Source organism: Eschscholzia californica, unplaced genomic scaffold (assembly GCF_041429995.1).
Source record: "Eschscholzia californica isolate CP2 unplaced genomic scaffold, dmEscCali1.0.p SCAF_2, whole genome shotgun sequence".
Taxonomy (NCBI): domain Eukaryota; kingdom Viridiplantae; phylum Streptophyta; class Magnoliopsida; order Ranunculales; family Papaveraceae; genus Eschscholzia; species Eschscholzia californica.
This window is the reverse complement of record NW_028238309.1, coordinates 40,756,619-40,875,576: the sequence shown is the minus strand read 5'-3', so window position 1 is coordinate 40,875,576 and position 118,958 is coordinate 40,756,619. Positions and strand designations below refer to the sequence as shown.

Here is a 118,958-nt window from a genome sequence, read left to right as displayed (position 1 = left end):
ATGTCATCAAGGTTTAATGACTATGTTGTAAGCAATCATAATGATGGGTTTAATGAGGATTTTGCAAGTTTTGTATCTTTTGCAGATTGTGTCCTATCGATCCTATCACTTTTGAAGACGTAGTAAAATATGTGGGGTGGTTTTCAGTCCTGGATGATGAAATCCATTTAATTGAAAAAAGTGATACTGGGGAGTTAAATTCTCTTCCCGCAAGAAAGAAGTTATTTGGGGTGAAACGGTTTTTCAAAACCAAGTACAAATCAGATGACGATCAAGTAGACAAATTAGTTGTGAAAGGGTACGATAAATGACCAAATTGATATGAAGTTTTTAAGTTGAAGAAAAAATGGCTTATATTTTTATCAAGTCATTGAAGGTCCATTGACTTTTGAAGTTGAAGATCATGATGGGCGTTATATCATTTGAGTTTAAGGGAGTGCGTTAAATTTCATGCAAACTCAATTTTCATCAGTAGATTAATGTTACTAGGAAATTAGTGGGTTAATATAGTGGTAAGTTAAGTGAAAATTGGTCTAAGGACCAAAAAGGATGACCCTAAAGAGGATAAAATCCAGGCCAAAATACAAATTAGTTGCAGGTCCAATTGGGTCAGCAGTTAGTGGGCCTGGAACTGAAAAGAACAAAGGAAATTGTGCCTTATTTCTTTAATACCCGAAGTACCCTTTTTACTCAAATGGCAGCTAAATATGTACCTTCTCCTTTCTCTCTCTAACAGCTTCCAAGTTCTTTTAAAAGCTTTCCATCTCTTCATGGATTAATGAAAAGCTTTCCATTTCCTTTTTCTTCTCTTTGTATCTTTCTCTTTCAGAGAGAGAGACTCATCATCTCCATTTTTTTCTATTTCAGACTCACTAACAGACAGATCTGTTTCCATTTTTTTCAAGAACCGAGATCGAAATATACAAAGATGTACACTAAGAAGATCAAGGTTAAGAAGATCAAGGTTGTTGAGGGTCGGATTGGGGTATTTTTGGTTTAACAATGAAGAAATGAATCGGCCATCTTTGGTTTACTAGGAAAAACCAGATCTTTGGGATCTGGAAGCAACAAATCTGGATTTTTTATTTAATGGTAAATAAGTTTATTTTGATCTATGTATCTATCTCTCTTTTTATTTTACACAATCTCTATTTAGATGGGAGTAATATATCCCGATTTGACGAGATTTGAAAGCAATAAATCTGGATTTAAGGTTCCAAGTATTAAATTTTTTTTTTTTTTTATAAATGTTTGAATGCAATAAGTCTGGATTTAAGGTTCCAAGTTTATTTTGATCTATGTATCTATCCCTCTTTTTCTTTTACACAATCTTACAGATCTTTGATATTGGTAGATCTAAAATTTTTTTTGTACAAGATTTAATAAATTTTAGATTTGGAGACATGAAGATCCAATTTAGAAAGAGAGATAAAGTAGTTAGAGAGAGAGATGATTTACGAGAGAATATTAACTTGTGTACAGTACATTATATGTTGGTGAGTAAATACGAAAATGTATTGTAAGTCTTGTAGTTCCCATGATACTTTAGTCAAACTATTTGTACTGTTCATAGTACATTCGCAAATGTCTAATACATTTCAAAATTTCTTGTTCATGTTTGTTTTAGTAGATTTCAAGTGCATGTTAAGACTTAAGAAGGCAAGATATAAAAAAAAATATTATTTACATAGGTAAATATATATATTCGCAAATGTCTTGTTTGATTTTACTAAATTTTTTGTCTCTAGAAATCTCTAAAAGTGTATCTTATCTTTACAAATCTTCATATACCTTTCATATACTTTCTTTTAAAAAAGGTTTAGTACATAACCAAATGGTCACTACATAAAACAGTTTCCTGTACATAAGAAAATTCCCAGTACATAAATCAATTCCTGGTACACAAGAAAATTCCCAGTACAAAAGCCTCTAGTAGATAACCAAATGGTCAGTACATAAAACAGTTCCTGGTACACAAGGAAATGCCCAGTACAAAAGTGTCTCGTACATAACCAAATGGCTAGTACATAGAGAAATTTCCGGTACACAAAAAAATTCCCAGTACAAAAGTGTCTCGTACATAACCAAATGGCTAGTACATAGAGCAATTCCCGGTCACAAGATAATTCCCAGCACAAAAGTGTCTAGTACATAACCAAATAGCCAGTATATAAAACAATTCCCGGTACACAAGAAAATTCCCAGTTCAAAATGGCCAGTGCCTATTTTCCAATGTATTGTTTATTTCTCAATGTTCTGCACATTTGCGAATATACACTTTGAACGCTTTCTCAACTAAGGAACGCTTTCTAAATTAAGTCATGAGATGTATCTTAGTTTAGAAAGCGTTCAAAGTGCTCATTCGCAAATGTCCAGTACATTTCAAAATTTCTTGTGCATGCTAAGAAGGAAAAGTATAGAAAAAACCCATATTATGCATCGTATATTTCTAAGTGTCCCGTGCATTCACAAATGTCCCGTACATTCGAAAATGTCACGTACATTCCAAATGTCCCGCACATTTCAAAATTCCCGGTTCATGTTAAGAAGGCAGAGTACAGAAAAAGTTTTACCATTCATCGTAAATTCGTAAATGTCTAGTAAATATCATTTATATTACCACATTTAGGTGATTACATGAAAGATAATTATTTTATTTATAGTACATACGCAAATGTTCAGTACATATTAATATTTCTTGTGCATGACAAGAAGCAAAGATGGAAAAAAAGTTACATTATTCACCGTAAATTCGTAAATGTCCAGTAAATATCATATATATTCTCTCATTTCTAAATTATGTGAAAGAAAATTATTTTATTTATAATACATTTCAAAATTTCCCGTACAATTTAATGTCAAGCGAAAGGAAATAATATGGGAAGGAAAGAAAAATGTGAAAGAAAAATCTTAAGAAAAAAAAAATGAGAAAGAAAGAAAAATGGGAGAAAAATTAAGAATTGAAGAAAGAAAAAAGTAAAAAAAAAAAAGCAGAGAAAAAATACCACAGATAAGGAAAGTAGTTAAATAAAGAGATGAAAAATATTTGTAGAGATAGAAAGAAAATTAAAAACAAAAAAAGAAATTAGTTAGATTGGAGAGAGAAAAAACTATAGAGAGAAAATAATTAATGGACAGAGAAAATAGGAAGAAGAAAAAAGATCTGGAGATAATATTATAGAAAGAATAAAATTATAGAGAGGGAAAATTTGAACAAAGTTGGAAAAAGAAAAAAAGTTTAAAAAGAGAGGATAGTACGTGCTTTTTTTTTGTTGAAAGGGAGTACGTGCTTGGATCCTACTTGGTTCCTATTAAAGAGAAAAAAGATAACGTGGAAGGTATGAAGGGTTTCCGTTTTGAAATGGATTTAAATGGATGGCAAAACTGTAATCTTCACAAAATGTTAAGTCTGGAAACGAAATTTCCCACCCTCCCTGCCATTTTGGACCTGATCCTTATATAAAGGTGGCAGTGGATTTCAGTCCTATTAAAATCCACTTTTTGGATGGTTGGGTCAATCTCTCGTAAGTTATATGGGGTTAATAGATAAAGAGAAGTTTTATAAGGGCCTCCCATAAGTGTTATAGGCGCCTCCTTCCTTCACAAACTCCCCTCAAATTTGCCTTGAGGGAGGCCCCTATAACACTTATAGGGGGGGTCTTTAAAACTACCCATAGATAAATTAGTGGGGTTTATGGATAAGTTAGTGAGATCATGTTAGTAGTGAGCATTGTTAGTAGGTAGAATTTTGGTCTATAAATAGACTAGTCTTTGTAGTTTATTTTCAATCGAATCATGTTGTATTCAATTCAAGTTTAATTTATTCTTCATTCTTCTTTGTCTGTGCAAAAGTAGTTTTCCTTTATAATTTAATTAGAAAGTAAAAACTTTTAATTTCCAGCAATTCTTAGTTGGTTATAGTTATTTAATCAATTTTAAATGTACAAAGTGGAAAGAGATGATTGTCAAAGAACTCATGGTTCTAGTTTCCTCGTATGTTCTATGTTTTATGGGATCATTTAGGTTGGTCACATAATACGTTGAAAAATTCTTTTAATCTCACATTTACTTCTTAATCACCATTTTTATTCTGTGAGTGTGACCATCTCTTATGGTTCTTTACTCGATTTCTCTGAAGTAAAATGATGAACGACCCTCTTGTGTTATTTTCTTTTGTACTTTCTCAATCATATGTTTTGGTTGAAATGTCAAAGAGATATTAGGAGGAAAAGAAATAAATCATAACTATGTAATGAGGTTTGTTATAGCATATATTGACAAATGAGTTTGTTTCTTGGTTTTTTTTATTGGTGTTCAGGAATAAAGGGAATACGTCAGTGATGATGATGTACATGATGTGTCCCGGACTCGTATATGTCATCTGAGCATTCATAATTGGCGGAGCGCTACTTACATCTAAGTTTTATTTGATTGTATGCTAGACTTTGGTCTTCAAACAAACCTCTTTCTCTTTCAAATTGTATTATGGCCAATAAGAACTTAAAGGTGTTTTTTTTTTGAAGGGTAATATATTAAGATAAAGAGTCTATTACAACTAACAAAGTAGAAAAACACATTTACAATAAGTAAAGTAGAAATACAAAATAGTAGAACTAAGGAATTGGATAAGATAACGTCAACTTTTCGAGCATTCTTCATTCTGTAGCTTGCAAATCTGGCGGCTCCTCTTGGGAATGATATGCAATTTGATCTTAAGAGTCCTTTTGGTTGGTTGAGAGATGAAACTTCTATTTAACTTCCTGTAACATTGAAGATGGATTAAACAGGTTAGAAAAAGAGTATAACTCACTACAATAAAGTAGGGCCTACTTCATGTAGTCCCTATAGGGATGACGAGACTCCCCAAACTGATACATTTTCTCCCTTAGGTACTCCATCTCCCCTCTCCCACGTTCCTTCTTTCTCTGTACAAGTTCTCCCATTTTCATCCTTTTTTTTGTATTTTTTTCATCCTCTTAGAACTTTAATCTTAATTTTATATCTATCAGGTTTTTTCTGATGCAAAATATAAGTTTACAATTACTAAAGTGTTACTGATTTTCCTAAATGACACATTTTTGTATATTGGTAGGCTTACATTTAGATCACTAATATTATATAGATTATGTATTTTAGAATTATTTTTCCTATTTTACACTAATAAAATAATTCACTTAACTTATACTATTATTTTTACTTTACTTAACTACGGAAATGAAGTACTCCTCCATAGTGGTATCTGAAAGCGGAAAAAGATTAACACAAATTAGAAAAAATTAGCGAAGTCTCAGAAAGACTACTTGACAAAACTTTCGCGAAAAAATTGAGACATTTTGTGTTCACGTATAAAGGGGCCCCTTTTTCTATTTTGCTTTAGGCCTCCCAAAGACTTGGGCCGGCCCTGAACTCACCCACAAGCAACTTGGGTTAAACTCCTAAATGCTAAATATGTTAAACATGGAGATTTTTGGTCTACTGAGGGTGCTTCGCATTTTTGGCAAGCAATGAACAAAACCAAAGAGACAATTAGAAATAACATTATGAGGCTCATTGGAGATGGATCTTCTCTCAAAATTAGATTGGATCCATGAATCCCAATTTTACCATTAAATTTGCCTATCACTACTAGTAACTTACGATCTCAAATGGAATAGGTTTCTGATATGATTTTTCAGGATACTCTTCAATGCAAAATGGAACTCATTTCTAGTTGTTTTGATGAAACAACATCTAGGGCTATCACAAACATACCTCTAACTCAGATTATTCAACAAGACATGCTTATTTGATGTGCGACAAATAATGGTAAGTTTTCAACTAAATCTTTCTACAAGGAGATAAAGATCCTATCCGAATTACCACAACCAATGCATGAATTTACTTGGAATCAATTTTTGACGAAAACAGGTATGGATCCGAAAATTCAGATGTTCATATGGAAGTTGGTTCGTAATGGTCTACCTACACTAAGGTATGTTCCAGATCTACTTCATAATACTCCTTTTAAGCCCCTCCATGCCAGCTTGCAACTGGTCTGCCCCTCCTCAAGGACGAATCAAGATAAATTTTGATGGATCTTTTTTGAGAAAACCTAGCTTCTTGCACATCAATAGCTAGAAACTCGGAAGGGATCATCATAGGAACTAAAGCAAAAGTGGTATAACCGATTTCAGCTCTGCTATAGTGAAATGTTAGGGTTTGAGAGTTGCTTAGATTTGGCCGAAGAGTTAAACTTAGGTTCTTATATCATTGAGGGAGATGCTAGGGGTTTGCTCGAGCTCATCTCCTCCGCTGATCAAGAGGTCCCTTGGAGATTGATTAGAGAAATCAAGGGTCTTCGTGCGAGGGTCGGAGAAAGACAGCTGGAGCTATGATCCTCGTGTGGATAACTAGCTATTGTTTGGTCCTTTTTATGGTTTTGTCTGTGTAACGGTCTAAACATTGTAACCTCTTTGATATATATGGCTTTTCTCAAAAGAAAAAAAAAATTTAATTGTAAAATTGTATAAGATTTGTTATACATATATAACTTTGTCTCATTTTTAATATTTAATGGATTAACCTACCAAAGCAATGTTGGAAATATGGGGTATATCAATGTAACTGTCGGGTAGAAAAGAACTTATTCACTGTGTCGTGGTATGGAGGTCACTGTCTTGAAAGTGATTTCGGAGTAACCGGGATGCTAATTACTTGATTCCGATCACTCCCCAAGGATTGACCACAGCTTACTTCCTCTGCCTGCACTAACAGAGACAGTAATGGAGATAACAAAACTCGAAAACTTGAACAGTCAGAGAGAGGAAGATAGCCGATAATGAGTTGTTTTTTCTCTCTTGATTTCGGCCAGTATATATAGCCTCTGAGAAAACCCTAACCGCCTAGGAAACGTGGTAGAGAAGTTAAGGGAGTGGGAGATAAACTCGGAAACTGATTAACCCTACGAAATTAGTTAGAGATATACTCAAATACTGATTAGGTTAGTCCCGCCGACTTAGTCAAAATTCGAGTTTAAGTAAAACTACTCTTCGTGGCAAAAAAGTCTTTTCACTATAAGCACCCAAGCACCCGAGCACCCCAGCACCCGAGCACCCGGGCACACGGGCACACGGACACGCGGGCACACGAGCACACTATAAGCTCCCAAGCACCCAATCACCCGAGCACTCGAGCTCCCGAGCACGCGGGCACACGAGCACACGGGCAAAAGAGTCTTTTCACTATAAGCTCCTAAGCACCCGAGCACCCGGGGCCCCCGACCCCCGGGCACGCGGGCACACGGGCCACGGCCCAAAGGCCCATAAGCTCAATTAGCCCAATTAGCCCAAGTAGTCCAAATAGCCTAAATAGCCCAAATAGCCAAAGAGTCCAAATTGGTTAAAAGCCCAAATGCCTCACATGTGTGCGCGCGCGTGTGGGAGCCTTCTCTACACCACCATGTGCTTTACAATGAGTTGTCAAGCAACTTATTATAAGACACCTTTAGTTTCACTAGTTGAGAGATGTGGGACATTAATTGTCTAGAGAAAGAAAGCTTTGAATGTCATCTTCCTTCTAGAGGTGGAGCCCACCCATGTGCTAACTAGAAGACAAATAGTCTTGACTAGTAGTGAGTGGGTGAGACTCACTCTCAATTAATTATTAGATGGTAATGGGCCCAACCATAGAATCACCCAAATGAGCCCAACCATTGTGTAAACCCAACAAGCATCACTTTTAAACTGAAATACAAATGAAATCAAGAAATAAGAAAACACACAAGAAATATCGGCTCATTGAAATTCGCTAATTAAAACTCACATGGGTCCGAAGAAACAAGCAGATTACACACTAATTCACACTCTCTCGATAAATTGTCTAAAAATGTTCGGGACGTAAAGACATGGGAATGCATGAAATCTCAATATTTTTCCCATTATCCTAGTCAAAATGGAGAATTTTATAGAAATAAGAACCAAGGCTTCCACCACAATTAAAACAATATATTTGGTGCATGTTTCGATCTCTCTCAGTCTTGGGTCTCGTCCATGAAAGTCCAATGCCATGAACCGTACCCCAAAAATATTGTGGAACTACAAAATCTCCTCACATGTGTTTGTATGCATAAAGTCAAGCATCTAGGATCTCTTTCATCCCCAACATTCCATTTTTCTAGCTAAACACCTTTATTGGATCAATTAGAATGTTAGGAAAAATTCGTCGACCTACTTGCCTGTTTGTGTTTTCACCAAAACATGAAATTTGCTGTAAAAAAAACAAAGGAGAATGGCCAAAAAAAAAAACAAATTTGGCCGACCCGCATTAGTTGGGAAATTTCTCTCTCTAAGCAGCTATGTCAATGAGAGCCGACGACATAAACTTCTGGTTGTAGTCATACCCCTTTTCGCAAACCACTTAGCATATCTCGATACATAAAGTCAAGCGTTTGAATAGAAAAAGAAAGCTCGACTTTATGTACCTAGTCGAACCCAAAACTTCTTAGTAAGGTATTATCAGTTTTTGTTTTGTGTGGCTTACTATTTCTTACCTAAAAAATGTTAAAACACAAAATGCTACGTGTTTTTCTACCAAGAAAATGTCACATGGCAAACAATTGAAACATGCTATCCATGGAGCACAATCTATTATCTATCCCCCATAAATAAATTCCTGGTGCACTGTAAATATCAGGAGTTGAAATGTAGTTTCGGTAACTGAACTCAGTTGGAAAAGTTCAATTCCCAAATTGTCAGAGGGTTAAAACGGAAATTGCAAAAAAAAAAAAGGTAAAAAGAAATAGAAGTCAAAGTGGTGGGTTATGAAAAAAGCTGTTGTTATTTACTGGTATGGTCGGTGTCTGAGAGGGGGAGATTCCAAGTGGTTACACGAACGGTGGCGCCGCCGGCTCCTTCGGATTTTATGCATACAGTAAAAAGTCAGCTGTTGCTGGCGGCGGTGTGTCCTTTTCCCAGGACTGGTAGATTCTAATACTCATTATGGGGATGCTGTTATATAGAACTGTACTTTTGCTCAGTTATACAGTTAGTCTAACAAAATACTCCGTACTTAAAGTTGGGAGACTTTAAAGGCAATGTCCCAAATTGTTATAAGCAATTTCGCTAAAGACAATATCTGGTTTTTCAAAAGCAATATGTGCTTAAGAGGCAATGCCTAAATCTGAGTTTGACCTAACCCACCGACAACCTTCGACTGGCGACCTTACCTAAAGAAAAACTCTCTCTTCCTCCATCTTCTTCTTCCTCATCTCCTAATTTTCTGTATACTCTCTCCCCTGTTAGAAAAAAACATGTTTGTGATTTGGGTAGGGTCTATGTTTATGAACTTCCAAAAATGTTGAAAAAGGAATTAGTTAAAAAAAGTGGGGAATTAAATCCATGGTTGTCTCTCAACAGGAAATTGGGCCTAAGGCCTAATTTTTGGATTTTTTTGGTTAAAAAGACATCTCATCTTTTTAAAGAGCTAGGTCCCAAATAACTTTTCAAAATGTTCTTGGAGGACAAATTTGTAGGCACTCACATTTTTAATGTCAGAAATATCATTTGTCTAATAAAAAAATACTAAAAAAGACAAATTTTTAATAAACTAGGAAGTTGTTTTCTACCAATGAAAAAATCAAACGAGCGTGGTAGATTGGACGATTTTTTCGAGTTGATCCTATAAGGTCGAAAACGATTTCCTAATTTTTTGTCATCAATATATTTTAGGTTTTTGTAATTGGATCTCTTTAATTGTTGTTTGAAGATGATTTTGAAGGTTTTGAGTTAGTTTTTTGTGAAGAATTCTAGAGAGAGAAAGTTGTAATTTTCAGATTTTCCATCTTTAGGATTGAAGTAATTTTTTTGCTATGCTAGTTATGATGTTTTGATGTTTATGTTCAAACTTATTTGTTGGATTTATATGGAAGTTGTGGAAGTATAGTTGATGCAAGGAATGTGTTTGATAAAATGCTTGAAAGAAATCTTGTTGCTTGGAATGCAATGTTAGTTAGTTATACAAGATTTGGGTTGGTTGAGATAGCTATAAAGTTGTTTAATGAAATGCCTGTGAGAATGTTTGTTCTTGGACAATCATGATAAGTGCTTATGTTCAAATTGAGAATTTCATGAAAGCTTTGGAAGTTTTTCGAAGAAATATAAAAAGATGGTGCCAGAGCTTATAAAATGACTATTATGATTTTGTAGGCGTTTTAGCTAGTTTTTTTTTATACAACATTCTATTAGACAAAATATAATAATTTGTAACAAAGTCAATGTTAAATCAATTCAAAAACTAATTTGTAAACTATTTGCAAGGTGTTTGCAAGGTTATAGCAAGGTTGTGCAAGTTGTTTGCAAGGCACTGCAAGCTCATTGCAAGGCAGTGCAAGGTGTTTGCAAGGCAGTGCAAGGTGTTTGCAAGGCTATCCAAGGTGTTTGCAAAATCATGCAAGGTGTTTGCGAGGCTCTCCGAAGTGTTTGCAAGGTTATGCAAGGTGTTTGCAAAAGTTATGCAAGGTGTTCGCAAGGCTCTGCAAAGTGTTTACAAGGCTCTGCAAGGTGTTTGCAAGGTTATCCAAGGTGTTTGCAAAAACCATGCAAGGTGTTTGCAAGGCTCTACAAGGTATTTGCAAGGCAGTGCAAAGCGTTTGCAAGGCAGTGCAAGGTGTTTGCAAGGTATTTTCTTAGACTATGGTTAGGTTGGTCTTTTGACTGAAATAGAAAATTACATAATTGCCACCAGGGAGGTGAAGCCTAAAAAACTCTGATGTATCTTTTTTAACCAAAATCATAATTTCTTAAGGAGTTTTGGCCAAATTCCCCTTCCTTTTCTATCCTCTACCCACTTTCAGAGAAGATGAAGGATTGGTATTATGTCTATTAGTAACATAGTTCAACCATCCAGATAAACCAGAGAAGGTTTTTTTGCTCAAAACTCTAAGAAGGGGAAACTGAATTTGTTGAACCATCACATCAAATTTGCTGAAATCATAATATCATTCCTAAATTTGCTGAACCATGACATATGAGAAAGTGAGATGGGAAAATCTGACACGTGCTTGGTGTTGGACAAATCATTTTACTTCTTAAATCATCTTTCATAATCAAATTATAGGACATAAATGTGGAACCCTAGATCCTGAATCAGCTTCAGCTTTTTTATCTTCCTTTTTAAATTCGATTTGTTGTTGGTAAATATATATTCTCGGATAATTACAGTTCATCTCATCGAGAGAGAAGAAATAGTGTAGAGAAGAAGAACAACAAAAAGAAGACAGAATTCATTTATGTTTTTTAAGGTTGTATAGCCGCCCGGCGATCTTTACCGGAGAAGAAGGAGGTGGCATTGCCTCTAATCATAAGTGGTCAATCTGTTTTGACCAAGTCTTCGGAGCAAAATACATTGTCTCTAACAAAAGAACACATTGCCTTTAAAATTTCCCTTTAAAGTTTGGTCTTCAAATTACTTGAAGCACCAAGAGAAATAAAAATTTATTAAACAAGAAACTTTTGGAAAAAAAGTTACATCTTTTTTCTATATTTATTTTAAAAGTGTAATTGAACTACTTTTTTTTTTTGTTTTGTTGAGAAGTGTAATTGAACTACTTGAGTTAAAAAATTTATTGGTGTAATGGAACTACTTGAGTTAAAAAATTTATAGGTGTACTTCAGTCAAATTCTTAATAGTCAAATGCCTTCAAAATGCTTTCTTTAGTTTTTTTTTTTTGTTGAAATCGATATCAATAGATTAAATCAAAACGTTATTACAATACTTATTAACTAAAATACAAGGAACATTCCTCCACACTTTATCTCTCCGATTCTTCCTCGCCCATTTTGCTAATATGTCTGCATTATGATTCAGCTTTCTCCTCGTAAACTGAAAGTTGATCTTCTGGAACTGGTGAATGTATGATTTGATTTTCTTTATGTGCAAGATAGATTGCCATTGAACTGCATTTTTGTCATTACAAAGATGATTGATAAGATTAATATTATCGCTTTCTAAGATTACGGACTGGTGATTCATCTCCAAGGCCCATTCCATCCCAAGAAGGATAGCCTTGGCTTCACATTCTTCACTATTTCTCGCCCTACTAGATTTAACCTGAGCTCCGATGAATTTAGATTTATCATTATGTGCAATTATGCTAATACCCATAAAAGATGAAATGTCAATAAAAGAGGCGTCAACGTTAATCTTTATCATATTATTCGGTGGTGGAAGCCATTTTTCATCATCAGTAGATAGATTCAATTTACTATCCTTTTTACTAGGTTTTTTGTTTAAGTTCGGGTAGTTTTCAATCATTTTAATAATGTTATGTAACTCATTTATCTCATGTTGAAAGCAGTGGTCACACCTAACCTTCCACAGTACCCAAAGTACGGTAGAAAGATGAATGTTACCTTTGGTGTAGCAGGCATTCCCATTCCCTTCCCAAGAGAATATCCAGTCCGATATGGATAAAATATTCTCTGAGATTATATCGAAATAGAACCAAATGTTTTTGGCTGAGGCACAGTGTAAAAGCGCATGTTCAATAGATTCGAAAATATTGCAGTTGGGGCAGTTGTACATGTTACCTATATATTTACCAATTCTGCCTCTCACCGGGAGAGCTTCGTTGCATACCTTCCAAATAAAATTTTTTATACGAGGGATGGTCGGGAGTTTCCAAATGAAATTCCAGTTGCGCGTAATCAGGGTGTTCGTGGTAGTGCTGCTGGTCAGATACTTATACATCGAGGCTACAGTAAAATTACCCGTCTTGGTAAGCTTCCATTTCAATTGATCTTTTCCTTCCTGATTAATGGGTAAAGTTTTGATAAGATTAATCGTATGGGTATCAAAAGTTACCCTGAGAATCTCTTCGTTCCATTCATTATTATTGATCAACTGTGCCACTTTAGTAAGGGGGGAGTTGTTAACATTTGTGAATGGAGTGTGAAGATCGGGGATCCAACTGTCAGTCCAGATAGTTGACAAAAATTTCTTCTCGTATGCAATGATGTAATGCTTCAGTCATCTAAACTTTATTTTATAATTTGTATTCATTAAAAAATGTAGAATGTTGTATAACAGTTTGTATAGCTATTTTGTATTTGGGCTATCCGTGGAACTACTGAACTTTACTGTAAAATTGTTGTTAGGTTGTTTTGCCTGCAAATAGTATAAAGTACAAAGTTTACTGGTAACTGTAAAAAGGTAAAAAAAAAAAAAAATTGTTGAAATTAACTAAGAAAATCATTTAAAAAGGAGATTTAAATCCTACCATAAACGAACCTAAAATCCAAATAAACGGGCGTAAAGCTCATCAAAAGACCTTTTGTTTATACCTTTAATAACTCCAGTTTAACAAACTATGGATTTCACTTCCATTGGGAATCTAATCCGAGACCTCCAAGATTTCGGAGTCCAACTAAAGCTACCATCTGTTGGCGAGAACGGAATGTTAGACACATTAATAAATCCTTATAATTCCCACTAAAAATAAAACTTGATTTTAATAGGGGTAATTCTTAGAAAGGTCAAAATAATATTGAAAATGAGTAGAAAAGCACAAAACATTTGAAAATTATTATTCAGGTCAAAAAGTGTGCAAATACTAAAATACCCTTTTTTGTCATTTTGTGTAACTAAATTCTTTTATTTTTCATTAAACTTTAAATTGATATAACTTTTGTTTGAGATGTCGGATTTCTATAAAAATTATATATTTAGAAATGATTTTTTATTAGCATTCTAACAAGATCCATTTTCAATATTTTTTTTCAAAAAAAAAATCCAGAAAAAAACGCGTTTTTTCTGCAAACGTGTTTGCAACAATCTGTTATGCAAACGTGTTTGCAAAAATCTTTATGCAAACGTGTTTGCAACAATCTGTTCTGCAAACGTGTTTGCAACAATCTGTTCTGCAAACGTGTTTGCAACAATCTGATCTGCAAACATGTGTTTGCATAATGTAAACTGCAAACATGATTTGCAAACAATACATATACGATTTCGGATTGGAGATCTTGCAAACTCGTTTCGTGAAGAAAATTCAAACTCCAATTTATAATCAACAATTTATTACAGTCGGTTTGTTGGGTCCATAATCAATGCACAATTGTAGTGCTGCACCATTACAATCATCTCCAACACCATACCCAGAAACCCCACCTGTAACTAAAACATAAAGACTATGGTAATGCTACATATCCAGACAACAATTTCATTATTTCTTCCTCAATCTGGAGTAGTGGTACTCCACCACCACCACTGCCACCACCTCCACTGGATGAGTGTGATCCTTCAAACACATTTGACAAAAAATCATAAGAGCTTCTCTTGGATACTCACAGTTAATATAACAAGCCAAAATTAAAGTCCATGAAATCACATCTCTAATAGGAAATTCATCAAACACCTTCTGTGCACCTTGAATAAACTTACATTTTCCATGCATATTAATGAATGCATTCCCAAGTAAAAGATCTTACCCAAACCCATATCTAATTGCATCTTCATGAATATCTTTGGCTTTAACTAGACTCCCCAACTCAGAACAAGCCTTAGTTTCAATCGGTTTAAACTAAGACAAGATCTCAACATATAGTGTGAAGAAATCCATGTCAATGGATACTAACCCAGAAATGAGTTTCACATAGGACAAACATAACAAACTTACTTCTCATTGGCGTGTAATTCATATATAACCCAACAATATCCTTTGAAAATTATGAAGATTGTTTACTGTTCTTTCTTCTATAAGTAAAGGGTGAGGATACAAGTCAAACACTATCAATCAACTAGCATTACTAACAAAAGGAAGAACATATTTTACACTAATAACTGAACTATACTACATAAAAAGATCACACAAATAGGCAAAATAAAAATCTCACCTTGATGGTGTCATAGTAATTCCACCCAACCTCACTTCTTTTTTTGTTGAGATCACAACCTCACTTGATAATCTGCCCAACAAGCAATACTTGTGTCCAGGTTGAAGCCTCAAAACCCTAATAACCATCACCAATGAAACATTAATACCTAAATAAAGTCCTAACTAAGAAGAAAATAACGAACTTCAGGGCATCAAGGATAACCATCCTCTTAGTCTTATCATATGGTGGTGGAATACCCTCATAAGCTTTCAATCATGAAAGTGCAGCAGCACCTTAATTTTATTGTGAGGAATCATCATAACATACAAAGAAAAACAACGATTTCAATCTTACTAGCTCAAATCACAAGTCTAGGGTTTATTAAATTGACATTCAATGAAAAATAATCAGGGTTTTAAAGACTTACCCATGAATGGTTCTCCAGAGGATTTTAGCTGGAGCAGGGAAATGAATAGGACCATGAGAAGGTTAGTGTTCATCCTCTTCCTGAGAAAACGAAGGTACTTCATTTTCTGACGAACAAGTCCACCGGAAAGACAGATCTCTTCACAACGAACGACGACAACTTTCTGGCTATTGAGAAGTTCCTTGGCGACAATGGAAGCTAGGCGACCGAGCATGTGGTGACGGGCAACAACCACCACTCTCTTAGCACAGATTCCTGAACCAGAAACCATTTCCTCTCTCTAGTTTCTTACTCTCCCTCTCTCTATCACTCTAGGTTTTGCTTTCTCATCATTTTCCTCTTTCATCACCTTCTTCTCAACAGTTTCTTCTTTGTCTTCTTCGTAGCTATAACTAGTTTAAGTTCTCTAGGTACAGCACCTATTGAAAAAAACTTTTGCATTTGCAAAATCGGGATCCAATTCAATCTCCTTCCATGAATTGTTGCAAAAACCGATTCATATTTGTGATGCCATTGTTGCCGATAACATCGGAACTCGATCGGGTACTGGTACTGCCATAGTCGTCATTGTTTAATGGCAATCAAACTTTCCAGTCACGATTAAATTAGAGAGAGAAAGTTGAGAAAGACTGGGGAAGGAGAGAGATGGGAAGAAGAAAGAAATCCCTAAAAATTTTGGAATTTTTCTGGAGAGAAAAAGATTTTAGAATGTGAGGTTATTTTGGGAATGAAAATAAAAGAAAGTGACCTTAATCATAATTATCAATATTATTTCAAACTTTACCTATTGTTACACATAAAATTTTGGTCACTTCTATCTAATAGAAAACAATCTAGGCTTTTTTGGTTATTATGATAATTTTCTAACCCTAAATAGTCATTTTTCCATTTTAATAGTGAACAAACAAAAACCCGTTTGTGACACGGTTAGCCATGGATTATTAATGTTTTGTAATACCCATTAAGTAATGCAAATCATGTGTTTCTTAATCATGATTAGATTATCTGTACGTTAGGATAAAGATAAATAGGAAACATTGTTCCATATAAAAACAATAAAAATAAGGACCCTCCATGCACTCATAATTACCATTTGTAAATTATAATGAATAATTCTAATTAGTAGCTTTATGAGGTGAGATAAGAAGAGGAATCATTTATAAGGGTTCTGAGTACCCACCAACCCTTTTTATCAATGAAAAAGTGATTCTTTTAAAGAATATTACATAAAAAGATGAATTTGAATGGCTTCTGCTTGACATTTTTTCTTCTTTCAGTCTATTACTTTTTTGAACAATAAATACATTCTTCTCCTTCTTCTTTCTCTAAAGTAAAAGAGGTAATCATCAGTTATTAATTGAGGAACAGACCCTTGGAGCCCTAAAAGGCCAGGATCCACTTTTTAGATTCTTTAATATGCTTAATTTTATTGCTATAATACTATCATATTGGTTTTATGCAATTTGGGCACATTAGAGTCCCATATGTTCAACATTTATGTCGTAGTAATGACGTTTTCTATTTATTTTTTCTTCCACAAACATATAAGTTCAATACTCTAATTTCAACTATGAGTTTACAACTAACTGCAAAAGAAACTATGAGTTATTTTTGAAAATGCATGTAATTGGTTTGACATTTCAAGCTCAAAATATATTAAGAGATTTGGTTAGACTTACAACAACGAATTTCCTACAATAGATCCTTGCTTTGTATTTGAATATGAGAAATGCAGAGTTTAATTTCATTTTGTTTTAACAATTGTGGAGTTTGAATTGTTTATAAAAATTTTGAATGCTAAATTTTAACAAGTACATAAGATCTCTCTTACTAAGTTGTTATTTGACATGATAGATTGATAGATCAAGAGAATAAGTATTCATACTCAAACTTAAGTGATTTATACATGAGATATTTTGTTAAGAAGGCCAAAAAAAAAGTTTCAAGTGTTTATTTGGAGCACGATGTAATTATAGACCTAATTTTAATAACCTCCTGAACTCCCTATCAACTTTTTTTTTGTTGAACAACTCCCTATCAACTTTGCGAAAAAAAAAATATCCCTATCACCACGAGATTATATTTCCTTTCAGTTTATTTTATTTCCGTGTTGTTTCACGATATTCTCCCATGTTTTCTCTCTTCCACATCTTTTTATTTTATTTTGTTAATGACGCATTAGAGTTCATACGCGTACAATGCTCAATTGAAATGTTTGCGCTGGAAACAAAGATTATATACCTAGTATTCTACATGTAAAGACTTTAGGTTTATAAACTAATCTATTCACTTCTACTGCGTAATATCATCCGCATAGTTCAAAAGATTTCATATCTCATATAGAATTGAACTATGATAGAATGGAAAGATCCATGTTGAAAGACATAATTGTGGATGTACATACATGATAAAAATCTATAGATGTAGCTCTTCCTGCACCAAAATTACTTCGCAAATTGGACAGGCACCTAGCAACAGTGAAGTCTCTGACTAAAATTTCCGGGCATATTATATCTCCGCTCCAAATTTTGCGGGCTCTCAATCCCGGATTAATTGCGGGTTCACATCGCACGACTCCAGAAGAAGTGTGAAGAGAAAGGATGATTTTGTTGACCCACGCGTAAAGTGGGACAAGAAGACCCCACATCCCAATAGTGGGAAACTTAAAAGAGTCAAGTCGGCTCATTGTGGTAATGTAACTAATTAATTAGGTATCATATTTAGGATAGCGGCCCATCTGTCATCGTTACTCCCGTTATCATGAACAACATAATTGAACATTCTTTGAGGCGTGAAAGGGTCTTTAGTTCATTTGTCCGACGTGTCAGCTTGAGTAAGTTTAGTGGTCTCATTCAAGTTTGATTTAATTGAGTGGTAACATTAGATCTCTCTACTGGAGAGACCGTAGTTTTAGTCTTACTGTTTTCAGAAAAATCTAATGGTATCTGCCTCCGAAAAAATCTTATCCAACATTCCAACTGTTTCCAAAAACTGATCTTAAGGGAAAAAATAATCTTACAATGAAAAAAACAGAGGCGAGATTAGGGGTGGTGGACCAGCTAAAATTCAGAAATAGTACGGATTCAGATTGCTTTTTACCAAAAAACACTTAACTCATAAAATTTGACACTTTAACAATTCAACCGGAAAGAAATGTTCATGAGTAACCAACGCGACTCGAATTTCTTATCCGACTTAATCTTGTATCCCACTTAGTCCTCCCTAGCGCTAAATTCTAGTTCCGCCCCTAATAGAAAGTGATCCTTGGTCCAAAAAATCTTGTCTAAGCATTGTTTGAATGATATGTCATATTGGAGAGTAGAAAGTGAGCATGCCAGCCAACAAGCGACCCATGCTCGGGCAAGAATTTTTGGGGCAGGGAGCACATTGTTAATTGATGTTGTCTAAAGTAATGTTCCACTAATCATCTCAACAACTTTTTTTAGATATCCGAGTGGCATATTGTACATGGCGCGTTAAAGATTTCACTTAGTAGGCATACTCTTCGAAAAAAATTGACTAATACTGAAAAACAGTCTTCGTTATCACACGACATAACTAAGTAATGCCATTATATATTTGTGAATGGTCTGTAAGATTAAAAAATGTAAGTAGAATGTAACCAAAACTAGTTGTCAATTCCAGGTAGTGTTCCTACTATCATAAATGCTGATAGGCATGTATCCTAAAGCCCTGTGGAAAAATATCCTAAAAGTTGGTTATTTAAAGATGAAAAAAAATGAAAGGAGATCTCAATGTCTTAGTGTGTGTGGTTTGGACATGTTCATCTTCATCCTCATCTCATCTTCATACCATTCCAGAGTAGGCTCAAAAAGAAACCCTAATTATCAGTATCCATATATTGTCGCACGCTTCTTTAGTGGGGGTGTACTCGCCTCTCACAATAATATATCTCCCTCTCTCTTTACCCTTTTTCTTCACTTACTTTAGCTTCTAGCCCCCATTTGTTTACACAGTTTTCCCTAAAAGTAGCTTCTTTTGGCCAAAATCAATAGTACTATAATTTATCACTTGCATATTTCATGTTCTCCACACGTGTAACAAAATTTTACGTTTCAGAAACAAAGATGTTTTAACATTATATTTCATGTATCGAGACAATCTTTATATTTGTAGATTTAAGAAGTAGAAAAAAGAAACATTGTAAAAGACCTCGTTTCGTCTATTTATATGAAATTCAAATTATAATGTTAACACCTATAAAATAAAGGAAAAATCATTTGTTTCAATAATGTTTTCTAGACAAATTCTATTCAAAATTCATCCCTCCATTTTGATCACACTCCCAGACCTCCGCCGATGTGGCAACGTATCACTTGAGTGTGGAGCAATTGGAGAGAGAATTATAAGAAAATATAGTGATATGTTGCCATATCAGCGAAAGGTTGGGGGAGGGACCAAAATGGAGGGTAGAATTTTTGTGTTTTGTATTTGTACTAGCTCTCTGGCTCTCTGCCCATGTATTAAATGAAATTGGATAAGAGACTTGTTAAATTATTGTGAGGAGATAGAGATGGCTAAAGTTTTGGGGAAGGAACTCTATAAGAATAAAATGTGGATGAGAAAGAATATCAAATCAGAATTATTTACAAAGATTTTCTAGTATATATTAAAAAAATGTTCTCAATTAGCAGCAAAAATGAAGGGTTACAAATCACTAATGGATTTATCATATATAAGGTAAGAAGATAAGGTTACTCGCCTTGTTAACATGGAATATTACTCTAATTGTATAGTTTTAGGTTTTAAACTTTAATTAATAAACTTCTCCTAGATTGTGTGGTTCTCAACAAAAGTAGAGAGTGATAGCTAGCACATATGGGTTAAGAACGAAAATGTTATTCTGTCAGACTTTCAGATTGTTAGAATCTCGACCGACTTAAGTGGACTGACAAAATTTAAAAGAGAAGTAATATTCATTAATCTATCTCTCTTAGAGAGTTAGAGTCTTAATCCATACATGTCTACCTAAGTTGTTCGAAATCTTGCAAGCCTAAGAGTCACGCCGAACATTTGGGTTGATTAGAGAGAGAGAGAGAAAGTGGGCATGGTATGGGTCCATGTATAGAGAGACCAGGAGGAACATATTCGGAAATTATTATTAACCGCACGGCACTAAGAAAAGAGAAGAGGGTCAAAATCTCATTTCAAAACTTAAATCATTACTTGTTCCACTAATCAACTAATAAAGTTAAAGTCTTCTTTTTCTTCCTCTTGATTCAAAAAGTCAATTCCCCATTACTCAATATCCAAATATATACTCACAATATATTGTATAGTCCCGAGCCAAATTGGTTGTCAGAAATGAGTATTTAAGAACACAAAAAAGAGTGAAAAAAAGCACTTTTTTTAAAAGTGAAAAAATCTAATCTAATCAATAGGATAATAAGTGAGTGCGGTTTGGGTTGGTCGAGGGGCTTGAACCCGCACCAGGCAGACATATCCCGTTGTACAGGGGAGATGGTGGAATTCTTGTTTTGTGGGAGTTCAAGTGGCTGGTTTTTCTCCTTCACTACAATAACGATGGGAGAGAAAGTTAGCACAAACTTACAACTCCCTAGAGAGATAACGTAGGCCCAAAAATTGAAGATAAATTATGGTTTGTAAATGATGATGCTGGAATCTGTCTTCTGATCTCCTTAGTTACTGTTTATCTTTGCCGTCGGTGATGAGATGGTGGGGGGGAGGGGTTATTTTTAAAGACACTTTGACTCTCAATCAGTTCAGCTTTGCAGGTTGAAGTCCATTATGGAAAGGTACGGATTGGATCCCTTTTGAATTTGGGAGCCCGATGTTGGAATTGAGAAAAACCCTGGGACTCCCAAAATTCAGGGGCTCCCACATTGGGAGCCCGAGCCCCACATTGATTTTGCCCTTGAAGGATATGATCATATCTTGAGATAAGGCAAGAAAATATTCGACGCATCTGGCCTTTTGCGTCACCGACAACATTGCTCTCTGTCACAGCGGAACTCAAGGTGTTGAGCATACTTCGGCAGACACTCTCATTCCACGACTCAGGCTGCAGAGCTGACATGGAACCACCCTTCTGCTTGCTTTAAAGTCATGACAAAGCTCAAGGTGCCTAGGATACTCGTGCAGACCTCGCATATCAAGGCTCATGTGGTAGAGCTTTTTCAGGTTCATCTATCTGTGGGTTTAGTCAAGGTGTCGTTCGTCCATATTTAGGGATCTGACACGTATCGCCCAGGTCAAACAATAAATGTCTTTGATTGGTCAAGGCTGAGGGCTTTGCACGAGTTATCCCACTCCTTAGCAGAATGCAAAGATGCCAAGGAATTGAAGAACTCAATACTTCTTTACATGGCATGGTTAGTCATAGGCAAAATTAATATCATCAATAATTCTAATCTGAATAGGTAAGCCATACTTTAGGAAAAGCAAGAGGTATTGCTCTGCGTATCTGTGTTTGTATTTTCTTTTGGGGTTAAGGATCTACTTCATTAGCATGCCTCATGTCCTTGCTCATGTCACCTCGGCGTTTTTGGGGGTCCATTAAAGTCATATGTTGATATCCTTCCAAAGATTTACTCGGTAACCTAAATGATCCCTCGATGTTAATGTTGCAAGTTGTGCTCTCGCCAGATGGCCATAACTCGGACGTTTCGTGTGACAAAGGTGATCCACCATCATCACTCCAATGTATGACCATTTTTCTATAAATATTTCTCATTCTCGCTCATCAAGCATCTCTTACGCCTTCAAGTAAAAACTTAAGACCCCTTATATTCTCTATTGAATCTCTGAACTTTTGTGCTTCGCTCTTATCTTTAGAATTCTATTTTACCATTGATTTATGTCTAGCATTGAAGGATTTGTCTTCTTCTTTTGTTTAGAAAATCTCCCCCTGAAGTTCTTTATAAGTCTCAATATATCTCTGCATCTACCAGGAGGTTTCATTAGCGGTTTATCTGTCGACTCAAACATCCTGACTACGACTTGAAAACTGGTAATTCCTAAATTGACAATTCAAGTTTATCTGGTCATCAGAGAATTCCTTCCCCTGTATCTCTATCTTGTTCGAAAGCCCCTAAGATCCTCTTTTAAACCATCATGGTTCTTTCGTCATGTAAAATTCTTTTAACTCTCCTATTTCTACTGTTTCCATCACCCTATGGTCTATAGTTCACCGAGAGTTTCACAGTTTCTTTACATTAATGGATCTCCTTGCTCAACGTGGTGTGAGGGGCTGAACTCGCGGGTCGTAGGGTCAACAAAGTTAGACTTTTGACCAGAAATCAGACAGTCACTCGTGTTTATTTGATGGGTACCAACAACGTTCTTAGGCTTAACCTGCGAAAGAAATATAACACACGCCACCGTAAAATCCCTGAGACACCGGGGTGCTGCCTATTAATGAGTCTTTAACGGTTACGTCAATAAATTGGGACAAAAATGGAATATAAATACAGTGACATAACTATGAATAAAAATGGAAATTAAATAAGCGGGTTAGTTCAAATCGACATAAAGTGAAAGAGACTTTACTGATTCCTTAGAGATATAGGTTGGGACAACAATAGGTAATCGGTATAAAGTGACCGCCAAGAGAGAAGGTAAAACTGTAAAGTGTATGCTTGCCTAACTCTTTGAGTCGTCAGGGGAGAGATAATGATAGAGTCATCCTTACACAAAAAGAAATAAAATTGTGGTTGCTTGCTTGTGGATCGCTTCTCAATAGTTAGTATGTATGAGAGAGAAAGTAGGAAAGAAGGGTAAAAGTCGCTCTAGGTATGTATGAGAGAGAAACTTGATTGCCTGTCTTAGAAGAGTTAACAGTCATATGATGTGTAAGAGGAAAAATGGCTTTGTATGGGAGAGAAAGAAAATGCAAGCGTAGGTTTTTCCTGTTGTCAATTGGATGACTTGTATGGTGTTTTCCTTATTGTTTCATAGTGTTTGTTAGAGTAATGTCTGTCACCTTGGATTGTCGTACCCTTCGGTCAACCATCACAAACTTTGTCAGTTGTCACATTAAATATGGAAACAAGTAACCGATGTATTAGTGGGAGCGGATCACTTTAATAGATATATTTGCAGTACTATTTGTCAGTTGTCACCTTGAATATGGAAAAGTGTAATACTTGTAACTGATGTATTAGCGGGAGAGGATCACGGTGAGCGGTCTTCACGTTTATAAGATAACGACTGACCTTATCTACGTTTTACTGTTACCATTTGTCACTAATTTGTGGGATTGGTTAGATCATAAGCCCAATAACCGAGGATTTTTTAGAGCATTCTCGATCGTGGATTTTGGCCTATAGACGTGCTAAGCTTTGCATACCGGAGCAATTTGATTTGATCACCCCTTGTTTCAAACACTGGGTTTTCTAAATAAAGATAAGTCAAGCCACAAGATTTCACGAGGTCTTCTTTAGACGTGGGTTTTTGTCTACCTCTGCACAATATCTTCACCTCTTCATTATCATACTACTAGATTCTTCCCTATCAGTTAAATCTAAATGTCACGACGATCATCACACCTTTATTGTGGTATGTCAGGTGGAGCTAGTGTCGGCACCTGACCTAACATTTTCGCACACCTCTTCTATATCAAAGGGAGATGTCATCCGATCAAGATTACAATGTGATCTATTTGTCAGACAAAACAAAATGACGCAGATCTTCAAGTTTGATTAATTTAGGGATTGTAATAGTTAGCTAGAAACCTACTAAGATGTGCAGTTCATTTGGATGACCAAGTACAGAACCAGTAAAGGGGCAACAAACTCTCTAAGCTTGATGGAAATATATTGTTTGATCTTACACTTTATAGATGTCTTTAATACTCTCTAAGCACCCGATGACCTAACATAAATGGTAACATCGTCAGATTGGTCGTTACGTTTTTAAACAAAACCGCGTCTAACCAGTTCATCCTCTTCTCTGTGCCCAACATTTTCTACCTCACTAAATTATATTTTTTCCTTCTTACATCTCTTGTAAGACCATTCTTATTCTTCATTTTTGGTAAGTTTAATCACCCAAAACCTTGTTATTTAAAGAAAGGGATAAAAAAGAGTTGAAAATCATTACCATTCGAAGAACCAAACATTGGTTAAAAACCCTAAATTCCGAACCATTCAGACTGAATCAGTCCAACTGCTTGTGATATGAAAGAGACTATCCTGCTTGAATGGTTAGAGAGAGCCAAATAAAAGTGAAAGAAAGAAAAGTGAAAGGGAGATCAATTAGAGGGAGAAAACTAAAAGGGAGTGAGAGATTAAGAGAGTGGGCGTGGAATTGAAAGAAAAGTGAAAGAGAAAAGAGAAGAGAAGATGTGGGTGAAGATGAAGGAGATGTCCTTCGACCAGAGTGGCAACGCAAGCAATTTGTTGGATTGGACAATCGGTCAAGAAGATCATCAAAGTCCGAACGATTTAGGGATCGTAATGTTTAGCTAGAAACCAACTACGATCGTCGAATCACAGAGTGATTCTCGACAAACTTCGTCTGGATCCAACGTCGGGTTACACCGAAGAGTGTTGGTTTGATTGGAAGATATGACTAGAGGGATGAGACATAAAAGAATGGATTAGATCCATAAATATGTCCAAAAGGATAAGGCAAAGATAGTACGGAGTCCATGCCAAAAGGAGTATTGGTTTGGACACATAAATCACACTAATGGGGCCCGCCAGACCTAGCCCATTAAGCTATAGGGTGGTCGGACATAAAAGGAGAATCTTATTAAGGGTGAATCCCTAAATCTATTTTTGTGGCAAATTAGGAAACCTAATCAAGGTTTGATCCTGACTTTAAGAATTTTATATAAGGGCCTCATTAGAACAGAAATAGTGGTGGGAAATTCTCAGAGAGATTTCTATCTTTACAACATCAAGTAAAGAAAGAAATAGAGAATAGTTCTCAACTATCTATTTAGTCTAAATAAGAAGGTGTTCTTCGTCTAAATGCCGGGAAGTTCTAGCTAACTTAAAGACGGGAGATCAAGTCGACTTTCCGGGTGTCTCAAGTAGAGGGGCTACAATTGGAGCTCTTGGTCTTCGAGAAAGCAATCATATTAATTCGCGAGAATTAGAGGTTAAGGTAAATCTCTAAACTGTTAGTTCCTATCTAGCTTACGCATGAGATCCTGGGGATATTAGTGTTAGACATTAGATGTCTGAGATTCCGCTTAGAACACTAGGAGACACCATAACCCAACAGTTGCGTAAGAGCCTCTTCCACGTAGTTAATTTTGACTAAGTTTCAGACTAAATCTATACTTGTTTAGATAGTTAAGTCTAAAAGAGTTTTAGACATCAATTTGTTTAGTTTTGAATTAGATTTAAAAGTTATTCAAACTGATATCGAGATTGAAGATTTAAAAAGGTTTCAAAATAGTTTGATTTTTAAAATTTTCGGTTTCGAAGAGAATTTCAAAAAGATAGAGATTTTCATGAATTTTAGAAGTTTTTGAAAATCAAATTTTAGATTTGGAAGTTTCCCAAAAAAGGAACAACATCAAAAACAATTTTTTTTAAAGTTTCCAAGTTTGGCCAAGACACGTCTGGACGTGTCCGGACCAGACGCGCATTCGTCTCGGTAGAAAGCCGATACCATCTCAAACTTGGAGTCTGAGACGCCTTAGGACTTCGGCCTTGAACAGACGCGTCTGGACCAATGGCCAGCTTCAAGGGCTACACCAAGGATGGCATGGCCCGGGCCAGAGCATGCTGGCCCATGGTCGAGCTATGTTACGCCCATGCCAAGACACAACCTTGGCCTTGGCAAGGCCCATGGGCCTTGACCAAGGCTTGTCCCCGACCATTCCGAATTAGGTTCCGGGCCGCGGGGCAAAATTTTTCGAGCCTTGACCCATGTGGGAGTTTTTCGGTCTAAAATCCGATTTTTCTCTTGGTTCCACCCAAATTTTTCCGAAATTGCCCCGGGCTACCCGAAGGCCCAAAACGGGGTTTTCTTAAAAGATGATTTTGGAAATCATAAAGGATAAACCAAAATTTTTCGAAATTGAACCAGGCCATTCGAAGGGCCAAACAATTTTTTTTATCAAAATTGATTTTGAAAATCATTAAAGATAAAACCGAAACACACCATTAGTCAAATTCTTCGAATATAGACTTAAGGTCCGTTTGACATAGAGACATCGACAAAGTATCTATCGGATTAATTACGCATATTTACCTGATTATTTTGAATATTGTATGAATGCATATGATGTGAATGAGAAAACTAGTATGACCATAGAAAGTTATTTGTTTCATTCTTGTTTTAAGCACAAATGTGTGCACGCCGTAATAATTTTAATTTCAAATTTATACGACCTGCGTATCGTTTGAGTCTTAAAATTAGAGTTTCGGGTTTATGAGTCCATTGAAGAAACTTAAGGATGAGATATTGATTCGAATGGGAGAATTCAATGGAGGTTCGAGGGTGGAGATCCAGGCGAACTAAGGAAAAAACAAGAAGAATCGTAAGAAGATTAGATCTTTTAGGCTAGTGGCCATACTTGGATCCATATGTGTTTGATTTATTTTCTCGCGCGTATTTACTTATTTGTTTACGTTTATGTTGTGGATAGTTAGTTTAAAGTTCACTGTAAAGCATCCTAGACAAAATGTAAAAGTCTCTAAAGGAAATTTTGAGAAAAATGCCTACCCAGACTAAGACACCCGTTGAGCCCTCGATCATCGATGGTGGGTCTGCCTCCGCAGGGAGCCATCTTTTACCTTGGGACAACGCGGGTAGACCTATGGCATAGGTCTACGCGTCTAAATAGTTTTACTCAACGAGATCAGCAACAGAGTTTTAGATACCCGAGACAAAAGGATGGATCAGACATTTGGTTGATGTATTCCATCAACCAAGAATCATGAGGGTATGATCAGTGAAGGAGTTCACTCACCCAGGACAACGGGGTTAAGGGCAGGGCCCTAGTCCGCTTAACCTCGAAGAAATGGGGTCTTGGAATCACGTTATTCAATTAAGGAAGGTTTTATATTGAATAATGTCGGAAAATTGAATTTTCCAACGATAATAAGTTGTAACTTTGCAGTTCTTTCTTGTAACTTTAATATGACAAAAGAAAGTGCATTCCATGTTCGTTCACTCATTGACAAGGAGAAGCTGAATGAGAATAACTTCCTTGAATGGAAGAGGAATCTGGGAATCGTTCTCAAATCCGAAAAAAGTTGAATGTTCTAGACACTCTAATTCTGAAACAGGATGCTACTTCGACTGCTAAAGAAAAGGAACATGAAAAGGTTTTTAGAAGAGGGCAGAACCAGTAATGTGCCTGATGTTGGAAAAAATGAAACCTACTCTTCAGGAGCAGTTCATTGACATGGATGCCTACACCATGATTCGACAGCTTAAGAAAACGTTCCAAAAGAAGTGGAGGATAGAGAGGTTTGAGACCTCTAAGGCGTTACTGGACTGTCACCTCGAGAAAGGAAAAATAGTAAGGTCTCATGTTCGCCAAATGATTAGACTCTTTGGAAAATTGGCAAAACTAGGTTTTCCATATAGTCAGGAAGCAGCTACGGACATTATCGTTCATTCCCTTCGTAGTGATTTCAATCAATTCAAGATGAATTACAATATGAATTACAATATGAATGGATGGAATAAAACCTTGGAGAAGCTGTATGCGATGCTTCAAACAGCCGAACAGAATGTAGCAATATTGGAACCAAAGAAGGAGGTTCTTATGGTTCAGAAGGATAAAGGGTTTAAGAAGGCTGGCAAATAGCAGAAGAAGAAACCATTGTCTTAAGAAAAAGGCAAATGAGTTGCCAAAGCCAAGACCAAAGGTTCTTCTTCCGAGGCTAAGTGTTTCTATTGCGATGGCGCTGGCCATTTGAAAAGAAACTACCCTAAGTTCCAAGAGGACAAGAAGAATGGAATATTGGTTTCCGGTTCAGGTATACACATTGGTTGTAAATTTAACAAATACTTAAAATCCAAGACCAAAGGTTCTTCTTCCGAGGCTAAGTGTTTCTATTGCGATGACGCTGGCCATTTGAAAAGAAACTACCCTAAGTTCCAAGAGAACAAGAAGAACGGAATATTGGTTTTCGGTTCAGGTATACACATTGGCTGTTAATTTAACAAATACTTAAAATTCCCTTTCTGGTATTAGTTACCTAATGCTCTGATCATTATGAATGTACATGAGCAGCTGGGAACTGAGTATTTGGCTAAGTGAGAAAAGATCCAAGAGGAAATAGACAAAGCAAAAGGTTGCTGAAAAGAATCGAAGTCTTCTTTAGGCACTAGTCTAGATTAGTTTTATTTTCTAGTAACATCATCTCTGTAATAAGTTTAGAATCAATAAAGAACTTTAGTTCTATATTGAGATGTTATAATAGTGCTTAATTAACTAATCAATGAAATCTAATGATCCTAACTTTGGTTATCCCTGCAAGATGAGACACATCAATGAATCAAATGATTTAGTATCATAACATACATGTGACTCGTGACAAAATCATCCCCATAGAAAGGGATAAGGACAAGGTGTCCGAAATAACCAAGATTGCTTCACAGATGAAAATATTTGAACAATCAAGTTTTCACAATCGAAGTAAAGAATCATCTTGACAAGAAAGTAGAATCATCTGAAAGGATCGATGACATTTGAGTCAAATACAGATGTTGATCATCATAAATTTTTACAACTGCATTCCAGACCTATCCAGTTAGAATTGTCCAATAGGACAAAATTGAAATCTGTTAAGACAAAATTTAAACTTGATGAGTCATACCCTGACCTCTAAAAGATGTCTAGACACAGCTTTCTTCCCACGTAAAACCTACTCCGTCTAAAGCTGAAAAGATTCCATAAGGATATGAAATTGGAAGAGTTCCAATACTGTCCTGTTTTAGAGCCTAAGAAAGCTGAGCATGTGCAAAATAGTTTGCAGGGCACAAAATTAGCAAGTCTAACCAAATCTTCGTAGGTTATCTAGAAGAAACATAAAGCTTCTCCACAAAATCAAAGAACAAAGTTGTTGTTGCTCGTGATGGTATCTTCCTTATAATTTATTAGTCAAGGAAGATAAGTGGGAGAAAAGTATACATCGAAAAGTTCGATGAAGAGCAACAAACTGTTAAGATCAGTAAATTTAGTTTCCAAAAGGAAGGGATAAATTCCAAGAGGAAGGAATAAAGGTAAAGTTAGACGAACTCTAAATACCTACCGCACAAGACGAATTAGATTCGCAAGAAAAGAAGAACTCTCAAGTAGTAGAAGTGTCTCGAAAAGGAAATGTCTCAGAGAGTTGAGAATATTCCGCTTGTTGTTCACAACCCCTTTTAGGTCATAATGGCTTACCTATCTAGTTCAGAAGATTGAGATCTTGATAAGCCATGGACCTGCGCAGAACTATGACGGAATCTAACTCTGAAATTTGCTTGGAGCCAAAAGATCAAAAATGAAATCCATGTTATCAAGTTTGGAACTTGAAAATTTGGTCAATGAAGTAACCTATTGGACGCAATTAGTTTTACAAAGGAGAAAATAAAGAAGGATGGAATTATTGATATTTCGCAAAGCTAGACGAGGAGATAAAGACCACAAATTCATAGTATGAGACTTTACATCCGTCACTAAGCTTAAGTCCATAACGATCACACTAACACATGGAGGTCGAAAACCATATTCCTTAATGAACTTCTGGAACAAGATGTGTACTGGACACAGTCTAAAAGGTTATTGGCTCTAGAGGTTAGTAAAATACGCAAGCTTGAGAAACCCATCAATGGATTGAAGCAAACAAGTAAGAGTTTGAATCTTCGATTCAACAAGGAAATCAAAGATGTTTGATTCCTAAAGAATGAATAAAATCTTGAACCTAGAAAATTTCAAGAAGGTTAGTGGGAGTGACCCGGTTTTCGAGGCCCGGTATGTAGAGGACATACTAAAATTAAGAACAGCATTATGATGTTGAACACAGTTTAGAACTGACTCAATAAAGGACCACATAAAAGGATGAAATGCTTTTGGGCATCAAAGATCTATAAGGATAGATCGAAAGAATGGTATGAGTAAATCAAGAAACTTACTGAGATAAGATTCTTGAAAGGTCCAATGCAAAAGACTCTAGAAAAAATTTGAGTCAAATCTCATAACACAGAGCTCTACAAGACTCAGAGTCCGTTAGGCTCTAATGAGCAAGCAATTATGAGAAATATGTTAGGTTATGGTGTCTCTAGTGTTGGTAGCGGAATTTCAGACATCTAATATGTATAACACTAGTATCCCCAGGATCTCATGCATAAGCTAATAATGAACTAAGAGTTAAAGATTACCTTAATCACTAGTTTTCCTTCGAACCTTTCCAATCATTTTTGAGAAGATCAAGAGCTCTAATTGCAGCTCCTCTACTTGGGACAACAAGCAATCACCTTGATCTCCCACCTTTTTGTTAGCTAGATTACCAGTGGTGGTTAGATGAAGAACAACTTCTTCCTTGACTAGATAGATAGTTGAGATAATTCTCATTTTCTTAGTTCTACTTGATGTTGTAGAATAAGAGAGCTCCCTCAGAACTTCCACCCCTTATTAAAGTCTTAAGAGACATTATATAGAACCATACGTTAGAGTCCAATCCTAATTAGGTTTCCTAAAAAGCCCTTTTGAAATAACATTAAGGAAATAATTAGAAATAGAAACTAGTTTATATTTCCTTATTTCCTTGCTTTGGGCCGGCCAAGATATGCCCTGAAAGGGAAGATCTGGCTGGTCCCCTTAGGTTGGTCGGCCAGGCAAGGGAAACCCCTATAATGGGCCCAAAAACCCCTTTTTAGGTGCCCGACCCAAATAACCCTTATTCGGCCCTTTTGTACTATCTTTGTCCAAACTTCCTTTAGCCTTTAGGGGCATATCTATGGGTCTTACCCATCCAAATATGTCTCATCCCTCTAGTCATATCTTCCGATCAAGTTGACACTCTTTGTGTAACCCATTGTAGGATCCGGACGAAGTGAGCCGCGAATTGCACTACACAAAATAGGTTTATCAAGGAGACACATTTTTTAAATTGGTCCCTAATAAGCCTAAACTAGGGACTATTTTTTATTGGTAATCCCTAATACAATGCTATTATTAAGGAAAACAAAAGATTAAAATAGACACTACAAAAATTTGTTTTCCGCTAAATTTTTTTTAAAATAACTTTTTCATGTCCGACGATTTTTAACCCACGCCCAATTCCAAACCCTCAACTTTGAAAATTACTTGTGCCCACGATTTTACCCTACACCCAACTCCAAAACCTAACAGTTAGAGAGAGAGCAGGGAGAGAAGCCGAGAGAGAGAGAGAGAGGGAAAGCAGGGAGAGAAGCCGAGACAGAGCAAGGAGAGAAGTCAAGAGAGAGAAAAGTTAAAAGGGAGAGAGCTGAACAACATATCTGCTCAAAGAAGGAAATTCTCTCTCTCAATAGAAATCACCACCATGGCTTCTCAAACATGGAGATTCTTTCGGTTCTACCCACTTATTAGGGTTTTGTAAGTATTCGAATGATTTTGATTATTGATGAGCGGATATTTTTTACCATTAAGTTATAATATTATTCCGTTTTTTTGTGGTTCGTTTGAATGAATTTGAGGGTGGATTTCTTTTTGGCTTCTATAGTTCTAGTGATTAGATTTTACAATCTACATTCTGTTTCTTATTGGATTTTGGATATTTTGTTTACTGTTGAATGTGATTCACATTTATGTTTTTCGTTTGGTTTCGTTTTCTTATCCAGAATTTTGTTTGAATTGTGTTTGTTAAAAGACAAATTTCTTTTCTTATCTTGAAAGATTAAGTATCTGTATTGCAATGTGTTTTTCCTAGAATTTACTGTGATGTAATGTATGTGTAGTTTCAAGTTTTATGAAGTTCATAATTGATTTTTGTTGGTTTATAATGAGTATGATGGATCGAATCATCTAGGATCTAAGTAGTTTACCGACCCACCCGAGTGTCGGAGTAGACCGAAACCTGGGGTATCCTGAGTCAACCGCAGTTCGAACTTATATGTCTAACACTTTGAATTGTTAGAATTTAATTAAAAGTTTATATTAGTGTGTTTTTGGCATATATATAAGTAAATAGCATATATATATTAGTGTGTTTTTGGCATATATAATGATATATAAGAATTAGTGATAACTCGGTTGAAAGTTGAAACTGAACTGAAACTCGGGTAGAACTCAACCGAGTTACTCAGCTCAGGGTTATCCGAGTCTGGGTTTTTCAAGACAAAAGGCCTTCATTACCGATAAACAACTATTATTTTTAGCATAGTATTCTATGCAACTTTATAGCTGCAGTCTGCAAATTACATTATTTTTAGCATTGTCACATTCTCATTCTAATATTTAGTATATTATTTAGATTGAAGAAAATCCCAAAAGAGATGCACACGCAGGTGCACCTACATCATAGGTGGAAATGTTCTTCAAGATTCACACAAAGAAAAATAATACACCGATAACACCAGAACCAGCTCAAAAGATGGATAATATGAAATTAACTAATGTTATATTTCTTTTCAAACAAACGTATTTTCGCACTAAATTGAGCTTCAAATATTTGAAGGACGAAGTGAGGGACTTGGTCCGTCAAGCTAATCAAGACGAATTACCTATACATATTGATGGACCGGATGCCATATTTTAGAAGGTCATGGGATCTGAAAGTAGAGTCTTTGTCCGTTGTTATGGAAAAGGAACTCTTAAAACTATTTGGGGAGAATCACCAAAAACTAAACCTAATGCGAACGACGAAGAGGAAAGTCGAACAAATGGAAAATGAAGCTGCTGAGATGAAGGCTTATTTCAGGCGATTCGGCAACCAAGAGGTATTATCTTAGATATTATAATTTCATTGAATTTAGTATTACAAGATGCCATAGTAAAAATTCATATATGACTTTTGCAGGTAGACACTTCTACACCTAACTTCTCATTTGGAAGTTCTCCTACTAGTCCAAATTCAACCACTCATTGCGATTAATATGAGGTGATTTTGGTTCCTATAACGTATTGGTTTCTTGTTGAGTTAGACTTGATGAACTAGTATTTCATTAGGTTCGATGAAGTATGTAACGAGAAGAAAATAGTAACCAAGAGACCTAATAGAAAGTTTGTGTTCCATCACAAAAGTGGCAACAATAGATTGTAGTACCCACTAGGCAAATTAGAGTTGTAAGATATATAGTAGATGTGTATCTCTTTAGTGTTATTGCTGGTTACTTCATGTTTGTTATGAAACTGAAATGTCTCTTGCTCTTCCACTTTGATATCTTTGATATTCTTAATTAACTATTTCTTAACCTGTTGTTACTGAATGTTTGTTATATTATACTCTTTGAAACTCTAAACCCTTTGGTTGACTTCAATGTTGAATGTATTAATATGTTAAGCAATATTCATGTATAATCTTTCATTCATTTTTATTATTATGTGTTGTTTTGTTTCAGTGCGTGAATCAAGATGCAATATGAAGAAAATGACATTTGGATACGAACATTTAAAGCAAAAACAACAACGGATTGAGTTTTGGTGTATAGCTATATAGTTTGCTAAGTAATATTATGGTTAGACATGAAAACTTGAAGTATTGGGTGTATTAGAAATTTAAGTTTGAGTTCAAACATTACTTCTTGTTCGATTGGTTTATATCAGTAAAATGTAAGTTTCTTTTTGTTGTTTTTAGAGTTTATGTGAAATGGATAAAATTATTTGTTTATAGCAGGGAATGTTAATAGGCAGAACTGCCTGTACCAATAACAAATGGCAAAATGATTTTCAAATTTAAAAATATATTAGTGACAGTTTATAAACCGTCCTTCAGAATTTCTAGGGACGGGTTTTTATGGGTTCCAACAATTTTTTTCGTTTGAAAATACTAACAGGGACGGATTAAATCCGTCCCCAATAACTTTCAGTGAATTTTATATCTGTCCATATTGGGTGTCCCTGATAACTAACTAGGAAAGATATCCAGCGTCCTAGAAATTTAATTGGGACGGATAAAAACCGTCCCATGATTCGTCCCTAAAGCTTTCTGTGACGCCAGTAGTAACCACATATGCAGAACCGTCCCAAATAATAACTAGGGACAGTTTATAAGCATTTAGGGACAGTTTTCAACCGTCCCAAATGAGACTTTTTTTTTTGTAGTGTCGCTTTGTGATTCGACGATCGTAGTTGGTTTCTAGCTAAACACTACGACCCCTAAAATATCCGGACTTGATGATCTTCTTCATCAATTGTCCTATCTGACAAATTGCTAGCATTGCATCTTTGGTCGAAGAACATCTTCTTCAAAAGATGATTATGCTTAGAGCATAAGATCAATCATGTTGAACATGATCAACATTCACCTAAAATGTCTCAAATACTTGGAGTATGATGAACCGTCCCCAATCAAATCTAGATGATGGACATCATGGGATACTAGAGAATTATCAAAGATAATTGAAGACATCTATTGCAAACTCTACAAACGAAAGAATGTAATTAAGACTTTAGAAACATTAATTCTAGTAAAGAGATACTAGAGAATTATCAAAGATAATTGAAGAAAGCAACCTTCGATTAAGTGATAATCAACAAAGGTTTACTCGAATTAGATCTGTTTCACTAAACTGTCACCTAAGACCAAGTATGAAAGGTCATACAAATGGTTTAAGGCATAAGGTGCATTCTGAAAATAACCTTGACCAGAAAATTACTTAAGTAAATGAGTTTACGGAGAAGACTCAAATTTACAAACTCTTGTTTTTCAGAAATAACAACTGTTTATTTCGTCGTCTAAATCTGGTGTAGTATTTAAACGATATCCCATGATAATGAAATATTTCAAATAGGTTCATCATATGCGTGATCTAATGAATGAAACCATATTAACCGAACTTGGTTACATTTCGTTATACGCTCCCTAGTCCAGGTCATTGCATGGACAACAATGACGTATGAAGACTAGCACGTGAGATTAGCAATATAGCGTTGTTTCACGGTTTATGAGAATATGAGTATTCAAGTCATCTACTTGGGTGTATGATTGGGACTATACACTGGATAAACACCATGAGAGTACATCAAGAGTGGTGAACGTCAAAAACCTCTCATTGACAAGATTGGAGAGATTCCTTTAAACATGAGTACTCCACTCATCTTATGTAAGAAATGTCTGACTTTGATTCCGTCAAACTTCATCTCGTAAAAGGAGGTTATAAAGGAGGACACTGGGACATGCATGATAGACATGAAGCTGAGTAAGAGTGCAATAATGACTTATGTTATCCTAATTAAATTAGGAAAAGTATCTCCGAGCCACTTGATGAGTAGTAACTGAAAATGCGTCGCCACACTCAAATGGATTAAGTGATTAATCATTTTGTACAGTTGTACTCAGGATCAAGAAAGTCTAAAAGATATGACGTATTAGATGGGATACAAATTTACATGGGAGTCGAGCATTGCACTTGTTCTAAGTATAAGTGTGAGTCTGAAGGAGGTGTCCTTCGACCACAGTGGCAATACGAACAATTTTTCGGATAGGACAATTGGTGAAGAAGATCGTCAAAGTCCTGACGATTTAGGGATCGTAATGTTTAGTTGGAACCCAACTACGATCGTCGAATCATAGAGTGATTCGCGACTAACTTCGTCTGGAATCTACATCGGGTTACACCAAAGAGCGTCGGTTTGGTCGAAAGATCTGACTAGAGGGATGAGACATAAAAGTATGGATTAGATCCATAAAAATGTCCAAAAGGCTAGGCTAAGGCAAAGATAGTACGGAGTCTAGGCCAAAAGGAGTTCTGCGCTAGGCACATAAAGCCCATAAGTTGGTCGGCCATGGCATGTCCGACCACACTAATGAGGCCTGCCAGACCCAACCTATTAGGGCATAGGGTGGCCGACCATAATAGGAGAATTCTATTAAGGGTGAAGCTCTAAATCTATTTATGTGGCAAATTAGGAAACCTAATCACGGGTGAACTCTGACTTTAGGATTCTGTATAAGGGACTCATTACAACAGAAATAATGGTGGAAAATTCTCAGAGAGATTTCTATCTTTACAACATCAAGTAAAGAGAAAGAGAGAATAGTTCCCAACTATCTATCTAGTCTAAAGAAGAAGGTGTTCTTCGTCTAACCGCCGGGAAGTTCTAGCTAACTTGAAGGCGGGAGATCAAGTTGATTGATCGAGTGTCTCAAGTAGAGGAACTACAATTGAAACTCTTGGTCTTCGAGAAAACAATCATATTAGTCTGTGGGAATTAGCGATTAAGGTAAATCTCTAAATCGCTTAGTTCATATTTAGCTTATACATGAGATCTTGGGGATACTAGTGTTTGACATTAGATGTGTGAGACTCAGAACAAGACACCATAACCCAACAGAAGAAAACCCACCATCAAATCTGGATGCCAAGAGAAAATGCGGGTCAAATGAAACTGGTCTGACCTAAACCACATAGCATGTTGCTTTTAGCCCTTTTTGTAAATCACATATTTAAGGTGGAGTTGTCAAAATACCATGACAATAGTTAACTCTAAATAACTATTGTTTGTGAGTTTGTTTAGGGCTCAAGTAAGTGTTGTCGTTTAGCATTTTCTAGCATTTTTCTTATTTTGAGCGGTGAGAACCTTAACCGATTGACAAATAAACAAAAGAAAAACTAGATTGATTGCTAATGATGTCCACGAGTTACGGCTTCCTCCCTAAAAACACATCTCATCATGGTCTAAAGTTTAGAAATGGTCCATAAACTTGCTCACTTCCTGTTTTTTTTTTTCATTGGGCCTTACTTGTGTTGAAATATCTTTCGTATATTGATATATTAGAAACTATTAAATATTAGAAACTGTTATTTAGAAACTACTAGATTTTTAGTAACTAGTAAATTGGAAACTACTAGTATTCTAACTCTATAAATAGAGTCTTGTATTTCTTTTGAGATTCATCAAAGAATAAAATAAGTTCTTTGATTACTTTGAACTACTTGTTGGACCATAAACGTCATGACTAGGTCCTTTCAAATCTATGATGGAGTTTAATGTGTCTTAGGTCCAACCCATACGCGAAAATTTCATTCTCGAGTTTATAACAAAGATTAGTGCTACAAGCAAGGACAAGTCACAAGTGGTTCAGGTGGTTCCACCATACTATTACTTTTGTAGATAGAATGAAAGCCCAATGTCTAATTCATAAAACTCTTGGGTTTGGGGACCTGACTGCGATAGTACCCTAGACTGTATGGCTACAGGATACGAGACACACTCCAGTAACACCCGCCTTATAGTACCACCTTATAGTAGTCATTGGATACGTAGGTTTAGTCGGCTATATATTAATGTGCTCTTGCATACCGGGCGTAAAAGGCGCCTAAACTTCTAACCAGTGCTCATTTTCGGGTCGTGGGCTTAATTTGGTTTGACTATTTGTTATAGTAGTTAATAATATTGGATTAATTTGGTTCATTATCTAGTAATAGCCGTTTGGAATGGTAACTTTAAGTGCTATAAAAGCAGCTTCCTCTGCTTTCACTAACTCTGTATTTTTAGTGATCACAAGTACGTCCTTTTCGGCAGAACTTGATTCCCTCTCTCCCCTACCCATAAACTGACTGAACTCCCCCTCTACCCTCCAGAATCCAATCAGGAGAGAGAAAGAAGAGAGAGAGAGAACTAAGCAAGCTTCTTCATTTCATTGTTGTCTTCTTTCAATTGGGTGCCCAACTCAAGCTTCTTCTTCTTCCTAGCTTGTGTGACTTACTGAATCTGGACTGAAGAAAGTTCAGAAACTTATTACTTTTACTTAAGGTGAGTTAGCTTACATAAACATCTTTCTCTCTCTAAAAAACTTGAGAAGGTATTTGGATTCTGAAATTCCCAATTGGATACTTGCCTTTGTGTTCCTCGACTGCCGTTTTTTCAGAGGGTAGTGAGAGAGAGAGAGAGAATTAAGGAGGTGCATTTAAGTGGGTTTGGGGGTAAAAGGAGTAAACTTGGTAGTGATGATAGATACTGTAAATGGCAATTATAATGGGTATTAAAGATTGCTGATTTCGGAGTGGAGGAAGATTTCCTATTCAATAATTCATCTTCTCTCACTCTCTCTATCTCTCTCTGCTGTAACTCTTCTTGACTGTCCAACCCATTTCTTCTCTCCAAAAAAAAAAGCAGAAAAGGGTTAAGCTCCTCTCTCTCTCTCTCTTTTTCTCTCTCTCTCTAAGGCTCCCATGACCTTATTTCTGTAAAAATCACTTATTTCTGAAGAATCTTCAGATCTGGGTTACCTATTTTGCTTTTTCAGTAATACCCTTTCGTTTGCTAAACTTAATTTGGTTTGATTATTTTGTCTCACTTATTGTCCTTTTTATGTTTCAGATCTAAACTTAATTCTTTCTCTTCTTAACACCATTTGGAGTTTAAAAGTTCTTAAATCTTGAACAAAAAGAAAAAATGTTACCACAAAAGCAAGGAGAAGAATCCATTATTACTACAAGTTATGAAGAAACAGAGACTGATGGAAGAAGATCAAGAGAAGAAGAAAATGAAAATGAAGATAAATCAATGTTCAATGTTAAAAGCTTTTTATGGCATGGTGGTTCTGTTTATGATGCTTGGTTTAGTTGTGCTTCTAATCAAGTAAAACCCATTAATCTTCTAATCTCTTTAATTTTAACCCTAATTCAACTTAATCAAAAATCAAAATTTGATATTTTTTTTTTTGTTTTTTGGGGTTTGAAACAGGTAGCTCAAGTTCTATTAACGCTACCATATTCTTTTTCTCAATTGGGTATGGTATCAGGAATAATCTTTCAGATTTTTTATGGTATATTGGGTAGTTGGACAGCTTACCTCATCAGTGTTCTTTATATTGAGTACCGAAGCAGAAAACAGAAAGAAAACGTCAGCTTTAAAAATCATGTTATTCAGGTACTCGATTTTGTTTCTTTAGAGAGAGAGAGAAACAGTTTTTAGTGAGAGAAAGAGTTTTTAGTGAGAAATTACTTCTCAATTTTTTACAGTGGTTTGAAGTGCTGGATGGATTATTGGGGCCTTATTGGAAGGCAGTGGGATTAGCTTTCAATTGTACTTTTCTTCTATTTGGTTCTGTTATTCAGCTTATAGCTTGTGCTAGGTAATAACAAACTTTCTCTCTCTCTCTAACTTTTGTTTCTCTCTCTAACTCTTGAATTAAAATGGGTAAAAACTAATTTGTTGAAATTTTCAGTAACATTTACTACATAAATGATCGATTGGATAAGAGAACATGGACGTATATATTTGGTGCTTGTTGTGCAACAACAGTGTTCATACCTTCATTTCATAACTATAGAATTTGGTCATTTCTTGGACTTGGGATGACTACTTATACTGCCTGGTATATGACAATTGCTGCTTTTGTTCATGGCCAGGTAAATTTTCCTAGTTTAATTTCATGGGTTTATTGATTTATTTAGATTTTGAGAGATGAATTTTTGATTTTTGATTTTTGAGATTTTGAAGTTTAATTTGAACAGGTTGATGGGGTTCAACACACAGCTCCAACAAAGCTTGTTCTTTATTTCACTGGTGCCACTAATATTCTCTACACTTTCGGTGGTCATGCTGTCACTGTGTAAGTGTTTTTTTTAAGAGAGAGAAAGTGAGAGTGGAGATAGAGAGAGAGAGTCTGTTTATTCTCTTCTTCCTAAATGGCTTCTATTTGCAGCTTTCCTGGACTATTTTGAGTTTCTCAGCAAATAGTTTAACTCACTCTTTCAATATTAAAAGAAAATTTTAAAGCAAAAAAAAAACATTAAAAGAAAATTAGAAAATTGAAATCACTATTTTATGACCATGTTACCCATCTAATGTCACAAAATTACTTGTTTAGTTAGTGGGGTTTGTCTTTTTTTTCAAGTAACCTAATGAAATAAGTGTGTGTCTAAATGTTGAAGTTAAATTTTGGTTAGGATGTTTGTTTTACGTATTTGTGATGTCTGATTTGGTGAATGATTGATTGGCATTGATATTGAGAGGAGTTGAATAAGAAAACTAAATTCAGACATGGAAAAAGCAAACCCTACAAGTGTTGAGGAATGTTTTTAAATGAAAAAGTGTTTCAATTTACTCTTATCTTGGATGTTAATGAATCAGGAATGATTATAGACCATTAACCGTTGCGGTTGTGGATAATACAGGGAAATTATGCATGCAATGTGGAAGCCACAGAAATTCAAGTACATATACCTAATAGCTACTTTGTATGTATTCACACTAACGCTTCCTTCAGCATCTGCGGTTTATTGGGCTTTTGGTGATGAACTATTGAATCATTCCAACGCTTTCTCCCTCCTCCCAAAAAACGGATGGCGTGATACTGCAGTCATCTTAATGCTTATTCACCAGGTTAGTTATTACATACTCATGTTAATGTTAAAGAGTAAACTCACCGATCTTCACTTCCTTTTCCAACTTGGCTAAAATGCTCTAGTCGTTATTATTTGCAGTTTATCACATTCGGGTTCGCATGTACACCATTGTATTTTGTATGGGAGAAGGTGATCGGTATGCATGATACGAAGAGTATATGTCTGAGGGCACTCGCCCGGCTACCTGTTGTGATTCCGATATGGTTCTTAGCTATTATTTTCCCTTTCTTTGGACCCATAAATTCAGCTGTGGGAGCACTCCTAGTTAGCTTCACAGTCTACATCATTCCTGCCCTTGCTCATATGCTAACTTACAGAAAAGCTTCTGCCCGTCAGGTAAACAGTCTCTCTCCATCTCTCTCTTGACCGAACTGCCCTGTTATCAATAGTACTAGTGGCCCACTGGCCCCTAATAACCGTGTTTCCTATTCCTAGGGCACTATTTTAGGTGGTTATGGTGTCAAATTAGTTATTATAGTTGAGTCTGCGGGGCATTTTAGTCATTTCCACTTTACATTATTGAAAGAAAATCTTTTTCCATTTCACTTTACCTTTCGTTTTATTCACGTGCAGATGAACCTAGTAGTGATTTCTATAAAGATACCCTTTAAAGGAAAGATTAGGTTAGGTTTGTACTGTGGAGAAAGAAAAGAAAAGTAGGTTGATTAGATTTAGGATGCCACTTTAGGTAAATTTGTACATCAATCAACGCCCTATAATGAGATAGATACAATCCTGTGGCCACATATGAGCCATCCGATATAGACGATAGGATGAGTTCATCTCAATAGTATCGCACTATCCTATTGGACGAAGGATGAGTTCATCTGGGTAGTTTAGATTCTTCGATAAACTCTGTAATAACGATTAAGGATATAAAAAATGATACGAGACAAGAAAAATCAGACAGATTCTAGATAACAATCCTTCGAGATTTATCGTGATTCGTATTTTTTATAATTCTTATCCATTAAACACTGAAACACGGCAAGACACACATGATTTCAGCCTAGAGTGTGTGTAGTTATTATTGTTCTCTAACATTACTCCAAAGATAAAGTTTTGTACATATACATTTTTATTGTCTTAGTTGCATACTTAAGAAACCCAACTATATAGAAATGTTTTACGAAATAAATTTGGTTTGTACATGAAGCAAGAGATCCAATGAGCAAGTAGAACTCCTAGTTAGACTCAATCCATTCATTATGCATCTAAAAGATCTCAATATAGAGATGTTGATGGACAATCTACCAAAAAGTCATATGAGATTGATGATTGATTAAAGGCCATAAATTAAGGTTGAAACATCCTACATGTAAAACCAAATAAACTTTTTTCATTTGGATCTAGTCTTTGTTGGTAGTTAGTAACCCATTACTAGTAGGACACCTCTTTCCCTTTTATGCACAAGAAACCATCAATTTAACTAAAATATTGTTTGTCTAAAATAGTAGTTTAGCTGAAATTTGATTTTTTCTTCTTTGTTTGATCTGTTTGTCTTCTCTCCATCTCATCCCATATCGCGCCGTGCCATCGACTTCTTATGATTTTCATTTTCTTGTATTTTAGCAAAATTTCATATACATTTCTCTTCTCACTTGTTATTGGTATGTTCAATTATCGAAAATACCCATCTAATTTGAGTGATAGTAGGGCCCTAATTTGAAGGGCAGTTCCATGTGAGAAAGAGAGAAGAAGAGTTAGACAGAATTAAATGGTAGAGAGAAGAGAAGATAAAGGAACAGTTGTCTATGTACAGTAGTATTTATTACAATCTTTATCGAGTCTTGTTGCTGTCTGGCCTGAGTTTGACTCACTGAGTTATCTTCACATGACTAAACGAGTCATTATCACACAAAATTGAGAAATCTTTCTTTCTGCTAAACTAGAATTATTATATAATCTTATTTTTAACTGTTTTTTAAAATTAAACTTAAAAGAGTCTCTGAATCAAACTTATAATTATAGCACACTATAAATTTCTCGCATTCTATTCGATTTGTGGTGCAGAATGCTGCTGAGAAGCCACCGTTTTTCATGCCTAGCTGGACGGCAATGTATGTGATTAATACGTTCGTGGTTATATGGGTTTTAATTGTCGGGTTTGGATTCGGTGGATGGGCCAGTATGACTAATTTTGTCAGGCAAGTGGATACGTTCGGGTTATTCGCTAAATGCTATCAATGTAAACCGCCGCCACCAATTCATGCCGCACCACCACCCAAACACCTTCACTAAACCGATTCAAACTGAGTCGAGCCGATTTGTGTCTCTTTCTCTTTCTTGTATTATACAGTGTGGGTGGGTTGGCAAGGGTTTCCTCTCACATATTGTGTGCTGTTTTTTCCCTTTTTTTTTATTTATTATTTTGTTTTGTTGTTTAATTTTATTTTATTTGGTAGTTACATAGTGTGGTAATGATTCCTTAGCAATTAAACTATAGAAAATCAAATTAGTATATCTCTATGCTTTATCTTCTTATTTCTCTTTATTTGTTAAATGAGATAATATCTTATTTTAAGCGCATAAACCAAACACAATTTTGGTCAAAGTATCTAACTAACTGACGGGATTTATGTGCTTTTACTATCTTCTGGTTTAAGCAAAACTAGTCCAAGATCAAAATTGACAAAGAAGTAGATGCGAATCATTAACTCATGTCCAAGATTATATTATACCATTGTTTTGTTTCAACTTCAATATGTAAGTTTGGCTTAAGTCGGTTTTCTTTCTGATTTTAGTTCTGGTTCTGGTTCTGGTTCTCGTCCTTAAACGAAAAGAGAAAAAGTTCTAGTTCTCCATCCATGTAAAAATATAGGAATCAAATAGGAGAGTGGAAGTGGAGTATGGGACTTGACTCTCTTCACATGGGTTGCTCTAACATATACTTCTTTGTCATGTGCTCTCTAATTGATTTATAACTTAAATTAATTAACACTTTCATTTTTTTTTTGTTGAAATTAATTAACACTTTCATGTTAATATAATCAAAGCCTGACCCTTTCTTAATTTTATAAACTTAATTTTATAGCACATGTATCCTGTATTTGAGTGTAGTCCTGCTTAAGTATTGCTAATATTGAATTATTTAAAAGCTGGTCTTAATTAATGTTTGCTTCTTCATTAGGGTTGACAAATCAAATTGTCAATTTTAAATTGGTTCAACCCCCTGTCTTAGTGCACAATTTCCCCAAGTGGGTAAAGCTATAAATAAAAAAAATGGATTAACTTCAACAAAGCCTTCATTTCTGGTCAAAATTGTTCCTCTTATTTTGACTAATTCAATAATCTATGATTTTGGATGGACTCATTGGCACTCTCAAAATTATTTAGATACAACATTTCTTAGAACATTTTGACTAGCTAAGAGGGGACTCCTTGGGTTTTGAATCGTACCACATTAATCGTAATAAACATATAATATTTCGACTAATATCTCATTTAGATTTCCTTGGATGGGTAAAGTTTGAAAATTTAGAACGAAATTAACATCGGCCAAGCTTATTATACAAAGTCACCAATTGAAATTATTGTGTTAGAAGTGAGTTTCAAGTGTTAAAAGTAATATTTGAGAACGGTAAAATAGTAGTTGTTATTAGTCTAACTGGATATGCAATTTTAACAAAAAAACTAGCCTTTGGTATGTATAGTGATGTTAGAACGAAATCAACTGAATGCAAAGCTAGTGAGAAATACAAAATCCCAAAAGAAACCTAAATTATGCTAGAGATTTCAGTTAAAGAAAATTTTCTAGGACAAATTATACGAAAGAACATTCTCAAGTTGGTTTGTTAAACGTGCCTGTAATCCTACCTATCTCCATTTTTTGCTTTTGTTCTTTTAGCAAAATTCTCGATCTTTCAAGTGATGACCACCAAAAGCTAATATATCTGTTTAAATGCATCTGTTGTTCTACATCGTTTGACAGAGGATACGTTTGTTCGACACGATGCACCAAAGTAACAAGAAGAAAAAAAAATTCGTTTAAAACATCTCGATTTTTTTAGGTCATGTTTCTTTTCTCTTTTGGACTTTTAGAAACATGATACAGAGCCGTCAGAACTCTGAGAATAACATAGGGAAATTTTTGAAAAACACGAGGTTTTTGTTATTGACAAACACTTTTATGGGAGATTTTATAGGGCCCCCTCATTTTTGTTAAAAGGGCCCCCCTCAATGATAATTTGTCAAGTGAAATGGTTAATGGGGAGGCCTTTTAACAAAACCAGGAAGGCCCTATAAAACTTCCCCACTTTTATTCACACACTTTCACAAACTCCAATCACCTATTTACACACACTACTTTTCAACGACAACAACCACCCCCTCCTGATAAAGTAGTTGAAATTGATCAAAGAACTTGCTTTATTCTTTGATGGTTTACAAAAGGAATATAAGACTCTATTTATAGAGTTACAATACTACTAGTTTCTAAATTTACTAGTTCCTAATATCTTAGTGGTTTCTAATAGTTTTATGTTAATATATTTACTAGTTCCTAATTCTTACTAGTTACTAGTATTTGATATTTCCTAGTATTATTATATGAGATATCTTAACATATAGAAAGATATTTCAACACTCCCTTCAAGTTGGTGCATAGATATCACACATGCCCAACTTGTCTACCATTTTCGAAAATATTCGACTTGAAACTACTTTGGTAAGAACATCAACCTTGATCTTCAGATCGGATCTTTGGTAACTCTACTATGTTGTCTTCCAATTTTTCTTTAATAAAACATCGATTTACCTCAACATGCTTTGTGCGGTCGTGCTGGACTGGATTGTGAGCAATATCACATGCTGCTTTATTGTCACAATATAATTGAATTGGTCTTTCAGAAGGATGTTCTTAAATACACAAAATTTAGGCCAAAAGATGACAACACAATATAGAGTGGTGGTTATTTGAGACACTGATAATAAATTATGATCTAAAGATGGGACAACCAAAACAGAGTCTAAGTTCAATGTATTCGGTACAGTTTTAGGTCCTTCCCCTACAACAGAGACTGAGGTGCCATTGGCAGTAGAAACATATTTATGTGAAGATTGGTTAATGGTTGAAACCTATCTAGAATCAAAAGTCATATGATCTGTAGCACCAGAATCAACTATCCAAGTACTATTCGAAACATGTGTAGACATATTTAAAGTCTTGCCTACATTAGTTGTAATGGCTACTGTCGATGAAGCTTGCTTAACAGTTGGATCTAGGGTCTTCTTAGAGTTTTTCTTTCGATTATAATCCCACCATTCTGGATAACCTAATAGTTCATAACAATGACTTTTGGTATGACCAATTTTGTTGCAGTGAGTTAAGTAGTTTTGTCAGATCAACCAACAACTTTAGCAAAATTTGACTTTGCCTTATTGCGAGTCATTATTGCGGAAGCATCAGTAGCACTTCACTTTAACTAAACTGGAAAAAAATAATAATATGAAGATGAAGATGAAGATGAAGATGAGATGAAGATGAAGATGAAGGCTCTTTCTCTTTCACTCAATATAAATTCACAAAACAAATTTAAGACCGTTGGCTCTGATACCAAGTTGAAATTGATCAAAGAACTTGTTTTATTCCTTGATGGTTTACAAATGACTTATTTGATTCAGACAACCGATGATCTGACACACACTGACTCATATGATATTTGACTCTACTAGACAGCTCATGTTCATATGTCGGTTTAGGAATACCTCTGGTTTGACGCGACGGTAATATTTTCCTAGGTGGTTCAGAAGGTGCTTCAGAAAACATCCTCGACAACTGATTGGTTTGGTGTATTACTAACCCTTGGTTCAACGACTTCAATTGGAGGTGAATCCAAAATTTTTTCAACGACTTCAATTGGAGGTGAATCCACAATTTGTTCAACGATTTTATTCACACTTTCTTCCATTACTGATTCAGGTGTTGGTAATTCTGGAATTTCAATTTCAGCTCTAATTATTTTTTCAGGAATCAAATTTACTTCAATATTAGATCCCATTTTATTCTCTTCTACATGATTATCCGTTTCTTCATAATCAAGAGTCAGAACTTCCTACTTAGTCCCCCCCCCCCCCCCCCCCGCCCCTGAAGTTCAGACTCAGGTGAAAAATACTTAGAATCTTCATGAAAGATAACACCCAATGTAACAAACATTCGTTTAGTTGGAGGATGATAACATCTGTAGCCTTTCTGATTTGCAACGTACCCTACAACTACACATCTTAATGCCCTTGGAGTTAATTTTGTACGTTGGTGCTCATGAAGATGAACAAATGCTACACACCCAATAGATTGTAACAAGGCAAACAATTCGTCATGGTGTTAGACAAGGAAAGTTGTATTACTTAGATTTAGTATCTGAAAGCTCTGATACCAAGTTGAAATTGATCAAAAAATTTGTTTTATTCCTTGATGGTTTACAAAAGAAATATAAAACTCTATTGATAGAGTTACAATACTACTAGTTTCTAAATTTACTACTCCCTCCGTCCCAAATTGAATGACCTAATTTCTATTTTGAGTTGTCCCATTTTAGTGTCCTATTTTTAAAAATAAAGAAAAGGACTTTTCGCTCCTTCCAGTAATACCCATTACTATAAATTTAATGACAACTTTATTTAAAAGTAAGTTTAACTTTTTCATTGTAAATTAAAAAAGTTAATGAGGATACAATTGGAAAAACAATGTTATTTTTGAAAGTCAAACTCTAGTTAATGATGTTCCCTTAAAAAGTTGAGTTTTCAAAAGGAAAATGAATGGGGGACTCCCTGAAGTACACTCCCAAGTGTACTCCCCCTCACAAGCCAAGGCCATTTTGGTCTTTTCAGTCTGACAAAACTGTGAAAATACCAAAGTGGCCTTGTGATTGTGAGGGGGAGTACACCTGGGAGTATGCCCAGGGAGTCCCCCTATCATCATTGTTTTCAAAATAGGTCATTCATTTTGGGACTGAGGAAGTAGTTCCTAATATCTTAGTAGTTTCTAATAGTTTTATGCTAATATATTTACAAGTTCCTAACTTTTAGTAGTTACTAATATTTGATATTTCCTAATATTATTATATGGGATATCTTAATATATAGAAAGATATTTCAACAAAAATTTATCGACAAACAACTGATCGACCATTTACCAACTATTTTCATGAGAAAAAATAAATGTCTTAATCTTCTTCCTCTCTCCAATACCACAATGGTGCTGGTGGAAAAGAAAAGAAGAAGATTTCCATTTTCGGATGACCAACTATCTTCATCAAATAGTGGTGATTTTTGGTGTGCAAATAAAATCTGGCTTGGTCTTAGTCGATTGATCAAGTCAAAGGGTATTGAGTTCAAAAAAAAAAGTCAAAGGGTATTGTACGTGTGACTGTGTGAATAACAAAAACCTCGTGTGACTGTGTGAATAACAAAGTATGCAGGAGGGTTAGGAATTCGATCTATAGAGCAAGTTAATCAATCACTAATAGCCAAAATGACTTGGCGATTGCTTACTAATCAATGTTCAGTTTGGGTCAAGTTACTTAAAGCAAAATACTTGAAGAAGGATGAATTTTGGTTGGAAAATTGTTCAACAGGTGCTTCACACTTCTGGAAAGCTATAAATAAGACCAAGAAGACAATGAGGAAGAATGTGATATGGTTTATTGGTGATGGTACAAAAGTTAAAATTAAATTAGATCCCTGGATTCAAACCACCCAAGATAGATTACCAGTTATCATACAACCACTACCAAATCACATTTTCTGGGTTTCGGACATCATGATTCCAAATCAATTTAGTTGGAATTGGGATATTATAAACACGTATTTTGACTCTCAAACAGTTGCAGCCATTACTAACATACATTTATCTCCTACATTTCAGGATGATCAACTAATGTGGTGTCCAACAGTAAATGGTAAGTTCAATACCAAATCATATTATAGGGAAATTAAAACTTTACCTATACTGTCTGAGCTTGCTTCTAACTCCCCTTGGAAGTTGTTTTGGAAAAAGAAGAACATGGATCCAAAAATACAAATTTTTATTTGGAAGCTTATTCACAATGGATTGTCTACTCTAGAAAATATTAGCAAGAGAGTACCTTCTATTGATAATTTATGCAAGCTTTGTGGACTAGAGGAGCAAGAAACTATACTCCATCTTTTTTGGCGAATGCCCCAAATACAGAGAATTGCTCCAGATCTCTGACTCTGTTCATTTACACCATATTGAAGTAGGTCCTATAAGATCCCTAGCAGATCTACCCAATATAGAAGCTAAAGAAGGTAAAGATTGGTATAAATTGACTTACTTGATGTGGGGATGGTGGAAATTCAGGAACGAAAACCATTTTCAACATAAACAATTGGATTTATCTCGTTGTTGGTGTCGATCAGAGAATCACTAAGGTATGTGTCTGAACCCCTAGATCACGCTGTTTCTAACCCACTTTTGCAGGTAGATGACTGGTGCCCACCACCGTTTGGCAAAATCAAGATCAACTTTGATGGTTCATATAGAGAATCAATGGCTTCATGTGCTGCTTTAGCAAGGAACTGGAAAGGTGAAATTCTAGGGACTAAAACAAAGATCATCGTACCAATATCGGCCATGTTTCGTGAAATCGAAAGATTTTTTTGTGGGTTAGAGCTTGGAAGAGAACTCGGCTTAGCAGACTATTTATTGGAGGGTGATGCTAGGGTTTTGATTACCCACATCACAACCGTCGATTTAGATCCGCTGTGGAGATACTTGCGCGAGATTGAGGCAATACGTGAGATCAATGGGGGGAGCCAGCTGGAAATAGCTTACTGTAACCGTATTTTCAATAAAGAGGCACATCTTCTGGCTGCGTCCGTTTTACCCTCCAAAAATTGAAGTGGTGTTGTTTCACCCCAAGTTTGTTAATCTTTTGTAAAGTTAGTCCTCGGACGTGTCTGTAAGGTCTACTTTATATTTATGTTTAACTTGTTTTCAAAAAAAAAAAAAAAACAAAAACAAAAACCTCGTATATTTAAAATTTGGGAAATTTTTTAAATGCACTCCCAATTTTTGTTATATATACTCACAGTAAAGATATTTTTTGTCCAGATGAAAGGATATGTGAGTGTGGTTAGTGCATTTAACATTTCCCTTAGAACTTTCCACAAGTTGTACCCTGTAGATATCTTGAAGTTCTATTGGCCTAAACCCAATTTGCTGTAGACACCCCATATGATCAGTTCCACTCCCTATAACTACAACTCCTTTTTCTACTCATCTACTGGGTGAGTAACCACAAAATCACTCTCCTTAAGTTTCAAACATTCATATTTTGCCCTAATTTGTTACTAGTAATGTGCCTTGTTCAGTTTACCTGTTATAGAGATATCTGACTGTAAAATGAGAACTGCTTCACCTTATTTATTCCAAAGATATAAATTCTTTAGTTGATTTATCCCATTCATGAAGCCACATATAAGTTATTTAGGCGATGCTTCAGAACAAGAACAAAACAAGAGAGGTCATAAACTTCAACAAAATAAATCTTCTGTTTTAAAATTTTGTACTAGGATATCTTTACTTAGATACCTCTATAGAAAACAACTCTAGACATACTAAAACTTCATTTCGAGATACTTAGTACTCATATGACTCCGTTTAGACATACCCAAAATAACATGTTACGACACTCTAAAAGAAATAGAAACTACGCCTAAAACAAGTTTTATATTAACAAGGAACTATCTAAATCTTAACCTAATTAGTTAATCAACTAGAAGCTAAAGTCGAGAATAAAAAGAAAACTAATACAATTAAAAAAAAATTGAAATTACTTTCTCGATTTTTTTACAATTTGACACCCAATTTAGCTATAAATTCTACCAAATAGTAAGAGAGAGTATAATTTGGCAGTAAGTTTATTACCTTTCGTAGGGGAAATCATTGTACATCATTGTTTGGAGCTTACCTTTTTGTGGGCATGGAAGAAGGCAAGGCATCGGTATTAGGTTGCCCATCTTTGTTCTTCTTTTGACGAAGATTGGGCCTTATTCATCGAAGTTTTACCATGATGATCTTTCAAATGCATGGAATATTATAGGGGTTGGATTGCTTAAATTGTTACAAATAATTGGATTTATATAAACAAACATTTATAGCATATATGAATCCCATGGAATGGGGACCTAGAGTTCTTATACTTGTCTATACTACAGATCACAAAATTGGATCATTTGGATTCCCATGGATACAAAGTAGTTTAGTTTCTAGCTCAATATGTTACTTGGTGTGAATTGTCATAATGTATCTCAGGGTGCACACAAGCTTACTTTTTTCTTTCTCTAAATGACCGCGATTGTAGAGCAATTGAGCATCCTTTATTTGATTTGATATATACTTGTCAAGCTTTCTTCATTGGGATTGAAAGAACTATTATCAATATGATTTGTTTGAAAGTCATTATATGGAAGGTCAAATATCTGATTTGTAGCTATGTTGTGAGCTATTGGGAAGTTCTCTTGTTACAAATCCAATAATAGGTACAATATCGATGATCCGTACAATTAGTTCTGTAGATTGATCCCAACCCATGTGTAGTGCTAAGATGTTAGGGCAATAGACATTCAGGTTTTGATTACCAAATAGTTACTAGTTACGTATTCCTCTTTATTGATTTTTAGGCTAACCACGCCACAAGTGAGGGGGCGTGAGAGAATAGTCTCACATGGGAGAAGGGCTATGTAGCAACCAAGAATATAATGTCTAGGTCCTCTCCACTCATAGGGCTATCTAGCAACCAAGAATATAATGTCTAGGTCTCTCCGCTCATTGGCAATTGGTTTTGAGTTGGATGGATGACCACAAACTTTACAAGTATAACCATCAATAAAAATACAGAGGCACTACTAGAATAAGATTTTTGTTGTTAAGAATCAATCGATCTCCGCTGTATTACAAGAAATGACCAGAGAGGAACGAAATTATAACTCTAGTATTTTAGATTCTAATAGATTGCCACAAATAATCTAACTCTTTTTACATTATATGGAGGAAAATAACAATCTCCCACTTTCTATTGAATTAAGGTAGTACAGAAGAGTTATAATTTTACAAGAAAACAGGAAAGAATCAATGACTATGGCAGTCTTAAGATCGTTCTTATTCTAACTATCGTATATACGTTTACAAATAACACAATGATCATTTATCAGTTTACCTACGATGCTCCCTTCTTCAATTCTTAATCTACTTGATTGTTTATTCCATAGATGAACTGCATAAGTGTCTCCACTTAGTTGAAGAAGCTTTGCCGCTACCCATTTTGATTCGTTTCGGTTCTTTGGTTTTAGGAAAAACCCACCTATCTTGATCCAATCTACTGGATAAAAAGCCATTGGTGGCAATACTGTGAAGTTAAAACCAGGTTTTCTCTCTGCTTTCCTGATCACCCTTGAAACCAGGTATGGTCCATTATGGCCCCATTTGTTTCCGTCAAAGGTACGCGAAAATTCCTCTATGAATTTATATACAAGTGGATGATTCTTGTCGAAAATTAGGACAGCATTGTTAAGTCTAGTCCAATTCTTGGACTCGAAATCCATACTTTGTGCTCCTATCGAATTCCGTAAACCTGATAAATCTTTGAGTACTATAAAGTCTGTGTCCAAATAAACACCTCCATATTTATAAAGAAGTACAAGCCTGAGGAGATTAGATAAATTTTGAGCAAATGGTATCTGCCCTGTTTCTTTCTTTCCATTCTTCACCTCATCAAACCAAGATACAGCTGGGGTATTATCGAACAAAAACCGCAAGTTTGGTGCAACTGCAATCACTTTATATCCGCGTCTTGTTAGCGGATTTAGAATATCTTTTCCTATTTTAGAATCCATAGTCCATGACAGAATCATCAAGCATCCATTAGGGTGACTTTTGAAAAGGCTCTCTACTGCAAAGAATTCTTTCTTGCCAAAAGACATTGCTGGCGAAATCCATGTCATGAAGAACCTAATCTTACACCCAGTACCAAAAAACTTCCTCGCTCGCCAATCGAACTTCCCGGTATTTCTAGTTGATTCAATCATCTCAAACTCTGGATATCTTTTAGCCATCCACTCAATTGTTTCTTCATCTGTTTGATTGGTAGGAATCAAGTTCTGAATTTTGGGTACTTCAATATAATAAGCTTTTTGAGTCTCTTCTTGAATAGAAAGCAACGTTTGAGACGGTAACGACGAAGAATTTAAATTAAAAACTTGGGGAGGTGGTTGAATTCCATTGTTCTGTGTTTTCATTTCTATAACAACAGAATGAAGAGAAAGATTGAATAAGATGCCAATAAGAATGATAACTAAGAAGACAGCAGCAAAGGAGATTGTTGAGAAGATAGACTTAGTTTTAATACCAAACCCCCTGAAATTGAACATGTTTAATTGCAGGAGCTGATATTGAAACTATGTCATGGCAGAACAACAAGCAAAGGTAGAGAGATAGAGAAGAGAGAGAGAGAGAGAGAGAGTTGAGACCAATAGAGTTGAATTTAGTTGAACGTGTACAGATTGTCTTTAGTTTGATTAATTGGCAAATATCGTGGAAGTTCCATAAGAAGAGTAGGTCATATTGGAAATAACATCTTCCATTGAGGGTGATTATGGTAGTTTTAGAAGATGATGATGTATTTCTTTCCAATTATTAATTCTTTTACGCTTTCTTTCCTTACATAGGATATTGGTTGTGTACGTCCATTGATAATGATTTATAAGTTGAATACGATTCGTATTTTAAGTACTCGGGTTTTGCAACAAAAAAAAGAAAAAAAAAAATAATACTCAGTTAGTTTTTATTTAGGGTTTTTTGAGCTTTACCCCGTTAGATTTATTATTTTTGACAAAGAGACAAAAGTTGTGTTTGGCGTACGTGAAATAAATGTGACTATCAAGAGCAATTATCCTTCAATTTGATTCCTCTTAGTTATTCCACCTCACTTTATTGTTTGATATGGTCGGTAATATGATTAGCAAATATTGAGTTTGTTTGTCCATTATTTAATTTATGATTTTATTATTTCTGACCAAACATGTCTTCAGTATTTTTGCCAAAAATGCTAAAGTCAAGGGAGTAAGCTCAATTACTAATTAGTGAAGGGGGTAAACTCAATTACTAATTAGTGTTGAGGGGGTAAACTCAAAACCCCCGTTTATTTATTCTCTCAATAATAAATGTGGAACTTGACTCAAGATTAATTCTCGAGTTAACGTTGAGAATGTTTGTTATTATCAAATTCGTCTGACTAGCTAATACTCGTTAATTTCGTTCATTTGCCTTCAACAATTCAAAACATCGGGGTGACTCAAGAAGATTATGATGGATTATAAATTCTCCAAAGTTTCTTTTTTTGCATAGGTCGTATAATAACTTCTGTGACGGTCCTTGGATGGTGATGTCTTAAATTGAATATTTGGATTATACGGTCCGTACTTTAATACATACTTCAAGGCCTTGGCTTCTAGTTTTTTAGTTTTTTTTTAATACGTACTTTAATACATACTTCAAGGCCTTGACTTTTTAAAATGTTGGTCAATATTTTTTAAATTTACTCGGTCGTCTGCAAGAGAATGCTTCTTTTTGACTTTTGTGTTAAATCCATTTAAGTTAGTGAATGGAACCTACCAAGTAACTTGTACCCAGAATCCAAATTTATGGTTTTGTTAGAAGTATGTTTTATACTTTTAACGTCCAAAAAGGGGTCTAATTGGACAAAGATTCTATCATAAACTTGAATGGGTTATAGATCCAAAACACAAGAACCTATTCAAATTCCGAAAATTTAGTAAAAATTTTCTATAAATTTTTTTACTTAGGTGAAAAAAAGATCACTCAAATTTGTCTAGTCTTTGGTTCTCTGGTTTTTCATAACTTGCATCTGGTACCAGAAAGGTTGTAACTGGTTCACAAAAGGGTGGCGACAAATATTTGCATTGGTTGAATTGCATTTGAGTTTTTAACCAAACAAAACACAAAATAATCAGATTTTCAATAAAACAAAATACAAATGTGTGGGTTTGTACCAAACAAAATATAACTAGTCTTTTTTAACGAAAGAAACTTGAAATTTTCTTGTTTAAATTCAAGATCTGATTAATTCTCTTCAGGGGCGGCGCCACTAGTGGGCTCAACCGGGCTGCAGCTTAGGTCTTGTTGAGAATAATTTAAAGAAGTGATACTCTCATTTGTGAAAATTCTGAACAATCATAATTACAAATCTTATATACATAATTTTTGTAATAGAAAAGAATATCACAACCTAAGTTAACATAAGTGTAACCAATAGAGTATATATAACTCCAATGTTTTGAGTATTGGATAGTAATTGGAGACTCGATCTTGTAATCTTCTGGTTATAACTTGATAATCATATAAACGGATGTAGGATTTATTATTATAAATAGTTTTATTTGTTTCAAAATTGGTGCTTAAATTTATAGAAAACAAATTAAAATTTGTTATATATGGAAGAGTAAAAAAATATTTATGCACAATTGATAAATGAAACTATTTTTTCATTAGTTGCAGTTTTCAGCCCGTCCCATAATTAATTTCTGGCTCCGCTTCTGATTATCTTAATATTCGACTCATTTTCCTACTCCTTATTTTGCCCATTTTCTTTATGTTCGACTCATTTGTACTCCTTCCTATTTTGGCCCTATATACACAAGACGAAATCTTTTGATTTTTTACAATTTCACTCCGAATTAAAAAACAAGTTTGCTCTCTTATCTATCTTCAGGAGTGTGGAATTGGGGGTGCAACCGGCGCCAGCGCACCAGACCCCCTCTCCTGGGGGGCCATTTATTGAAAAGGTATAATGTAATATTAACTTCTAAATATAACTCTCATTAGCAAAGAAATTGTAATTAAGCGGTTGTACCCCCCCTCCTCCCCCACCCCCATCTCACAAATTGCAAATGTTGTTCATATTTATTTAACGAAGTTTTTAACACTTTTTGAGCACCAAGCTATTTCTGGGTCGGAAAATTAAGAAACCTGATACTCCATGTGCACTCCATGATGTTGACTACTAAGGGCCTCTACAAAAATATGGGCTTTCTCCGGACAATGTCTCCTATCTCAAATGTTTTTTCCCTCGCGTTAATCATGTATTGTTTGGCTACCATGTATCGCCAAGCAAAATTTTTGAGCTTGGCCTATTCTCGAACTTCTTCTGTTAGGTCTAGTTGTTCCTTAATGCTTTTCTCGTTTGTCCCGGGATGCAAGTATTTGACGTGCAAGTTGGGCCAGGCTATTTCTACAGGCGAGGAGGATTCCATTCCATACACCATTTTGGAGGTGGTATCTCCTATGACTCATCTCGATGTTGTTTTGTAGGCCTAGAGGACCCCGAGGAGCATGTCTGCCCGATTTTTGTCTTCTTTCATTAGCATTTAGTGTTTCAATACTGAGTGATAGTTTGATTAGTTACATATACTTGCCCATTGGCTTGGGATGAGCTACGAAGGCGTATATTGCTTTTATTTTGAACTCTGCCAACAAGTTTCGTACCTCAAGGTTATCAAATTGATTCTGTGGCCATCACCAGCATTTCGGGACTGAATTTGCAAAAGATGTTTGCCAAATGAAAGATAAAATATCCTTTGCCTCTGTATTTGCTAAACTATTGCATCTACCCATTAGTGAAGTAGTCTATCTCTACTAGCAGAGATGCATTTGCTCTCGGGGCTTCAAGAATGGTCTCACAAGATTTAGCCCCCAGTGGGCGAAGGGCCACGAGCTGAAAATCAATGTCAATGCATTGGGACGTTGTTTAGGTTTGTCCGAATGTACTTGGCAACGTTCGCAGTATTTCACGAATTCATTGTAAGATTCTTGCATCTTGGGCTAGTAATATCCAACCATTGATAGTTGTCTGGCCTACAATCTGGGCCTAACATGTGTTCCGCATAAACGTATTTACTTCATCACATAATCTTATTCGTTCTATGCAGATGGTATGTAAAGAATCTTTGGTAGAGTACATCGTCAACGAGGGTATAAGAAACACTCTTCTGCCTTAGTTTGGGAGTTCCATACGCGTCAGTTGGTGTCTTGCCAAATTTCAGATATGTGGGGATGGGGGTTATCCATCCTTTACCTCTAGGTGTGTATAGAGCATATTTTATGTTTTCTTGATGTTTCTCTGAGAAAATGATCTGAATGAAACTCCCGACAAGTTGTTTGGTTTTATATCACTTTGAACGAAGCGTCTTCTACCGCATTCTTTGCTCGAGGCATTCCGTTGATCATGAATTTATTGCATTGTCTAGTCAGAGCTTTTTCTTGTCCAAGTATTTCGTGGGGTCGACTCCTCTAGCCGCGTACTCTCCATACACTTGATTTATGATAAGTTTCGAATTACTAAAGACTTGAACCAATGTCACTTCCCTTCTTAGGGCCATCTGGAGGCCTCTTATCAATGCCTCATTTAAATAGTCTTCTGATTATATCTAACTTTTGCAACACATTTTTCAAAGGTTGATCTGTATGTACCCCAACGATATGGGCTTCAAAATAGACGCCATTATTTTTCCGATCAAAATCAATGAATAGACGAGTTTTTTTTTTATCATAGGGGTAATTGAGCTCTACCAAGAAAAGACTTTTCTCACGAAATAAATGGGCTACAATACCCCATCATGTGACTTCATCAAGATTGAGGAATCAACCTTCTTGGATGCCGAAAGGCATAAAAAGAAGGCATCCTTAGGACATGGGCTTACCAGTAGGGGAAAAGCCATTAAGTATGTTTCAGAATTCTTGAATGCTTGTTCCGCCTCTTCTGTCCACTCGAATCTCTGTAATATCTTTCTCAAGATCTTGAAGAATGAGAGGGCTTTGTCTCCCATTTTACTTAAGAATCGGGACAAAATGGCGAGTTGATAAGTAAGCCTTTGCATTTATCTCTTTATTGTTGGGCTCGACATTTCTAGTAGAGTAGTGATCTTTGAAGGGTTAGCCTCGATGCGTCTATGCCTGACCGTGAAGCCCAAAAATTTACCAAACGTTACCCCAAAAGCGTATTTTCATAATCTAGTTTCATATTACATGCTTGGAGTCCATCGAATGCCTTTGTCAGGTTTGGGATAAGGTCTGCTTGGACTTTAGTCTTGAAAATCATGTCATTTTCGTAGCACTGTACATCTTTCCGATATGTTCTTGTCAATCCCTATGACTATCTTTAGTAAGTTGCTCAGACGTTTTTCAAGCTGAATGACATTTGTTGGTATCTGTATAGTCCTCGGTTTGTTCTGAAGGTTGTGTGCTTTTGGTCCTCAGGGTGGCTGGCTATCTGGTTAGACCTTGCAAAAGCGTCCACAAAACTCAGTAGGGCATGTCCTGTCGTCGAATCCACCAACTAATCCATCGACGGTGTAGTCAACACATATTCTCTGAATACTTTTCTTCTTAAGAACCAACACCATGTTGGTTAACCAACTGGGGTAGTGGGTCTCTTTGTTCATCCTGGATCCAGAAGTTTCCCCACTTATTTGGCAATATCCGTTTGTTTCTCGAGGGCGATGTTTCGCTTATTCTTTTTAATGCTCGGTATCCTGGTGTCAAGTGAATATGTGGGAGATCATAAAAGCGTCTATACATGATACATCCTCTGCGCAGAAAGCAAAGATAGGTCGATAACTCCTCGTAGTGGATACGATCGTTTTCGAGATAAGGCTAACGGATATTCGGTGTTATTTATCCGTCCAAGTAACTGACCCTCTTTTCAGGCAAATAAAACGCAAAGTGTGAGGATTTATCGTATCACAATGCTATTAATGGAATTGCATATTTCTAACGTCTAAAATTATTAGATACTCCAGGATCGCATGCAAAAACACAACATTATATTAGTTGAAGAAGAAATCTCACCTTATTTTGCCTTCCTCGAGTTAATTAGAATTTCTCCTTCGTCGAAGATCGAGAACTTGAAGAGTAGTTCCTCTACTTGGGACACATGAGAAATTGACTTGGTCACGAATCTTTATGTTAGCAAGAATCGAGTTCAAGACCACTCTTAATTCCTCTTTGATGGTGAAGATCAAAACTCCTTCTGATTGACTAAATTGCTTGATGGGAAAAAATATATATTTTTTTTCTATTCTTCTGCCAATGTAGTCAGAGAATAGTTCTGAAACATTTTCCCTCTTTTTCTGGTTTAAACATATCCTTTATAAATACTTCACAAGTCCAATTCCAATCGAATTTGGATACCTTATAAGGCTCAAATCAGAACTCATCTAAGTATTAGATAAGATTGAACCAGAATGTATCTCCGATTGAGAATTCCTGTTGAGGATTAAGATAATCCTCACATGGGACACTCAATCATACCATGAAGAGTCTCACGTAATGGGACTCCTTTTACCTGGCGGCGCTTCCCATAGCCCCACCCTAGGTTGGTCGTGCTTAAGCCATCTTGGACCAACACTCTCCCACGCCCATGTGCACCCTATGCACTATTTCCACTAGTCTTTTCTTCCGATCAGGACGACGCTCGTTGTGTGTAACCTGTTACAGGATTAGGTTGTTCTTAGCCGCGGGTCAATCACTTGAGCTGCAAATCCTAGTTTTTTTCCGAGCTAAACATAATGATCCCTAAAATGACTGAATTAGTGGTCATTACTTATGTTGTCTGAAAAATGATCGATTTGTCACATTGACCGAAGGACATCTCCTTCAAACAATGCCGATCAAACTTCTGCAGACCTCCTATGTTAGGGCTCAAGTTGCAGAGTTTAACTCCCTTCTGCTGGCCTTTAAGTCATGAAAAATTCCAATGTGCCTAAGAGACTTGTCCCGACCTCGCATGTCATGGATTAGGTGACAAAGTTGTTTCAAGTCTACCTATCTTTTTGTTTTGGTCAAAGTCTCGCTCATGCGTATTTGAGATCCGACATGTGTTCTCCTGGTCAATTAGTTGACGTCTAAACTGGTCAAAGCTGACCAATATTTGGTCAACAACTTGAAAATTGGTTTAAGGTCGGACGATAATTACAAGAGAAGTTGGGGATAACATTGTAACTACATCCATGTGGACATGCATTCCGTTTATTATTATCTTGGGGTTTCTGGCCGTTGAGTTAAGGTAGTGGACTTTTAACCATAAGCCCATTGTATCATCAAATTTCAACTGAGGAGATAATCAATGAAGAAAGAGAAAGTATATTTCCAGTGTTATTGGTTATAAAAAGTTTTGCAGTAAATAATGAAGATTAAATCTGACTAAAGAAAAACCTCTAATGATTCAGTCGATTAAGAAACTGAATCGCTGTCGTCATCTTCTATTGAGTCTCCTATGCTTCCCCAGAAACTACATCCCAATAGGGAAAAACATCGGATAAAACCTCTATTGCAACAACTAATCCACATAACCGTCCCTTTGTGAAGATAAATCTCCTTTGATGATACCCACTCCCATGTTGCATATAACCGCTCTGCTTATGCATATGACCGTCCCTTTGTGAAGATAACCGCTGCCCAACTAACTGCTACTCGGTTTCTAGCAGTTATTTGGATCCTTATTTATGGTCTTTAGGATACTCCTTTATGATCTCTAGGATAGATTTATGGTCATCAGGATTTTTTCTACACATTATCTCCATTTTGATACACTAAAACCAACAAATGGCAGATACTCCAAGAAGTTATGAAGAACAATTAGCAGCTCTAACAACATTGGATCCCACCCCCCATTCCGTGCGGATAACAGAAGATATTGTCTCCAACACGGGTTACAAACTATCATGTATCCTAAAAATTTGAGTCACAAAACTTTCTATTTGGACTTACTCTTGAGAAAGTTGAAAGGGGTGTGGAACATACCTTAGTCGTATACTATCAAGGAGGTCCAACGTAATTTGTTTATAGTTCGAATGGAGACATCGTGTGAAGCTGATGTCATCATCGAGGGCGCACCGTGGGTGACAAGAGATGACATTTTTCTAGTTATATGGTGATTATCAGACAAATTGCCAACAGAACACAACTGTGAATATACCTGGTTCACCGTCCAATTTCATGATCTACTGCTGGGTTATCTCAACATACGAACTGAGAACATCCTTGCAAAAGCTTTAGGACGTTTCATTACGGTCCAAATGGAAGAGACAGTGAAATGGACTACTTTTGGCAAGGCAAAAGTAACATCGCTAATCCATTTTCCGAGGAAGTTACTCTTTATCCGTCTACTTCAGTACGAGGTACCCCAGGAGACCAGGACGCGCTTCACCGACTACCTACAAGTGCCAACCATGGGCGGACTAGGAGAAGTAACTGGGGATGTTACCCCTCAAACCCACAAACATAATTACTACTTATGACTTCTTAATCGAGAAATTTCAAACCAAACTTGCAAGGTGACGAAAGAAACTAACATCACAATCTGGCAGGACTACTTTAATCAAAGCAACATTAAATCCGATCAATACCTACTTTCTCAGTCCCTGATTCATACCACAAGGTACAATAAACACTTTAGAGAGACTGAAACTCAATTTCTGGTTGGATCACGATGAGGAGAGACACAAAGTGCATTTCATTCCTTGGGATGTCATCTAGAAACCTAAGGAAATGGGGGGGGGGGGGGGGGGGGGGCTAGGGATACTATCTCTCCATCGTGTCAATTAATCTCTTGTAGCAAAACTTGCTTGGAGATTATTAATCAATCCTAGGTCAGCATAGGTTAAAATAATTAAAGCAAAATATTACAAAGATTTCATGGATACCAACAATCAAAGATTGGTGATGGCTCAGCAGTTAAGATCTTCCAAGATCCATGGATACCAACAATCAAAGATTTCAAACTAGTCAACACAAACACATACTAATTGAGTTTTCTGGATCTCTGATTTACTTCTACATGATAAAAAGTAGTGGAACACTTGCCTGAACTCTAACTTATTTGATGAGGAAACAGTCGTGGCTATTCTGCAGGTCCCTTTATCCCCTCTGATCACTTAAGATAGACTGATTTAGATGTCAAGCTGAAATGGAGGGTTTATGTCAAAATCATACTACAAATAGATTTCCCCTAATCACATAAAACCTATAAACAACTATGGGTTCCCATGGATGAAGTTATGGCAGATCAAGAATATAGAACCCAAGATTTTGGTCTTTATATGGAAGTTATTGAACAAGGGTTTACCTGTAATGGCTAATCTAACTCGAGCAGGTGAAAATCTAAACCCTTCATGCAGGATATGCGACCAGGGTACTGAAACTACCTATCATCTTTTCTACATTGCTCCTAGTTTAAATATCTGTGGACGTCTGCATCCCAGGCCGAACCAGTCCCCCCCACAAAGATCCCGAAACTTTAATCAAGGATTTATTAAAGAATAATCAGAATGAAAGAACTTTACTCTATATTTACTTTGATTTTATTGGAAGGGAATGAATAGACTTTACTTCGATCTCCACCAACCAGATCTGAAATCAATCATTAGACAAACACAATTGAAAGTATAAAACGTCTCAAATGTTAACGATAATCTGAGCTCAACCAGACTACAACAAGTGATACATTTGACTTCTCCTCCAGAGAATGTAGTTAAAATAAACTTTGATGGTTCGTTTGGACCACAAGGAAACTCCATAGTAACAGTCCTTAGGAATCACAGAAGAGAAATCGTTGCTTACACTACTGAGAAGATAGAGGCGAGTTCATGGGAAGTGAGGCGAATGCTTGCTTATTTGCGTTAAAAATGGGAAGTACTCTAAGGTTGGAGAAGATTATATATGAGGGCGACTCTTCAGTTATCATCTCAACGATTTCGGACGGATGAGATTCAGTCCGATGGAGGATAAAAACCTAACTCTCTAGGCTTCTCGACAACTGACAACACGCCCATACGACACGCTTCAGTACTGCCCTGCGTGGCGAATATGATGGCGCGTGAATTGGCCTACTTGGCTCTCCATTCTCCGCTGGCGAGTTTACATTAAGAGCCTTTCAGTTGTAATATTAGATAGATATGTTTATTTGAAACTTCATTGTAACTATTTGTCATGCTCCGACTTTTAATGAAGTTTTATGTTCAAAAAAACAAAATTTGAGGGGATAAAAGACTTCTCTTCTTTTTTTTTTTTTTTTTTTTTTGAGATAAGACTTCTCTTTCTTGACCTTCAAATGTTGGGGTGGTCTTTGTCAAAGAATTCCCTAAAAACTCCTAAGAGACACCTAAAACAAATCACTTTTTGTTGTTGTTGATGTCTTTATACCAATTGGTATATACACATCATTTTTAAAGATTAAATATGACTAAAACATTCTCTATAAGGATTACGAAAGGATAATAGAAATATTTATCAAGGTAGTTTTGGTCACACATCCTTCTCGAGCTCCTTAAACTTCACAAACAATGCTAAAATCATAGCAAAACTCCACCCACGTCGTTCTCTACAACCACCACCATCTTCAACCTTAACCTAGTCCAGCCATTAGATATCATATTTGTGGTTAGATTTCTTGTGGCAAACTTTATTATATCCTCATGACCTAAAATAATACTTCAGTAGCGGAGGAGGATGGGTTCTCCCAGGGTCGTGCCTGACAATTTAGAGGCCCGGTGCCAAACTTGAAACGGGGCCCCTTTATATGAAAAAGATTAGAGTCGAAAGATTTCTTTTACCTGATTTTTTTTGTTTTCAAATGATTTAACTATAAAATAAAGATTGAATCATTGGGAATCCAAAGTCAATGTATGATGTTAATATATGATTGACGTAACACTTTTCATGCAAAACTTCTACTATTTGACGAGAGTTTTATCTTTATTTTGGAATGTAAGAAATGAAAATTAACTTATGAGAATAAGGAGTTAACATTTAGGCTTCTTTGTTTTTTTTCATGATGACACGATACCCTTTTTGAAATAATCCAATGTTATTGTCTAGTAAGATTCTAAAAAAATTAAAGTATCATCTTCTCAATGTGTGAATGTCCATTATAATTTTGACTTACAATAGATTTGAAATAGAGACGAAATCCATGAACAAGAGAAATGCAAATTTTTGAGAAACATATTCACTAGAGACTGATGAAGAAGTATTTGATATTTATAGTCTTTAATCAATAAGGTTATTAAAATCAAACAAGTTTTGTGGTCTTAAAAAAGGAAAAAGAAAAAGACAAAGCGCCACTAGTTTGCTCTTAAAAAGGAACCAACAAAACACATAAGTAAAATGCTCATTAAAAAAGATGCAAAATTAGTTGGCAACATGTCTCGAACCCGGGACCTGCGGTATGGGTGGGTAGGCATCAAACCAACCGAGCTGTTTGCATTTAGATGTTCAAATTGTGACATTCTTTTAGCTTACTTTCTATAGGATACGCCTTTTAAACTAAAATTGGGCCCCGTGTGGTGGGGGGCCTGTGCGGGCGCACGGCCCGCACCCCCCACCACACGGCCCTGGGTTCTCCCAATCTAACCAACTAAACATAATTGCCGAAGTAGTGAGATTGTGGGTGAATAATTATTGAAAGAGGTAAAAAATAAAAATAAAAATATGCTTCCTTAATGTTTATTTTCAAGAAATTACACTTTTAAATCAAAATTCAAGACTTTTAGTTGGACCCTTTCATTCTTAGAAGCATTTTCACAATGGTGGAGATGATATATATTTTGGACGATATGGTTAAAATTATCTAAAAATCACAAGATAATATAATTTCACAGATGAAATCCATCTATTTAAACTATTTGTATTATATTACGAACTGTTAGCCTATAATTATATTCCACAATATTATCGGTCCATTATTGTATATTCTCTATATTTCCTTCCGTAATTATCTCGATATATATTTAGCTATTTCCGTATTTAACCCATTCCATTGTAACTATATATACACATTGTGATCAATGAAATAAGCAAGGGTTTACATTACCTTACATGGTATCGAGCTTTCTAGGGTTTGTTTTCGATCAAACCATTGCCGTCCCATCCCTTCTTGCCAGATCTCGATCGGCTCTTTCAACCCTCCATTCTTCCCATGGCCGACAAAGCTCCTTCTTCATCCAATGAAGCAACCACTCACAAATCACTTCACCCAGTTTATACGGTATCAAACATTCAACATAAGGTACGTATCCTTGATGGTACAAAAGTTTCATATTCCTTATGGGTTTAACTGTTTACTCTCCATGCAAAAGGTTACAATGTTCTTTGTCACATCGACGGTTCGCCGTCACCCGATAAGGAATCTGCCGAGTTTGCTTCATGGGAGACCATTGACTCCATTGTTTTACAATGGATCTATGGTACTCTCTCGGATGATCTACTTGTCCGCGTCATGGCCGATGAATCCACAGCATTAGAAGCTTGGTTACGGGTAAAACACCTCTTTAGAAATAACAAAGGACCCCGATCCCAAGCCCTACAACATGAACTAGCCAACCTTACCTTAGCTTCCATGCCTTCACTTGATGCGTATTGTCAAAAGATACGTGACTTAACCGACCAACTATATGCCCTAGATTTTCCCATGAACGATCAACAAAGAGTACTCCATCTCGTTAAGGGCCTTCCCAAGGAATTCGACACTATAGCCTCCATCTTGAATAATTCTTTACCTACTTGGGAAGACGCCATTGACCAACTCAACTCCGAGGCCTGTCGTCTCAAAACACGGGATGCCGTTACCAAAAACCCCGCCATTGCGGCTGCCATACCAACTTCCAACCCAAACCCTAACCACAACCGCAACCCTAACAACAGGCCTAATAACCGTCCAAACTACCGACCCAATAACCAAATCAACCGTAGCCCTTCCTACCACAATACCCGCAACCCACCTAACCCACCCCAACACACCTACAACCGGCCTGTTACCCATCAACCTACATACCCAAACCACCAACATCAACAACCCTATTACCCACCGTATTGGGCTCCTCCATACAGGACTCCACCCCCATGTCCTTACCCTACCCAAAATTGGTCTCAACCTTGGCACCCGCAGGCTCCCCCTCAATCCCCTAATAACCGTGGCAGTCGTCGGTCGGCTCAAGCAAATCTGGCAGAAGTAGATCCCCTTGAACCAACTCAACTTGCTGAAGCTGTTCATGCCCTCTCCGTGGATTCAGATGAAAGTAATGACCCGTGGAATTTTGATACAGGTGCTTCTTCTCATATCTCTTTCAATAAGAATAATATTGACACTTTTCCTACGATTGCACCAATAACGTCAATAATTGTTGGTGATGGCAATAAACTTCCAGTTATGGGTTCGGGACAATCCACCCTTCACTTTGCCTCTAAACCCCTTTATCTTAAAAATATCCTTTTTAATCCCAACATTGTCAAAAACCTTATTTCTGTTCGTCAATTCAATATTGATAATTACACCTCTATTGAATTTGACCCCTATGGTTTTTCTGTGAAGGATTTCAAGGATGGCACGATCCTGAGTCGTCACAACAGTACGAGTGACCTGTACCCGCTCACCCAAAATGCTTCCGCCACTGCTTGTTTTGCCTCTACCCAAGACTCTCCTTGCTGGCACAATCGACTCGGTCACCCGGGTCAACCAGTTATGGATTTTCTTCGTTTGAATAAATTTATTTCTTGTAATAAACAGAAGAGCGCATCTCTCTGTCAGGCTTGTCAGTTGTCGAAACATAAACGACTACCTTTTTCTGATTCGAGTACTCATACTTTATGTCCTTTCTCGTTATTACATTGCGATTTATGGACTTCACCTTTGTTAAGTCATGCGGGCTATAAATATTATTTAGTAATTATTGATGACTTTACTCAATACACATGGGTTTATCCCCTCCGTTTTAAGTCGGAAACATACACCAAAATCACTCATTTTCACCAATTCGTCACCACCCAATTTCGCCTACCCATCCAAGCTATACAGTGTGACATGGGAGGAGAATTTGACAACACCATCCTTCACAACTTCTCTTCTCAACATGGCATCCAGCTTCGCTTTTCTTGCCCGCACACATCTCAACAAAACGGTAAAGCGGAGCGCATGATTCGTCGTCTTAACGAAATCATGTTCACCCTTCTCATCACCCATGCATTTCTTCCCTCCAACTTTTGGGTTGAGGCCCTCCATACAGCCAGCTACCTTCATAACATTCTTTCCACCAAACTGCACCAAAACCGCACTCCCTTGTCCCTCTTGTACCTTCGAGAACCTTCCTACGACCACCTTCGCGTCTTCAGAAGCTTATGTTACCCCAACACCTCGACCACTCGGCCCAATAAACTCACCCACCGAGCCACCCCGCGTCTCTTCCTCGGCTATCCGGCCAACTTCCGCGGTTATCGTTGTCTTGAACTCTCCTCGGGCAAAACCATCTTCTCTCGTCATGTCACCTTCGACGAGACCAGTTTCCCGATGAACAACCCTCAAACACCTCCACCCTCCCACGATTTTCTCGACCCAAATCCCCTTCTCTTTGACCCAACCTATTTTACCTCTATCCAACCCACTGCCCGATCCTCATCCGACCAACCAAACCCGGACCGAAACCCTACCCCACCCAACTCCGCTCCACAACCAGCCCAACCCACTCCCTTCACCTCCTAATCCACCCCACCCATCGACCACACTGTCCCACCTGACCCCTCCCCCAACCCATCCGCAACTCCACCGCAACCCGGACCGTCCCACCAAATGCAAACTCGCTCACGTTCGGGCATCTTCAAACCCAAACTTCCCTACTCCCTCCATACCCGTACCTCACCCACCATGTCACCTCTACCGAAATCCCATCTAACCGCCCTATCCGATCCTAACTGGAAACTTGCCATGACCGACGAATATGAAGCTCTATTGGCCAACAATACGTGGGAACTTGTCCCTCGACCACCTGATGTCCCGGTTATACGATGCATGTGGCTTTTCAAACACAAGTTTCACGCGGATGGATCTCTAGAACGTCATAAGGCCCGTTTAGTAGTAAATGGGAAAAGCCAAACAGTGGGTGTCGACTGTGATGACACATTCAACCCGGTTGTCAAACCCACCACCATTCGCACGGTGCTCAGTCTTGCTATTTCGCGTGGTTGGTCGACTCACCAACTTGATGTTAAAAACGCGTTCCTACATGGGCACCTGAAGGAAACCGTATACATGTTTCAACCCCCTGGGTTCACCTCCACAACCAATCCCAAATTTGTATGCAAACTTAAGAAATCTTTATATGGTCTAAAGCAAGCTCCACGAGCTTGGTATCAGCGTTTTGCAGGTTATCTACTTAAGTGTGGCTTCAGGAGCAGTGTCTGCGACACATCCCTTTTCATCTATCACCATGGGGACCAGATGGCTTATCTGTTACTGTATGTTGACGACATTATTTTGACTGCCTCCAGCGATCAACTGCTCCAGAACATCATTAAGTCACTTACTGCTGAATTCAAAATGACTGATCTGGGGACTCTACATCATTTTTTGGGTATTGCTGTAACCAAACAAGCTAACGGGTTATTCCTATCTCAATCAACTTATGCAGCTGATATTTTATCTCGAGCAAACATGTCTAACTGCAAACCCGCTAGCACCCCTGTCGAAGTCGGATCTAAACTTAGCGCCGACAGCGGCCCCACTTTTACAGATGGTTCTTTATACAGGAGTTTGGCCGGGGCTTTACAGTATCTCACGATTATCAGACCCGACATCGCCTACGCCGTGCAACAGGTTTGTCTATTCATGCACGCTCCTCGAGAACCACATTTTCAGTTTCTGAAACGGATCCTTCGCTACATTAAAGGCACCTTAGATCAAGGTTTACTACTTTCCCCGTCGTCTTCCACAGAATTGACTGCCTTCTCTGATGCTGACTGGGGTGGGTGCCCTGACTCTCGTTGTTCCACCTCCGGTTACTGTGTTTATCTTGGATCCAACTTGATCTCCTGGTCTTCTAAGCGACAATCCACTATTTCAAGATCCAGCGCCGAAGCCGAATATCGCGCCGTGGCAAACACCGTTGCAGAACTTAGCTGGGTTCGTAATCTTCTACTGGAATTACATATCCCTGTTCGCCACGCCTCCATCATCTACTGTGACAACATCTCGGCTGTTTACCTCTCCGACAATCCAGTTCAACACCAGCGCACAAAACATATCGAATTGGATATCCATTTTGTCCGAGAAAAGGTCCGTCTTGGATCCGTCAAGGTCCTCCACGTCCCTGCTGATTATCAATATGCCGACATCTTCACCAAAGGCCTGCCGAAGCATTTGTTTCACCGTTTTCGATCCAGTTTATGCCTTCGGTCTTCTACGGCTCAAACTGCGGGGGCGTGTTAGCCTATAATTATATTCCACAATATTATCGGTCCATTATTGTATATTCTCTATATTTCCTTCCGTAATTATCTCGATGTATATTTAGCTATTTCCGTATTTAACCCATTCCATTGTAACTATATATACACATTGTGATCAATGAAATAAGCAAGGGTTTACATTACCTTACACGAACAACTGAGGTAAAATCTCCTCCTCAAAATTTGAAATAAATTTCGTCATAGTTGACCAAAATATAATTCAAATATTTAAGAAAAAATGATTTCACCCATGAAATTTTCAAATTTGGCATTTTGTTGACAATTTTGGTCAACTGGGCTGAGATATTCGTGCTTTACTTTTGTTTTACATTAGATTTATGAAAATTTAAAAAGGTATTAAAATTTAGAAACTAAGTTAAACCATCTACTTAAACAAAGAGAAAATGCGTCCAAAAGTTGAATTTTGATGGATAACAAAACATTGACCAAAAGTTTATTGCATACTATTGTGGGTCTCCGTCCTCTCTATCATTAGGTCTATGCCTGTAATATTTAAGAATGGGCTGCTAGTGCCTCTTTAACATGGGTGTCTCTTTACTAAAACTGGGCGTCTACTTAACAACGACCTTTTGTTTTTATGTTAGTTGGTAGATCACTTAACCTTCTTAGACAACAGATGGTAGTGTATGTTTAGTGATGGCAAATTTGCCAAAATAACTGGGACTGAAATATCTTGATTCTTGGAGGGGGAATGGGCGATAGACCCAAGTATACATGTGACATGTCATAAATCTTCGAAAAAGAGAACATATATATTCTTATCAATAGTAGTAATTTTAATCCTTAATTTTCAGCAAAAAAACAAAGTAATTTTAATAAGATTAAAGCAGAATGATTCGGTTTTAGTCAATTCATATATACTTGAATAATTGAAAATGCTTAATGCTTAGGAGAAAGAGTATCATGACATTTATATACAAACTGCAACCTCTTTTTCAAAGCTTCTAACTACTTTGAAAGCGAGTTTCATCAATAATGGTGTTTAATGCAACTTCTACGGGACCCAACTTATTAATCCCTAAAACCTAATTTGGCTAAGCAATCCTCATGTATGTTGTCAGTCTTTCTTCCATTACTTTTCAACACAGTTACTCGATGATATTGGTTCTCTTGTTAGCTTTTTGCTAGTGCCAATAATACATGAAGACTGCATCATAGTATAGTATTTCATGCTGATAATACACCTGGATCTAAGATGATGGTAAATCATGTTAGGAAAAATACCCTAATTAACTTGTTCAGGAATATGAAGATAAACGATGTGAAAGTAAAAGTAGAGACACCAAGATTATTTAACGTGGCAAAAAACCCCTCCAAACTAGAAGGTAAAAAACCACGGGACCTAGTCCAGAAATCTTCCACTATAATTAAATAATGGTTTACACAATTCTTCAAGATGTGTAGAAACACTCTTGGACAACTCTTCACCAAACCTATGGTGGATAAACTGAACAAAGAAACAAAGAAATAAAATCTCTTACTCCTTAGGATTTGAACAAATCCTAGATTACTAAAGGTTGAAGAAGATAACCACAAACTAAATTGCTTCACAAGATTAATAATCTTCTTTTCTTCAAACCAATATTCTGCTCTTTCAATCTCTCTTGAAAGAACCACTTCAGAAATCTCTCTTTCTCTGACTTCTCTTTGTTCTGGAAGTTGTTGTGTATAATCTCTTCCCTTTCACTCCCTTTTATAATGATAAATAAGGAGGTTTACCAATAGAAATAGGAATTCCTTTTTAGGTTTGAAAAAATAGAAACTAGTTTCTATTTTTTCCCCAAACAAGGAATAAGGGAAATCCTATTCCAACTAGGAGTCCTTTAATTATAAGGAGGGACCCCAACAAACTCCCCCTCCCGACTTATGAAGAGGGACCTACCATCCCCAAACCTGCAACACTGCTACATAGCTCATGTTTGCCTTTGGGTAATGGTTTTGTCATCATATCTGAACCATTGTCGTCAGTATGGATTTTCTCGATCTTCAACACCTTTTCTTCAAGAACATCTTGGATCCACTGGTATCTCACATTTATATGCTTGGACTTGGAATGGAAACTAGAATTCTTACTGAGGTGGATGGCACTCTGACTGTCGCAATGAATAACATAATAATCTTGTTTCATACCAAGTTCTTCTAACAGTCTCTTCATCCATAACATCTCCTTGCAACATTCTGTAATGGCAATATATTCTGCCTCTGTAGTAGATAAAGCTACACACTTTTGTAATTTAGATTGCCATGACACTGCTCCCCCTGAAAGTGTAAATAAGTAGCCTGATGTGGACCTTTTAGAGTCTACATCTCCTGCCATGTCTGCATCTGTGTAACCGACTAATACTGGCTTATCATTACCAAAACATATACGAGCTTTAGACGTACCTCTAAGATACTTCAGAATCCACTTCACTGCTAACCAATGCTCTTTGCCTGGATTAGCAAGAAATCTGCTTACTACTCCAACTGCAAATGCAATGTCCGGTCTTGTACACACCATTGCATACATCAAGCTTCCTACAGCTGAAGCATAAGGAATTTTCTCCATTTCTTCTTTCTCACTTCTAGTTGATGGACACTGATCACGAGTCAACTTGAAGTGACTGGCTAATGGACAACTCACTGGTTTTGTTTTGTCCATATTGAACCTTTCTAGAACCTTCTCGATGTATCTTTCTTGTGATAGCCAAAGTTTTCCAGCTTTTCTATCACGAGAGATATGCATGCCAAAAATTTGTTTTGCTGGACCCAAGTCTTTCATATCGAAATACTTGTTTAGTTCCTTCTTTAACCTGCTAATTTTATTAGCATCCTGACCAACAATCAACATATCATCAACATAAAGTAGAAGTATAATCAAATCTCCATCAGGAAATTTATGAACGAAAACACAATGATCTGAAGCCGTCCTGTGATACCCTTGATCCTTCATGAATGATTCAAACTTTTTGTACCACTGTCTTGGTGCTTGTTTCATCCCATATAAACTCTTCTCTAACTTACAAACCAAGTGTTCCTTACCTTTAACTTCAAACCCTGTTGGTTGTTCCATATACACATCTTCCTCCAAGTCACCATGAAGGAAAGCGGTCTTGACATCTAGTTGTTCAATTTCTAGGTTCATACTTGCAGCCAATCCCAATACTAACCGTATAGAGGACATCTTCACCACCGGAGAGAAAATCTCATCAAAATCAATACCCTTCTTCTGCCCAAATCCTTTCACCACTAGGCGTGCCTTATATCGTGGTTGTGAATTTCTTTCTTCGGTCTTGATTTTGAACACCCACTTATTTTTAAGAATTTTCTTATTCTTAGGTTTTTCAACCAACTTAAAAGTGTTGTTTTTATGCAACGATTCAATCTCATCTTCCATAGCTTTCAACCACTCCTTCTTGTGTTCATCATCTATGGCTTCTTCATAACACTGTGGTTCTCCACTATCTGTAACCATCACATACTCGTGTGGAGGATACTTGGTAGATGGTGCTCTATCTCTAGTCGATCTTCTCAATTCAGCTGGTGGTTCATGTTGAACTTCCATTCCTTGCTCAACATCATCACCCATAGGAACATCTTCATGAGCTTCATCTTCATGATTTTGTTCTTCACCTGCATTATCATGCATAACCTTAGAAGAGATATGTGGATCTAGATCAATAAGATCATTACTATGATTCTCATGCTTCTCAACTTTCCCGAAGTCCTCAATAGTTTGATTTTCAAGAAAGACCACATCTCTACTTCTAATAATCTTCTTATCGACTGGATCCCATAACCTGTATCCGAATTTCTCATCTGCATACCCTAAAAAGATGCATTGCTTGGCTTTATCATCAAGCTTTGCTCTTTGATCTTTAGGTATATGCACAAAAGCCCTGCAACCGAACACCCTTAGGTGTCCATAACTGACTTCTTTCCCAGCCCACACTCTCTCAGCTACATCTCCATCTAATGGTGCTGAAGGTGATAAATTAATCAGATAACATGCAGTACGCATTGCTTCACCCCAGAAGCTTTTAGGCAGCTTTGCTTCTGAGAGCATACATCTGATCCTCTCCACAATAGTGCGATTCATGCGTTCTGCTACACCATTTTGTTGTGGAGTTTTGGGAACTGTCTGTTCATGTCGAATACCATGGGTTTTGCAATACTCTTCAAACGACCCGATGTATTCTCCTCCATTGTCAGTGCGAATGCACTTCAATGATTTTCCTGTCTCCCTTTCTACCATGTTGTGGAAATTCTTGAAAACTGCAAGTACCTGATCTTTGGTCTTTATGGCATATGCCCAAACTTTCCTGGAAGCATCATTTATAAAAGTAACAAAATACAAAGCACCACCAAGTGTTTTGACCTTTAAAGGTCCACAAACGTCAGAATAAACAAGCTCTAAAACACTGGATTTTCTTTCAGATGCATTCCTTTGAAAGGAAACTCTGTGTTGCTTTCCTACTAAACAATGAGAGCAAGTGTTTAAATTTATACCTTTTACGTTCGGTAAGTCTTGTCGTTTAGCAAGGATTTGAAGTCCTTTCTCGCTCATGTGCCCGAGTCTTCTACGCCAAAGATCAGTGGAATAATCTTTTTCAACTGCATTCAATTCTCCTTTACACAGTTTTACTTGAGTTCTGTATAAAGTACAACACTTCTTCCCTCTTGCTATCACCATTGACCCTTTTGTGAGCTTCCACTTTCCATCACCAAAGTGACTGTGGTACCCTTCATCATCTAATACTCCGGTAGAGATTAGGTTATATCGAAGATCTGGTATATGTCTCACATTCTTAAGAATCAATGTACTCCCTGTGCTCGTCTCAATTTTCACTTCTCCAATTCCTACGATTTTTGAGAAACCTAAGTTTCCCATCCTGACTTTGCCAAGGTCACCAGTTCTGTAAGAGTTAAAGAAATCCTTACATGGAATAGCATGATACGAAGCACCTGAGTCAACCAACCATGTCGTTTCTGGTTCTGACTCAGCCATACTTAAGCAAGTGTCTCCACAACCTGAGAGTAAGATAATGTCATCACTTGAGGCAACTGCAGCAACATTATCTTGTTTTTCATCATCCTTTTTATTTTCCTTCTTTGGTTTCCTGCAATCACTCTTGTAATGACCCATTTTTCCACAACCAAAACATCTAACTTCTTTCTTTGGTTTTGATCTCCCCCTTGACTTATCACGGTTATGAGGTTTTCTACTTTTACCTCTCCCCCGTCTTTCTGTAACAAGTGCCTCTGAATGAGACTCGTCTGACGATGATTTCCTTCTTGTTTCTTCATTCAACAAACTACCTGTTACGTGATTCATACGCATTATGCCATCAGGAGCAGAATTGCTAAGAGACACCACCAATGTCTCCCAACTATCTGGTAAAGAATTTAGAAGAAGTAAGGCCTGCAACTCATCATCCAAAACTAACTTCATTGCAGAAAGCTGGTTTACTAGACTTTTCATCTCATTCAAGTGTTGAGCAATTGAGGTTCCTTCTTTATATTGTAATTTTCCTAGCTTTCTAAACAAGTAAGCCTTTTTGGCAGCTGTCTTCTGATCATACAATTCTTCTAATTTCCTCCATAGACTATAAGCGGAAGTCTCCGTTGATACATGATGAAAAACACTGGGTTCTACCCATTGTCGAATAAATCCAACAACCTTACGATCTAATACCTTCCAGTCTTCTTCATCTATCTTCATCGGTTTTGTACCGTGATTTTCAATGGGTGCAGCTAGGTCTTTGCAGTATAACAAATCTTCCATTTTTGCTTTCCACATCAAGTAGTTTTCTCCATCTAAACTAATCATGCGATTAGTATTCACTTCCATATTTCTGAACAATAAATCTAACCTTAGCTCTGGTACCACTTGTTAGGAAAAATACCCTAATTAACTTGTTCAGGAATATGAAGATAAACGATGTGAAAGTAAAAGTAGAGACACCAAGATTATTTAACGTGGCAAAAAACCCCTCCAAACTAGAAGGTAAAAAACCACGGGACCTAGTCCAGAAATCTTCCACTATAATTAAATAATGGTTTACACAATTCTTCAAGATGTGTAGAAACACTCTTGGACAACTCTTCACCAAACCTATGGTGGATAAACTGAACAAAGAAACAAAGAAATAAAATCTCTTACTCCTTAGGATTTGAACAAATCCTAGATTACTAAAGGTTGAAGAAGATAACCACAAACTAAATTGCTTCACAAGATTAATAATCTTCTTTTCTTCAAACCAATATTCTGCTCTTTCAATCTCTCTTGAAAGAACCACTTCAGAAATCTCTCTTTCTCTGACTTCTCTTTGTTCTGGAAGTTGTTGTGTATAATCTCTTCCCTTTCACTCCCTTTTATAATGATAAATAAGGAGGTTTACCAATAGAAATAGGAATTCCTTTTTAGGTTTGAAAAAATAGAAACTAGTTTCTATTTTTTCCCCAAACAAGGAATAAGGGAAATCCTATTCCAACTAGGAGTCCTTTAATTATAAGGAGGGACCCCAACAAATCATACATTATTTTCGTTCTCTTAGTTTTGTATCGAGTAAAAAAAGTCTATTCCTCAAGGTTTCGGCTAAGGTCTGAGGTCTAATACACCTGGAGTGCATCATGTTGAGGTTTATATAGTGACTAAGGTATAGTCTCTGCCTCTAGCACAGTTTTAACTAAATGAACATGTACAACACTCAGAAGCAGAGTTTAATAGTATTGGCATATCACATATGGTCTTGCAGGATTGGTCTCTTGGAGACTGTCCCTCATATTTTGTAACATTTCTCACAGAATATATAACTACATCAGAGCATTGACCTCCCACACTTGAGGCCGGAACTTCAAGTCCTCTTAAAGTAGTTCATTTTGCTACTTTGTTTGTTTTCCCTTCTCAATACTTGGAGTGTACTCATTGGTTTCTTGGAGTGTGCAAATGTGCTCTCAATTTCAAGTTCTTAACAAAGAGATTTGTTTTTCCAACTTTCTGGGGTTCCAATTAATTTTTTGTGTTTTCAAGTAATAATAAAGATGATTAAAGTTGTAGTTCACTCGTCGACAATGTGATTTGTATCTGTGGTTTTAATTCTCCCACTACACGTTTTTTTTTTTCTTTCTTTAAAATGAATATAATTATTAATCACTCTTATATTTTTGCATTTGTGCTTTCTAAGATCTATCAAAACTAGTAAATTCTATAGAGAGAGGTGTGAAGATCAATTCTATGCAATTCCAATTTCTTTTTATCGTAAGGTTTGACTATATTTGCTCTCGCTACATTGGTTATTGTATGTGAGAAGGTTTAAACCTTGAAGTAAACAACTCGATGAAACTCGAGGAAGACGGATGTGTAGAAGCCGAGGGAGATAACACTTCGGTGAGACCGAGTGAACCTTGAAGTTCCTCTCGGGTATAGCCGAGCTGGAGCAGTGTAACTCTCGGGTATAACCGAGAGTGCACTGTGGGATTCTCGGTGAAGCCGAGAACAATTTGATGATCGTCTCGGTTGAAGATCGAGGGACTGTTGCAAAGGCAACTCGGATGAAACCGAGTGGTGATAGTGATGATCGAGTGAGAGGGAGAGTGAGAGCTAGGTAAAAACCTTGTTATTACTTTACAACTTGATGATTACAACATTGAGTTTGATCCATATATATAGGATTCATAATAAGAGTTTTAAGTATATAAGATACTATATTACATGTTTATCTATACAATAATCCTATTAGGAGTTGTATTAGGAATCCGATAATGATAACAATCCTAATCCTATATGGATTCCTATAGCTTCAATATTCGTCCTAATCCACTCGGATAAACCGAGTGGAGTGGATCTCTAACACTCCCCCTCAAGTTAGAGCGGGAATGGAAGTAACGCCTAACTTGCCAATAATGTTCTTGAACGGTTCTGCTCCAAGTGGCTTGGTGAAGATATCCGCTAACTGGTTGTCTGAAGTGGTAAAGCGCGTGGCAATGACGTTGTCTTTAATCTTCTCACGAACGATGTGACAATCTATTTCAATGTGTTTTGTACGTTCGTGAAACATTGGGTTATCTGCGATGTGGAGAGCGGCCCAATTATCACAGTAAACTGTCATCGGGTCCGTGTGATTAATTCCGAAATCAAGTAATAAATACTTGAGCCATTGTAATTCACAAGTGAGAATGGCTAGAGCTCGATATTCTGCTTCCGCAGATGATTTTGCAACTGTTGGTTGTTTCTTTGATTTCCAAGAAAGTGGGTTATCACCCATCATTGTAAAATACCCGGTAGTTGATCTACGGGTTGTAGGACAGCCAACCCAGTCTGAGTCACAGTATCCTGTGACATGGAGAGAGCTATCTTCTGATAAGAAGACTCCTTTATCAAGGGTGCCTTTCAGATATCGTAGAACGCGATGAGCAGCGTCTAGATGTACTTGACTAGGTGTTTGCATGAATTGACTGAGATTATTTACTGCAAACGTGATGTCCGGTCGTGTGATCGTTAAGTAAAGTAATCGGCCGATAAGACGTCGGTAAACTGATGGATCCTTTAAAGGAGTGCCGTCGGTGGGACTGAGGCGGAGCTTTTGATCCATGGGAAATTCAGATGGACGTGCAGGGGTTAGTCCAGAATCTTTGAGGATATCAAGAGCATATTTTCGTTGACATAGAAAAATGCCTTGTGAAGAACGAGATACTTCAATGCCAAGGAAGTATTGAAGACGACCTAAATCTTTTAGGGAGAAAGCTGTATTAAAGAATATTTTTAACTGGGAAATAGCATGATCATTATTTCCTGAAATAATAATGTCGTCTACATAGACGAGAACGTAAATTTGAGTGGAGTGAGAGCGAAAAGTGAAGAGAGAGTAGTCACATTTAGATTGAGAGAAACCACGTTCAGTGAGAACGGAGGAAAATTTTGAAAACCACTGGCGGGAGGCCTGTTTAAGACCATAAAGAGACTTATGAAGGCGACAAACGCTAGACTCCCCCTGAGATGAAAAACCGGGAGGAAGTTTCATGTATACTTCCTCATGAAGATCGCCTTGGAGAAAGACATTGTTAACATCCAACTGGTGGAGGGACCAACCTTTAATGGCGGCAATAGAAAGTAATACACGGACAGTGAGTATAACCCATTTGCAACCAATGGGTCGCTTTCCGGGTGGAAGAGTAGTAATTGACCAAGTCTTGTTAGCTTCTAAAGCGGAGATTTCCTTGGCCATAGCTTCCTTCCAATGAGGAGATTTCATTGCTTGTGTGAAGGAGCTAGGTTCAGTAGTAGTTAACACCGAAGAGAGAAATTTCTGGTGAGATGATGAAAAAGAATTGATGGAAAAATAGTTTTCAAGTGGATACTTGACAGAAGAAGAGGTGGAACACACATAATCATCCAAGTGAGGTGGTGGTCGCCGAGATCGTGTGGGACGACCGAGGATTTCTACGGGGAGGTCAGTCGTGGCGTCTGTTGTCGGGGAGTCAGACGGGCCGTTGTCGAGGGAATTCTCGGCGCTAGAGGCAGGTGGTGTGCCTGGAGAAGGAGCAGCAGCAGAAGGTGCTGAAGGCACCTCAGACAGAGGGAAAATAAGGGGCGAAGACGAGCCCAGTTCAGCAGGGATGTCTGGAGGCACCCCTGCATCGGTGATGTTCCTGGAAACAGGAACAACACCGCTGGCAGCGAAGTTCCTGGAAACAGGAACATCACCATTATCGGTGATGTTCCTGGAAACAGGAAGGGCAGCACCACTGTCATCGGTGGTGCTGCTGTGTAGCACGGCGACCGTGGAACGCCCGGTCGCCGGAAAGTTGAATGTATCATTGTCGTCGATCGTTATGAAGGGTGTTGGGCGATCGAGATGAGAAGAAGCAGCCGAGTAAGAGGGGTGCATAGGGAATCGATTTTCAACAAAAGTGACGTCGCGGGAGATGAAGATCCGTCGTGTGGAAATATCGTAGATTCGATAACCCTTCTGGCCATTGGGATACCCAAGGAAGATACCGGCGGAGGAGCGGGCGTCCATCTTGGTTTTGACCAAAGGGATACGTGCATAACAAAGGCATCCAAAAACACGTAGATGGGATAAATCAGGAGTAATACCAATGAGTTTTTCATGGGGGGATTTACCATTAAGGGTGGGTGTCGGTAATTTGTTAATCAAATAAACCGCGGTGAGAACACATTCTCCCCAAAAGGAGAGAGGGAGATGAGCTTGAAGGCGTAATGAACGGGCTACTTCAAGAATGTGACGATGCTTGCGTTCAACTATCCCGTTTTGTTGCGGGGTATAAGTATAACTACGTTGGTGGACAACTCCTTTTTCAAGTAACCAACTTTGTAGGGATGAATTAGTAAATTCGGAACCATTGTCCGAACGAAAGGTCTTAATGGTGCAATTAAATTGCGTGGAGACATATTGAAAGAAATTCATAATCAATTTATTGGATTCGGACTTAGAATCCATGAGAAATATCCAAGTACAACGTGAATAATCGTCGACAAGGGTAAGAAAATAGCGACACCCGGAGGTGGAGGGAACCGGAAAAGGTCCCCATACGTCCGCATGGATTAACTCAAAAATATGAGAAGAGGAAGAAGTACTAATCGGAAAAGGCAATCGAGATTGCTTAGAAAGAGGGCAAATATCGCATGGTACTTTATTTGATAAAAATTTAAAATTCAAACATGGAAGTTTAGAATTAAAAAATTTAAAACGACTAAAAGAAGGATGGCCCAAACGGGAATGCCATAAAGAAAAAGACTCATAACTAGAATTATCTAAACTTGAAACCGAAAGGATGGGACGCTCCATGCGAAGGAAGTAAAGGTCATCATGAAGACTACCATCCCCAATCTCCGTCCTCGTTGTTCGGTCCTGAAAAAGACACAAATCACGGTCAAATAAGACGGTGCAACGAAGGGATTTAGATATTTGAGAAATAGATATGAGATTAAATTGAAAAGATGGAATATGAAGCACATCTTGTAAATAAAATCTATTGGTAAAATAGACGGTACCAATGTGTTCTACCTTGACTCGGGAACCATCCGGTAAACGGACATATAGGTCCGGTGGTGCAAGGGAATAAGAAGAAAATCTTGAAATATGTGAACATATATGTTTAGCGGCTCCCGAATCAATGACCCAAGGAGGATGAAAAGAAGAAGTGTACTTACCGGTTAGGTTTACATGGGTATCCTTGTTGGAGTTACCGTTGGATTGGGCTGCGGTGGCTTGCCGATTTCGGTCAAGGAGTGCCAAAATCCCTTGATATTGTTCATTGGTGAAAGAAGTTGCGGGAGGCACCCCCTGGCCCGTTTGGTCCGAAACCGAGAGGTTGATGGTGTTTTGGCGGTTTCGGTTCCGGTTTCTTTGTCCATAATTTGGTGGGTACCCATGGAGTTTATAGCAAGAGGTGACATCATGACCATGAATCTTGCAATTGTCACAAAAGGGTCGAGGGCGTTTAGTACGTTGCCTCTCGGATCCGTTAAAACGAGTTTGATTGTACTCGTTGCTTCCAACGGCAAGTGCCGCATTGTTGGAATCAATAGTCATAGGAGTGACCAAGTTTTGTTGAACCTCTTCTTGTTTAATAAGTGAATGGATTCGAAGAATCGAAGGAAAAGGTTCAATCAATAAAATTTGAGTACGAATAGATGAAAATCTATCGTTAAGCCCTTGAAGAAACTCCATGGCTCTATCTTGATTAGTACGTTCAAGTAAAGAACGACCATGACCACATGTACAAGGCTCGGTGATAATCAAGGAATTGGTTCATCTTGTAAGGCCTTGAGATGGGTAAAATTTGTAGAAACGTCGGAATTATCTTGTTTGAGACAAGAAATTGCTCTCTTCAATTGGAATATTTTGGGAGCATTGCGTTGGTGAAAGCGATCATATAGATTGTGCCATATATCAAAGGCCGATTCATCATATAAGATTGAATCGCGAAGAGGTGGAGCAACGGAATTGATGAGCCAACTAGAGACGAGATCATTACATCGTCCCCATAATTCTAATTCTTTAGGATCGGTGGGTTTTTCAATGCTTCCATCAACGAAACCAAGTTTAGCTTTAGCCCTTAAGGCCTTAGTCATTCCTCGCGACCATGAGGAGTAATTGTCACCGGTTAGAAGCGGTGTGATGAGAATAGTAGTAGGAGAATCCGAGTGGTGAACATCAAACGGCCCACTATTAGTGTTAGGATGAATTTGAGAGATCTCCGAAGATTCGGGAGTAGTCATCTTTAAAAAAAAAAATTGAATTCTTTAGGCTCTTATACCATGTGAGAAGGTTTAAACCTTGAAGTAAACAACTCGATGAAACTCGAGGAAGACGGATGTGTAGAAGCCGAGAGAGATAACACTTCGGTGAGACCGAGTGAACCTTGAAGTTCCTCTCGGGTATAGCCGAGCTGGAGCAGTGTAACTCTCGGGTATAACCGAGAGTGCACTGTGGGATTCTCGGTGAAGCCGAGAACAATTTGATGATCGTCTCGGTTGAAGATCGAGGGACTGTTGCAAAGGCAACTCGGATGAAACCGAGTGGTGATAGTGATGATCGAGTGAGAGGGAGAGTGAGAGCTAGGTAAAAACCTTGTTATTACTTTACAACTTGATGATTACAACATTGAGTTTGATCCATATATATAGGATTCATAATAAGAGTTTTAAGTATATAAGATACTATATTACATGTTTATCTATACAATAATCCTATTAGGAGTTGTATTAGGAATCCGATAATGATAACAATCCTAATCCTATATGGATTCCTATAGCTTCAATATTCGTCCTAATCCACTCGGATAAACCGAGTGGAGTGGATCTCTAACACTCCCCCTCAAGTTAGAGCGGGAATGGAAGTAACGCCTAACTTGCCAATAATGTTCTTGAACGGTTCTGCTCCAAGTGGCTTGGTGAAGATATCCGCTAACTGGTTGTCTGAAGTGGTAAAGCGCGTGGCAATGACGTTGTCTTTAATCTTCTCACGAACGATGTGACAATCTATTTCAATGTGTTTTGTACGTTCGTGAAACACTGGGTTATCTGCGATGTGGAGAGCGGCCCAATTATCACAGTAAACTGTCATCGGGTCCGTGTGATTAATTCCGAAATCAAGTAATAAATACTTGAGCCATTGTAATTCACAAGTGAGAATGGCTAGAGCTCGATATTCTGCTTCCGCAGATGATTTTGCAACTGTTGGTTGTTTCTTTGATTTCCAAGAAAGTGGGTTATCACCCATCATTGTAAAATACCCGGTAGTTGATCTACGGGTTGTAGGACAGCCAACCCAGTCTGAGTCACAGTATCCTGTGACATGGAGAGAGCTATCTTCTGATAAGAAGACTCCTTTATCAAGGGTGCCTTTCAGATATCGTAGAACGCGATGAGCAGCGTCTAGATGTACTTGACTAGGTGTTTGCATGAATTGACTGAGATTATTTACTGCAAACGTGATGTCCGGTCGTGTGACCGTTAAGTAAAGTAATCGGCCGATAAGACGTCGGTAAACTGATGGATCCTTTAAAGGAGTGCCGTCGGTGGGACTGAGGCGGAGCTTTTGATCCATGGGAAATTCAGATGGACGTGCAGGGGTTAGTCCAGAATCTTTGAGGATATCAAGAGCATATTTTCGTTGACATAGAAAAATGCCTTGTGAAGAACGAGATACTTCAATGCCAAGGAAGTATTGAAGACGACCTAAATCTTTTAGGGAGAAAGCTGTATTTAAGAATATTTTTAACTGGGAAATAGCATGATCATTATTTCCTGAAATAATAATGTCGTCTACATAGACGAGAACGTAAATTTGAGTGGAGTGAGAGCGAAAAGTGAAGAGAGAGTAGTCACATTTAGATTGAGAGAAACCACGTTCAGTGAGAACGGAGGAAAATTTTGAAAACCACTGGCGGGAGGCCTGTTTAAGACCATAAAGAGACTTATGAAGGCGACAAACGCTAGACTCCCCCTGAGATGAAAAACCGGGAGGAAGTTTCATGTATACTTCCTCATGAAGATCGCCTTGGAGAAAGACATTGTTAACATCCAACTGGTGGAGGGACCAACCTTTAATGGCGGCAATAGAAAGTAATACACGGACAGTGAGTATAACCCATTTGCAACCAATGGGTCGCTTTCCGGGTGGAAGAGTAGTAATTGACCAAGTCTTGTTAGCTTCTAAAGCGGAGATTTCCTTGGCCATAGCTTCCTTCCAATGAGGAGATTTCATTGCTTGTGTGAAGGAGCTAGGTTCAGTAGTAGTTAACACCGAAGAGAGAAATTTCTGGTGAGATGATGAAAAAGAATTGATGGAAAAATAGTTTTCAAGTGGATACTTGACAGAAGAAGAGGTGGAACACACATAATCATCCAAGTGAGGTGGTGGTCGCCGAGATCGTGTGGGACGACCGAGGATTTCTACGGGGAGGTCAGTGGTGGCGTCTGTTGTCGGGGAGTCAGACGGGCCGTTGTCGAGGGAATTCTCGGCGCTAGAGGCAGGTGGTGTGCCTGGAGAAGGAGCAGCAGCAGAAGGTGCTGAAGGCACCTCAGACAGAGGGAAAATAAGGGGCGAAGACGAGCCCAGTTCAGCAGGGATGTCTGGAGGCACCCCTGCATCGGTGATGTTCCTGGAAACAGGAACAACACCGCTGGCAGCGAAGTTCCTGGAAACAGGAACATCACCATTATCGGTGATGTTCCTGGAAACAGGAAGGGCAGCACCACTGTCATCGGTGGTGCTGCTGTGTGGCACGGCGACCGTGGAACGCCCGGTCGCCGGAAAGTTGAATGTATCATTGTCGTCGATCGTTATGAAGGGTGTTGGGCGATCGAGATGAGAAGAAGCAGCCGAGTAAGAGGGGTGCATAGGGAATCGATTTTCAACAAAAGTGACGTCGCGGGAGATGAAGATCCGTCGTGTGGAAATATCGTAGATTCGATAACCCTTCTGGCCATTGGGATACCCAAGGAAGATACCGGCGGAGGAGCGGGCGTCCATCTTGGTTTTGACCAAAGGGATACGTGCATAACAAAGGCATCCAAAAACACGTAGATGGGATAAATCAGGAGTAATACCAATGAGTTTTTCATGGGGGGATTTACCATTAAGGGTGGGTGTCGGTAATTTGTTAATCAAATAAACCGCGGTGAGAACACATTCTCCCCAAAAGGAGAGAGGGAGATGAGCTTGAAGGCGTAATGAACGGGCTACTTCAAGAATGTGACGATGCTTGCGTTCAACTATCCCGTTTTGTTGCGGGGTATAAGTATAACTACGTTGGTGGACAACTCCTTTTTCAAGTAACCAACTTTGTAGGGATGAATTAGTAAATTCGGAACCATTGTCCGAACGAAAGGTCTTAATGGTGCAATTAAATTGCGTGGAGACATATTGAAAGAAATTCATAATCAATTTATTGGATTCGGACTTAGAATCCATGAGAAATATCCAAGTACAACGTGAATAATCGTCGACAAGGGTAAGAAAATAGCGACACCCGGAGGTGGAGGGAACCGGAAAAGGTCCCCATACGTCCGCATGGATTAACTCAAAAATATGAGAAGAGGAAGAAGTACTAATCGGAAAAGGCAATCGAGATTGCTTAGAAAGAGGGCAAATATCGCATGGTACTTTATTTGATAAAAATTTAAAATTCAAACATGGAAGTTTAGAATTAAAAAATTTAAAACGACTAAAAGAAGGATGGCCCAAACGGGAATGCCATAAAGAAAAAGACTCATAACTAGAATTATCTAAACTTGAAACCGAAAGGATGGGACGCTCCATGCGAAGGAAGTAAAGGTCATCATGAAGACTACCATCCCCAATCTCCGTCCTCGTTGTTCGGTCCTGAAAAAGACACAAATCACGGTCAAATAAGACGGTGCAACGAAGGGATTTAGATATTTGAGAAATAGATATGAGATTAAATTGAAAAGATGGAATATGAAGCACATCTTGTAAATAAAATCTATTGGTAAAATAGACGGTACCAATGTGTTCTACCTTGACTCGGGAACCATCCGGTAAACGGACATATAGGTCCGGTGGTGCAAGGGAATAAGAAGAAAATCTTGAAATATGTGAACATATATGTTTAGCGGCTCCCGAATCAATGACCCAAGGAGGATGAAAAGAAGAAGTGTACTTACCGGTTAGGTTTACATGGGTATCCTTGTTGGAGTTACCGTTGGATTGGGCTGCGGTGGCTTGCCGATTTCGGTCAAGGAGTGCCAAAATCCCTTGATATTGTTCATTGGTGAAAGAAGTTGCTGGAGGCACCCCCTGGCCCGTTTGGTCCGAAACCGAGAGGTTGATGGTGTTTTGGCGGTTTCGGTTCCGGTTTCTTTGTCCATAATTTGGTGGGTACCCATGGAGTTTATAGCAAGAGGTGACATCATGACCATGAATCTTGCAATTGTCACAAAAGGGTCGAGGGCGTTTAGTCCGTTGCCTCTCGGATCCGTTAAAACGAGTTTGATTGTACTCGTTGCTTCCAACGGCAAGTGCCGCATTGTTGGAATCAATAGTCATAGGAGTGACCAAGTTTTGTTGAACCTCTTCTTGTTTAATAAGTGAATGGATTCGAAGAATCGAAGGAAAAGGTTCAATCAATAAAATTTGAGTACGAATAGATGAAAATCTATCGTTAAGCCCTTGAAGAAACTCCATGGCTCTATCTTGATTAGTACGTTCAAGTAAAGAACGACCATGACCACATGTACAAGGCTCGGTGATAATCAAGGAATTGGTTCATCTTGTAAGGCCTTGAGATGGGTAAAATTTGTAGAAACGTCGGAATTATCTTGTTTGAGACAAGAAATTGCTCTCTTCAATTGGAATATTTTGGGAGCATTGCGTTGGTGAAAGCGATCATATAGATTGTGCCATATATCAAAGGCCGATTCATCATATAAGATTGAATCGCGAAGAGGTGGAGCAACGGAATTGATGAGCCAACTAGAGACGAGATCATTACATCGTCCCCATAATTCTAATTCTTTAGGATCGGTGGGTTTTTCAATGCTTCCATCAACGAAACCAAGTTTAGCTTTAGCCCTTAAGGCCTTAGTCATTCCTCGCGACCATGAGGAGTAATTGTCACCGGTTAGAAGCGGTGTGATGAGAATAGTAGTAGGAGAATCCGAGTGGTGAACATCAAACGGCCCACTATTAGTGTTAGGATGAATTTGAGAGATCTCCGAAGATTCGGGAGTAGTCATCTTTAAAAAAAAAAATTGAATTCTTTAGGCTCTTATACCATGTGAGAAGGTTTAAACCTTGAAGTAAACAACTCGATGAAACTCGAGGAAGACGGATGTGTAGAAGCCGAGAGAGATAACACTTCGGTGAGACCGAGTGAACCTTGAAGTTCCTCTCGGGTATAGCCGAGCTGGAGCAGTGTAACTCTCGGGTATAACCGAGAGTGCACTGTGGGATTCTCGGTGAAGCCGAGAACGATTTGATGATCGTCTCGGTTGAAGATCGAGGGACTGTTGCAAAGGCAACTCGGATGAAACCGAGTGGTGATAGTGATGATCGAGTGAGAGGGAGAGTGAGAGCTAGGTAAAAACCTTGTTATTACTTTACAACTTGATGATTACAACATTGAGTTTGATCCATATATATAGGATTCATAATAAGAGTTTTAAGTATATAAGATACTATATTACATGTTTATCTATACAATAATCCTATTAGGAGTTGTATTAGGAATCCGATAATGATAACAATCCTAATCCTATATGGATTCCTATAGCTTCAATGTTCGTCCTAATCCACTCGGATAAACCGAGTGGAGTGGATCTCTAACATTGTACGCCTTAACTAAAACCATAGGCTTCTAACGAAATAAAGTTGTACTACACTTACTATGAAGTCATAAGGATGACAAAGCTGCATTAACGATAATCTCTAAAATTTAAGTATTTGTTAGGAAACCATGGTTCTTAGGGTCTAGAAAAGTTGTAGCTTTCTAAATTATCGATAGGCCTTGGAAGAAAAACATTAAGATACACAGCTAGGTGATTAACATTGTTAACCAATTGTATTTACACTAAACATTGCATCTTCCAAACACTATCAAGCTTCATGGATCAAGATTTTTTTTTCTAGCGCTTGCTTTAATTTATAACAAATTTAGATTATGTCATGTGTCACTTTAAACCCTAGCTCTGCCATTGCCATTTAGTATGGTCACACGTGATTATTGATTAGTACAAGTAAATCTAAAATTGACAACCCAAAACAATATAAACAAAATATAATAAAAATTCGAACAACCTATGGAGAATTAAGGTGAAACTAAATTGAAAGACACCAACTTGTAATAAAATGGATGAAAGCACTATGTGACCAAATATTTGAATCGAAATCCTCTAAAAAGATGAAACCATTAAAGAAACCGGAAATTGGTCCAAAGACCCAATTTTAAAATATTTTTAGTTAAAAAGACAAGTTATATTTTTTTTCGTTAAAAACTTAAATTTTGTATTTTTTTGTTAAAAAGCCCAAATTTTTTTATTTTGTCTGGTTAAAAATCTAATATGTTTTACAAAGGTGTTGCAAGGCATTGCAACGCATTGCAAATCTATTGTAAGGTGTTGCAAGGTATGAATAATCAGAGAATGGGAGTGATATAATAGACCGAAATGGTCTATTATGAAGTGAGAGAGATCGTTCAGAGAGAGGATGAAACCGAGTGATGAAGGAGGGAAAACCAATTCAAAATTAATTCTCTGGTATTGATGTAAATCAGTTTACATTGGTATATATATAGGAAAGTAAATGGAGATATTATAGATATACAATGAGATACAAATCTAAGTTGTTAGTTGACCGAGTCATGTTGATCCTTGTGTGTGATATCCGGTTGGTGTAGGTGGACCTTGAGTCGGGTGAGATATGTTAAGACTCCCCCTCAAGTTGGAGCAGAAAGATTAGAGATGCCCAACTTGCCAATGATATGTTGAAGAGTATCTTCACCCAGCGGCTTCGTGAAAATATCAGCAAGTTGTTCAGTAGTCGGGGTGTAACGTGGAGCGATCAATTTCGTCTTTATCTTCTCACGAACCAGATGGCAATCAATCTCTATGTACTTTGTCCTTTCGTAGGAGACAGGGTTGTTGGCAATGTGGAGTGTAGTTTGTTGTCACAAAAGACGCTCATGGGTTCATGGTGGGGAACACCAAGATCATGAAGGAGAAATTTGAGCCATTGAAGCTCGCAAGTGAGAGAGGCTAAGGCCCTATAATCGGCCTCAACCGAAGAACAAGAAATCGTAGATTGCTTTTTAGATTTCCAAGACAGTGGACTAGTGCCAAGAAGTGTAATATAACCAGTAGTTGATTTCGTAGAGGTAAGACATCCAGGCCAATCAGAGTCACTGTAACCAGAGACGTGAAGTGAGCTGGAATATGATAAAAAAAATACCTTTACTGAAAGAACCTTTCAAGTAACGGAGAACTTTATGAGAAGCATCGAGGTGAGAGCTGCGAGGAGACTGCATGAATTGACTTAAGTTGTTGACTGCAAAAGTAATGTCAAGTCTGGTCACGGTGAGATAAATAAGACGTCCAATAAGACGACGACAAGATGTTGGATCAGGAAGGATTGTACCATCATCAGGATTAAATCGAAGTTTTTGATCCATAGGAAAAGAAGAAGGACGAGAAGCAGTAAGTCCAGAATCTTCAAGAATGTCAAGAGTGTAGCGTCGTTGGCATAAAAAAAATACCTTTAGAAGAACGGAAAACTTTGATACCAAGGAAGTATTTAAGTGAACCAAGATCTTTAAGCGATAAAGTTTTATCGAGAAAATTCTTTAAAGAGGAAATGACCTTGTCATTATTACTAGTGATGATAAATCGAGAAAATTCTTTAAAGAGGAAATGACCTTGTCATTATTACTAGTGATGATAATGTCATCGACATAGACAAAGACATAGAGAAAGTGAGGACCATTCGAGTATGTGAATAATGAATAATCGGCGAAGGATTCAACAAAACCATGTTGAAGTAAGACAAAAGAAAATTTGGAGAACCACTGCCGAGAGGCCTGTTTCAGACCATAAAGTGATTTATTAAGTTTGCAAACACGGTGCTCTCCCTTAGTGGAAAAACCGGGTGGTAATTTCATGAAAACTTCTTCCTGAAGATCACCTTGAAGGAAGACATTATTAAATCAAGTTGGTGGAGAGTCCAACCTTGAATAGTAGTTATAGACAAAAGAGCTCTGACAGTAACCAGTTTAGCAACAGCAGCAAAGGTGTCTGTATAATCCAATCCTTCAATTTCGGTGTAGCCTTCAGCCACTAAGCGAGCCTTGTATTGTTCAATTGAACCGTCGGACCGATGTTTGATTTTGTATACCCATTTGTAACCAATGGGCCTTTTGCCTGGAGGAAGGTCAACGAGGGAATGGATATAAAATGTCGTGAGGAAGGTTGCGAAGGACGAGACAGAGAAAAAGTGGACATGGGAAAACGAGTTTCGTGGAATAAGACGTCACGTGAGACGATGATCTTACGAGTGGAAAGACAATACACTTTGTAGCCTTTTGACCATGGGGATACCCGAAAAAAAAGTCCAGAAATGGAGCGTGGTTCCATTTTATTTTTAGAAGAACGATTTCTTGAAAAACAAAGACATCCGAAGACCCTAAGGTGAGTTAGAGAAGGCGGAGAACCCAGTAATTTTTCATGAGGCGATAGGCCTTTAAGTAACGGTGTGGTTAATTTATTTATAATGTAGATGACAGTTAAGATACATTCAGCCCAAAATTCAAAAGGAAGATGTGCCTGAAACCTAAGAGAGTGAGCAACTTCTAATATGTGGCGGTGCTTCCTTTTGACCACCCCATCTTGTTGGGGTGTATATGGGCATGAACGTTGATGAGTTATACCGTTAGAATGTAACCAAGAACGAACCTCATTATTTAAGAACTCCTTTCCATTGTCGGAACGTAGTGTTTTAATGAAGGTATTGAAGTGATTTTTAACATAATTAGAAAAATTGAAAAGAATTTTCTTAGTGTCGGATTTTGAAGATAAAAAGAAAACCATGTACATCTTGAAAAATCGTCGACAAGAGTAAGAAAAAAATCGATTTCCAGAGAGAGGGAATGGTGAAAGGCCCCCATAAGTCCACATGTAACGATGCTTCCTTTCGACCACCCCATTTTGTTGGGGTGTATATGGGAATGAACGTTGATGAGTTATACCGTTAGAATGTAACCAAGAACGAACCTCATTATTTAAGAACTCCTTTCCATTGCCGGAACGTAGTGTTTTAATGGAGGTATTGAAGTGATTTTTAACATAATTAGAAAATTGAAAAGAATTTTCTTAGTGTCGGATTTTGAAGATAAAAAGAAAACCCATGAACATCTTGAAAAATCGTCGACAAGAGTGAGAAAAAATCGATTTCCAGAGAGATAGGGAATGGTGAAAGGCCCCCATAAGTCCACATGTAATAATTCAAAAATTGAAGAAGAAATAGAGGGGCTAATAGGAAAAGGTAAACAAGATAATTTCGACAAAGAACAAACATCACACGAAGATTTATTGATTGAACTAATGGAAATACAAGAGATATTCCTTATTAAATAATTAAAACGTGAAAGACAAGGATGACCTAAACAATGATGCCATAAATTTGAATCGGAACTACACTTAGAAAAAGCGAAAAACAAAATTCTAGGCTCCGTGCGAAGATAATATATGCCGTCTCTAGGATCACCACGTCCAATCGTCTTTCCCGTCACTGGGTCCTGAAAGACACATGAGTGAGAATTGAAATAAATATCACATGAAAGTGAACGTGATGTTTCGGAAAACGAAATTAAATTAAACTTGAAAGACGAAATGTGAAGAACATTACGGAGATACAAATTATTTGTAAAATAAATCGATCAAATATGTAAAACTTTAATACGAGAGTCGTCCGACAATCGTACAAAATAATTCGGAGGTGCCCGAAAGTATGTAGAGAAAAGAGAAATGCCCGAACATATGTTTTTAGAGGCACCCGAGTCAATGACCTATGTAGATGAGAGAGGAAACGAACCTGTTAGGTCAATAGGTGGATCTTGGCCGTGTTGGGCAGGAGACCCGGTTGAAGGAGCATCAGTGGAGGTGCCCTCAGACGGACGTTGTTGGGCCAACATGTTGCATATGTGGGCGTATTGTTTGGCTGACATTGTTTTCGCTAGGGGCACCTTCGTGGAATCAGGAACAGATTGGACGGAGGCAGCAGTAGGGTTTGATCGAAACGGTCAGAATTATCGGTTTTATTGAAAGAACCAAAGCCATTGTTATGGACAGCTAGGGCAGTGGATTCATTGCCCATAGATGAGTCATAAGAGAAGTTTTGTTGAATCTCTTCTTGTTTAGCGAAGCTGTGTATTCGAAGAATCGAAAGAAAAGGTTCCATAAGTAGGATTTGACTACGTATTGCGGAAAATCTTTCATGTAAACCTTGGAGAAACTCCATTGCACAGTCTTGATTGTAACTTTCAAAAAAAGACTTACCATGTCCGCAGATAGAAGGTTCGACGACATTCAAAGAGTTGAGTTCATCTTGTAGAGACTTAAGACGCATGAAATAAGCAGAAACATCAGAACCATCTTGTTTCAAACATGAAATGGCGCGTTTTAGTTGAAAAATCTTTGGAGCGTTGGTTTGATGGAACCACTCATGTAAGTTGTGCCATATTTCTGCAACACTTTCATCATACAAAATGGATTGACGAATATCGGGATCAACCGAGGTCAGAAGCCAACTAGTGACTAAATCATTACAACGCTCCCATGAATGTAACACATCTGTAGAGGTGGGACGAGGAATCGTTCCATCAAGGAAAACGAACTTGTTCTTCGCACGAAGGGCCATCTTCATGGCTCGAGACCATGAAGCATAGTTATCACCAGAAACTAATATTGTGATTAATACAGTCGTGGGAGAGTCAGAGTGGTGAACGTCAAACAAAGGAGATGTTTGCGAGGCGGAAGCATTGATATCCGAAGCTTGTGAAGAAGTCATTTCAAGAAAAAATCGGTATAGCTCTTATACCATATCAATAATCAGAGAACGGGAGTGATATAATAGGCCGAAATGGTCTATTATGAACTGAAAGAGATCAAGATTCAGAGAGAGGATGAAACCGAGTGATGAAGGAGGGAAAACCAATTCAAAATTAATTGTCTGGTATTGATATAAATCAGTTTACATTGGTATATATAGGAAAGTAATTGGAGATATTATAGAGATACAATGAGATACAAATCTAAGTTGTTAGTTGACCGAGTCATGTTGATCCTTGTGTGTGATATCCGGTTGCTGTAGGTGGACCAAAGTGAGTCGGGTGAGATATGTTAAGACAAAGCTGTTGTAAGGTGTTGCAAAGTGCTCCAAAGCTGTTGCAAAGTAGTTGTAAAGTTGTCGCAAGGCGTGGCAAAGTTGTCGCAAGGCGTTGCAAAGCTGTCACAAGGTGTTGCAAATTAAAAAAGTACTCAGAGAATAGAAATCTAAAAAAGATTGACTGATATTTTTTAACCAAAGTTCAAATTTTTCAAGGAGTTTTGACCAAATTTCTCGGAAAAAAAAACACAAGCCACACATCAAATTTTTCTGAAGTAAATGATGGGGTTCGACTCATTACTCTGGGTCGGGCATAGACAGGACACAAGGTACGCTCTCTTACCGGAGCCTGACCCATCCAGCGGGCTAGTTGAGCTTGATTGGGTTTGGTGAACATGTCAAATATTGGACTTTTTGGTTTTTTTCCCGTATAGTTGGGTTGTGTGTGACAAAAAAGAACCATGTTGAGTTTCAGAATTATAATCAATTTGTCCCCTAGTTAATTGGGATATACTAGATTGACCGAAATCTTTGAGCTCCAACTAAAATTGTATCCCCAAAAGAACCCACTTTGGAATATGAGTGGGGGGTTTAGGATTTATCAGGCCAGGCTAGATTGTAAGACAAATTTTGTGAAAATAGTAATTTATAGCTTGAGCATGTTCATAAGTGCCGTTGGTTTTAAGCTCAAAGGCCATAATAATAGGAAACTAGACCCAGTTTTGAAAACTAATCCAAAAAATATCTATTTAGTGAAGAGACCATTTTACTCTGAAAATGAGAATTCTGGTTGAATTTTCCATACAACAATTCCCGCCCAAATCAACGTGAAAAAAGAATTAAAAAAAAATCTAAACAAATCTTAGTTTGATCTCAATAATTTCTAAATGCTTAGGATCAATAGTGATATGTATGTACAAATTCGTTATGCTAAAAAATTGTTTGCAATTATGTTTTGCATTTTGTATTTGACAAATACATTGATTGGCACTAATATTTTGGGTAAAGCATTAAATCGATTTACCTGAAAGATTTATGCATTTGTTCTTTTGTTTTTGACAAAAAAACATTTAGGCTAATACATTTTATATTTGTCTTGTGTAAATACTAAAATGTTATGCATATTACCCTTTGTACTAGACAAACACATTAACACACAAATTATATCTTGGCTAATGCATTTTGTAAGTTTATACTGTGAAGAATAAATGTGTTTTTCACTTTTTCTTTCGCTTTTGACAAACACGTTAACTGAAACATAACATTTAGACTAATGCATTTTCTTGTTTTGTACAAAAAAAAATGGTTATACATCTTATCCTTTGTATTTGACAAACCCATTAACGTACAAATAATATTTTGACTTGACATTTTTTTATTTGTTTTGTGAAAAAATAAGGGGTATTTCCTTTTTGGCCCCTAGTTTGTGTCCAGCTTCCTTTTTGGACTCTTGCGTTCTGTAATGTCAACAATGCCTCCTTTTTTTTAAGACCATCAGTTAACTTTAACTTGTGATTTTTTTAGTTTCCTTAGTTACCCATTTTCTAAAAAAAACAATGTTCATTTATCTTTCCTTTTCCTCCGACATCTAAAAAGTTGTCGATGGCGGTCGACCGACCGGCCAACCGGGCAACCGGCCAACCCTCCATTAATTTTATTTTCTTCTTCCTCTTTCTTTTTAAAAATGGGGAAACTAGTTGTTGATTGACTCAATTCACTGCATTCTCCAGCAAATTTTGTCAAAATCTCAAGTTCATGGTCGTGTGACAGATCTGTACCTAAACAAGCTGGTAACTCCCTCTCCCTTCTTTCTAGTCGCATCCCTCTCTATTTACCTCTACCCATTTTTATCTCTCTATAACCATCTCTCACTCTAAACCCATCTACCTCTCTTAGGGTAGGCCCTGGGCCTAGGCGGTCGGCCGCTTAGGGAGCCCAAATTTATATAACATATATTAGGTTTGTTTGAGCAGTAGAGTTGGATGAGTAACTGGTTAAAGAACTTACGGTCTAAGATTCGACTCCTGTGAGATACATCATTTTTTTAATAATTTTTTCCTTTTAAAAGTGGCAATAAATAAACAAATGTTTTACTAATATGTAGTTTAGTGAAACCAATTAAAGTTAAAGTGGTGACACACCTTAATTGATACTCCTAACAAACAAACTCATAACAAAGACAAAGACTAATATGTACTGTAGGAGGCTCCGTCTATACGTTTGCCTAGGGCTCTCCAAAAGTTAAGGTCGGCACTGACCTCTCTCTATACCCATCTCTCTCTGTACCCATCTCTCTCTCTCCCTTTCTCTCTATACGACTATACGTCTATATGCATCCATCTTTATCTATGCCCATCTATCTTTCTATATTCATCTCTGCCTCGCTCTCTTCAAATTAAATTAGTTTGAAAATTTTCTCTAACCTAAAAAGAAAAGATTTTCTGGAACTTACATAAAAAAAGGTTTTGTGGAACTTACCTAAATTTTTTTATATTTTCTAACTTAAAAAGAAAGATTTTCTATAACTTACATAAGATTTAAATTCTTGATAGGAATATAAATATTTCTTCTCAACTATAAGAACTTACCTAATGGTGTGTTTGGATGACGGAATCATGAATCCGCAGATTCATGAATCCAAGTAATTTTTTTTGGTAACTAATAAGGATCTACGAAAACGCCTCTTTCAGAAAAATATTGAAGAACCATGTTCCCGAAACTCGTTTTTTCAAAACCGTTTTTTTTTTTTCAAATATCGTTTCATTCGGGAACCCTTCGTTTTCTTTATAAATTTATTTTTTCGAGAATTTCCACAAAAAGAAAATTCAAAAATAGTTTTTAGCGAAAGCCGTTTTTTCCTTGAAAGCCCTTTTTCCCGAAATTATTATTTTTTTATTCCGAAAACCAGTTTTTTCAATAACGGAGATTTCTTGAATTTTCTTTTTTCATGAAAACCGAATTTTTTCTAGAGAAAAATATATTTTTTCGAGAAAAAATGGTAAGAAAAAAATTTCCAAGAAATTTCGGTCATCGAAAAAACGGGTTTCGAGAAAGAAAAAAAATTCGAGGAAAAAACGATTTTGCGGTAAAAAATACGTGTTTGGAGAAAAAATAATGTCACAAGAAAAAATTTGTGTTTGTGAAAAAAATCGAGTTTCGGAAGAAAAAAGCTATTTGGGGAAGAATCGATTTTCGGAGGGAAAACAGTTGCCGAAAAATTTCAGGAAAAAAAGGTTTTTCGAGAAAATAGTTTTTTGAAAAAAAAATTGTAAAAGGAAATATTTTTTTTTACTTCAAGTTTGAAAAAATTTGTAAAAGGAAATATTTTTTTACTTCAAATTTGTAAAAGGAAATACACTTTACTACTATCCTTTGGATTTTATGGAAAATACGTTGCGATCACTGCTTTCAACATGAAATCAATGATCTTCCTAAAATCATCAAATGATAGAAAACTTCTCGAAAATAAACAATAAATTTGCGAGAAACAAACAAAAATCTCTAGATAAATGGCAACCTCCGGCTAATGAATTTATTAAGATCAATGTTGATGCTTCATTGTTAAATATAACATCCAATGTGGGAATTAGTATAATAGCTCATGATGTTGATACAAAATTCATACAAGCGCAAGTCAAATCTAGAAGAGCCAGAAACAGCGAAGAATGTGAAGCCATGGCTATCCTTTTCGGATTGGAATGGGCGAAAGCAAAGAATCACAAATCAATAATCATAGAAAGTGACAATTTCAATCTAATCAAACATCTTTGCAACAAACACCATACTATTCACTGGCAATCCTTGATTCACATCAGGAAAATCCGAGAAAGCAGAAAAGACTTCGAAGCGGTACAATTCCAATACACAAGAAGAGAATTAAACTCGAATGCAGACAAATTAGCTAGATGGGCAAGGAAGCGCAATAAAAACAAAATGTGGAAGAATATTCCTTGTATTTTAGTTGATACTTACTGTAATAACGTTTATTCATTAATGCAATGTTAGTTTAACAAAAAAAAAAATGATAGGCTTGTATGGGTCGTCCCTGTGTTTAGTAATTACATGGGTCCCTTCTTAAGAAAACTTTGAGTTGGAATTAATTTTTGAACCAATTTCTCCCTCACTAAGAAAAACTCCAATTCAGTGGAGGATGAGATGCCGCATCCATTTTATGTTGTAGCAAATGATCCATGATATTCATGTCTTTTAATGTGATGTCAAATTTGAGACAGCCGTAAATGTAAGACAATGGGAGGGGTGGTCAATGGTGATTTTGGATGACATTTCAAAGTCCGTGAATGTTTGCCACATTCGATCACGGACATTTCAAAGTCCACGATTATCTGGGGATTTTCAATCACAAACATTTCAAAATCTTCAAATATCTGAGACATTTAGCCGCAAATATTTTAAAGTCCGTGAATGTCAGTGGCATTCGCAAATCCATGGACTTTGGTGATTTTTAGTGTAAAAAGAGAGTCAAATTTGTCAACCAAAATATGAGTGACTTTCATTGACATTTTGGTGGCTTCTACTCTATTCAATAATTAGTACCTTAATAAAACTTGCGAGGATAAATTCAGACCTTAATCAAACTTGGAAAGAGTTTACTCTGTCTGACTACTATGAGGGGTTGAAACCGCAATTGTCGAACAACTAAAAGCTGTACTACTGACTGTAAATGTTCTATCGGCACCCACAACGTTTTTGGGCTTAACCTGTAAAAGAAATGGAACAAACGTTCATGGGCATAGTGCTTCATTTGTCTTTGGATTCATAGCAGTAATTCTCATATTTCTCTCTTCGTGTGTCTTTGTTTTCTTGCTATACAAGCAAAGATTATACAATCACGGTAATATAGCGTGCTAATGTATGCCATAGCCAAGTGTGATTTTATCGCTTCGTTCTGCTTTGTGCCTTTGGAAGGCGTACTGCCTTACGTTATGCTTAAGTGAGCATAATTGATTGATCATTTTTTACGAAACATGAAAATTTGTACTTCATATTGCTTTCATGTAGAATGGTATAAATTTTGTCCCCCTAGTCTAAGCATTGAGCTAAGAAGTTTTAAGATTAGAATAGGCCGCGGCTTTGGGAAATAAAAGAAAATCTCCGGGGCATATAGACTTTGGTCAACAAGGTTTGACACTGGAGACATATTCATTTTCGGTCCAAAAAATAAGATCTTTTATTTTTACCCCTTTATCTTCATCTCCTATATGTTCTTTCTCTCTCCCCATCTCTCATGATCTCCCTCTTATTGTCTCTGCCTCAATTAGGCTTGCCCAATAGTTCAACTTCTCTAATAGAATTGAAGAACCCAAGAAAACAAAAAGAATCATAGAATGAAATGTTGGTTTTGTTTGTTTTACCCGCTTTTGAAAGGAAACCCTAGTTTCTTTCTCTAAACCTAATCTTCAAGATTGACTGATCATTTATTCCATCATTGTTCATAATGGTTTTCCTTTATGCTTACCATTTCTTTAATTTAATTGTTTTCTACTTGTTACTACATCTGCTGCCAAGCTATTTGATTCCTTTGTTCTCAAATGATTTGGTGAAAACCCTAATTTTGATTCCAATCGTTTTATATGGAGATGCCAAGGCCGTTAATGGTGGTTTTTCTGCTATAATTAAATCAATAGTCTTTCGATTTGGAGTTCCGGGAAACTAATTTACAGAGACCCCATTGAATTCCATGAAGGAAAATCTAGGAAATCCATATCATTTTCGACTTATTTTTCTTTCTTAATTTCACCTAAAAATTTAGATGGACTTGCTTCATGTTTCTTCCATGTAGATTTCCATTAGATGAATCAAATGGTAAAGTAAGTTCTTTTAGTTGAGTTTGATACATCTATGAATGTTGAAGTTCTTGATCCACATGGAAATCATGGTGGGAGAAGATGAAGATTAGGGGGATAAAAATAATGTAGAGAATTTTTGGACTAAAAATTAAATATGTCTCTAAAGTCAATCTTAATTGACTAAATCTTTATTCCTCTGAGATTTTTTTTATTCCCCAAAGAATCCACCTTAGACTAAGTTATGTGGGGTTAGATTCGTCTGCTTATTTTACATAGGTAACAGATTAGTAAAACAATTAGATTTAAATATCGTTATATTGCAAATCTTTTGTAATACAAGCAAGGTATAACATTTGTTATAATTACTATTGTAGTTGTAGCAATAGGTTGCAGAGTCTATTGTTGAACTTGATGTTTGTTTTGATTCTTACAAACTCTGATATCTTAAATGTAGGATAGTGTAACGTTTGCGACAAGTTTATTAGCAGAGACGATGATCCAAGACGATTGTGGAGAACGATCATGGAGAAATATGTTCGCCCTGACAGGATTACCACAAGCATGCTTATCCACAATATGCTTAGGTGTAGTTGCGTAGAGTAGTTGTGCATTGTTATTATGCTTAGGTGTAGTTGCGTAGAGTAGTTTTTTGAGTTGGTAGGAGCGCTTGTGAAAACAGATTTTGACCCATACAACTATCGGTCAAGTTTTAGGTGACTGATAGGCAAGAGCCAAGAAGGGCACAATCTAGAAACACAAACTCAATTTTTTCCTCTCTCTAGCTCATTGCTCTCCAACTAAAACCATCCGCCTAGCTATCCAGAAAAAATATCATTTTTGCACGAGCTATTAGTGAGTGAGAACTCAGTGGGTCAAGAGCAAAGCCTTTTTAAAAACAATAGCTTCCCTAAGGTTCGTGGTCTCTTTATCTTCTTCTTTCGATTAAAGATAAAGATATCTCTCCAAAGAATATCCTCATTTTTATGCCAAATGAGTAGATACTACCATGGAACATGCAACAACTTATTAATATTTATTTCGGACATGATAATAAACAAGCAAGAGAGTTGGCGAATCATTTGAATATTTTATTCAAAAGTGAGAAAGAGAACATGGCTAATTAATGGGGTTTTAAATTATCTAGGTCAAATAGAAACAAGATAATTTAGTAGGGGCGGTCCTGGCCTACTCCAATTCTGAAGGGTCTCTCAATAAGTAGTTATGACTTATTTAACTGTTTCTTTAAATATATAAACATAATAGATAGGTTAGTAGATTGGTGTACATGTTGTTTGCCTCCCAACTAACCCAGGTTCAAGTCCATATCAGTGCATTTTTCATTTGTAATTTTTTATAAAGTAATCAAGAAATTATTAGGAGCCCAAATTTATAAACGGCTTTGGACCTCCTAAATGGTAGTGCTGGTCCTGTAATTTACACCTACATAACAAAATAAAAAGATATGCACTGAGATGAGTTTTTCAAAGAAAATAAAAAAGCAATAGTCATTTCCCAACTCTGACCATTAACAACCTTACAATATACATGAATACTTCTTGTAATCAATTCGACATAGATGGTGGATTAATTTGGATTCAAAGTTGATAAAACAGGGCAGGAGGCTAGATTTCTATACACAGAATCTCATACACTTGAAAAAGGTAATCATATTCAGACTGTAGTGATGAGTCAGATTGTGTCTTTTCGGTGGTGGCCTCAATTGAACTTTTTCTTGAGGACCTAAAGACGGAAAGAAAAACCAAAATAGAGATTGATGAATCTTAGGTGGACACGTCAGGCGGGAAGCTGATCGTATTCTCGAGGGCCAGTTAGGTAAATACCACATTTCTTTTGTTACAATATCTAGTTTGTTCTCTTAATTACTATCATTTTTTTTTTGAGTTAATTCCTATATGGCCCCCTATACTTTGTGACCAGCTTATTTTATGACCCCTTTTATTTTCGTAAATTCAAATATGGCCCCCTATTTTCAAGTAAATGTCGTTACTACCCTTCTTAATTCCAAATTTAAAACATTAAAAAAAGTTATTTCCACCTCACCCCTCTCTCTCCACCTCATCTCTCCCTACACCTCACCCCTCTCTCTCTCTCTCTCTCTCCAACTCACCTCTCTCTCTCTCCAACTCACCTCTCTCTCTCTCCAACTCACCTCTCTCTCTCTCTCCAACTCACCTCTTTCTTCTCCGGCAAGGTCGCCGCCGGAAAATTTTTCGGCCGGCTACCTTCAAACCTAAAAAAAAAAAAAAGAAATTCGCTCTCCTCTCTCTCTAATTTTTTTTTTTTAAATCTCTCCACTCTCTCCCTCTCTCTCTAAAAACTCTGGCGAAGGGGTCCCTTCACCGGAGTTTTTAGAGAGAGAGAGAGTGAAGAAATTTTTAAAAAAAAATAATTTAGAGAGAGAGAGGAGAGAGAAATTTTTTTTTTAGTTTGAAGGTCGCTGGAGAAGAAAGAGGTGAGTTGGAGAGAGAGAGAGGTGAGTTGGAGAGAGAGAGAGGGGTGAGGCGTAGGGAGAGATGAGGTGGAGAGAATGAGGGGTGAGGTGGAAATAACTTTTTTTTAATGTTTTAAATTTAGAATTAAGAAGGGTAGTAATGACATTTATTTGAAAATAGGGGGGCCATATTTAAATTTACGAAAAAAACGGGGCCATAAAGGAAGCTGGTCACAAAGTAGGGGGCCACATAGGAATTAACTCTTTTTTTTGTTAAAATAAAACAAGAAAACAAAGAACTAAGGAAGATCCGAAGCGAGCACTTGTAGCGAGGACCATATGTATCTTTTCTAATTTCTCCTTCCCCATTTTGCTAGCATATCCGCTTCTTTGTTGTTATTTCTTGGAATGTGCTTGAATAAGATGTTGTCGAAATTGCTTCTAATCTTTCCTATCACTTCAGGATGCTTCTCTGACTGCCAGTGGATCATCGTACTTCTGCTATTAAGATTGTTGATAAGGTTCAGATTGTCGCTTTCTATGACTAACTGTTTTACTTGGAGGTCCTCTGCCCACTGAAGCGCATTGAGAATGGCTAAACATTCACACTCCTCTGAATTCTGACCCCGTATAGTGTCTGCTAATGCCATAATAAAGTTTGAGTGGTCATCAAGCATGAAACATCCGTAACCTGCTGGGTCATAAACATTAGTGAATGACGCATCCACCTTAATTTTAGTATAGCTGCTTTCAATGACGGGTCCCTGTTGCTCAATTGGATTGTGTTGGATATTCGTATTGATATGTAAACTGGTTATTGTATTCGTTATCGAGGATATAACCTGCATCGGTGATTGTTCTTTCCCTGAAAAAAATTTCTCACATCTTGCCTTCCATATATTATAAAGAATTTTTGAAAATAATATTACCTGATCTTCCTCCATGTCTTTCCAGTGTGCAATCCATTCGCTGAGGTTATCAATTTTATCTGATTGAACATGAAAATGAAACCAGATTTGCCTAGCATATGAACAATGTAGTAACACATGTGAAATTGTTTCGATACTGTCACAATAAGTACAATTAGTAATGTTTCCTATGAATTTCCCAATTCTATCTCTCACAGGTAGACTATTGGTGCAGCATTTCCGTAAGAATAGTTTGATTCTAGGAATGGTGTTGATGTCCCATATAAAGTTCCATTCAATCGATTCATGGTCCTGATTGATATTTCTTAAAAAATTATACATTGATCGTATCGTGAAGTTACCAGATTTTCTCAATGTCCATCTCATATTGTCCTCTTGAGCTTCCTGCAAATTTATACTTAAAATAACATTACATATATCAGGGTTAAACATTTAAAAGATAACATTTTTGTTCCACGTATTATTCTCAATTAGTTGATATACCATCTTGAGGTCGTTGTTACTGTCATTGCTGATAGGCGGAGGGTGCTCTGGGATCCAAAAATCATTCCAGATGTTTACCTTGGTACCTTTGTTAACCTCCTAAAATGTTAGCTTAGATACCTGATCATAGTGTTTGAAAAGGGATTTCCACAACCAGGAGTAATTCTGTTTGGCGGAACTGGGTTTAGGCTCTTTGGGGAAGTATTTAGACTTCAAAATCCTAGCCCACGGTGTGTCTGGGCTCTTCAGAGTTCTCCAAGCTAATAGGTTGTCTGAATCCAAGACCACCTAGTTTTCGGGGGCGGCAAATTTTAGACCATTTTATGATGTGGATGGATTTAGTTTTTCCCTACCAAAAATACCTTTGTAAGATCTCAATGCGTTTGCTTATGCCCTTTGGAATGGCGAAGCATTGCATTTGGTATCGGGGAACGGTCGCTGCTATTGTGGAGATAACAATAGAGTGGCCAGCTTGGGAGAGAAGGTTGGTTTGCCACTTGGAGAGCTTGTTTTGGATTTGAGTTATCAACGAGGAGAAGACTTGTTTTTTGTTTGCTCCAATAAAAAGGTGTGTGCCTAGGTATTTGTCTAGGTTGGAGGATTGGTGAACTTTGAGATTGCGAATGATCATACGTTTTGAGACGCCCCGTGTTCCGAATCACGGTTTGTCCGGCAGTTTATAAAAGAAACTCGGTCTAATACTAACTCAAACCATTTCAAATATAAACCCAAGCCAAAACTCTCATCACGGGTTACAAATCAAGAACAAACACAGCGGAAAATCAAATATAGTTTAAACCTTTTGAAAATATGCTCGGAAAATATGTAACCCAAAATAGTTTTCATAAAGAGAAAACAACTTGAATTCATGTTTATGAATAGTTCACAGAAGAGACTGAATTTGGACAGAATCTCCTCTATAAATTGAACATATCAAACCTGGAAAAACTTGTCAAACATTCATACATATCTCACAAACTTCTAAATAACAATAGCCTCAAATAAAAAGTGATAATGTGCATACTATTTACATGTGTACAATCGCAAACGAGTGAGAGAACGATCCTAAATATTCTAGATGATACATATATAATATTAACGTTGTGATTATGTTGAAAATATAATAGAAATTATAATCTTACATAATGTGAGCCGTCGAAGTAAACTATGTCACTCCGGGTCACCAATACCTGCAACTGAACAACAACAAATAGGAATGAGATAACCTGAAGGTCAGCTCAGTAGGATACCTAGACATCCTACCCGCACCACACAAATCAACATTTTAATATATCAATAGTTATAAGTGTTACATATATACAGAGATATCAATATATATGCACACGAAGCAAAGCAATATAGCAAGATAATTCTTCAAGCTTACCAAGATCACGACTGAATACGCCCTCAGTCGGGGTCACCTACTATTCGGCTAGGAAGAACCGTTCGGCCTTTGTTAGTGCGTAGGCAGGCGGCGCCTTATCAAACGTTTGACTACTGCAGTGTACACATGGATCCACGTAATACCCCGGTAAGAGCTTTCGTAACTCTCCCTTCGTCATCATCGCCCATCGGGCTGGCTTGTGATCTCAATACGTATCGAATAGTAAATCTCACCCAAACAATGATACGCTTAGAATATGTCATGACTTACCCAGACGACTATAAGAGCATCGTCGTGTAGCAGAGCCATATACCCACGGCGATACAATTATCTCATCTTAAGGCGCGTCCTATCTCCGGCCAGATCTGACGCTTCCTCGCAAGGTAACTCATTGATCATTCGAAGAATACCCAAACATATGCATGAACCTATAATAGTATTAAATGATCTGATAGGCTCCCAAAGCTACAAGAACAGAGCCCTCCTAAAGGTCCCATCAACCCAAAGGAGAAGAGCGTTCTCATGTCTCAAGGTAGGGTAAATCCTGTTTAAAGCCAAGCTTTTACAAGTGTCCACTTTCAGGGAATTAGTATTTTCTTATTAAGAAAACTCGGGTAAACACCCTCTTTCATTTCGGTGAAAACATTGTAAGTATCATTCATAACAGAATTCAAACCACACACACCAGTGGTTTAGCAGAATAAATAAACAAGCATGGCATTGGGTCAGTCCCCTAATCACTCCAAGGATCGGAATACCCCAACTCCCATCCTCTCCGGACCCCATTCCGGGTAAACTAGAATGGTCGTTACCAAACGGCTGGCCACGCACCGAGTGTAACCCTTGACATAATTCATGGCTAATCCATAACATAAAATAAACAAGGGGACCAACCAATGTCCATGGTAAAACAACCATTACACGTAACACAGATCAAGCGATTCCGCTTCCATGTTATACACGCAGCTCAAGCGATTCCGCTACCACGTGTTTACAATTCACACAAAACGATCACACAGATCAAGCGATTCCGCCTCCATATGATTATTTTTCAGAAAAACCAATTTGTTTTGAAAAGAGAAACATCCATAACATAGAGTACACCACATACATACATATCATACCATATCATATCATAAATTGAACTAGAGAACTATAAAAAGAAGAAAAAATGACTATATATATAATGGTGAAACGGGAAATACCCGTGCTCCAAGTAAGATTCGTAGGATCCTACCTCTTCTTCGCTTCCAATGGTGCTCCTGACTAAGATCCACTTCTCCTCGAGCTCCCTATTACAGTTCATTAGTCCTACAGAAATATGAAAGGGCAAAACGGTCATTTGACAGTTACATAACTGTCAATAGTCCTCTTGCAGAGCAAGAATGCATAAAATGAATGAAACTATACTAGAAATGTCTTATCGACACTAAAGAGATCACTGAGACGTTCCATCGAACAACTGATACACCTTATGAACCAAGCAACAAACCATGAACTCTATTTTATATTTCCGAGTCTTCATGAGCTGACAAACCATATAACAAGCCCAGTAATATGAATCTATAACTCAAACTGTCAATTTATGTGAAATATGACAAAGTTCGGGTAACCATTTCTATTCCAATTCATTCCCAAAACTAGCCCAAATATGAAATTCGAACCGTAAAATAATTCGGCAGCAACCCGTCTATATATAGACACCCCAAAATAGTCCATAATATTCTAAACATGTTTCTGAACACAAACCATTCGAAGAAATATAACTATAACTATCCCAAATAGCTCTAAATTACGAACCCAAGAGATATTAGACCCAACTATACAGTTATCGAAATAACTATCGTAAACCCACCAAAAACGGACGAAATAGAAAATTCTAAACGGATAAAGGGTGCTTCTAAAGGCACCTGGCTAAAAAGCTGTTAGCATCCATCTCTGTTAGCACCGCGTCCAACCGTTCATTTCTCTATTAGCACCAACAAACTATGTAGGCACCGGTCCCTTCTCACTTAACCCTAATCTCTCCATCCATCTCTCACAAAACCAACCAGAAATCTCAATTTCAAAGTTTCTCTCTCTAAGCAAACCGAGTACCCGATCATCTAAATCGAAGCTTCTCTTACCATGGGGTTCCCAATTTCAAAGTTTCTCTCTTACCTGGTGTAAGAGATCTAGTTAGTGAACAATATGAAAAAGAACGACAGGACAAGTCTTCAAAGTTGTAAGCATACATTACTGCACTCTAGAATTTTGCTTCTTATAAACCCAACGATATCACTCTCTTTAGTTTCAAAAACTGGCATTGCAGTCTGTGCAATGCATCCCTGTAACTGTAGTATAGCAGGTAAATGTTTCTTCTCGTCCAGCATATCAACAAGCCCCTGCATGTCCATTAAGAAGCATATGCTTATGCAATTACCAACAAGGCTATATGGTTACATGAACTTAAGTGAAGACTAATCAAGAAAACCTTGTATATAACAGAGAGTGATTTCAGTCCATCCTCTTTCGTTATTGCTGCTAGAGCATGTATGGCATACTTGGCCTGCCTTCGACTATCCTCGAAACAAAACCTCTCCAATATAAGATCTACTGAACTGCAAACGAATACAAACATAATTATGTTAACCTTACCTAATGTAAGAAACTTTAGTTTATTATGAATAACTACAAACTTACATAATTATGTTCACGGAGGGAACCACCAGCTCCTGCCAAAACATGCAAAATATCTTCTTTGATGATTTCATTGTCCTCTTTAAGAAGATTTACAAGCTCTTCCTCAGTCTCACTTAGCAGTGATGGAGAGAAACCTGCAAGCATAAATTCTTTTGGTCCTAAAATTTAAAACTTGAAAGGACATTCCCTCAAAGAAAGGGTGAACGTCCAATTTTGGGTGAACGTGCAAGGATGTGTATTTTTTTAATTCCAATTTTGGGTAATAAAATTATGTACTTGGAAGAAGAAGATGGAAGAAGCAAACGAAGGTGAACGTCACCCACATTAAAAACAGGTGCTTATAGAGAATTCGGGTCAATGGCCATTGACCCAAGTCAATAAAATTTCTGGATGCTAACAGCCTTTTGACCCGGTGCCTTTAGAAGCACCCACGGATAAATATGTAGAACAAGTCGAGTGGAATTACCTGAAACAAGTTTCATAGAATTCGGACCATGAACGACAAAGAAATCGAACCATTAAAACACCACCCTTCTCTCTTCTCTCGGCTCCATATGTTTTCTGAAATGGAAGGGGATAAGTGACCCTTACTGTTTAATGAAGTTGAAGGAGTTGTCGTGGCTACTAAGCATGTGAAACGTGTGCACTAAAGAGGGAAAGTGATGTACTAAGTGATTAGGTGGTACAAAGGGTAGTGCTATAGGCGCCACCTTATATTTTCTATTGCTGCGGGTCTTGGAGAAGGAATTAAAGCAGGTGGGGTGGATTCTCTCATGTCATCTGGAAGTGGGATGGTTGGGTTTGGTTTTGTTTTTAAGACCAAGGTTTAGGGTGCCAAGTGTATCTTATAAGGTGCCCATGTGACAATTTGGTTTAGGTCCATAAGTTTGTAAATGCTTGATAAACAAGTCCCACATATAAATCCAACTAATGCAACCCCATCAATTACCATATAACCCCCACTTTAACTTTTTTTTTTTCTTTTCTTCCTCCTCGCACAACTAACCATGAAGAAAATCTACAACTCTTATAAATTCGATTACGGACAAAATGTCGAACACGAAATGATAGACAAACAATGTCCGATCTTCACGAGTAACCAATCAAAATTCATAACTTTTCGAGAACTATCTAATGAGCTATCTGAATCAATCAAAATAAGTATTCGAAACCAAATCCCAAATGAAGCCACTGGATCCGCTCGGTGTTCTAACTCGTCTGTTTCTCCGATTTGAAGGTCGGGGCGCTACACGTTTAAATTTTGGGTGGGTATTTTTGGAGAAAAAGATAGTGGATTTGTAGTAATTTATCATTTGATCCGAATTTTTGCTAAAAATATCGAGGATATTCATGAGGTTATTGATATTATCAAGAGAGTTCTGACCGAAAATAATGCAGTCATCAGCGAACAACAGATGTTTAATGGTGAGATTGGATTTGGGAATAGGAAAGCCGATGCAATCGTTGGAAGTAGTGCTACCGTCAAGCAGTCTGCTGAGACCTTCCATGGCCAGAATAAATAGGAATGGGGATAGCGGGTCCCCTTGTATAATGCCACGCGTGACATTGAAAGAGGGACCAGGTCTACCCTTAATAAGGACGACCATAGATGAAGTGGCTGAAGGATATATCCGTTCGGTCCGAAGGAGATGTCCTTCCGAAGGAGTGTCCTTCGACCAAGGTGACAATGCGATCAATTTGTCAGTTAGGATAACGATGACCACACGTGAAGATCATCCAGTCCGGTCCAATTAGGGGTCGTAATGCTTTGCTAGAAGCCAACTACGATCGTCGGATCAAGGAGTTGATTCCCGGCTAACATAGACCGGATCCTACAACGGGTTACACATAAGAGTGGTAACTTGATCGGAGAGAATTGACTAGACGGGAACTGGCTAAAGTTGGATGGGATTCAACTGGAAAGGCCGAAAGGGTCCGAATGGAGATTCGGGACAAGATAGAAGGAAGGCTCATTGGGCCGGCCATGAGATGGCCGACCAGAGTAAGTGGGCCGGCCATATAAGGCCCATGGTGGGCTGCCCTGGCCGGTCACACTTAAGGGGATTATCAAAATACCCCAAAAGGGTATTTTGGTAATTATCTTTTCTGTGACCCAAAAATAGAAAACCTAATCTGAATGAGATTCTAATTAGTGTTGGTCTATATATTGGGTCAGTTGAGAACAGAAAAGGTGTGGATTTTTCTCTAAGGAAAAATATACAGCTCTCTCTCTCTCTGAATATACAGCTATTGAAGAGAGAGGAATATAGAGAAAAACTCCCGTTCTATCAATCTAGTCAAGAAGAAGAGTTCTTCTCAACCTTCTAGTAAGTCCTAGCAGTCTGAAAGGAAGGGAGATCAAGTCTATTCACTCGGTGTCTCAAGTAGAGGAACTACAATTGGAGCTCTCGATCTTTGCATGCGATTGGAATGGTTCGAGGGAAAAACGCGTTAAGGTATTTATCCCTCTCTAGTTCATTGAATAGTTTATGCATAATGATCCTGGGTAATCTAGTGTTAAACATGTGATGTTTGAGATTCCGCTTAGAACACTAGTTAGTGTATAGGATACACAAAACCCATCAGTGGTATCAGAGCCGGTTGCATGAAACTATCTCTGACTAGTCGAATTAGATTCGAACTTGATTGATTAGATGGTTTTATGTTTAAATATGGATTTAGACATAAAATTGATTAGTTTAAATTAGATTTAGACGTAATCGAATAGAAATTGAAAGTGTTTCAATTGGGAGAACTTTAAATTTTCGATTTTGAAAAGAGTTTTCGAAAAGGGAATTTAAAAGCTAATGAGTTTTTTGAAAAAAGTTTTCAAAACCTACTGTTTTTTTTTATGATTTTTCATCAAAAACAGCAGATTAGGGTTGAGAAAGGGAGAAGACAGCATGCTCGGATGGCAGTTTCTATTTTGGAAATAGAAACTGCCGGTCCGGACCAGCCAGGACGCGTCTAGGACGCGTCTGGCCAGTCCGGACATCTTGGGAAACAGAGTCCCGAGATGTGGAAAGACCGGACTGGGATAGTTCCAGTCTGAGTCCTACTGGGAGTCCGAGACATGAAGTCTCGGACGCCCAGACGCGTCTGGAATCCCAGTCCGTCTCGGTCTAGGACCGAGACGGAATCCGAGTGGGACTGGAAATCCGAGACTAGGTCTCGGACATCCCAGACGCGTCTGGGACGCGTCTGGAATCCCAGTCCATATGCAACAGGGAGTCCGAGAAGGTCTCGGACGTTTCAGAAGGTCTCGGCCATAGGCCGAGACATAGTCTGACCGTCCAGCCGCGTCTAGGACGCGTCTGACCGTCCAGCCGCGTCTGACACGTCCTGGCTTCTCGGGCTTAAAGTCCGAGAGAGCAATACTTGGTCAGACGCGTCTAGGACGCGTCTGATGCACCAAGACGCGTCTAGGACGCGTCTGTGGCCAAGGAGCACGTCTGGCCTAGGGCCAGGACGCGTCCAAACCGGGGTACCCGACATGTTTGGAACATGTTTTCTCGGTCCGGCCGGTGCTAAACACTTGTCCGAGCCAAGTTTTGGGTCAAACCGAGACTGGTCCGCGGGTGTTTGACTTAAGTCTTTAGAGTTTGACACGGGCTTTTTGGGCCTTTACTTGAGTGGGAGGTTTTGACTTTTCTTCTTCCAACTTCAACCATATTTTTTTTTCCGAAAGCGACCCGGGCCAACCAAAAGCCTAAAACGGAGTTTTTCCAAAAAGGATTTCAAAATCTTTTAGGATAAAACCAAAATGAACCATTAGTCAGAATTTTGAGAAAATTAGACTTAAGGCACGTTAGACATAGAGATGTCGGTAGTACCTCTCGAATAACTATCTAAAACATAGCAAACCTAGATTCGACCTAAGGAAGCGAATCTCATACATACTTGAGTGTTTTATGAGTGTCATATTATTATGTATGTATGTATGTGGATGCGGGTTCTAGTATGGCCATAGAATTGTTCTATCTTGTTTTTAAGCACGGATGGGTGCCCGATGTAATTAATTTAATTTCAAGTTTTATACGATCTGCGAATCGTTGAGTCTTGTAATTAGAGTTAAGGGTCCAATAGAGTCCATTGAAGAACCAAAGGATGAGATCGTGGTTCGAGTGGGAGAATTCAATGGAGGTTCGAGGATGGAGATCCAGGCGAACGGAGGCAAAACAAGCAAGAACCTAAGAAGATTAGATCTTTTAGGTTAGGGGCCATACTAGGATCATGTCTGCTTGATTTATTTTCTCGCGCGCATTTACTTATTTACGTTTTATGTGGTGTATGATTATGTTAGAGTTCACAGTAATGCATGCAAACAAAAACGTAAAAGTCCCCAAAAAGAATTTTGAGTAATGCCTACCCAGATTAAGACACCTGTTGAGCCCTTGTTCATCGATGGTGGGTCATGCCAAAGCAGGGTGCCATCTTTTACCTCGGGACAATACGGGTAGACCTATGAAGAGGTCTACATGTCTAAATGGTTATTCTAAACGAGTCAGCAAAAGAGTTTTGGATTTCGAGGCAAAAGGATGAATTGAACACATAAGTGTTATTCATCAACCAAGAGTCATAGGAGTATGATCAGTAAGGAGTTACTCACCCAGGAGGGTGGAGCTAAGGGCAGTGCCAAAGTACGCTTAACTTTACAGGAATGGGATCTTGGAATCATATTATTCAAAAGGGGACGGTTTTCATTGAATAATATGGCAAAAACTGTTTTTGCAATGATATTAAGTTTTAGGATTTTGTTTTATTTTTCTTTTAAAAGTAGAGGATATATGACTATTAGAAAATAGTTTTCCAACCTTCGTTCATTCCTTCAGAAGGAATTAAACGAAAATTATTTTCATGATTGGAAAGGAATCCGAGAAACGTTCTCGAATTCGAAATAAAGAAAACGTCCGAGAATATCTCATTCCTAATGTTCATTATTTCTTCAGACGATTGAGGATATGATTATCCGAAGTCTTTTGTGAACATCCATAAAATTCTTCTCTCACGTAGGGATTAATGATATGGATGCATGCACAACCATTCGACAACTAAAGGAAGAGTTCCACTAGAAGTCGTGAATGGAGAGGACGGTGCCTCTAAGAAAGTCGTCTTGAAAAGAACATTGAGGAAAAGTGAATCTAAGAAACATTCTTAAGATTCAGAAACCAAAAGAATATAAGAAGAGTTTTTATGGTTCAAAAGGTTAAAGGGTTGACATAAAAGTTTGGCTAGGCCATTCAAGGATACTACCCTGAGTACCTGGAAGACAAAAGGAATTACGAATTCCGATTCTTATATCTTTGTTAATTAAGTTAATCTAGCAAGTTTTGTAGATTCCCTTCGTGGAAATAACATACTTGACTAAAAGAAGAAAGGATCCAAGAGGGAGCAGAAGCAAAGAGTTGCTAAGGATGCTGAAAGGGATCAAAGTCTTCTTTTAGACACTAATCTAGGTAGAACTTAATAAGCGTTATTATGTTCTTCTAGAAACATCAGATGTTTTAAAATAGTGCTAAATTAAAGAAAGGTTCTTAGAAAACCAAGACCATTAACAATGATACGATAGGCTATAATCAAAGGATTCAAAGAGGTCAACTCATGTTTTGTCATTGGTCAAATTGACATTGGACACATGAAGAAGATCCAATGGTGTGGACTTCTAGGTCTAATGATTTTGAATCATACGACACATGTGAATTTTGTTCAACATGGCCATTTGACAAAGTCACCTTTTAGAAAGGGAGAAATGACTAGTAAACTAATAATTTTTTTACATACAGATGTACGTAAAACTATTGGTACACTAACTAGAGTCAACCTGAATCCACTTGACGACAATATAAGTCATTCGATTGAATCGAGATGATAAATATTTGAATCAAAATTCGATGACCATTAAAGAAGTTGAGGAAAAGTTCCTCCACTTCCTCCACAAACACATCATACGGATGATGAGTCTAGTGGGAGTAATCGAACATGTGAGACATGAGTCGATCAATGATGGGTTTAAGACAATCTTCCGAACACTTTCTTGGATATATTCTCAAACACGGTCGTTCATCCTAACTAACCAAATTCCGTCAAAACTGAAAAGACACCATAATAGTATGGGTTTGGAATGGTTCCAAAGTGGTCTTTTCTTAAAGATCTAATGATATGAAATTGACGTAAATGGTTTTCGAGAACCAAGTTTACATATCAGACATAATATTTCTTTACGGGATAAAGAAATATTAGGGGATTCTTTCACAAGCAATCAGAGAACAAGGTGGTTGTTGCTAGTGATGGTGTCTTCCTTGAAATAAGAATTATTTCAAGAAGACAAGTGGGAGAAATATTAGATATCGAAGAAATTCGATCTGAGCAACAAAACTGACAGTGATGTACAAGTGTCAAAAATTGCGGTTCCTATCTATTCAGAGCCAATAGACATGGAAAGAGAGGTAGAGATGGAAGATCTCGAAGATCCTCCCCGCACAAAGCGAATTAGATTCGCAGGAGAACTTTCAAAGAGTTGAGAGTGTCTCAAAGTTGCTCATACCCCTTATAGACCTTGAAAGCTCATAAATCTGTCTCAGAGGATGGAGATCCGGCTGAAGAAGAAAAGAGCTAGCTACACAAAAGTTGTGACGGAATCACTCTGAAACATGGCTTGGAGCCATATGATCAGAATGGAATCTATGTCTGAAATCAAGTTTGGAACTTGGTCTATTTTGCTTAAAGGAAAGGTTCCTGTTAAGTCCAAATAGATTTTTCAAAGTGAAAAACAGTTAAGGATGAAAACATTAGTCTTTCCCAGAGCATGACTAAAGGTCACAAAATTCATGGTATGGACCAGGAAAGACCAACCCTCATGTCACAATGCTCAAGACCATAATGATCTATTACTAGCAAAGGAATGTTTACATGACACATTCAGGAGGAAGTTAACTCTTCTAAAGCTAGTGAAAATGCAAGCTTCAAAATCCATCGAGGGATTAAAGCGGGCAAATAGGAGTTGGAATCTTCGATTTAGCAAAGTATACAAGAGTTGTTTTCTTTGGGAATGAAGAGAAATCTTGAATTTAGGAAGTTCAAGAAGGTTAGTGGGAGTGACCAAGTTTTCTTTAGTCCGGTATGTAGACGACATACTAGAGATTGAGAACAACATGCTGATGTTGAAAACAGTTTAGAACTAACTCAATAATAGGACCACATAAAGGTGGAATGCTTTTTGGGCACCAAAGATCTATGGAGATGGATCGAGAAGGTGATAAGACTTGTTCAAGAAAAGGTCTTGAAAAGTCCAATGTGAAACACTCAAACGGAGTATTTCTACCCAAGTCTCATGGCACACAGCTTAGCAAGATTTAAAATCTGAAGGATTCTGATGAGCAAGCACGCATGAGAAAGATGGTTATGCAAAAGGCATAAGATCGGTCATGTGGGACATGATTAGCATTTGCCTCGACGTCGCAAAGTACTTGGAGTATTTATGGTCGTCACCAATCAAATCCAGATGAGCTGATCTGGATCACACAATGTACTTGAGAAGAACTTGTGAGATCTCGGTATGAAAATAAAAGGTTGAAAAGTCATATGTTGCAAACTTCCAAAATAAGATGACAATCTTGACTTGGAAGAACAGTAATCTGGAAGGGTTCCAGGCAGAGACTGTTGCAAACTTTACAAATAAAAGAAAATAGTTAAAACTTGGGAAGTTTTAATTCAGTATGGCGATACTGGAGATTATCATCGGATGATAACAAGCAAGATCCATATAGATTTGATCTATTAACTAAACTGTCACCTTCGACTAAGTATGGAAGTAATACTAAGGTCATAGGCATTAAGCTTTAAAGCTTAGACTAGTAAATTTGAGGGTGTAAGGAGTTACACGGGAAGGCTCAAGATTTACAAACTCTTATTATCAGAAATAAGTTAATTATTTCGTCGTTAAATCATGGTTTAGTGTCTAATGACAGTCCAACATAATGAAGCATTCCAGGTAGGTTTATCAGATACGTGATCTGGTAAATGGAACCCTACTAAGTGAACATGGAATAGATTCATTATTCAGTCCCTAGTCCAGGTCATTGCATGGCCAACAATGACTCAAGAAGACTAGGATGGGAATTGACTGATAGCGCAGTTCCATGGGCTATAGGAATATGGTATTCAAGTCAATTACATGGGTGTATGATTGGGGAATATACACTGGATAACCCAAAAGATGAGAGTTCTTCAAGGAGTTGAAAAACGTCACGAACTCTCATAGGCAAGATTGGAGAGATTCCTTAAACATGAGTACTCCATTCATCTTATGTAAGGAATGTCGAACTTTGGTACCGTCAAACGCCGCGCCGTAAAAGGAGGTTATAAAGGCGGGATACTGGGGGAGACAGGATAGACATGAAGTTAAGTGGGAGTACAAGACCGGATGATGTCCTCCTATTAAGTTAGGATTAAGTATCTCCGAGCCACTTGAAGAGAAGCAACTGGAAAATGTGTGGCCACACTCAAATGGATTAAGAGTTAATCATTTGTATTGACAGTTGTTCTCCAGATCAAGAAAGTCTGAAGGATATGACGTATCAGATGAGATACTAAGAGACATGGGAATCGAGCATTGCACTTGTTCTAAGTACAAGTGGGAGACTGAAGGATATATCCGTTCGGTCCGAAGGAGATGTCCTTCCGAAGGAGTGTCCTTCGACCAAGGTGGCAATGCGATCAATTTGTCAGTTAGGATAACGATGACCACACGTGAAGATCATCCAGTCCGGTCCAATTAGGGGTCGTAATGCTTTGCTAGAAGCCAACTACGATCGTCGGATCAAGGAGTTGATTCGCGGCTAACATAGACAGGATCCTACAACGGGTTACACATAAGAGTGGTAACTTGATCAGAGAGAATTGACTAGACGGGAACTGGCTAAAGTTGGATGGGATTCAACTGGAAAGGCCGAAAGGGTCCGAATGGAGATTCGGGACAAGATAGAAGGAAGGCTCATTGGGCCGGCCATGAGATGGCCGATCAGAGTAAGTGGGCTGGCCATATAAGGCCCATGGTGGGCTGCCCTGGCCGGCCACACTTAAGGAGATTATCAAAATACCCCAAAAGGGTATTTTGGTAATTATCTTTTTTGTGACCCAAAAATAGAAAACCTAATCTGAATGAGATTCTAATTAGGGTTGGTCTATATATTGGGTCAGTTGAGAACAGAAAAGGTGTGGATTTTTCTCTAAGGAAAAATATACAGCTCTCTCTCTCTGAATATACAGCTATTGGAGAGAGAGGAATATAGAGAAAAGCTCTCGTTCTATCAATCTAGTCAAGAAGAAGAGTTCTTCTCAACCTTCTAGTAAGTCCTAGCAGTCTGAAAGGAAGGGAGATCAAGTCTATTCACTCGGTGTCTCAAGTAGAGGAGCTACAATTGGAGCTCTCGATCTTTGCATGCGATTGGAATGGTTCGAGGGAAAAACGCGTTAAGGTATTTATCCCTCTCTAGTTCATTGAATAGTTTATGCATAATGATCCTGGGTAATCTAGTGTTAAACATGTGATGTTTGAGATTCCTCTTAGAACACTAGTTAGTGTATAGGATACACAAAACCCATCAGTGGCAATACAAGAGTGGATCATATTAATCCAGTGATCATCGAATCCTAACCTCGCCATAATATGTTCAAGGTAAGACCATTCTACCCGGTCAAAAGCTTTAGACATATCCAGCTTAAGACCAAAGTGTAGGGATTTACACCCTTATACTAGTGTTTATAGCGGAAATATGACATCTAATGTCTACACTAGTATTCCCAGGATCACATGCAAAACTAGTAATTAATCTAATGGAGATAGTAGATTACCTTAATCGCTTTTCCCTCGAACTAGTTGAATTGATTGAAGAAGACCAAGAGCTTCAAGTGTAGCTCCTCTACTTGGGACACGAGCAATCAATTTGATCTCCCACCTTGTTGTATAGCTAGCACACCAATGGTGGTTGGAAAAGAAGAACACCTTCTTCTTTGACTAGATTGATAGTAATGGGAATTAGCTCACTTTCTCCTCTCTACTTGATGTGGTAGAGTAAGAAAGCTTAGAGAGAAATTCCACACCTTATTCTCTGCCCTAAGAGTGTTTATATAGAACCCTAATAAGAATCCACCTCCTTTTAGGTTTCCTAAAACACCCTTTAGAATAAGATTTAGGGAAATAGTCGAAAATAGCAACTATTGGTATTTTCTCAATTCCCTAAGGAGGAGGTGTCCAAACACCACGAAAATTGGCAGATATAATTTTTATTATATCAGCAACTAACCCTCCAAAATTCAGCCCAATCCGAGTCCTAGAAGTACCCGAACCGGTCTAGGCCCAAAAACCCTGTTTTTGGCCCTTTTGTACTATCTTTGCCTAATTCCTTTTTAGGCCTATGAGATATGTTTTGGGACACTCCCATGATTATATCTCACTCCCACTAGTCATATCCTAGATCAATTTGTCACTCTTATGTGTAACCCGTTGTAGGATCCGATCGAAGTTAGCCGCGAATTACTTCGTAATTCGACGATCGTAGTTGGTCTCTAGCTACAACTCTACGATCCCTAAATCAATCGGACTTGATGATCTTCCACATCAATTGTCCTATCCGACAAATTGTTCGCATTGTCACCTTGGTCGAAGGACATCTCCTTCAACTGTAGGGGAATAACCTAGTGTATCTCATACACCTAATTGTCTATTAGTGTTGGTAGCGGAATCTCAAACATCATATGTTTAACACTAATTCCAGGATCTATACATGAACATACCAATGAACTAGATTGGAAAGATGATTACCTCTTAATCGCTTTCCCACGAACTAAATTCCGATCAGTATTCGGAAGATAAGAGCTCCAAGTGTAGCTCCTCTACTTGAGACACCGAATAATGACTTGAACTCCCTCCTTTCAGTCAGCTAGGACCTTCTTGAAGGTTGAGATGAAGAACTCCTTCTTCTTGACTAGATACTTGAGAAAACTCCTTTTCTCTCTCTCTCTGAGATGTATATTCTGAAACTCTTTCAGACACTCAGTTTCTTGTCTTTTTCTTTAGGTTGTATAATTAGGTATATATAGAAGTCCCTAGAAGAGGTATTAGACTCAAACTAGGATTCCATAAACCTAATTATTAGGCAACACCCAAAATACCCTCCATTGGGTCACTTAAGTGTGGCCGGCCAACATAGCCCTTTATGGGCTTCCTTGGCCGGCCCACTTAGGGCCTAGCCGGCCATCACATGGCCGGCCCTATTGCCTTGGCCGGCCATCACATGGCCGGCTTCCCTAAAGCCATTCCGGGCCTCCCTTTTGGGCCCGGACATGTTTATCTCTTTCGGACTTCTCCGAATCTTTCAGGACTTACCAATAACGGATCCAATCCACTTATTTGCCTTCATCCATCTAGTCAATTCTCTCCGTTCAAATCATTATTCTGTTGTGTAACCCTTGTAGGATCCGGTCTATGTTAGCCGCGAATCAACTCTTGATTCGACGATCGTAGTTGGCTTCTAGCTAAGCATTACGACCCCTAATTGGACCGGACTAATGATCTTCCGAATAAGGTCATTAAGATCCTAATAGCCAAATTGCACGCATTGCATCCTTGGTCGAAGGACACTCCTTCGGAAGGATACCATTCCTTCAGACTTTAGGCACCATATCCTTCAGTCTCCCACTTGTACTTAGAACAAGTGCAATGCTCGATTCCCATGTTTTTTTCGTATCTCATCTGATATGTCATATTTATCAGACTCTCTTGATCCCGAGAACAACTTCCAATCCAAACGATTAACTCTTAATCCGTTTGAGCACGGCCATGCATTTTTCAGTTGTTTCTCATCAAGTGGCCCGGAGATACTTTATCCTGATTTTACTCAGCAAAACATAATCCATTGTTGTACTCCCACTCAATGTCATGTCTATCCTGTCTCCCCCAGTATGCCGCTTTTATAACCACTTTTTACGGATGGCGTTTGACGGTACCAAAGTTCGACATTCCTTCCATAAACTGAGTGAGTACTCATGTTTTGAGGAATCTCTCCAATTTGCTTAAATGAGAGTTATGACACCTTATAACTTCAACTCTTGAAGTACTCTCATTCGGCGGGTTTCCAGTGTATCAACTATACACCCATGAAGTTGACCTTTGAATACTCCTATTCCCATAGCCCAAGAAACAGCGCTATCTTGTCAATCACTCATGCTAGTCTTCATAAGTCATTATTGTCCAACTAATGACCTGGACTAGGGATAGTAGGATGATGTGCTTCCATGTTCACTTAGTAGGGTTTCTTTCATTAGATCACGTATCTAATAAACCTACCTGGAACACTCCATCCTTTTGGACTGTCGTCTAAATTCTAAACCACAATTTAGATGACGAAATAAACCCAGTTTATTTCGGATAACAAGAGTTTGTAAAATTTGAGCACCCGCGTGAACTCCTTCACGTTCTCAATTTTACAAGTCCTTTTAGGATTCTCCTCCTGGATCCTAATTCCCTATACCCGAGCATCTCATGATCGTTCTAAGGTGACAGTTTAGTTTCCTTTTCACTTCGCTTTGTAATTATCTTGCTTTCGAACTCTTCGTAAGCTGTTATGATATTATCAGTTTTCTCCCACTGAAATTAGTACTTCCCAAGTTCTAATTTTACTTTCTTATCTAGTAGAGTTAAGTAACGACTCCCAGCATGGAAAACTCTTTCCCATCTGTTAGCCCTTCCTAAAAGATTCCTATCTTTGTTTTCAGAAGATTACTTTTATGACTTTCTTCAATCTTCTGACTTGTATGGGCGACGACATATTTTC

At 37.5% G+C, this 118,958-nt stretch overlaps 5 protein-coding genes, 1 long non-coding RNA gene and 1 pseudogene across 7 annotated transcripts; 2 read left to right on the top strand and 5 right to left on the bottom strand.

Moving 5' to 3' along the window:
* Positions 1–11,724: 11,724 nt before the first annotated feature.
* On the bottom strand, positions 11,725–12,288 carry LOC147557940 (uncharacterized). The gene has a single exon (XM_086658964.1). It carries the CDS (start codon positions 12,286–12,288, stop codon positions 11,725–11,727), a length of 564 nt encoding a protein of 187 aa, XP_086515090.1.
* Positions 12,289–14,837: 2,549 nt separating this feature from the next.
* Positions 14,838–15,552, bottom strand: LOC147557939 (large ribosomal subunit protein uL13w pseudogene; annotated as a pseudogene).
* Positions 15,553–22,154: 6,602 nt separating this feature from the next.
* LOC147557938 (uncharacterized) lies at positions 22,155–33,868 on the top strand. Its single transcript, XR_015233509.1, has 4 exons — positions 22,155–22,267; positions 32,670–33,135; positions 33,216–33,296; positions 33,757–33,868. It is a non-coding gene; the product is annotated as an uncharacterized LOC147557938 (long non-coding RNA).
* A 3,938-nt stretch (positions 33,869–37,806) lies between these two features.
* LOC147557937 (auxin transporter-like protein 2) lies at positions 37,807–43,176 on the top strand. 2 transcript variants are annotated; one of them, XM_086659498.1, is made up of 9 exons: positions 37,807–38,113; positions 38,681–38,941; positions 39,047–39,232; positions 39,325–39,437; positions 39,531–39,714; positions 39,820–39,917; positions 40,483–40,690; positions 40,792–41,049; positions 42,727–43,176. In XM_086659498.1, exons 2-9 carry the CDS (start codon positions 38,756–38,758, stop codon positions 42,952–42,954), a joined length of 1,461 nt encoding a protein of 486 aa, XP_086515624.1. In that variant the 5' UTR covers positions 37,807–38,113; positions 38,681–38,755; the 3' UTR covers positions 42,955–43,176. The 2 variants fall into 2 exon arrangements, with proteins under 2 accessions (XP_086515624.1, XP_086515625.1); XM_086659499.1 differs by having other exon boundaries at positions 37,846–38,482.
* An 8,481-nt stretch (positions 43,177–51,657) lies between these two features.
* Positions 51,658–53,281, bottom strand: LOC147557936 (uncharacterized). Its single transcript, XM_086659497.1, has one exon. It carries the CDS (start codon positions 53,101–53,103, stop codon positions 51,841–51,843), a length of 1,263 nt encoding a protein of 420 aa, XP_086515623.1. The 5' UTR covers positions 53,104–53,281; the 3' UTR covers positions 51,658–51,840.
* Positions 53,282–75,676: 22,395 nt separating this feature from the next.
* On the bottom strand, positions 75,677–83,895 carry LOC147557935 (uncharacterized). Its single transcript, XM_086658963.1, has 5 exons — positions 83,366–83,895; positions 81,962–83,275; positions 78,383–78,745; positions 77,070–78,292; positions 75,677–75,711 (listed from the first exon to the last, which is right to left on the bottom strand). Exons 1-5 carry the CDS (start codon positions 83,893–83,895, stop codon positions 75,677–75,679), a joined length of 3,465 nt encoding a protein of 1,154 aa, XP_086515089.1.
* Positions 83,896–91,236: 7,341 nt separating this feature from the next.
* On the bottom strand, positions 91,237–92,070 carry LOC147557934 (uncharacterized). The gene has a single exon (XM_086658962.1). It carries the CDS (start codon positions 92,068–92,070, stop codon positions 91,237–91,239), a length of 834 nt encoding a protein of 277 aa, XP_086515088.1.
* Between the last annotated feature and the right edge of the window lie 26,888 nt (positions 92,071–118,958).

What these genes read in the sequence shown, in the direction of transcription:
- LOC147557940 (XM_086658964.1), bottom strand. Translation starts at nt 12,288, where the DNA reads ATGATTGAAAACTACCCGAACTTAAACAAAAAACCTAGTAAAAAGGAT.
- LOC147557937 (XM_086659498.1), top strand. Translation starts at nt 38,756, where the DNA reads ATGTTACCACAAAAGCAAGGAGAAGAATCCATTATTACTACAAGTTAT. An exon ending in TTAAAAATCATGTTATTCAG is followed by an intron (nt 39,233 to 39,324) that starts GTACTCGATTTT and finishes AATTTTTTACAG; the next exon opens with TGGTTTGAAGTGCTGGATGG. An exon ending in TCTTAATGCTTATTCACCAG is followed by an intron (nt 40,691 to 40,791) that starts GTTAGTTATTAC and finishes TATTATTTGCAG; the next exon opens with TTTATCACATTCGGGTTCGC.
- LOC147557936 (XM_086659497.1), bottom strand. Translation starts at nt 53,103, where the DNA reads ATGTTCAATTTCAGGGGGTTTGGTATTAAAACTAAGTCTATCTTCTCA.
- LOC147557935 (XM_086658963.1), bottom strand. Translation starts at nt 83,895, where the DNA reads ATGCACCCCTCTTACTCGGCTGCTTCTTCTCATCTCGATCGCCCAACA. An exon ending in TCCACCTCTTCTTCTGTCAA is followed by an intron (nt 83,276 to 83,365) that starts GTATCCACTTGA and finishes TACTGAACCTAG; the next exon opens with CTCCTTCACACAAGCAATGA. An exon ending in TTTACCACTTCAGACAACCA is followed by an intron (nt 78,746 to 81,961) that starts GTTAGCGGATAT and finishes TCCTGTTTCCAG; the next exon opens with GAACATCACCGATAATGGTG.
- LOC147557934 (XM_086658962.1), bottom strand. Translation starts at nt 92,070, where the DNA reads ATGACTTCTTCACAAGCTTCGGATATCAATGCTTCCGCCTCGCAAACA.